General features: G+C 37.7%; 1 protein-coding gene across 1 annotated transcript; it reads left to right on the forward strand.

Moving 5' to 3' along the window:
* Positions 1-26,637: 26,637 nt before the first annotated feature.
* On the forward strand, positions 26,638-101,678 carry LOC139745461 (bifunctional epoxide hydrolase 2-like). Its single transcript, XM_071655851.1, has 18 exons — positions 26,638-26,963; positions 56,406-56,490; positions 60,426-60,579; positions 67,933-68,123; positions 69,816-69,938; positions 72,526-72,594; positions 82,387-82,482; positions 83,149-83,227; positions 84,108-84,142; positions 85,538-85,564; positions 86,465-86,550; positions 89,055-89,172; positions 96,227-96,272; positions 96,659-96,761; positions 98,856-98,922; positions 100,003-100,083; positions 100,438-100,496; positions 101,597-101,678. Exons 1-18 carry the CDS (start codon positions 26,638-26,640, stop codon positions 101,676-101,678), a joined length of 1,827 nt encoding a protein of 608 aa, XP_071511952.1.
* The last annotated feature ends 24,244 nt before the right edge of the window (positions 101,679-125,922 follow it).

Here is a 125,922-nt window from a genome sequence, read left to right on the forward strand (position 1 = left end):
GGGGGGGGGGCGTGCACCAGGTGCGGTCCTCCTTGGATCCGCCACTGATATGTATACATACATATACTTTTATATCAGGGCTGGACACTAACTTTTTTCTCTGGTGGCCCAGTTGGGCCCCTAAAATTTTTGTGGCCCGAAAAAAAGTAAAGTAGCCCGAAGTAAAAACGAATGTAACAATGCACTTTACATCTTACATGTAATTGCCTGATCGGGCCACCAAAAGATAGCATTTTTTTAATTTTTAGTGGCCCCAGGCCACTGGGCCATCGGGCCATTGTGCCACCGCTTACGTCAAGCCCTGGATATATACATATGTGTACACACAAGCACACATTTTTTTAAGGGAGTGAAATAAATTGATAGCTGTTTCTTCACATAGAAGATATAAATGAACAGGATTTATCACCTTTGCATGTCAAAGGGATTGCTGTAATTATTTAACAGTAAAACATCAGTACTCGGCCCATCCTTGAAAGTGACTGTGTATTTGAACATCCTCCTTTGGCATGGCATGTTCATGTCACAGGGAATTTTTGTCTCTTCTCTTGTATGAAGCATAATATGAACATGGTATAATTTATTTCTTGGTTTGAAATATGATGTGTTTGAACTGAACGTTCAGGGGCCTCCTGGTCTGCTCGTGTGAGATGAATACCTTGGACAATTTTCAATCTCTGCACCTTGAAGTGAGAATATTTCTTTGAAAGAAAGAGATTCTAAGATATTTTTATATTCTTTGAGACATATGGCAAGTGTGTACAGTGACTATTTTTTCATTATCATATTCTCATATTTAATCTCTCTATATTATGTAGAATATATTGTAAGTATTAGAATCCTCATATATTTCACAGTAACTAGGCAATGTTATATAGTTTGTTAGGCTGAATTTCTGTTCTGTCATACATGTATCTTCTTATCTTCTCGGCTGCTCAGTTGTGCAAAAGAAATCACCCTTTTGTAAATACTGATTTATTCATATTCAATGCCCAGCTAGCTCTGCTTATGGCCCAGTGCATGTCTTGAGATTCAGAGAATACTACTCTTGAATGTTAAATGACACATTTTAAAAATCTATTTCATTTTTCACTGATTGGCACCTGTATGTATATATTTGCTTTATTTGTCAGTGGAATATTTTTGCATTCATAAACAGCGAAAATTCAGTTTTAAAGTACAGCAATTATGCATCATAGAGCTGAAACTGCAATATTACTTCACCAGTGTATTCATCTATTTATATTTCCATTCTGTGTGTAGATCAACGGGCTGTCTGTTTATTTTATGCGTGCATTGTGTATCGAAATAATTTCTGCAGCGACAGCAAGTATATTACAATGTGATATCATAAATCAGATCTTACAAAATTTTTACTTTGCATGTAATTTTGCTGTGAAGCATACAATCAATCAAGTACTCTGCAAAATTTTATTTCTTCAGTTACATGTGTCCACTTTTAAATTATATTCAAGTCAGGTACTTTATTTGCAGTAGCTAGACTTTATTCTGTTTAACTTATTGGTCAATCAGGTATGTGACAAAATTTGTTTTGACTTGCAGATCATGGAATAGTGTGATCACTTTTTTATCCGTTTTTATGCTCAGCAGTGAGGCCATTCTAAAAAAAAATACAAGTTGAGTAATAGAGATTAAGTAGTAACTGACACTGATAATCGAAGCTTGAGAGATGAATGTGATGAAACAGATACAAATGTACGAACGATCATCAATGCAACATATCTTTAGTTATGCCGCATGCTAATGAGGGTCATGGGCGTTGTGGATGACTGTGTGCTCTGTAATGGCCGAGTATTTTGTCAAGAAGGAAACATTTTTATTGCTGCAAAGTTTACCTTTGCACAGATGGTGCTTATTACCCGCAAGCAATCTTTACCCCCCCCCCCCCCCCACCACTACGACATTTGAAATTATTTTGTGTAAAGTGAAGTCAATTTGGTGTGAAGATATTTCACATTTTCGTTTTCATTAATTTGCAGAATGTAAATTGCATAGCTGCCCAAGCATGCATCCCATACTGCTTGAAAGTGGGGTATTGCACACTATTTGACAAGATGGTGAATCAGATATGCATGGACACATTTTGATTACTTTCAATTACTTAATGTATTTTTAATTACTTTCACAAATTTGAATCGTAAATAGCTGGTACGGTGCAAAGACACTGATGCAATAATGTAAATAATGTAGCCGTACATCAGTCAGTCACTGTCATACATGTGTCCTATATGAGATACAAACTGAAAACGACATACGTGTACAGCATAAACTCGCGAAAGTACAAATGGAAATGCACTGTGGCTTACAACGATATATCGGGATTGAATATCAGTGTCAACTTCACAGCACATAGTAAGGTTGTTCAATCACTGGCAAAATTGGTAAGTGAGGACACACTAAACTTTACTTAAAATGTGGCATGACGCGAGTGCACGGATATGTTACCAAGATCGTTTATGAGTTCAATAGACAATGATAGACTTCCAACACCACTCTGGCTTTGTTGACTGGGATTCACCTTTCGTGAAGTACTTCAAGTCGTATGCAAGAAGTGTAGACTTCCAGAAATATATTTTCTTCAGTTGTACATAGTCATTAGACTTAAAGTTTCTATCATGGCAAATATCAAGGCGGTATCTTGGCAAATATCGACAGTGTGTGGTGATTGACGGATCATGGCATCTTCATAGATGTATCTGAATTGTTCGCAGCCTCAATATTTCCTGATCGTTGGGTCAAAAATTCACTCAACCGGCAGTAAAGGTTTTATTGTTTAATACTTGTTTGTCATGTTTTATTTCTTTTGACCGAGACTGTCGTACCTATTTGATCATTGCCAGAAAATATTGTTTGCCTCCATGACTATGATTCCCAAAAGTTGCTGGAGGTTAATACATTGAGGACTGTGGCCTGAAAATTAGAGGGCAAAAAAAAAGAGTACAAAAATTATGTTAAGGGAAATTGTTATTCAGTTGTGTAAGTTGGTGTTTCGTAACTCACTTCTGTTGCATTGACTTATTTTTATTGCTTGTGCCTTGGTGCCCATTTCTGTAAATTTCTGTAAATTGGAGTGAACATTCCGTCCAGGTCTTGTGCAGTGCAGTGCGTGAATTTTCAATACATTAGAATATTTTAGAATGTAAAAAAAAAAAAGTGACATAAGAATTGTATCAGCATAGCCACATTTTGTTTCTCTCTTCTGCCTTTTTTTTTTTGGAGAATAATAGTAAGATGTGGTGGACCGCAACGTATGACGTATTGTTAATTTTTCGTTGAGTGAAAAGTAAAGAAACAACGAAGAAAATAACTGGGAATACCAAACTATAAAATGAGTTCATTTGGATTTGCGAGACGGTGCTGATCATCTGCACTACCCATGGTACTGTAAAAGAGAACTGATGAGTGGCCACGATTTATACTCTCAGCCGTGTATCTTCGTCACAACATTCTACCTTATGTTCAGTTCATTAGCCGGAGGCAGATCTTTCCGGGCTATTTCCGGAGATCAAACATGGGGCATATTTTACAATTGCAGTCGTCCATTCCAGTCCTATGATTGAAAAAAACTGCAAAGAAGAATTTTTTTGTCAAGAGTACGGACATCATCTTGAGTTGCGTTCAGCATTCCTGAAATCAGCTGCAATTCAGGTGTCCCATCAGTAATCAAAACCGTAAATTTGCAGCAGGATTAGATCTGTATAACTACCGTGGAATGAGCTGTACGCAGTTGTACCGTATAGTTTTGATATTAAAATGGTAAAGCATCTCACAATGAAAATCGAGTTTAATCTCCTATGTGTGCCGTGTGACATAGAGTTTTCTTATCTTTATGAGAAATAATTTTTCTCTTGTTGATTTCCAAGATTTTCCTCTCTCGAGTACATCTTGTTCCTCTACCACTAATCCTTCCATATCATTACTATCATCATCACCACCACTATTGTCCATATGCGTGTGTGTGCATGATATATATATATATAATATATAATATATATATATATGTGTGTGTGTGCGTGCGTGTGTGTATGTATGTACCATATTGTATACACATATATATAATATATATTATTATATACACTCACACATGCCTTTTAATAAAAAAAATTAAAAATGATAAGTGGTACAAAGTGTATACTGCTGTTGATAAAGAATTATATCTATGCAGTATGTACACCGTATACATGTGTCTATGCGTGTGTGTGTGTGTGTGTGCGTGTGTGTGTTTATGTTTAGGTGAAGGAGAAGAAATGAATGTATACATACTTCTATGTGTGTGTGTGTGTATTTGCATGGAATGTTTACCTTATGACTCGGCATTAATCAACATTACAATACATGTATGCTATCAGCAGTTTTGTTTAGTGGTTGAAATTAGCAGAGAGTGGACTTTTTTTCCCTTTAGGTAACTAAAAGGACATGCCATCTTCTTAAATTAAAAACTTATGGGAGCAGTTTGTTTCCTTGCAACAGAGATACAAAGTGTTCTCTCTATTTTCATTATTTTTGGCATTTTTTCGTACCATTTTTTTCTTTTGTCAAAAAACACTGCAGGTTTCATGAAAAAAAAAGCAAACCTGTTATTCCCAAATTGTAGTAATACACATTTCCATCGCAGAAAAGGTGAAAATACAGTTTTCTACCAAAAAATGCACCTTTTCAGCCCTTAGAATACTGCAATGCTGTTAAGAAGGTCGGCAACCCTGTTGCAGTAACTTGTTGAAGATGGTTTCAGCTATCTGCTTTGGTGGATTGAGGCAAGTTTTTCAAGAATGGGAATCACGTGTAAAAGGCTAATGTGTCGCCAGTCAAGTACGTAATGTACTGCTTATAGTTATCGAGGCACTGTAGGAATGAATATGTAACGTAATCAATCATCGCAAAGTACAAACACTTTCAAAGTTTGAAGGAGACATCGCTCTATCAACATTTATGACAGCGTGATGGGTGGGGGAGTAGTTTAAGTCAATAAGAATCTGTCCAACTTGAGTTGTTGCTGCCCTACCTATGAAATTCAGAAAACTCATCAAAATTGACTGTATCTTCATGATAGTAGTAAGCCCCATCAGAAGAATGATGAATGAAATCACACACACATGGCCTACTTGCACATATTAATTTGTGGGAAACGGTATTGTTTTTCTCCGGTTGTATTTTACACCATTCAAGCAAGACGGAAAAAGGCGAGCAATATCCCGTTGTTCTCTGTACTCCATAAATTGAATATATGGAAGTACGCACAAACACACACGCACGTATCCCTTTTTGATTCTTTATTTGAGTTTCGTTCAGTGCCACAGAATTCACATTTACATAAACAAAACAAAACTTTGTACAAAGACAAACGACATTATGCACAAACGTTGTACAGAGATATGTCAAATCTTACAGATCTTACAACATGACTTATGCGACATTTCACTCACACAATAATGTACACACACACGCGCGCGCACACACTCTTTCTGTATGTCCGTCCGTCTGTCTCCATCTCCATCCTCTTACATGTTATATACAGTGCGTTATTTAAAAAAAAAAGGTAATCCAACTTTGGAGGGCTACCATTTCTTAATTGTCAGTTATGGAGGGCACAATGTTGGTTGTGAGGAAAGAGGAACTCTTCCTCTTTCCATTGGTACCTAATTATGTTGACAAATGTCATGAATGACTGAGCACATGAACTTTAAAGACATCAATGACAAATTGCCCTCTTTTCCAAGTTTGAGTGTCACATGAAGGAACAATGAATGTCTCACTGAATGGATGAGATCTGTCAATGAAAGTGGTCAAATTAGCAGGCCAGCCTGCATTACTGCAGGCTTGCGTTAAGGGTTTTTTTCTCACCTTTTATGTTCCATACCCTTCAACATGGCCATGTTGTAGATAACTTTGTCACTCCCACCAAGGTTAACCCAATGTCCATTTTCTCCCTTCATTTTCAAAACATGGTTTGTCGCTACAAACTATGCGTTGAATATGAACAGAGGAAATGGACTGTGTAGGTTGGCCTTGTGGGAGTGACCCAAGTTATCGGACAGGCGGCCATGTTGCAGGTTTAATATGGACCATAAAGTGTTCGAAGTAACCCTGAACACAAACCTAAACACAAACATGCATTCGTACAGGCTGGCCTGTTTATTTGGACACTTTCATTGACAGATCTTATCCATTCAGTGAGACATTCATTGTTCCTTCATGTGACACTCAAACTTGGAAAAAAGGGCAATTTGTCATTGATGTCTTTAAAGTTCATGTGCTCAGTCATGCATGACATTTGTCAACATGATTAGGTACCAATGGAAAGAGGAAGAGTTCCTCTTTCCTTACAACTAACATTGTGCTCTCCATAACTGACAATTAAGAAATGGTAGCCCTCCAAAGTTGGATTACCTTTTTTTTATACGCACTGTAGGTAGATTGCTCCAGTTTTCATCTGACGCCACTCGATGCCGCCATGAGAGAAAATCTAAAATGATCAATAGTTATTTTGAATTTCTCTGCGAATATAGAGAGTTCATTCATTCATTCATTTCATTTAATAACGGTACTAATATCAGCCACGGCTGTTTTTCAGTTAGTCCGTGCAGTTTTGCGAGTACAATCGGTATGCCCCAATGTCATAATTTTGTATGTTTGCATGCACACAATCTAATTCCACGGGATGAATACCCTCTCTCGCCTTTTGCCAACCGCATCCAGTCACCCTCCAAAACGTACAGGACAAACCAATGGGCTTTGAATGCTTCTGTCTTTCTCCTTCTTGCTCCCCCCCCCCCATCTCTCCTCTTTCTGTCCTATCTCCTCTCTCTCTCTCCCTCTCTCTCTCTCTCTCTCTCTCTCTCTCTCTCTCTCTGTCCGTCTGTCTGTCTCTATCTATCTTTCCATCAATCGATCGATCTACCTATGTCTGTCGCTCTGTTTGTCTCGATCAAGTCGTTTCTATACCAGGTTTGTACATATTAGCTTTCTTGTCAATCAAGGCGTCATTGTAGGTTAACACTCCAGTACCTACCCCGCCCATGTGTTGACACTGTCATGTTCAAGTACCGCGAGCGCGCCGGCTTTACGGAAGCATTGTTCACCTGAACTCTCCCCAGGTAGTGTGCTTGACAACACCATGGAAACATAATACCCGGAATATCATGGTCAACGGCGGCTTAGATTTGCCCGTGGTGCGAATTGCCACACCAAGTAAGATAGAATCTCGCGTGGCCGTAATCTGTCTTCATCCATTTTCGCCTGTCGAACCTCAACCTTGGACCAAAAGTTGGCTGTCGTGGAGTAAGATCAAAGATCACGAGCGTAATGTAAGTTAATCTATAATCTTTATATGCAAAATCATTAGTTATGATTATTTCTTGCTGTGAATTCGAATGCAGGGCAAATTACGAAGTAGTGTTATTCAATTCGCATTTCCACGTTCGAACGGAATATTGAATCCCTTGGCAAGCGTTATTTGATTCGTAAATTACTGATGCCAAGTGTTAAAAATGAAGACTTGCATTGTTAAAGGTTTATGATACCTGCTTGTCTGTATTACAGTGACTGTAGACATTTTCACATGTGTGCGCCAGAAATGCTGAGTCATGTATGTTGTTCGGTCACATTAAATTTGTATGATTGTCGATTGTCCTATATCCCTTTTTATGATATTTATAATTCATAGCTGTTTGCCTGCTAGCGGGTGTTTCACATAGAATTTAAGTTGCTCTTGAATTTGAAGATCAACTTAATATTATGATACGCAGTGTGTGACTTCAATAATATTCTAACTTTTATGTAAGAATGAAAATTTTGATGACTTTTCATGCAGGCTTTTAATTAACAAAATAAAGTTAGGGACAAAGGCTTTTTTCGGCAAATTTTGATAACAATTTGAAATGTACATTATAAAAACATTAGATAAAACTGAAAAGATAAACCAACGGCATACCATAATTCTAAGTCGATCTTATTTAACTTTAAAATTCGACTTGCATTCTTTGTGAAACACCCTCCTGTTTTTGTTTCAAACCTCCAGGAAACCGAACCCCACTGAATAGGAAAGGGACAGGATCAATGGATTAATATCGCGCCTACGTCTGTGCTTCATTTGTCGTAAAGGTGATGAGTACCATTCAAGCGAAAGACTATACATAGCAAGGAAACTTTGGACTTCAGTCCAACCATGTATAGCGCCGATTGACATTTTATGGAACGTGCCAACTGCAATAGAAGAAGCCCTCCGGCGTTTCTGGGATGACAAATCTCACCACTGAATCTTTGTTTGGAGACTGGAATTCGTGCTTAGTTGTCACAAACAGACATTTTCATACCGTCTTTGGGGCGTGAATTGCCCCTTTGTGATGTGTATCCAAGAAGACTTGAGGGAAAAGAAACACAAGCGAAACGTCAGGATGCTTTCATCGGCTCAAGTAAACTAGAGTGATTCATTCTGAAAACAGAGTTCAGGCTTTACGAGTTAGGATGTCTTCGCTTGCTCCGAGACCTCGTAACGAAGGACTGGGTCTTCTGACGTTTGTCGACCTGGCCTCCAACGACATCAAAATGGTTCTGGACAGACCGACCCGATCGAAACGGAGAGTAAATCACCGCAAATACCTCCAGAGGCAGATACGACGTCGAGAACAAGTCGATAATCACGTGACGCGAAAAGATGGTAGGGGTCATGGCAAGGACGCTGCTTTAGATGAATCGCATATCGACAAACACGACGACGGCGCCGTCAAATCGCCGAAGGGGACGAAATCGAAAGTGGCACGGTCGGCGCCATACCATCATGCAAACACGAGATTAACCGTCGATGGATTCGTCCGCCCGCAAAAGCTGCGCTCCAGTTTGCAGCTTCGTTCTCTGGCTGCACTCTTCGATAATCAGGTGCTAGCAAAGCCCGACGGCAAGGAAAACGTATCGGCTGATCAGACACCTCTCCGCTGTCGACAATTGCCATCGTCATTCTTCGAGGAACCGAAGTCCGATGATTCAATCTCGTCTACCACGGCAGACCAAACCGCAGACATTTCATTCCTCGCCTCATCCTCCACCTCGTCTTCCTCCTCATTCCTGCTCGAAAATGCTGCCCTCGACTGGCTTCTACCGACCGCAGATTTTCACGACTTTATCGACTACTGGCCAGAAGCGGTCGCCAATTGTACTGACCCACGGGAAGAAGAAGTTATCTGTAGACAGCAGGATGTGCTTGGGGCGTGTCGATTACCCACCGAGCAAATACCGTCTAATTGTTCGATGGTCAAGGAAACTCTTGATGTCATCGATGACTGTTTACCCAAATATTTTCTTGACCAGTTGGCGTCCAGTAATTGTGACGACGAGAGGAAGTATTTTCTGAGTCAAGACCAGCAACGTCATCAAGAATTAGAGCCAGGACAACCACAGCCGACGTCAAAGCAACATTGTCAACAGGCGCTACCTCAACAATATCGCCACATACACGATTACCGCGTCCAACGACAGGAGCAACAAATCCATGATCCTTACCACCACAATCACAGTTGCCACTGTGAGATTTGCAACAACCAACAAGAACACTGTCACCACCCCCAACAGATGCACACATGGTCGCATTTTCAGCATCTTCCGCGGCTCAGTGGCGATTCGACTACATATTGCGAATCAATCGTGGCAACAAGCAACGAAGCGGGCTGTGGACTGACCACTACCAATGACCACTGCTCGACGACTCAGTTGCATCCGCACACGTTGCCAGCTTTTCCCGAAGCCTTTGCACCAAACACGTTGTATCCTCAGGCCTGGTTTGACGATGACATTTCATCTCGGACACAAAATCCTCTCCCTCCCAGCTTACCGCAGCCGCTTGGTTCAATTGCGTGATGACACTTAGTTCTGTAATAATTTTTCTTCAGGTGTACGTACATCAATTTTGCTTTTGTTGTATTTATTCCGAACGAGCGTCTGATGAGAATACTGTCACGACAAATTAATTATTCATTGTTAATAGGAAACATTTCTTTTCTTTTCTTTTTGTTTTCATTTTGCGATTCATTCTTCGTGTGCGTGGTGTGTGTTATCTTCTTTTCGTTTTGAGTGCACATAGTCACATAGATAATCCGAATTCTCTCATTTGTGGAGTGTCACCTGTTAAACCCCGTTTGTTGTTATTTTCTTTGGGTACTTACCCAATTTAATGAATTAGTTGCAAATCCAAACTTCACCTTACATAAATGGTTACAACAGTTACGTTTTCTTCTGCATAACCATTACCAGAATATTCACAGTTGATGAGGTTGACATTTGCATTCTGTCAACGTTCCTTCTACAATGATATAACACTTAAATCTGAGTTTAAACCTAGACAAATAACATAAAGGACTACTGTGGTATGTCTTTGAGTTTTGTCGGGGTTTAAGCAGTAGAGTCCATTTATGTACTTGTAGACCTTTTTTATTGTTGTTGCTTTTGTGTGTGTGCTGTGTTCGTAACTGTAAGGTTTTCACGTTCAGGTACCATTTCACTCATCGCTTCTATTTTACTAAACTTGGCTGTTATTCAGTGAAATAATCGGCGTCTATAATTTACTTGAATTCACGGCTCTCAGGTTTCACGTTTTTGTGTGTGACACACTTCAATTTCATGTCAGTTTTCGTAATGTGATACATGAAAAGATATGATTCTCAACAGGTTTGATAAAGAATGTATAGATATCGCAATGTCGCTTGATACTAGTCAAAATCAACGATTCATTTAATTATACTGCCCATCGGAAACGTGAGAGAATGCTCATGACATTATGGTACCCATATTACAAATGTTGTTGATTGTAAGACTCAATCACTCTGAGATATACAACACAAGTAAGGAAGCAACTGCGTTTTTTCCCTTTCATTTCACAGAGCTCTCGTTATAATGAGACGAAGTATGCTTTTATGTCTTTGTGTTTCATATTTGCTCGAGTTGCTTTTATTTTTTAACGGTTAAATGATGAAATAAGAAAAAAAGGCTTTGTTTGAGGACTTTGCTCTGATTCTTTGACTGTCGGAGTTTAGAAGACACAAAAGGAGCGCACAGACATGGGTGTGGGGAGATAAAAGTATGGAGAGAAATAGAATAGGTAACACAGAGAGATAAGGGCGAAAAGCGGGAGAGAGCATGAGACAAAACGAGACTGAGGGGCATTTTATGAAGCGTTTTGTCAAATATTTATTTTTTCTGACAAACTGTTAAAGGCTACTGAAATCCTTGCATCTGATTGGCTGAGAGCAGATTTGTCGGACAAAACGCTACATGAAATGCCCCCTGAACATTGGTTTAACTTCGGCCAAATTTGGATGGGGTAGGGGTGTATTTTTTTCACACCTCCATGCTTGGATTGTGTGTTGTCGTGAGTGCTTAGCGAATAGACACAGATGAATAGAGTGTGGGCGACGTCACAATGCGTTGTGTTTTGTGTGCGAGCAGTGAGAGACGGGAGTGCTTCACAAAGAATTTTAATCGATTAACTTAAAGTTAATATCAACTTAGAATTACAATACGCTGTGTGTGTCTTCGATGGTATTTTAACTTCCTTATGAAAATGAGAACGTTGACGAGTTTTTTTTCTTTCAGTCATTCATATACTAAATAGAATAAGTGACAAAGTAATTTGTCTTTTGATTACAATTTGGGGCGGATTATGAAAACATTAAATAAATCTAAAAGGAAAACCAGTGACATGCTATAATTTCAAGATGAACTTGAGATCGACTTAATATTCCTTGTGAAACACCCCCCTTGATTTGGTTCCCTGGGACAGTCGGGTCGGGATAGTATCATAAGTGCATTGGCAATCACATAAATTTGGATTAGGGATGGGTGATTTCTCTCACACCTCCCTGCTTGGATTGTGTGTTGTTGTGGGTGCGTAACAGACACAAATGAGCGGAATGTGCCCGACGTCACAATGCGTTGTGATTTCTGTGTCGGGGAAACGAACAGTGAGAGCTGGGGGTGTTTCACAAAGAATCTAAATCAATCACCTTAAAGTTGATATCAACTTTTAAATTACGGTAAGTTTTGTGTGTTCGATGGTATTCTAACTTCCCAATGAAAATGAAAACGTTGGATTTTTTTTTTCAGTCATTCATATAGAGAATAGAAAAATGACAAAGTAAGTTGCCTGTGAATTTTGGTAACAATTTTGGGAGGATTTTGAAAATATTTGATAAATCTAAACGGGGAAACCAGTGGCATATCACAATTCTAAGATGATCTTAAGATCGAACACCGCCTCGATGTGGTCCCCTGAGACAGTCAGATCTGGATGGTATCATAATTGCATTGCCGTATATGAAAAATGTGAACGGAGACTCATCGACTGGCGCACTCGTAGGCTTGTTTTACACGCTGCCATTCGAGATAAGGCAATATCCCATAGATTTGATACATCATACAACTGGCTCCATCACTCCAAGAATAATAGGTTCAACTTTGCACCTTCAAAAAGAGAACTAAAAAAATGCTCATCTTTTCTCGTCAGGTTGTGAGAAGACACATATTATGGCCGTCTCTTTTTTTTTCCCCGTGCTAGGTGTTTAAATGAAATATGACACTTAAAATGTGAGTGGGTTGAAGAAAATAATGCAGCCTTAGGAGAACACAACAAATTTATAGGAGCCGTACGCCGCTGGATGAATAGACTAAAGCATCTCGTGACGTCATGCATGGACGTCGATATAGAAGAGTTTAAAAAGATAATTCAACATGATTCCACTATTCTAGAATAATATAAAAAAGCATTTGACTTATACCTCTTTCAGGAATCAGGTCGAATCATATTACCCTTACCATGGTAATTCATGCCTGTAACAAGTCATTAAAACGTGATATTTTGTGGAATTTTCTTTTTCTTTATAATGTAATCGCCCTGCTGTTACGTCACGAACTGTTGCAGTCTTCTATTCCAGCAATGACTGCACCAAAACTTGAAATGTTCACAACTTGTCAATGGATTTTTCCGATTCTCCTAAAACTCCGCTAATGTGTTCTACTTATATTGCTGCATTCACTCAATGCACTTGTTCAAGTTGAAAGTACAAAAAAAAAATAGTGAAATAGTAATGAAAAGACCAACGAAAATAAACAAAGTATATCTGAACCTACATTACCACATACACTCATACTTATACACAAACAATAATTATCCACATACACTCTAACTGTCATATGCACTGTAACATCCACTGCAATAGGCACATGCAAGTCAATATCTGTAGAAGTCCCTGTTTCGAAACAGTGTTGCAAACGAACCGTCGTTTGCGCATTTACGTGCATTGGGACTTTGAAACTTGGTGACGGAAACTACGTCATTATACACTTGGGACATCGTCAATGTTGCAATCTGTCCCGCATCAATCAGCCACAAATGATTTCTCGAGTATAAGTCTAAATGCCCAATTTGTGTCCCCCATTTTTGAGGAAGCATGAATTTATTCACGCTTCTTCTCTCCATGTATTTCAACGACGTCTTAACTCTCAAGATCAATGCTAATCACATTATATAGGAAAAAATCCACACTTTATCATTAAATCCACATCCTCATTCAACAACATGTAAATTAGTCGAGGACGGAGGGTTCGTCAAATTTGACTCATGATATCATATTCTCTTCCTGGACTCCTTGACGTGACATTGAAATGCATCTTTTCCCTAATCAAAATTTATTGTTTTGTGAATGACCCACCGATGATGTGGCTCGTTTCCGCATTTGCTCAATTTCCAATCAAATTAGTGATCAATAAATGTTTCATAGGTGAAAGCGATTATATTCATACAGTCTGAACTGTAAATTTAATTCATTAAATATAGAAGCGAAATTTTGAGGACTAATACATGTCATAATAACAGAGCTGAGCTGATAGTCGCGACAGAACAACAAAGTTGAACACTTTCCGCTTCAATCAAATATTTCAAAGAGTCCAGGGCAATTACCCCCTGCAGAATTACCTAATCCTAATTACCTAATCCTAATCCTCAACCTAATCCTTACCGTAACTTAAAGTGTAATCCGAAACCTAACTCTAACTCTAATCTTTACTCTAACCTTATCACTAACCAGTATTTATCGGGGGGGGGGGGGGGGGTCATTGTCCTCCGGAGATAATATTGCCCTGATACTTTTTCAAAACATACAGGATTCGCTTATCCCAGCACCTTGAAGGCTTGATAAAAATCCTGCCGAATAAAGATAATAATGATAACAATAAAAACCAAGAGGTTTTAACATCTGCTAATATAGTCTTTGTGGACGAATCAACGTGATCACCAATAATTATGAGAGGCAGACTGTCAAATGATGGTCGAACAGCGCCCCCTGGTAATTGGCGGGATATTCCGCTGGAAGCATGGCTCAAATTGCTCTTCCTCCGTGTCCGCAATGAAGCTTAGAATAGTGAAATAATTATATTGACCACACCAAAAGTCATGTCAAGGCGCTTCAAGCGTACGCTTAATCCCGTCCCACTGATCATGAGAAATGGTCAATAAGAAAAAAAAAAAAGGAATCGCATTAGGGAAGGACGCACTGTTGTTTGTTTGTTCTTCGTTGTCAGATATAATTGATTTTCATTAGATCGTTATAATTATACGTTGCTTTCTTTCTAATAGACTCATCAACTGACCTTTCATGAGTCATACAGTTAAATTAATTATAAAACCAATAACATATATCGCCAATGGCGTAATTTTTTCGAGCGATGACCTTTTTTATTCTTTGTCCTTTGATGATTCACATTTTATTCTTCAATGAAGCTATCCGATTCAAATTTCTTGTATGTATTTGCTCATGTTTTATTTCTTTGTCCCTTGCTTATGGCCTATCATTTTATCACCATAAAGCACGAATACATTGCACTGTCTGTTGTTAGAATAATGAACAAGATAATTGAAAGCATTATTAATATTACAAAATACCCTTTGTTCTCATTAACAATTGTATGTGCACTTTGTCGTTTACTGCTCGTTATTTCGAAAGAAGAAAACCGTCAAATTACGGCATTTTTATTACGGCATCTACTGGTAAGGAATGCACGAATTCAACAAACTGAAAGTAATGTTTATTTTGCTTGTTTGTTCGTTGTTGTTATTTGCTTTTCATCTCTTAACAAACAGCGTACAAACAAAGAAATATAAAAGTGAGAAGAAAATCTAACGAAAAGAGCTTTGCCTACTTTGTCGGACAATCAATCAACAACAAAAAGTTTCCGACCACCAACGAAAAAAGAAGAAGAAGAAGAAATGCATCACCCTCTGCGTGCTAGCGGATTCTTCCCACACAAACATTTAAATAGAAGGATATCTTACAGTAAAATCAAAAAGTACAGAATGTATTCATATAGTGCTATGGACGCGAGAGAGGGTTGGAAACCTTTTCTTTTCATTCTTTTTATACCTTTTCTTATTCATCAGGGGCCCGTTGCATAAAAGTTACAATTATGGTAACTTTGCCATCCAATGATAACTATTATGGTAACAATACTCAACAGCCAATCAAAATCAAGAATTCCATGGAAGTTACCATTGGATGGCAAAGTTATCATAATTGTAACTTTTATGTAACGGGCCCCTGGATTTTTTCTTGCAACAAAGAAGAAAACGTTCAATCAAAAAGAGAAGTGTTTGTTGCCCTTTCCCATCAAAACAAAACAAATGAAACAAAACGTATCGTGGTGACTTATTTACTTACCTATCTGTCTTTAAGGGGAAAGATGTTTCAGGGATTGATTTACACTGAATATAAGTTTCCAATTTTATGTAATGAATATACAGCTGATATATATATATATATATATATATATATATATATATATATATATACCTGTATATACATATATGATAGTACATTGAAAAAAAGTTGATTTGGCAACATTAGCACCAAATGCAGTGCGATTCAATGCAATTTACCTGTGCCTCAATTATCACGTACAGAAACATATTATGTAGAAACAGAAAACAGAATCGACTAGCATTTATACCATTATATCATCATCTATAATACGGCAATATTCAAAAACTTATCGTCTAAGGTTACGGCATTCCGTGATCATTATCATTCTAAATAGTCTTCCTAAATCTTAAAGGAGTAAACAAGAAAAAATTTTTAGATTTAGATGTAGAAACTCCTCCCGCAATTCAACATAATCATACTGTTCACAACATGTCAAAGTTGATAACAAGGAATAATGACTTAGCTACTCGTGATCTTAAGATCTTAATTATTTTTTTTTCTGTCGTCACAGTGACTGTCATTTTACTTTACTTCTGACGTCATTTCAAGCAGAAACCTTGTATCAGTCCAATCAAATAATTTCACCATAATTTTTCTCGACTTGAGGTTGGCGGGGGAAAAAGTGGCCACACAAATCGTTGAACTTTCGTCATTTTGATTTTCATTCCAATGTGGCATTTTTGCCGTTTTACCTTCTCACAACCTAGCGAGAAAAGACGAGCAAGAGGTTAGTCCAAAATCTGGGGCTAAGAAGAAAATTCTCTCTGGGTATTATGCTTTCTCGTGTTGATTTTCAAAATCACAAAAAGGTTTCCTCTAAGTTGTTACTTTGATAAGAATCTTTCGGATGTGCGTCCAAAAATCGAAGAATCTCATCTCAGATATTGTTTTTATGAAAGTAAGATTTATTTATAGCTCTATATCTATTACCATGTGTATGTGTGTTTGTGTGTGTCTGAGTATGTATGTGTTTGTTTTAGTTTTCTTGGCTTGTGGTGTGTGAGTGTGAAGATATATTTTTAGATTTATTTATAGCTCTATTACCGTGTGTATGTGTGTTTGTGTGTGTCTGAGTATGTATGTTTTTGTTTTTGTATTCTTGGCTTGTGGTGTGTGAGTGTGAAGATATATTATATTATATATATTTCATGTGTTTTGAGCATGTGTGTTTTGCATGTACAATGTGTGTGTGTGTTTTTGTGTGTGTGTTTGTGTGTGTGTGTGTTTGTGTATAGATATCTCTGATATATCTTTTTGACAGGTGGGTTTGTGTGTGTTTGAATTGGTAACTGTGTCTTTTTCAGTATCAACTTATAACATGAGAATATATTCGTTTCAATGATAATGAATAAAGATTATAAATAAAAGCATATATGTGTGTGTATAGATTATAAAAAGAATATATGTCTGTGCATATATAATGTATGTGTGTGCGTGTGTGTGTCTGTGTGTCTGTGACCCCTCTGGACCGCTGCTCTAAATGGCCATTGATGTTTTACGCAACTATTGTCATGAATGTTGTCAGGGAAATTGATTTATCATTGATAGTCTGGTCGCGGACAGATCTTCGGACAGCCCCGTGGCAGGTGCATTGACTTAGTCACTACCCAACACACCCAGTGAAAAATACCCGGATTACAATGATTAAGAATCAGTCCCATGTGAATGACCATTCTCATTCATGTTACCTGTTATATATAGCAATCTCTTTGGTGCCAGGTTATGTAACTAATAAAATCAGAACATAGCGATATTTTTGTCACGTATTTTTTCTTCTTTACCTGTATGCTTCGTCTTTTCAGCCTACCCCCTGCATCATCGCTACATAAAATAAAATTGTTTAATTATACCATGAGTAAGCATACTTGTGAATAGTTTGAAATAAACGGACACAGTATTGATCGTCAAAGTATGTAATGACTTAAACGTTTGTTGCTTTTGGCTATAGTGATGCTGATGCTGATGATGATGGTAACAATAATAATAATAATAATAATAATAATAATAATAATAATAATAATAATAATAATAATAATAATGATAATAATAATAATAATAATAATAATAATAATAATAATAGTAATAATGATAATGATAATAACTATCATTATTATTATTATTATTATTATTATTATTATTATTATTATTATTATTATCATTACTATCATTATTATTATCATTATCATAATTGTTATTATCGTTATTTTCATTATTATCAACACCAGCAGGAGCATTATGATTTGTTGATGATTATACCATTCAAATTTACTACAGGCAATATTAGGCCTACAGCTTGCACAGGTATATCATCAGATAATTACGCTTGAGGAAAAAGATCAGTTTTCCACATTTTCTTTAAGTGTGTACAGACTTGTAGATTTGATGAGAGTGAGGAGTTTGTTCCATTTCTTTGGCTGCTGCAAAAGTGAAAGTACGAGCCGCAATGGTGGGGCAGAAAACACGAAAAGTGTTGGTACCAGGACGTAGTTACCTTCTAAGAGGAATACTATACAACTAAAGGCAATTGTTAACGTATTTTGGTGTTTGGTTATGAAGTGTTTGATAAACCAGCAATAAATGCAGCCCTATTCATACAGAACTATGATAATCACAGAGACATGACTGCTAAGTTGCTGGAAGATTTGGAAATTTGGTTCGAAATTGCACGATCCAAAGTGCAGTGTTTAGTGACGAATGATATATAATAAACGGTAAGTTGGCAACGTTTCCCTTTAAGATATGTTGATTCCTGATTACATGAATTTTCAATTTTCGTCCAGCGGGGAATGATTAAAAAAACTAACATTTTTCGTCAGTTGATGAAGGGGAAAGGGCAAAAATCGAGGTATGTAATACCGGATTGTCAAGTACTCTAGCTATCTTCGTGTCTGGAGCTCTTTAGTTCTGTAATTTGCGATAAAAGCTATCATTTACAATTCAACGATTTTCATGTTCCCATCAACCCGAGGCCACCCCAGACAGATGAACAGCTCTCGTATTAAGAGAATTACCCGTTAGCTTTAGCGTGATGTCAAGTCACTAATCCCTAATTGTCTGTGGACTAGTGTGCCTATCATTTCGTCTCTCTGGGCTCATTGTGGGGTGAGTGACGTAACAGTGTCTCGCTTTAAAGGGATTTTGAAGAGTCGTCATCCTCACTTTGGAAGCCTCGAGGAAAGGGTTCTCCAACAGTTAAGTGGGGTCTATGGATAGAGATATATCCTGAAGAGGTATATATTTTTTTCGGGTACATGTAAGCTTAAAAGCATTATTTACCATTAAGCAGATGAAACAAAAACCCAGCTTTAGTGCTTCAAAATAGTTCTAAAATGTGAGTTACGGAGAAAAACAACCAATGTAAAAATTTGAATCAGTACAATTAATGTTAAGTATTGTTATATATACAAAATGTGAACAATAACAATAGTAAAAATAATGTTTCTAGACTAACCGTCTACAGTTATGGTTTATTGAGAAAATTAATGATATCTCCTTAACGCTTCATTACGAAATTTTTACATGGTAAGATGTTTTTTGATACAACTGACCTACATATATGCATCAAAATGAGATATCTTGAACATTTTGTAAATCACTGCTCCCAATGGTAAACAGTACTTTTGATATGAAGAGTCAAGTGACAAACATGCATGTTAATCTTCATTTTTACTTGGTTTATGAAAGCATTATCATGATTAAGATAGACGAGAATTATATATGTATGTATGCACGTATGTATGTATGTATGTATGTACGTATCTAAGGATGTATGTATGTATATATGGCTCGACACGAACTTTTTTGTCTGGTGGCCGAAATAAATGAAGAAGTAATCCTTTTTGAATCTTAGTTGCCCGATCGGGCCACCAAAAGATAACTTTGGTGGCCCGACATTATTTTGTTTAAAATTGTTTTTGGTGGCCTCTGGTCACTGGGTCACCACAAATGTCGAGCAGGTGCATAAATATATATATATATATATATATATATATATATATATATATATATATATATATATATGTATATATATATACCTTTCGCCAAATCTTATGTCTGGCACCAGTCCCGCGTACATCGAAATGTGGCGAAAATGGACTACTTTAGAGGTTGACTTTATGAATGTTCAAAGCTGTTTCCATCTTTAAGTTTCTCTGATATTTCGTTGGAGGTTATTTGACACAGCTATAACCGCTGAATAAGAGCTGAAGATAATTCAAAGAAAGAGATTACAGAAAAATGACGACTCGCTAATGGACTCATTGGCAAGAGCTGCTCATTTAGGAGGGATACATGGTTTTTTGTTTACACCCTTTGACATGGCTGGCAACAGGTGGGAGACAATGGCATGTAAAACGGGTCGTCTGCTGTTCGCCAAGGCGTGAATCAGACTCTTAACTCTGTGATCGTCATCGGCAAATATGTTTGTATGAAATGTCAGCGGTATTTCCTATAACTGATAGTATTCGAAGGGTTAATCAAATGTATTGAAGGAAGTATGTGAAGGCGGTTGGAAACTGTAACGTCCAATACGACATGAGAGAGAGGGGAGGAGGGAGGGAAAGGGGGGGGGGGGGAGGGGATCATCAACAGTTGCTCTCTGATGTAGGTGAATAGGGGGAAAAAAAAGCTTCACGGAAGATCCCAATTTTATGGACGCAATTTCGAAAAAGAGCCGACGTTGCAGGAAGGATTCCATGTTAAGAAAATCAGGAAAATGGGACTTTTGCCTCGAAAAATAGAGCATCCATACAAAAAGTGTGAATCTTGCCATTTCAATTATGTGCCTCCAATAAGATTTTTGTTTTCCATTCTTTCACATAAAAACAAGAAAAAAAAAAAGCCAGGGGAGGGGGAGGAGGGTGGAGGGGAGGGAGGAAGCTCTCCCATCTGTTCTCAATGAAATAACTAGATGCACCGAAAATGTGTTACTTATCTTTACTGTTATTTCCGTGTTATTCCACCGTGTTATACTTTCGATTTCGATTCTGGAAGATATCTCCCTCCTCCAGTAGTCCTTAAAAAATAGAAAACAAAAGCGCCAAGTCATTCTAGTGTGATACCGTTTCTGTATCCAGGGAGGTGTGAGCGAGAAAACCCTGTTGGGAGGTTATGTTAAATGTAATAAAGCTTTTGTATTTATTCATACATCGTTTTTCTACATTTCACATGCTGTGACATTCCACTTGCCTTTATAACCATTCAGTCTTGAAATACAGTGAGCCAGTAATATAAAATACCACACAAGACTGACAGTCTATTATGTACAACTAGATTCACAGTAAAATGACGGAAGGATTATCCTTAACAAATAGGTGTTAAAGTTCCTTCTTGAACCTTTGGCGCGCTGTTTCAATCCCGAGTGGTAATTAGAATGAGAAAAATGTGGTCTAAACTCGGGAATTCACCCCTTAGAGCAGGGAGGTGTTAGAAAAGGAGAGACAACTCTTCGTAATTCATGCAAACACATGTTTTGGTTCAAAGCGTTACAATGGGATGTCTAGCATTCCACTATACGCTTTGAAGTCATGCGCTGCACCGCTCTAGTTGCAAGGCGAAGTTCGGAGACGAAGAACGCATTTCACCTTTCGTTGAATTACAAGCTTTATTTCCCCGTAAAATTTTAAATGAAATACTCGAATTGATTAAGAGTAGTTTAGGAAAGAATTCAATATCTTAAACATGTATTACTAGTTTCTTCGTAATGCGCAAATTGAAATGAAATGAAAATTAGGCCATCTTAAAAACCTAATATTTTTCTATAATCCGCACATTTCCGCATGTTAGTTTTCTATCCTTTAATCTGGGATATTTTGATCTTTCAAATAAAGTACTCCGCTAAAGCGTGCACCAGCGTGCTTTTAAACTGTTTGCTGTTAAAATTGTCAGTTTTACACTGCATTTTGATTCGCTGCTCCAATTCAAGGTACACAAATTCATTGTTGCCATCACATTGAAAGAGAGAGCGAAATGCAGTAGGGGCAAGTATTTCTGGATGTGAGAGCGCTAGTCCCGATTATTGATGCTCTCTTTTGTCAAAGCACCTGATTTCCACCTGTAGCTAAGCGCGTAACTTCTTGACGGTGCCGCGCATGACTTCAAAGGAGAGCAGGAGTTGTCTCTCCTTTTCTAACACCTCCCTGCTTAGAGTTGCGCACATCCAGTGTTCAAAGTCTCCAGCACAGGTAGGGTTAACCTATATATTCATCAGTCCTCTGTAGCTCCAAACGGAACAATTTCATCGTCCTGAAACCACTCGGCCGTTTCTTCGAGGGCATCATTCTCGACACTCCCGACGTTTATTTCGGAACACCGGCACGTTTGTTAAGACTCCGGTTGAATCAAAGATGGAGGATGACAGATCATGGCTGATCTACAGCATGGTCGTGAATCAAGTTAAATTTGATAGTCAAGTTATCGGAATCAGGAAAACCTGGTTAAAGGAAACATCACCTTCTTCACTATTTACCATTGATGGCTTCACACTTTTGACTAACAACAGGGCAGGTAAAAAAGGCGGCGGAGTTGGGCTTTACGTCACTCAGAATTTGAATTATGAACTTTTAGACGAATTCAGTTTAATGTCTGAAGTTATTGAGAGTATTTTCATTGAAATTAGGGTTCCAAATAGAAAAAGTATTGTTGTAGGTGAAATATACAGACCTCCAAATACAAACCCCACTGAATTTATTGAATCATTATCTGTACTTCTAGCTGATACATATTTTGAGAACAACAGTTGGTTTATCATGGGCGACTTTAATTCTAACCTGTTAGATTGTCATACCAACAACACATGCCAAGATTTTCTCAACGTGATGTTATCCGAATCTTTTTCACCTCTTATAAAGAAGCCCACCCGAATTTCTGATGTCACAGCAACTCTAATTGACCACATTTTTGTTAATAGTTCCCTTTCCAGTATCACGTGTGGTGTAATAGTGTCTGATGTATCCGATCATTTTCCGATTTTCGCTGTTATGCCCAATTGTAACATAAGTAATGTCTTTTTTTATTCGCCCAATTCTGGTTTTCGAGAAACGTCAGAAACTCGGTCTCGGTATGTGCATTAACGCAACGTTCTTACATCATCCATACGGTTAGCCAAACGAATGTATTTTTCAAAGCAATTTATCAAGCATAAAAATGACATCAAGAGCACATGGAAGGTGATAAATGAAGTGCTGAACACTAAAAACAACATTGAACCCCCTAGGCATATCATTAATAATGATAAGTACATTGAAGATCAAACTGATATGGCAGAAGTATTCAATGAATACTTTGTAAGCATAGGACCTAATCTTGCCAGCAGTATTCCGCTTTCAAACATTGATTTTTATTACTTTCTAAAAGACCAGAATCAGCAGTCTCTTCTTTTTTCGAACCAGTCATTGAAGAAGAAATCAAAGATATCGTGCAAAATTTGAACACAAAGAAAAGCTCTGGATGTGACGGAATCACACATTTTCTCTTTAAAAACATCATTAATGAAGTAGTTACACCATTAACACACATTTTGAATTTATTGGTATCTACTGGCATAGTTCCACAAAAAATGAAAATAGCTAAAGTAGTACCAATTTTTAAAGAAGGACAAAAAGAATCCGTGACAAATTATCGCCCCATTTCTTTCTTAACTTCATTTTCAAAACTTCTTTAAAGGTTGGTATATACGCGCACACACAAATTTCTCGAAAAATGTGAAGTTTTTTTTTTGTAACTCCCAGTTTGGTTTTAGGAAAAACCACAGTGCGACCCATGCCTTACTTACTTTTATTCATAAAGTTGCTCATGCTATAGAGAATGTCTCCCACACTATTGGAGTTTTTCTTAATTTTTCGAAGGCATTCGACACAATTGACCACGATATTTTTATTTACAAGCTACGACATTATGGTATACGTGGGAAGGCTTTGGACTGGTTTCGAGACTATTTATCAAACAGAAAACAATTTGTGAGTATAAATGGCCGTGATTCTCAGTTAAAGTTGATTTCATGTGGTGTTCCACAGGGGTCCTTATTAGGCCCACTATTGTTCATTTTGTACATTAACGATCTTCCTAGTTCCTCGCCAATTCTTTCCTTTATATGTTTTGCTGACGACTCCAATCTGTTTTTTACACACAGAGATCCTTATACTCTTGTTAACACAATGAATAAAGAACTTAAATCTGTGCAATCTTGGATATACGCCAATAAATTGTCACTTAATATTGATAAAACTCATTGTATGCTTTTTAGCAACAGTCTTAAAACACTTCCTTTTCATATTAAGTTTAATGAAATTGAATTAAATCAAGTTAGTAGTATAAAATTTTTAGAGCTTTTTATTGATAGTGATTTATCTTGGAAATCCCACGTTAGTTATCTAAGTAATATTCTTTCTAAAAACACGGGTGTTCTTAATAAACTTAAGAGTGTTTTTCCAAGTCAAATTCTGCTTAATCTTTATTCTACTTTGATTACTCCGTACCTTAATTATGGTATTCTTGTGTGGGGGAATGCAACTAGAAATCTTCTTGATATACTGTTCCGTATTCAAAAACGCGCCATCAGAAATATCAACCATGTCGGATATTTGTCCCACACGAATGATTTATTTAAAAAAAAAATACTGAAAACATCCTGTTCAGTTACAACGTCGGCATATTTATGTATAAAGTTTCTGCCAAGGAGTTACCGGATGTTTTTATTCGCATGTTCAGGAAAAACTATTTGATTCATAATTATCCTACCCGCCAAACTGACCCATTTCACCTTCCACGTACTCGAACAATTTTCGTTAAAAAACCCCGATAATGTATACGGGCCCGAGATACTGGAATGACCTCTGCCCCGAAATAACAAGCTGCTCGTCTTTATATTCCTTTAAACGCAAATTAAAAAAGTCTTTATTGAGTGCATATCTTACAGACACTGAATAATTGTAATGTCTTATGTAATATTAAGGTATGTTATTGTCCGATCAAACATTCTTGTCAACACGCTGCAGATTCCATTTTGAGTCTTGCCATCAGGCTCACCATTGGCAATTCTACATTCTACTTCGTTTCCCTCTCTTCCTCCTTCCCTCTACTTTCTCTCACTTTCTATCCAGAGCTTGACGGCAGGCACCAAATGGCTTAATAGCTGTCCATGTTACTTTTTGTGTCTTACTGATCATATCCTTGCAATAGTTAATGCAACAACAGCTTATAGTGTATATAACAAAGTAGGCATTATATGCAAATCGTGTTCTACTCCGGAAACCAATGATAGCTCGGTCACAGTAATGGTTCACATTTTAGTATAGTTTTTTTTTTCTTCTTATTCTTTTTTTTTTTTTAATCACATAGGCATTCCCCGCTTTTCTTATTTGGCACCATTAAATCACCTGGTCTTATCTTCTATCCGTTCTCCGTTTCTTTTTTACACTGTTTACCCGGGGCTTACAGCCAAACAAGTTAGCTTTCATGTAGGTCCCGTCATACTTCTCTCTAATCAACCCCATTTCGATTTTGACCAGTTATCATTACATGTAATTACTGTGTTATCACCATGTATATTGTTTGTTTTCTGCACATTGTTTACACGGTAAAAGAGCTTGTATTATTATTTCTGTTGTAATGTTCATAAATGAGAAGTATGAAAATAAATTAATTGAATTGAATGAATTGAATTGAGAGAATCGTTTGCAAAATTAAAAAAAAGAATAAAGAAATCAAAAGTTTGAGCTTCTCAAGGCGATACAAAATGCCACTCAGATTTGTCGAGTGATATACTCTGCAGCTTGTGAAGCCTTTCTAAGTCATTCTGAAATACGCCGATGAATCTTCATAAATTTAGACTTTCCGAGAAACTTGTCATGCTAATCTAGTGGAATCGGCTTATATGGCTCGGAGGTTTTCCTTGTTTTCACAAGTCTGGTGCTACTGAACATTTTGATGACATGGCATAGACACATCATTGGTGATTTACATATTTTCTTAGTGTCATTTCAGTTTTTCTCTTGCATGAAACCAATGTTTCGAGATAAAGGCGAAGATATTCCTCCTTCATGTCCTTGCGTACAGATGCATGCACAATTTTCATCTCTCTATCTTTCTTCATAACCATTTACACGAGTCTTCTCCCCCTAATCAAAATGGCGTGTCTGTGTTTTTTTTTTTTGAACGGAAACTTTTTAAGCCAAATAATTTGGCAAGGTTATTTCTATAGGCCTACTTATTGTATAACGTCTGTGTGAAAATGATAAAGATCTGTTGAGATATGCATGTGGGAGCCACGCGTTAAGTCGAAAAGGTCGCTTCTGAACAGTCAAAAAAGGCATATCTGGGGTTGGCGAAAAAAGATTTTGACAATTTTTTTTTAAATCACCTCCCCCTCCCCCTCCTCCCCACCCCCCTTTCGCGGCACCTGCAGCTAATTTAAGTTTGCACTAATTTCAGTCTGCATATCAATACACACTGAACAAAATATTACTGAAAAGTTGACGATGCGTGGTGGTGGCGCTTGACTGGAGACTAATCTTTCCTTTCCTTGCGTGTTGGCTGTTGCACGCGTGCTCTCCAAGCCACGGCGAGCGGAGTCACGTAGTGCGGCAGTCTTACCTGTGACAGCGGACTACGAAGCACGCATCGAAAGCAGGTCTCTCTTTATCGCCCCATCATATCGGACTCGAGTTTACCATTGGGACTCGTTGTAGAGAGCGTCATGCAGGTCGTTGTCGGTAGCGGTCGTCGACATTTTCAGTTTCAATGCAAGGAGATGTGCTGTTTCGCTCAGTTTTTGACGTGCTACGGGTTGGTTGATCATTAGTAGGCCTACAGTCATCGATTGCCGATCGTTTCATTTTTGTTTTTCGGCGCAAATAGGATGTTGGTTTACAAACTCGACACAATGAGCGCCAGATCGTCTTGCATGGTTGATCAAGCTGGCGAATTCAGCAGCGAACCCGCCACGGTCTGTCTCAGCTGTCGCTCTGTACGCAGCAAAGTGAGAAAGATGGTTGCATTTTTACGCGCACATCTACGGCGAAAGAGGCAGATGAGAGCGTCGTCGGCGTCTTCTTCCTCATCGTCATTATCTTCGTCCGCGACGTCGCCGTCGTCTATGACCTCCTCTCAAGCTGGCAAGAAAGTCGTCATCTTCGACCTCGGAGGCGTGGTCGTAACACCGCCACAGCGGGCCCTGCAGAAGTATTTTGATCAGATCGGCTTACCCAGGTATGCTACAATGATTCAAAATAATAACATCTTGTTGTGGAGCTTGTTTAATAAAGTCTCATGGGGTCAAACAGTCAAAGTCTACCACTTATTGTTCTCTAAAGAGAAAAAAAACAAACGTGAGCTGCTAAAAAAAAAAAAAAAAAAAAGCTTGGGGGATATTAAGTGGCTATTGCCTGGACGCCGCCCGGCGTATAGAATTCGTACTGTGGAGTAAGTTGGATAAAAACACGGCATTATTTTCATATACATGACGCAGTAAAAGAGTAAAACGTGTTTATTACTGTGTGTCTGAGTGTGTGTGTGTGTGTGTGTGTGTGTGTGTGTATGTGTGTCTGTGTGTGTGTGACATTATTTTCGACATGGCGCCTTTCTCCAAACTCAATTTGCGCAGATCTGTGTGTCAATCAGTAGAGTAGAGAGAGAGGATAAAATGGGAAAGAATGTTTGAAGTTTGTTTCCAGTATACTAAGGTAATAATTACGAACCGTCGTAGCAAAGCCCATTTAGAAACTACGCCGAAGTTGACAAGGACTGTGGAAAACACTATACTTATAATATAAAACTTATTCCATACATAAATGCTATGATTGTGATATCACTTTATTTCCTCTTTATTCAGATTGGCCTGATTTCATTTTGTTGTTGTTGTTGTTGTTGTTGTTGTGGAGGGGAGAAAAGGATTCTCCATTGTCATGTTCAACATAGCTAGAGCGGGTTTGTCTATGACTGTAATGATTTTGAGGAGTATCTCTTTACAATCTCTTCGCTGTTTGTACCTACCGTTTAATAGAAGCCATGCCAAGAAATGGTCAGTATTATTTGCATTTATCAAAGATATTTTTTTTTCTTTAAATCTTTTTGTTTTAGAGTGTATTCAAATTTATGTATTTCACAGAAAATGTCGGAGGTGGAGTATATGTGTTTGCACTGCACGAGTTAAACAGAATCTGACCAACAAAAAAAGAAAACAAGTGGCGTTTGATTCAGATTCTTGCACGGCTCCAAAGACATTTACTAAATTAACAAAAGAATAAAGTTTCTTGGTCTCAACTCCTGTCTATTTTTTTTTTTCTGGCAAGATGGTGCCGTCAGTAAACCCTTGTCAGTCGAAAATATCCAAATGTTATCGAACGGTGAACTGTCAGTGGTGCCAGATTTTTCTGTTTTGCCCGTTTTTAAATGATTTTTTTTTTGTCTTTTGAAGAGGTATGCATAGACTTCGTTTTAAAACACCACGAATGTAATGTTACAGTTATTGTTACACGAAAGAGAGATTTCTAAGCTGTTCTAGACATAATGACCCAGTTATGAATGTCTCTCCAGAGAAGTGGGCCAAATATGGAGAAATATTATCACATTAGGGGGGAATTCCCGGGGGTTCGATATTCATAGGTACGTATATGATTAGAGTTTATATTTATGGTTCGGCGTTGGTGGATATGCCATTTATGTTCGTCGTGGCTAAATATCCGATTCATATTCAAATTGATTAAGTTACAAGATTCCTTCCTCTCTGAGCTAGATTAAATGCTTTTCCCCCATCTGATTCCATCGTTCCGTTGGAGAAAGGTTTGCGTTTTTATGTTCGATCATTAAAGGACAAGTTCACCTTCATTATATTATACACTTGGATTAAGTGAATGCAGCAATATCAGCAGAACACATCTGTGAAAGTTTGAGGAAACCCGAACAATCCGTTCAAAATTATCTGAATTTTTAAAGTTTCTGCTCAGCGCAGTCACTGCTGTATGAGAAGACAGGTAAAGTTCATGATGTCACATTCGTAGAGCGATATAGGGAAAATATAAAGAGAATTTCACAAAATTTCATTTTGTGTGTATGTGTAAAAGGTGCACATTCCATCGACCAATTTGTTTTTTTTAATGATTATTTATGATGTCTCATGCATAGAACAATGTAAGGAAAATGTAAAGAGAATTTCACAAAATTTCATTTTTTGTGTAAAAGATGCACATTCGTTCGACTTGTCAATGACATTATGTTAATTTTATTCCCCTGCCTTCTAAAAGAGTCAGGTTAAGTGCTTGTAGATTACGAGAGAAAAGTAAAAATATGTTGAATTTTCTTTTACATTTTCGTTATATCTTTATACACGTGTAAATTTTGAATGGATTGTCCGACTTTCCTCAAACTTTCACTGATATTTTCCATTGATATTGCTGCATTCTCACACTTCACATGTATAATGAAGGTTAACTTGTCCTTTAAGTGATTCCGAGTCAATCGCAGGACTGTGCCGACTATCGTGAATGGGAAATTATCCGAAACCCGCGAGAATTAAACGCGGGCTCCATAAGATCGCGGAAGTCGAGTAACAAATTAACAAAAACTCAGAGAAAGAGGACAAATGAAGAAGTCGTGTTTTTTAAGGAAATAATTCATAAGCTTTTCCGTTCCCGATTTGAATTTTGGAGAATGATTTTACTTCCTGCGTGGGAGACAGCTCTTTGGTATGCTGACATTTTACCCTTACTTTGAGAATGGATACAGGTTTTGATAGAGGCGGTAAGGCAGTTGCATTGGTCGATTTGACTGTGTCTATCGTTTGTTTTGATTGCTTTTTCATCGTTGTAAGTTTAGCAAACCAAGCCTGAGGTTACACATTTTGTTTGTTCATTGGTTGTGGTACAAACCAAGTCACGTTGGAATCCATGCTGTATCATGACTGCGCGGTGAAAAATGCTCCGCAATTTCAATGTTCCATATCTGCTGTATAAGTTAATAAGGCTACATGTCTGACAGTGCTTACGATATAAAAGTACATCTTAGCTGCATGGTCCTATACATGCTACAAGTTTCATTTCCTGAATTGTTCCACTGTGTACAAAGTAAAGCTTTTAAAACATCGGTGTTGAAAATAATCACTAAATGCTTCCGAAGAAGTAAACCACACGCGAGTGGTAGGAATTTCCATACATAATTTTTCCCATAGACTGTAATAATTAGTTTAGAAAACAATTTATACAATAGAGATGAGGTATGTTCATAGATGTATTGATATAGCCTGCATAACGCTTGCATGTTTTAGTGCTTTTAAAATTCAGTTGAACTTCATCACATAGCTCAGTCTGCGAGGTGTGGCTCGTTATATATATATATTTTTTTTTTTTTGATTGAGCCTTCAAAACATTAAACAATGTCTTTAGTAAGCCCTACCTCTCTACACCATTTACAGTATATACTAAATAATAACCTCTCTCTTCTTCATACCCCCCACCCCCATGAGCATTGTTATGCTCATGCTTCTAGACTCTACACACTTGATTACAAAGAAAGAAGTATGTGTAAACATCCGTGTAAAGACCAACTCATTGCGTGCTTTCAAAAAGCATGCACTGTACTATCATAGTGCTCTTGTTTTTGCTCCTAAATGGAAAATTCCTCAACGCACTCTCCGTCGTGTAATTTGTTCTGGCGCGAGTCCCGTTAGGCGGCGATTGAGCGATTAGCTGCTATATTATTATTGCAAACTTGGGGGCCAAACTGCACAGTCACATGTAGACATCTTTATTTACACACTGACACTGATTACCCATGGCACTATTACGGGGTACCATTAGTTCCACATAGTAACAATTTCTCTCTACGGAATTGCGGATATAGTGACTTGGTAGAATTAAGGACTTCCCGAGGATTTATACTAAGAGTTAATATTCTACAAGGAGCCCCATTCAGAAATTATCACACTCCTTACCAACAAGTGCATTACCACAAGCTGAAATGACATACAGATATGGAAAACGTATGAAATAACACATGATATGAAAATATCACATATATATCAATGTATATACATTATACTTATATCATGCTATATGATAGCATAAGGAAATGATATGAGCCAATAGCATTATGTGATCTTAAGTAGCATAATGAAATCTTATAAATGAATATGATGCAAGATGATATAAACACATCTTAGACACATGCTTCATATAGTAATAATGATGAGATTTGATTATACTTTCAAGTACGAATTCGAATAGTTTCAAGAACGCAGCCACGACCACTTGTTAAACCACTTTACCAAGAATTTAAACTTCTTAATATTACTGAGCTTATGCAATATATAGTTATGATTGTGATGATATTTGATCGTACTTTCAAGTATACTTATTCGAATAGTTTCAAGAGCGCATCCAAAATCACATGTTAAGCCACTTTATCAAGAACTGAAATATCTTGATATTACATACGGATCTTATGCAATATATAGTTATATAATTATGATGATATTTGATCGTACTTTCAAGTACGTATTCGAGTAGTTTCAAGAGCGTATCCAAAATTACATGTTAAACCACTTCATCAAGAATTGAAATTTCTTGATGTTACTGAGCTTTCGCAATATATAGTTATAATTATGATGATATTCGATCGCACTTTCAAGTATATAAATTCGAATAGTTTCAAGAGGGCAGCCACAAGCACATGTTTGACCACTTTATCAAAAACTGAAACTTCTTAATGTTAACCTCAAGCAATATCAACTGGGTATTTTTGATTCTATCAGTGGGTCAACGGCCTCAATACTCTAATCTGTTTTCATTGACTCACTCTCATTGTCAATACAGTATACCCGTTTCTCTTTATCTTCTCACCAGCACATTACCACGTCACAGGACGCTTTAATATCAATTTAATTTCAGATTTACTGGCCTCAAATTCGGGAACGAGTTGCCACTCCTAATAAAAGCTGTCACTCCTCATAAAAGCTGCCAACAAGCTAACAACTTAAAGACCAAGTTAAAGAACCATCTTGTTTCATATAAATGTTGTCTGATTGCATGATACTTTCTCATGACGTCACGTATGGTGTTCTGAATGAGTATGTTTTTTTTTTCTAGCTGTCACATAACCATAACCCTAGTATAATCATAATCCTCACATCAAAGTAAACCTAAAAGTAAAACCCTATCTCGACCCTAAACCTAACCCTAAGTCCTTCCGTCCTTGGAGAAACTATTCAATTCAATTCAATTCAAACTTTATTTTCACTTTTTCTTTCCAATTGTCGCAGGAGCAAATGTCATGTCACCATCACGGATAGCTTCCCTTATCACCTTGCTTATGTCCATTTGGGTTTTAGCGTATTAGAAAACAATACCATAAAAAGGAGTTGTGTTAATTCTGAATCAAAGTCACTTGCGACTATTACCGCATACGATATTAATAAGCTATTGTGGTTCAGTTGATAACACCTGTCGATAGGGTCACTGGTTCAAGTCACGGGCATCAGCGGTTATACCCCTCTAGAGGCAGGTACTTTCACCCCTATTGACTCGTCATTCGAAGGGGACTTTATATCAGAGGAATGAAACCCAAATATACATGTGGATCAAGACGCTTAGTGAATGCAGCAATATTAGTAGAACACAGCCGTGAGAGTTTGCGGAAGATCGGACAATCCATTCAAAAGTTATGAATTCTACTTACAGTATGTGACATCACATATGAAAAACAATATAAAGAAAGTACAAAGAAAATTCCACATACTATTTTCACTTACCTATCATAATGAAATAAAACTTAACTTATTTCTATCAGAGAGCAGATGGAACAACGATGCCTTTAATATATTATGTCAGGAACAATTCGGAGTAATGTGTACTTTTCATTTAAAAAAAATCAATTTTGTTGAATGTTCTTATAGTTTCTTTATATCGTTCTTCATAATGTGACATAACAAACTGTAGTATGAAAGTCTTGTCATCCAGAGATAGCTGCGCTAAACCTCTTAAAATTGATAACTATTGAACGGATCGTCCGATTTTTCCTCAAACATTCACTCATTTCTACTGATATTGCTGCATTCACTCCATAAACATGCTATTTGGGTTTCATTTCCGTCAAATGGTAGCTTGACTTCCTTATTGAAATATGTAAAACACAAACAAAAACACGCAGATTATCTTCCTTTTGCAGTGGCAATTCTCACAGGGTTAGGTAGTGTTTCATACGCTGACCAAATAAGCACATGTGGTAAGAAGTTAATCATGTTGAGACTAACATTATTGCTAATCTCCTGAGCAATTAACAAGTGAACGAACTTTTTTTCCTTTCCAGCGGAAGTAGATTGTTAGATTTATTTCTAAAGATGAAAGTTCAGCAAACTAATTTATCGCGTTCGTCATGTTCGCGTATGACGGGAAACATGAAATAAAATTCTAGGAAATAGGAAATGCTCGACATTCACCGGGTTTGATGTGATTTCATTCCTATTAAGAGATTAACGTAGGCGTTCAGGGGCAGGTTTTACACTCAGATTCTTATGATCGTCGATTTAATTGATGGCAAGAAAAGAAGATTTGAATAATGTTCAATCTGCCTGCGGTGCAGTTCGAGCTCTTCCGTCACATCTGTCATAGCGAGGGTAAAAGGTAAAGGGGATCTGTAGTGTCGCGGGTGAGGCTTATGTCGCTTAAAGGGGGAATCTCGACCAGTTAAAAGTGATTAGTCTGAAAAGAATGAGTGACATCATCAGCACACTCATTTGCCTTTTCGTATAAACTGTGATAAAGATGAAATGCATTTTTTTTTTAAAGACCGGGAGCCTGTCACCGCGGCGGTGGGTATGGACTGAAGAATGTATAGGTTTTCTGGTCAGCAAATTCAGCAGTCTACCGTTGCATTCAACAGCAAAACTGAACTCTAAGTTTGCTGGACATGGTGACGTAGTTTACATGCAAACCGTATTTCACGCACTTGAAGTACATTAGTAAGGACAGGTGAATTCGATATTTGCTTCTTACTTCATACTCATGAATTAGAATTAATTGGGTGATAATCTAAAAACAAAAAGTAACACACACCAGCGAAGTCTGTTGTGGGGAGGGGTAGTACTGAATTTAGCAACGGATCCCTAATTTTAGAATCAGCACTTTTTAATGTTTGTCCACCCATTCTCTAGTTTCTAGGGGACAGACAGACACCTGTCAAATCGGCAACATCCGATCTAATCACAAGATCCTAAGATGACTTGGACCGAAATCCAGGTACCCTATAGGCACCGCACAGAGTATAGAAACTCATTTCACTGTTCTCAGGCATAGGCTGTAGCAGCTGAGAATATGGGCGTGGACTCTAGCGTCCTGTTGCTACTAGCAACGCGAGAAATACGTATTTTGGGCGGGAATCAGAACCGAAGGACGGTGTCCTCGAATATTATGTGACAGGTAAAGGGTGCATGGTATCTTCACATTGTTGTTCCTGTTGCTGTTTTTTTTTAATTCTGGAGCTAAAATAAACACTAAACAACCATGCACAACAGTTAATAATAAAAGAGAGGGTATAGGAGAGCACGCATGATAATGTAGGGGACGCGAAAGTGTACGGTAGGAGTCAGCAGAGTCTCGCAAATCTCACAACGGAAGTATGCATGGCTTCATCGCCGGCTCCAGACGGTAGACGATAGACCGAAAGGAGGGGGTAGACGTCTTGATCTCAGGAGTTTAGTTTTCAGCTCCTCTCAATACACTTTATGCTCCTCTGCCACGTACACATTTCTAGTCACGTAATATCTTTGAAATATCGTCTATAAATGGTGTCAGGCATTTTCATTTTTCTAGTTTTCTAATGAAAGAGGGCTTGACTTATGCCTCTCGCAAAATGCATGGGAAATTACCCGTAACATATATTGGTAATGAGTTGACGGAATGTGTATATCCTTAAAAAAAAGGAAATTTCGTTGAATTCTCTGTAAGTATTTGTTCTACTGCAACATCACAAATTATTGTAGACTTCTTATCCAGCAATGACGGGACGTATGAACCAAACTATATAAAAAAAATAATAATAAGAACCATAATTTTGGAAAGGGAGGATTGTCCTATTTTCCCCAAACTTCATCAATGTGTACTACTAATATTTCTGCTTCCATTGAATCCACAAGTATTTTGTTTTTTGCGCTAGATTTGCCTTCAATGCTTGGTTTTTTATTTGTCTGAATGTCTCCCCCAGCAAGCCATTCGTTCAAACCATTCTTGTGTTCGAAGGCGTGCATTCTTCGTGCCGAGGTGGGGGGGGGGGGGGGGGGAAGGAGGGACACAATGTTCCTCCTGCAAGCATGGTCTATGCATGCATGGTCTTCTGTGAATGAATCTTTATGTGCTGAATCATGGGGTCGATTAATGTCAGGTGTACACAGTCATGCCTTGTACTTTTGTACATGTTCCACTTCTTTGTTTGCTCCCTCCCTCCCCCTCCTACTCTTTGATAGTATTTGGAATTACACATTTTTAGTACGCTATAAGACCGACATAAAATTGTCTTTTCTCCTATCCTTTCAATGTTTTCACATCAATGTATCTTAAAAACTGTATATACCGCTTTATTACACGCATCACAATATATTACTGAAGTATCATTAAAGGAAACACAAATGCATTTGTTACTGTTCTCTATATCAAGTTATTTACAAACTGTAAACCAATTCTGTGTGTCCCTAACTTTGCTTTCACATGACAACTTATCAATGAACAAACGAGTGAATGAACGAACGAATGAACGAATGAAAGAATGAATAGAGAAGGAATGCATGATTGGATCAAAGAGATAAACTTTGAAGAAAGATATGTCCGTTCAACGTCGATTTATGGCAGAAATGGCTCATGTTGTTACCGAACACAACGGTATGATCTTGGTATAGTGTATTGCGCTAACGTTGATCAATTTGCTGAATTGGTATAATCAAGGAGGTACTAGATGGAGCTACAAACGAAAAGTAGCTCCATGGAAAAATGAAGGAGGTAGGCCTACTAGATGAGCCTAATACCCCCTTGGTATAACCATGGAGCTACAGTTCCATGGTGTAGCCTAATACCGCTTAGTGTTAAAAATGTGTATGACCCCGAGGGACGAGTCAAAGTAAAGCCATCGTGGAAACGCTCTGGCAGAATTGGGCGTCCTCGTGGGAGCCGTGCATTTGTGTCTCGAAGCAAATTACATCTTGCAGAACTGAGGTCTGCACGAGCATGGCGTGTCGAAAGTAATTCTTACAATTGTTTTTCTCTATTTCAAGCAATGACAAACGTATCATATAACACCCAACTTAGCGGAGGTCTACACCTGTTTGTTTACCATTGTTGCACTGGTCCTCCGTCCTAACACGCACGCACCCACACTCTTTACGCAGAAGGAAAAACAAACAAACAAACAAACAATGAAAGCATCAGGTATTTAGAATGAGCAAACGGTTTGTGTTGTGTTTCTGCGATCTTTCTGTTTGACAAATGAGAACTTCATCTCACAGATGATCTTGCTTATGATGAATAAGTGGAAAATGAGAACAATGATACATTGTATACAGTGATTGGGCTGAAACTTGTATATTGCACGGAATGATAGAAATCAGAGATTGGGGGAGTATAGAAAGTGTGTAGAGCCTAGACTTCGCAACCATATTTTGTTTATCATATTTTCCAATCTTCATACCTCACCCCCTCCGCCGCTGATCATGTTTCACCGCTTATGATACGGTATTTATTAAAATAAAAGTTGTTGTGCTAGTGCATGATTGTGCACGTGCCATTCCCATTATAGTTGTGAACTTGTAATCTCTGGGTCAATTTTCTTCACAAAGACATTTGAGGGAAAAATGATCATTTAATTGTTTAATCAATCCATTAAACGCATGATATTCATGAAGATTGTTTAAACTAACCCAAGAAGAAGATATCATTGTCTTTTCAAATGTGCTTATGTGGTTACGGCGGATAACACTGCTTCGTAAAACTTTCTTGAAAATTCTATACGACTTTCCGATTATTATATCCGAATTCACATAATCTTGTTATATCTATTATGACAGTTCCAACTTCGAACCCATGACCCTCCGTTCAATATCTAGGCTCTTATCCACTGTATAGCGCGCAGTGTGAAGACAGTCAATTCTTTCATAATGATTAGAAGCCAGTCCCCGCTGTCACTTCGTATGAATGTTGACCGAGAAACACATAGCAATAGCATGACCCCTTTCCTATAATGAACAAACGAACGAACAAACACACAAACCAACCAACAAACAAGCACATAAACAAACGAATCAACGGAGAAGTGTTGCTCCCTTAATAGCGGAAGGGGTCACACCCCCTTGTAAATATGATGGCCCGCTTGTTTTAAAGTTGACATCAAGCTGCGAATGAGTCATAACAGTACTCAAAGGAAAGACGAGATTAATCTTAAGCTGTAATTTCATCGTTTCGCGGCCTTAGTCTTCAAATCCAGTGGGGTCCACCCTGCAATTATTGCACTGACCATAAGCATAATTGGCTATCATTAAGTTTCGAAAGAATCCCATTTATAAGGTCAAAATAAGTGATCAATAATCCTTCGATAGCTGTATTATAGTGTGCACTTGTTCTTCGACGCTTAGTAGGCGACTTTAATGTAAATTATTTAATCAAAATTCAAACAGAATAAAAAAAAAAGAGGCAACGCAAAATGGATTTTTGTTCTTCCATTCTTTTTTCACGTCTCATCGTACCATTAGATGATTACAGCAATAAACATTGTAATTTTCATTATTATGTCACAAAGGCAAGGTATTCTTTAGAAGATTTCTGAGGCTTATCTGTTCGCATGCACTGCTTGCATGCTGCACACATTAACACGCTAATGCAATATACCCTGTGCGATGTGAATACACATGATAACATAAAATTGCACGTAAGTCATAATCGTAATTATAGCTCATTATGCTGACATCATAACAGATACAGGAAACTGCGCTTGAGTAACATGATACAGGTGGTATCATGAGCTGCCGGCAATCAGGGATAGCCTGGTGGTAGTGTCGCTGCCCGGAAAGCAGTAGATGACAGGTTCGAATCCCGTCGTTCCTTTTTTCCGACATGTTTTGTTAGATTGCAAATCAGCAGTTGCGATCTTACAAATTTCAATTTTAGATTGAGACAAATTTAAGAAAATTAACACCTCAACCTTCAACTCCTCTAATTGATATTCTCTTGCTTTCAAACTTTATTCTAATTTACTCACAGTATATTTGCAAAATGCTCCAGTAGCTGTCATAGAAAGTTGACTCTATGAAATGTACGATTAAAAGAAAGGTACTTCGCTTCATATTTCAATTGGAGAAATTGTAAACAACTGGAACCAAAACGTTTGAATGCTGGCGTAACGATATTGAAATACTCAGCACACAGTGCGTCAAACAGAACTTGCGTCGTAGTGATCACTACTTTGCCTTCTTCATCGATCAGTCTGTATTACTTCGTCATCGTCATGAATATTCAGCGATGCGTTTGATAACAGACCTGTCCACCTGGATGTCCATAGTGACCTTAAAATATATAAATATAATATCTGCCTTAAAGCACAAAGAGAGGGGAAGGGCAGAAATAGAAAGCGGGTATATATATATATATATATATATATATACAACATATATATATAGAAATAGAAAGCGGGTATATATATATATATATATATATATGTGTGTGTGTGTGTGTGTGTGTGTGTGTGTGTGTGTGTGTGTGTGTATGGGCGTGTGTATGTATGTGTGAAAAGAAAACAAAGTGAAAAGAGAAGGAGAGAAAGATGGAGACGAAGAAAAGATGAGGACTTTGCTAGTTATATCTCATTTGACGTCCTGTGGTTATTAAGTTGTAATCAAGTATTTCCGTCAGTTCTGAATATTCGCCCTGTCGCAAATGATTGTACCTATACTCCTCCTCAATGATCACATTCGTAATTCAGTTTCTTGTTTGTTTAGAGTAGACAATACAAATAGAATCACTTCCATACAAACGTTACCCAATGACATTTGTCTGACTATATTTTGGCGCCGGTGGAAATTGATTACCAACCAAAATAATTTGTCACTGTTTTCCACGAAAAAGAGAACCCACAACTTATTTCCGCGTGTTTTCAATGAATAAAATTAATCATTACCGCATCCACAATACTGTGCGGACGAAGAAATCGGCAAATATGTCAGTATGAATTGGATGATATGACAATCAATTAGCATTATAACGGAATAGGTAGGTCGTTAGGTAGATAAATGATTGTGTATATATACTCAACGTGTGGCATGTGTGGTTGCCTCTGTGTCTGCTGCGCGCACGTGGTGAGTAATGTGACTGCTAAATGATTATCTCCTCGATATAGATATGTGATATACCATCTTTGTGTACCTGGCAGGAGGATGCGGGGGGGGGGGGGAGGGAGATGGGGAGTGGTTAATACAAGGATGAAATGATTTCATTCAATTTCGACATTCATTTCATTTCAAACTGTGCGTTATGTTTAATGTGTCGCAGCAAATCCTTTAAAATGGACTGAACGCTTCTGTCACTTAATATATCGCACATTTTTGTTTGTAATTTTTGTTGCATGTACATTTCCTGCAACTCTTATTCTCAAATTTGCGTGTTAGACTTAATGAATGGACTAAAACCTTAGTCCTTTAAAAAAATGCATATGTCATGACTATTTTCATGAAAGTGGTATACAGAGGTATACATTTGTTCTTTTTTTCTTCAAACAACAACGGTATTGTCGAGTTCTGTGTGTGTGTGTGTGTGTGTGTGTATGCGTTGTGGGTCTCTCTTTCTCTCTCTCCGTCTATATAATTTTCTCTCTCTCTCTGTGCTTGTCAAAGCATCAATGACACATCGTATCTTTCTACCATTTTGTTCAATCAATCAATCAATCAATTTATCAACCTAATTACAGTATATATAATATCCATCTGCCATCCCAAGTATATTTCTCTCTCTCTCTCTCTATTCCTCTGAATCTCTCTCTCTCTCTCTCTCTAAATATATATATATTCCTCTGAATTACCTCCTTTCCATATAGAGTTACAAAATAAAATTGTATTGCTTACTTTGTTTATTTATCAAAAAAAAAGTTGATATCATTATAATTGTATCCTTGATATTTTTTAAAACTTAGGTGATTCGGAGTTCCTTAAAATATATGTATTCATGTAGGCGTTTTGTATATTGTATTACTTTATGTGGAAATAAAATCACTTGAATTCAATTGAATTGAAAAAAAAAGTATATATATATATATATATATATATATATATATAATATATATATATATATTTATAACATCTATTCATTTATTCATTGATAGACAGAAAAAAGAGAAAGAGAGATGTGTGTGTGTAATGCCGTCTCTCTGTCATTATATATATATATATATATATATATATATATATATATATATATATATATATATATGTATATACATACACACATAGTTGTTGTTATTGTCATGTTTCCAGATGACCAGAGGGGCGGATGCTATTGTTTAACAGTCGTCCGCATCTTGGTCGCTATCTCTGTCGTTGTCATTGATCAGCCATGGCGCTCCTCCAAGACCTGAACAATCCTATCAACACGTGTAGGCTCTGTCATGCTGTCTCTTGTAAACTATAGGTGTAAAAGGGGGGGGGGGGGGTTGGGTGGGATGGAAGGGAGGCTATCTGTCCTGCACATGACTTGCGCAACAGCCTAGACGGATGGGGGGGGGGGGTAACCTCACTCTATGGATTTATTTAAAGGGGGATTCTAGTACAGTTTAAAGTTCGCCTGAAAAGAAGGAGTACAATTTTCTTTGCACAACAATGAAAATGTGATCAAAATTGAAGAAAAAATAAGGAAGTTATGACATTTTGATGTTTTGCTAATTTTCAGGAAACATTTCATGAGCAGTCAATATGAAAATACAAATGGTAAAGTGATGTTGTCATCCATTCATAGCTTGCTATCTAGTTTGTATGTACACAAAACTTTGAAATGTCCAGTTTTTCAGTCAAACGCAAATACGCCCAGTCTCAAATCCTGGTATATCTTACTGGATCATCTGAAGTTATTTTAACCAGGAATAACGACATGTTTTACACTTTAATAGCAGAAACACTGAATTTGCTCTTTTTTTTTACACGATCAATGGAAAATTGTGAGGTGATGACGCCATCAGCTTATTCATTTGCATATTCGTTTCAACTGTTTTGCAAAAATTGGCGAAGCTTCACAATTTCATAATTTTCATCCGATTTTGTTCATTTTTTTTTTCACTGTTGTACTCTTAAGATTAACTCTTTCTTATGATACTAACATAACTTTACTGGAATTCCACTTTGAGATAAAGGTTGTGATCCACACCTCCTTACCTTAATTTGAGCTGAATGAATTTAAAAAAACAGAAAACACGGCATCCGTTTGCAATTCCTTGATTTTGACCGCCAAAGAAAAAGCCTGACAAATTACCAAATATTGGCAATTTTAAAGGAACATTGTCTAGTACATCTACAGACGTGCAAATGGAATAAATGAATTTAGAATTTCATTTATACAAACATTCATTACATTATTAGTGGTCCATTTCATAAAGGAAGTGGCTGCCAGATTACTAATTAATATGCGATCTTAAAGAAACGTTTTCTAGTAAATCTATAAACGTGGAATGTGCAAAGTGGAGAGAATTAATTCAAAGTTTCATTTTACAAACATCAATTACATTTTCATTAGTGGTCCATTTCAGTCGTCACTGATATGCAAATAAATACCGAATTATGAATATTTCTTCCTTGGAAGTCTAATTTCATGTAAATTCATTTTGCAATAGGCATGCAATTGTATGGATACAGCCATTCATAAAATGGGACAATGATTTAAGCGTGCCAGGATTCAAATCAGGTAGTCTAACGTTATTAATTTCGCCTCAGAACTGGGCTAATTGGATTCAGTGCACTTGACCTACTGTGTATGCTGAAAAGCTGGCTTCCAATTTTTTACTCTAGATTCCTCGAGCTAACATATTTTCTACAAGCCCACACAAGACTACGTCGTGACATACATGAAGCGACAATATTGTTATTTTCTTCTTTTTTTTCAGCACCTGTCGTGAGCTGGAAGGACGCCAGGATGAGCCCGTTATGTGTCATTACCATGATAATTATCTCTTTACAAGTCGCATTATACGCACTACGCCCAATAAGTTCGTGCGTATTCATTCCACGGAATAGACCGATTCTGTAATGTATTCAGATTTTATGCATGCTTTGTTTACAAAAGTTGCCCCATAACAACCATAAAGTCTGCCGGAGGCTTGTCCAACTTCACAGCAACTAAGGGATAACTCCTGCCTATGGAGGTTAACAGGAAGCAGTATGTATAGGTGAATGTAATGCTTCGTTACAGGCTGTTTAAAAAGAAACATCCATAAATTGTAATAAATTGCAAAAACACGGTCCATTACACTAGTTTCAGTCGCATCGCAACTACTAACCCACTGATCTCGCCGAGACGTTGGTTTCTTTTTTTCCCTCGATTTGAATGGGAAAGAATGCAGTGGCGGTCAACTTGTGAATTCTCATAAAATCTTATCGTGCAATCTTTTGAAAATGCAGCAAGTAGACCGTCAAATTGTACAGGACAGATAAAATCTCCCGTTGATATAAGGCCAAGGTGGTTTCTTTTGGAAACAGGTGGCAAGAGAAGAGAACGTCGACATGAGACCAAAATCTGCTCTCAGTGAAGGTGTCATACATCTTCATTTTGCTGGTACAGCGTATTTAAGGGCAGTTTCAACAGTAGTGGGATTATAAGACTCAGTGTAATCACCTGCGCGCAGGGGAGGGAATATTTGCCGGCGACTATTTGTTTGTTTGTTTGTTTATCTTTTCCCAACATTACTCGAAAGGTTAAGAACAAATTTCATGAAATTGTCAGCATCAGACAGTCTTGGTAAATGGATTAGATGTTTATTTTTCTCTTTGTTATTCAGTAAACCAGGTTCATGATCTCTACCCAGGATTTCAGTAAAGGATGCGGATAGCAATCTGTGACGTTTTAGTGACCCCATGACCTCGACGGGTGTTTGCGCTTTCCGAGTGCGTCTAGTTTAACGCTATCAATACCAATATCTGACAGAGCGCGTGGAGCGCCAGTTGCAGTCTGTTTGTGGAGTGTAAAAGTATCTATACTCATATTTTGGCTCTAGGCCTCATTCGAAGTCGCCGATGACACAGACATAGAGGAGAGAGCATAAGATAAATGTGAAAAGGGAACGAAACGTCCTGAAGCGATCGGCTCCATTCTGCCAAGAATGATAGGAACAAACGTCGGAAACAACCAGACATCTTGGTGATATATAGGACTGATAGGACGACGCGCGGTATGATGCTCCCCGGTTTCGATTCCCGTTTTTCTTCGCCTCTTATTCACACTATCATCATATGGTACAAATCTCATCCCATCATCAAACCTTTTGTCCGGTGACGAAGAGTTGGGGGGGGGGGGGGGGCAGGGGAGGAGAGGAGGCGCATGGCATAGACAACAGTAGTAGATTAAATTGAGATATGTGCAGGTCTTCAATCGCTTGACCAGGATTTCTGAGATGTCCCCCAATCTATTGATCGCTTGAGATTTAAAACAAGAAAACATATTCTTTATAATTATTGTACTTTTCACTTTTCACTTTTCACCGATGATGCATAATTTGATTTGATTTTATTTGATTTTATTGGTTCCTGCATTATATCATTGCTCATGCAGATACATACACATATATCATATACATTGATGGTACCATACATATATTGATGGTACCATATATATGCGATGCGATGCTTGTGTTAAAACTCATTACAAACAATTTTGCTACACAAGTTTTTGTTGTACAATGTATTTGTTTCTCTGTATCTTCTTGCTTTGCTTTGTTTGTTTTTGTTTTTGTTTTTGTTTTGTTTTTGTTTTTGTTTTGTTTTTTTTGCTGGATGTTGATACATTGATGAAGTGACAGTTCTGACGTCAGGATCTTAACAAGTCGAACATGGATGGCTTAAGTGTCAAAATGTACCTGACAATTTTGACGAAAGAAGAGAATGCTTTGCCTCGAGATTTACGTTTGAGATTATTGATTCAGCTTATAGAAATTGAGAATTGTACCGATATAGATAGGCGCCATTGAAGGTTCAGAGTACCTGACTGTGTCGTACGTGTCCGACGGGAAATTCGATGATTTCTCTTCAGATGTCACACTGTTACCCGATATGACAAATTTTCGCTTGGCCAGTTTTGATAGACGCCAAAAATTCTTTACCGTCGGAGCGTATCCTACCTGGGTGTAGGCCTATAACACCGCATGGGAAGAAAATACCTCCTGGCTGCTCCCGTGACGAAGGGACACCGTGGGATAAATGAGGGTTTGTCAATATTATGCATGTCTGTTAATACACTCTTCCCCTTTGGCACCGGCGTACTCTTAACCGTGACACGACATTTGCTCCTGCGACAATTGCTCCCGTCTTTTCTCCAAGGACTTATAGGGTAAGGGTTAGGGCTGTGATAGTTTTCAGGTTTAGTTTGATGTCAGGATTGGGATTTGGGTAAGGGTTAAGGTTATGTTTGCGGGTAGATTTTGAGTTTTGGCTCAGCACGCAGATGATGGGAGCAATATTGTCAACAAATGCGCTGTGTGGCGTTTTCATTCAAGTAAAACTATAATTGCATCTAGTTCCAACTGCATATTATATATATATATATATATATATATATATATATATATATACATACATATGTATATTTACTAGTATACGAATGCGTAAAGATGTTCTTTCTATTGTCTTGTTTGATATATACACATATAGAGTGCGTGTGTGTGTTGTGTTGAGTGTGTTTGTGTTTTGTGCATTACATGAATTTCGACTGAGGTCCTATAATGGGGGACTTTAGCACTCCGTCAAATAAGGCATAGCGACCCGTATTCTACAGGTCAATAGAAAACAGAACAAAACCCAAAAGCTTGCTCCATGGTCAAAGGCCTCTTTACCCCCTACACAATAGATGTATTATGGTCATCTTCGTGTTATACCACACACCAGTAAACATTACGGCCTCGTTTGTTGCAGTTGCGGGCAATAGCGTTCGTGGCGTCGTTTGGAAAACAACAACAAAGAAACCAAAACCAAAAATGAAAGAACAAAAAAAAAAAATCGAAACGAACCAAACATTGTTAGATCACATACCTGTCTTCCAAAATTGAGTTTAATTACTCATAGTATTGAGCTTCCTGGATGTGATTATTCATTAGATATGAATCAGTTTTAGTTCAACTAAGGATTGTTTGAACAGCGTTGTTAGAACTCATTCGTTCATTCAGTTGTTTTTGTTTTCATCCTTTCGAAGTATTAACGCCGGCCTACGCCTTCATTGTTTTGTTTTGTTTTGTTTTGTTCATTTAGGGTAAAAACCAGTTTGTCATCGAACCCAGAACGAATTCAAATGTATACCCATTATAGTCAAAATACGAATCCCGAAACACAATACAATATAAATATCAATATCGAAATGCAAAATACTGAGGAGGTGATACCATAACTATAATCACATTAACACTAAAACTACACACTGATCTTAAGCTTATAACGAACTCTGTCGTAATCGGCAATATTAGATTCTATGTACATTGTATTTCCCATCACCAGCTGTGGGGAAGTGGAAAGCTTTCTGTAGCTTCCTGTCGAAGAATAAGGTGCAAACCCCCTGAAGAGGTCCTCGGATAATGTTTGTTATTCCGAAGGTTCATAATCCGAAAATGAAGTGAGGTTTGTTATTCCGAAGGTTCGTTATTCCAAAACACGCAAATTTCCTGTAGGCGACTTACATTTTCATTAATCAGGAAATGAAAAAGGGTTCGTTGATCCTTACAAATTTTGTAGCACTATTCCGAAGATTCGTTTCCGAAGGTACGTTAATTTCGAAAATAAAACAAGATTCGTTATTTATGAAAAATGGCTCGTTGATACGAACATTATTTTGTAGCGCTATTCCGAATGTTCGTTTCCGAAGGTACGTTAATTCCTAAAATAAAACAGGGTTCGTTATTCTTAAGGTTCGCTTAATCCGAAAATGAAATAAGATTCATTTATCTGAAAACGAACAGACGGTAGGCCTATACGTAATATCGAAGCTTCAGAATCACGAACCTTGTTTCATTTTCGGACATACGAACCTTCGGAATAACGAACCTCGGAATAACGAACTGTAACCCATCCAACATCCTTACCAGAAAACGGGCAAATGATGCCGTCCCCTCTTATCAGGGCAAAGGGTTCCCGCACCAAAGGACTGCTCAGCAGACGGTATCTACCTGGAACGAAGTGTCATCCAAGAAGTAAATAAGTAACCCGGGAGTCCCCTGTTGTTCTGAATTTATTACGTATTTGTTACTTTTGACAGTGTGATTTGCTTGTGTCCTCGGTCGTATTGAATTCATGATAATGATGATGGTATGTATCGAGACGAGTGAACGGGGTCACTTCTCTGGAGAGTTGTTATTGTGGCGAACTTATTGTGTACGCATTTTTTCCAGCAAGCAAACACAAACAAGCAGCTTTCGGCATATAAAAGGCCGTGTAGTCATCTTCTTTCTGGTTTTCGCCGGAAGGCGCTCAAAGAAAAATTCTTCTCCACGTTTTAAATTGCTTTAATAAATGAAGTAGATTCAAATCAAACGAACAGCAAAGCCAGATTTACAATACAAAATAGGTAAAAGTAAAGTACTGAGGGTTTTTATGCTTTCAAGTATTCATGACTGCGTGACTATAAGGGCGATACGAAGAGATGGTGTCGTAGCGGTAAAAATGGAAATACATTTTGTACAATCTGCATTTTTTTATGTTATTGAATTTTTGCTTGACACTTTGAAAAAGTTGAATTGTTAGGTGATGATGTCATCGTCTGATCTAAATTGCATAATCATATAATGCTGTGTGGCATCACTTTTTTTATATAAAAAGCAAATGTAAATTTGTAAGAACGTGTCCGTCATTTTTTTTTTTTTGCGTTGATCCAATATTAGCGAAGCTTTCAGTGATGTCTGCAGTTTTACATTCTGCATTTTGTAAAGATTATCTTCACTGTTGACTCGAGTTTCCATTTTATCTGTAGAGCATCGGGCTAGCATCGTAAAGGCATCGGCATGTAGCACATCCAAACTTAACGCAAAGTTACACATTGCTAAACTTGTAAAGTTCAAGAAATGTCTTGGCTTTCCACAGCAAATAAAACCGCTTGGTGGTGTAAACCAAAACGTTTTTGTATGTATAACAATGTTTGCACAAACGGCAATGGGAATTTGCAAGGTTGTTACAATCGCTGATTGGAGTTGCTGTGACGTGTTTGTATCATATCTGTTCGTCATGGTATGACCGTATTTTTTTCGTAACCTCAACCTCAAACATTACTCAATATTTTTTTTCTCTCTTTCTGAATGTCCCGACCACTCGCTACTTGTGTTAACGAGTCATGTTGTCCTGGTAACAGGCCAATTTTACTCTGGTGCTTTTTTCAAGAAACGGGAAGGCAGGAAGCGTAATAAACAACGACTCCATTGCATATAATTATTATGATACATAGGGTACAGACAAACATCATGCGCCCGGGAGACACCCGTCTGTACGCCGAGGTTAACCCGGTCGTTCGCTTCTCTCCTCCTCATCGGCGGTGGAAAACATTTTATGTAAAACTTTCGGACATCTATTATCATCGTCATTTTCTCAGAAAATGGTAAAATCCTTCCAATATCGATAAAGTCAAAACGATTAAACCACTTATAAGATAGATACATTAATCTCCTCGTGATAAAAAAGTCTACAAAATAAATGTTAGAGTAACAACTATTAAAGCTTTACATCATTATATATTCACTTGTATTATGAATCATATCTACATTCACCTATTTAACATGAATAGATAGCATAATTCAATTCAGTTCAAATGAATTTTTATTTCCAACAGCAATTCTAATGATATGATGGTTTGCGTGCCCTTTACAAGTACCACAGGTCTATTAGGTCTTTGCTGGTCCACACCAAACAGACTTTATAGTAGGATTATATTTTGGTCACGTTTTTATCAAATTGCTATTATTTTTTTTTTTCATCAAGGTGGAATGGTGTTGTCAGACCACTGTAATTTCCCCTTTCAGGTAAGTGATGCGTGAGGCAACTGACCGACTGCAGACAAAAAGGACGTTGCCCTCGTGCATAACATGCCTTATCCCTATTTCAAATTGTGTTAGGGTTAGAGTGGTGAGCGTAATGGACGCATGTGATATCAACCGCAGCTTCCAGATGTCAGAGCGAGAACGCCGTTGTAGCGGAACGGTGGTGTATATGGATATCAATTTAAATTCACCACTGAAAAATTAGGAGACTTCCATCCATAAATTTATGAGTATTTTTCCCTCTCTTTTATGCTGCATTTTACCCCCCCCCCCCCACTGATCCAAACGGTGTACACGCATGTCAAACATCATTTGAATTTATACTAATGATTTTTTTTTATCCATTTTCTCTTTCGACACACATTTTCAACAATGCTTCTTTTGGCCCTACAAACATTATGCATTTAAGAAATTCACACTTGAATAAAATTCTCTCTCATTGCCAAAAGTGTGTGCGAGTTTGGGTTTGTGAATGCTCTTGGACATTATACAGTTTACACGTGTGTGTGTGTGTGTGCGTGTTAAGTTGATCGAGATAGCTTTATCTGAGAGTCATGCACAATTTTGTGTCATTTTTCTTATACATGGTAAGATTTGAACAAAAAAAAACCCCACCCTAAAATATATTGTACTGTATGTTAAAAAAAACCCCAAACATGATTTAGCAGCACAAGAGAGAATACAGCTGCTTATTTTTGTTCATATTAATTTAATTGTTAACATGGACCTGATATCAAATGAAATTCAAATAAAGTATATCATAAAGTGTGTGTGTGTGTGTGTGTGTGTGTGTGTGTGTTTGTGGGAGTGTATAATAAATGCAGTATAATATGGAGAAGAAGACTGAGAGAGTCGGTACATTCAAGTATAGGTCGTACCGGCTACTGTTGTTATTTTTCATATTTTTTCCTCGCCATGATGTGGTATTACATCAACTGTGGGCTAAATTGGTTTCTAGAATTCGAACTCTGAGAAAAGACGACTACCATCTATTTCAATCTCTCCGAACTTTCCAACCCAGTTATGTTCACGCCATCGCCTATTACCGCTCGACTTGGTTCGTGCGTTGTAATGCGGTGACTTTGCAGTAAAGCTACTTCTAAATTCACGAGATGCTATACGTGTCACTTGACAAGGAGGATTCAACTTTCAACTTTCAACTTTCAACTTTATTTTCACCTCCATCAAAATGAACAAAGAACTTTATGTACATTGCGTATACACGGGATATTTGTGATACAGAACAAAACTTGAAAAGGTACATAAGAAAATTATGAAAGTGAAAAGTAGATGTGATTACATCTTTGTTAAATACATAAAGCGTATAATACAAGTCAACTAAGGATGAGGATGGAAGTGGAGGGTCCCACTAAGAAGCAAAGCTTGTACGATATGGGACCCTCAGAAAAATACACAAAACATCAATATAAAACACAATAAACGAACCGATGTCAACTGACATCAAAATGATTGGGAAGAGGAAAAAGAGAGAAAAGGAAAGGAAAAAGAAGAGGAAAAAAAGAGAGGAAAAAAAGGGAGAAAAAAGAGGGAACTACAGCATGTGCCATCGTGGACGCAAGCAATCTGGATTTCATAATGTAAAATAAGTGATAAAATACAAGCTGGATTGAATGTAATGCAAAACATTTTTTATACGTAGTTATGTTGGTAAGAATGCAGGAGAAAAAAAAAACACATCGTTATATTTAGAACACAGAGAGGGACATAGTTTAATAGGAGGACTTATGTAAAAAAAAAAAAGATGATGACTTGACTGAGATGATAAAGGGAAACTAACTCTGTTGGATGTTGTAAAGTTTCAATAAAAATGGTTTTAATTTATTCTTAAAGGAATTCAGAGATTGAGCAGTAGTAATGTTACTGGGAAGTGAATTCCAGTACTTTGGCCCGTCGTAAATAAATGTGTTTTGAGCCAACAAAGTTCTCAGAAATGGCAAATGGAAATCATTTGATCGCCGTGTTGGATAATTATGAATGGATTGATTTCTTTGAAACATTGTTTCAAATATATTTGGGAGATTATTTTTATTATAATTATACATAAATTGTCCTAGATTAAACAAATACAAATCATTAATTTTCAATATTTTATGCTCATAAAATAGTGGGTCAGTATGGGACAAAAATGCAGTATGACATATAACACGGAGTGATTTCTTTTGCAATAAAAGTAATTTATCTAAGAATGTTTTATATGTATTTCCCCACGCGAGAATACCGTAACTTAAATGTGGCAATATTAAGGATGAATATAATACGAGCAGGGACGACAAAGGAAAACAAAACTTAAGCTTATTAATTATACCAATATTACGTGAAATAATTTTACATATACTGTCAATATGAAATTTCCAGGACAGCTTATTGTCAACTGTTACTCCAAGAAATTTTATATGGGAGACATTTTCGAGTGGAGTACCATCTAAAACAATATCAACAGGTAATGCCTCAGTAGAATTACTAAAGAGCATATATTTTGTTTTTTGAAGGTTAAGAGATAGCTTATTTGCTTTTATCCACTGGGCAACATTTTCTAATTCTAAATTTATTGTATTAACAAGGGTAAAAAGATTATTGTGTGAAAAAAATAGATTTGAGTCGTCTGCAAAAAGAATAAAAGAAAGAACATCTGATGATCTACAAAAATCATTTATGTAAACAGTAAACAACAGTGGACCTAATAAACTTCCCTGTGGCACCCCACATTTGATATTTAATATTTGTGAATTACAACCATTTAAAGAAACATATTGTTTCCTGTTCATGAGGTAGCTCCTGAACCACTCCAAGGCCTTCCCACGCACTCCATAATGGTGTAATTTGTTAAGTAAAATATCATGATTGATGGTGTCGAAGGCCTTGGAGAAGTCCAGGAACAAACCTATCAAATGAGAAGATTTATCGATAGCATGTGCCACTTTTTCTATAAAACTCAATAATGCATGTGTGGTGCTATGTTTCTCCCTAAATCCAAATTGAGAATTCGTAAATATATGATTAAATTTAAAGAAATTAATAGTTCTTTTATAAATAATTTTTTCAAGAATTTTTGACAATGCACTTAACAAAGAAATTGGTCGGTAATTATTTACATCTAATTTGTCACCTTTTTTAAACAAGGGGATGACTTTTGCTATTTTCATACTTTCGGGGAAGGTGCCATTAAAAAGGGATAGATTAAATATATGAGCTAAGGGATCCGCAATTGACGATATTACCCCCTTTAAAAGAAAATTGCTGATGTCATCGTGTCCAGCACTTTTTTTTGGAACTGAAATCAGAGACAATATTAATTATCTCCTGAGTGTATGTTGGATTAAAAAATATTGAACTAGAATTTGGGGGACCCAAAAATTCGGAAAAATGTTTTGTGGAGGGAGGAATATTACTTGCCAGGCTTTCCCCAATTGAAGAAAAATGGTTATTCAAAACATCACAAATTTGTTGAGAATCTTCAAAAATTTCACCATCAAATCTAATTTTTGTAATATTTGACTTAACATTTGATATATTCATGGCTTGCTTTAAAACTTTCCATGTATTTTGCATATCATGCCTGTAAAATTGTAACTGATTAGTATAATATTTTTTCTTTTCTATTCGTATAATTTTCGTCAAAGTATTTTTGTAACTAGTGTATTTCAACTTTGATTGCTCAGTACGTTTCATTTTAAATCTGTAATATAAATTATTCTTTCTATTTATTGAACGCAGGAGCGATTTTGAAATCCATGGGAGCCTGGGTATTTTTTTGTAATTAGCTGATTTTTCTCTACGTTTTGGAATACAAATGTCCAAATGTTGGATAAAAATCTTCATAAAATATTCATAAGACAAATTAACATCATCTGTATCAAAGATACAGGACCAGTCTGCGGTGTCTAAGCTAGCACCTAGCCTGGCTATACTTTCATGAGTAATTCTTCGTTTAAATATATTGTTGTTTTTATTATTAACTGCTCCATTTAAAGAAAAACCAGTCGAGATGGGGAAATGATCGGTGATATCTGAGAGTACTACAAAAGAATCAGGAGGAGGAAGAATGTTACAAAAAATGTTATCAATTAAAGAAACAGATTCATTAACTATACGTGTGGGTTTAGATATTAAGGGTAAAAAAGAGGCAGACAAAAATATGTCCAAAAAATCTTGCGACATATTATTCTGTTTTAGCAAATCTATATTAAAATCACCCATTATATTTATATATATATATATTATAGATTCGCATAGGCGGGTTTGGTATAGACAATCAAAGAAGGCGTGGTCTGGGTAAGGAGGTACTATCTCCTTGGTCTGGTTTAGTAGAGGTACGTAAGGATCCCCCTCTGAAAGTTTCGACCACTCACGTCTCCGTAAATCTACGGAGGAAATGAACTAAATGAAGGATACACCCAGAACACGTTCCTCAGCCGAGGCAACTCAGTGACAAGGTCTTGATCAAATCAAACCAAATTGGAAGCAACTTCTGAGGGAGCCCTTAGGGGCTACTATCTCAAACTTAATTAGAATTGGACCACTTGAGACTTCAACGCTAAGACCCAAGGCGTCCTCGTGTGAACTCACTGAAGTGCAGTTCGAGGATTGTGATTGTCTTGTTATTAATCATTTTTAATTTCTGACAGCGTAAGGAACGGGACGCCAACAGAGAATACAACCTACAAAAAGTGCAAGTCTGTGGTAGTGACTGTGTTTCTTTTCATCTAGTTTTTTTTTAAATCAACAGACGTGTTTAACAATATTGCAAATCTGCTTTGCTATGAATTTATATACTTAAGTACTTGCTAAAATTGCCATTAGATATTACTTTCCGTTAATGAATGCTTTGCAAAGTTAGTAAGGGGGATTCTATCTGAACAGCTTTAACTTCGTTGATTTATTCCTGACCCTCGACAAATACGATGAGACATACTATAATGTATTATAATATAATATGATATATGATATGTGTGTGTTTGTGTGTGTGTGTGTTTGTGTGTGTGTGTGTGTGTGTATAAGAAAGAGAGAGAGAGAGAGAGAGAGAGAGAGGGAGGGGGACGTAGAGCATTGTTCGTAAGGAACTCTTGTATTTAATGATCTATGAATACATTTTACTGTTAACAATGATCCAAGACCTTGGCTCTCACCGATTCGTTTGTGGAACCACAGAATAATGAATTGCTTCTTCCGTTCCGCACTCAGGCTTGATGGTCTCAACAAAACCTGTTATTGATTGAATAATTATCTCTGCCACCCAGAGAGTACAGTCAACCATTAACAATCAGTCTTCTCAGAAGCTGAATTATACACAGTGCTACTGGAGCCTGTCATATATATATATATATATATATATATATATATATATATATATATATATATATTAAGTTAAACATTCAAAACATTTCTTTATCTCCATACTGCAGTCTAATGAAGGAAGGACTGGGCGAGACTCACCTAGTACTTCCTTGGTCTGATATAATCATGATATCAAACAATTGTTTGGCCATCTTGTTCCTCGCGAGTTTAGATTTCACGTATTGGCTCATTTGAATACATTTTTGGTCAAATTAATATAGTTTATTTGACTCAAATTTTCAAAGACATACCACTCGTCGCCAAGACTCCTGAAGAAGGCGTGAGACGCCGAAAAATTGAGTGAAATACACATATTTATTCTTTATTGGCCAAAAATGCATCACCAGTTTTTTTTTAAATTCACTATGTATGTAGGTCCTTTTATACATATTGATATATTATGTTTATTCTTTTATTTGTTTCAATTACCAAAGCCTATAATCTGTGCTCATGTTGTTTTGAATGTAACCCGATATGAGAGGTATAAGAAAATGAAATGAATTGAATTAATTAGATTGAATTAAGTGAAGGTAATGAGACGGCTGCCGACATCTTTCATTACTCCTTCTAATTAGTAGCGTAGTCATACTCGTATCATGTTTTTTGCTGACTTATGTCTCGTCACACTTTTTAACCTTCTTACTTAATGATCGGAAGATAGAGGGGAGGGAGGGGGAAGGGGAGGAGGTCTCCTTGATGGCGCCGGACAATGGGACAGCATCTAAAAGTGTTCTCTCCCAGATCGATTGACCCAGAGCATGTAACCCTTTCAACAGGTGGATTCTTTTGTATAACCGATCCTCCGTTTCATATCAACGAATGAGTATGACCCTTTTTTTTCTAGCCATCTCCCTTACGAGTTCTTCGTTTAATGCTGTGCTATTGTTGTCGCCGATGCCTTCGGGTTCGAAATGTGTCAAAGACGTTGTCATTCACATCCAATGTCTTCGTGCGTGTGTGTGTGTGTGTGTGTGTGTGTGTGTGTGTGCGTTTGCTTGTTTGTTTGTGAATTTTTTGTCATGCTCTGCAGCTTAATTCCTCTTCTCGTAGGTCCACCAATCGTCCTCTATGCCATTGCATTCCGTTTAAGATCCGGGAGATAGTGCGCGATATTTTTCTTGATACATAATAAATATGTAGATCTTTTCTGCAGAAAAGTGAAACTATGGTTCATAAAGTAGGAGACGGACAATGATAATCAAGCCGACACCGTTAACCAGTCACGATTACACAAACCCGTATATTGATGTCTACGACTACACTCAGAACCATAAGAAAACGTTGAGATTGCCTAGTTTTTTTACACCCTATTTGTACTGGTTTTTGTCATTCTGATATACCTATATATGCCTATATAAGCCAACTTGAACATGACAATGTGGTAGAGTTGCCCCCTCCTCCTCCAAGTTGCTTGACCCAGGGGCGGATCCAGGAATTCCGTAAAGGGGAGGCGCCTTTAAAAAAATTAAAGGGGGGCGCACTCGCCCCCTTCCCCCCACCATTCTTTTTCTTTTTATTTCTTTTGTTTAAAAAAAAAATAAAGAGGAGGCACGCGCCTGGTGCGCCCCCTCTGGATCCGCCATTGTTGACCCGTTGACCGTCGTTCACAGTGGTACAGCAAGCACGACAGGCGAGAAGTTGGATTCCTTGTCTTGAGTTTTCATATTTTTATCTTCGTAAACTTATTTTATGTAGATCTATATAATATTTGTATGCACTTATAGATAGCATGTTTTTGCAGGTATACGTACATATGGTTGTTTTATATCTATTTCATGTACCTATTTGTATTTATTTTATTGTACTACCCAATGAAATGCCTATCCACCTGCTTGTGCAAATGGTTATTGCTACTTACTAATAATTTTGCATTATTTTGGACACGGAAATGAAATGAAATGAGTAAGCATTTCAAAGACAAGACTATCCTTGCACCTGCTGAGTTAGAAAATGTGTCACGATAAAATCTATGCGGTTTAATGAAGAGGACAAGTGGTGATCACAAGACGTTTATAGAACGTGTGAGAGTGTATCTTCCAGTCATATGGCTCTATAACAGGATAGAATTCCGTGAATGCAAATCTGTGAAAAATAGACCTGAATATTTACCGTCACCTTTCACGTCTCCAAAATTAGAAAGCTTTCTCTTTCTGTATTTTGGATCACGGCTCCGAATGACTTGGCACTTGTTCACAAGAAACGTGTCGAAATGGATGAGATGGAGGAGGGGGGGGGGGGCGGACCGATAATAACAAGATATGTCAACATCGCTACTGACACTTTGCTGGAGGATGGAGCACCCGCACACGAAGAGGAAGCTCCCCTTTAGTCGTCCGTGTCCCCAGCCTCTACCTCCCGAGGTCCTCTGCTTGTTGGCTCGGGGTGCTCTCCTCCCGAGCGTGGATAGTATTTAGCTAGTCTGAAGGACATTCTCATATCTTCTTTCAGGGGCTTTTACTTTCACGACATCACTCTAAAGTATAATTGTGTAAATGAAGCTGCAAAGTCATCGGCTCCTCGCCACTGCATATGCCCTAGAGACCGACATTTTCATCAGGAGCTGGTTTTATCAGTGCTTGAATGGACTTGGCGAATCCGTCCTATACGCCCAAGTTGAGGTCACTGACAAAGTTTGTGCGGCAATAGAGAGATTAAACAGAAGAGTGTGAGGGATATTGATAGCAGAAGAAAACTAAAACCCTACAAGAAAGGTGGAGGAGATAAAGAATAGAGATATTCCGATATATATATATATATATATATATATATACGCAAAGATATCCTTCTTGTTTTAAGTTAATGTTAATGTGTGCGTATACATATACAAGGCGTCAGTAGGTTGACTTAATATTACAAACGTTTTATTCTTGTCTTTTTGTTGATCATTATAGAATTTCACAAAGCTAAGTTCATAATTCAACAAACCTTTATATGACCTTACTCGTTTTCGCAATAAAATCAAAGAGTAATGAACTCTCTCCTTTTTCTATCTCTCCTACCAATCTCCAATTTCCAATTCCTCTTCTTCCTCTTCCTCCTCCCCCTTCCTCCTCCCTATATCCATTCATATTTTAGGGATTTCATCAGAAAGGTCGTGTCCCATGGGCGATCCACCAACGTGTTCGGCCGCCTGGAGACAGGCGAACTAACAGTCATGCAGGTGAGTGTGTGCGGTGATGCTCTACTCAATCCAAGTTTACTTGGTAGAAAAGCTTTGTAATAAACAAAAAAAAAAAGTTTATAAAGAATCTGAGGTGCATGCTTTAATGTAGTTGCTACCAGTGTCAGTGATATACATTGTAAAAATTAAGGTAGGTAAATTTCGCTTGAGAAAACGTTTGCTAAATACTTCAAAGGAGTATGAAATCTATGTCTGGCTGGACTTAAAAATTACCATATCATTTGGCTATAGACAGTAATGGTTGAATGAAACGTTCGGCAAACTTTGGGTTTTTTTCTTTCTCTTTTTAGCAGGACGACAGTGGTTCATGGATGTTTTGATGACAACAATATCATATCAAAAGAAGTCTTTTGCTTCAATGTTTTTCTTCAGTTAAAACCATACCACACAGTTCAGTTAGCAAAGTTCGAATCAAAATAAATTACTCATGCAATAGGAACTTGTATGGAGACGTTTGAAAATGACAGACAACATTGGTGAACCAATAAAAACAATCCCAACATCCGGGAAATGGAGTACATCACACCGTTTGCTCCAAAGCTAGTCTTTGCAAGGAAGTTTAGGCTGCTCGAGATAACGACCAAATAATTTACCTCGTTATAAGGAAACTCGGTGAAGAAACATTAATTCTATTTTGATTGACATACTGCATCGTGTTTACACATGAACAGGCATTATCATTACGTAACATTTTCGTCTTTATGATGTATTAAATTGTCTGGGCGTGCGGTCGCGGAGTGAAGGGCATCAGAAGCGATAAGTTTTGCAGCTACCAGCATCTCCTTCCGATACCTGTTCGTCACATGTTCCAAAGCATTTCCTTGTTGAGAAGGTATACAACCCGTACAGTCAGTATTTTATTTAATGTTTAATACCGCTAGAGAAGCGGATCGTGTTGCGTTCATCGGGTCAAATTTTTCAGATCTCATGGAAAGCCATGTGGATTGTAGGTTCACGGGAAATGGAATAGGCGCCTAGAAAAGAACAAGGAATCAATTAGCAGCTCGATTTAGACACAGAGTCTCAACGCCAAAAACTCCCACAGTACTACTTGTGTGACGATGAATCGACCCCTTTGCAATTTGTGTCACATTGATTTGCGAAAAATCGTATGTTCCTTTTTCCGCGTGACGTTGCTTGTTTAATGGAGAGGAGACGAACTATGAATACATTTATAAATTTATACATTTATCAAATATACAGTGTACTTTATGAAACTCGTGCATAAGTGTCATACTCATTTTGTGTGCGTTTTAGGAGGAAAATATTCTTCCCATTTTCATCGCTTTAATCGTCATTATCGATATCACTTACCGTCGCCAAAATATCATTATCTCACTTCCCGGGTTTTTTTTTCACAACTTTGTTCTTCTCAAAATCTGCACGTTAGCCTTTGTTAAAGACTTTCTCGTTGTATTTTATTGAAAGAAGAGCTAGCAGAGGGTTGTCAGGAGAGACAGAGGCAAGCCACCAGGCAGAGGCAAGCCCCAGAGAGTGGGCCTATCGATTTTTATGCATATGAATTGACGAAATTGGCCCTTTCAATGCTGGTTACAAAAATGCAACCAATCGGCAGAGCTCTATTCGAACAACTCATGAATATGCATTAGACAATGCGACCGACGTGCAACTCGTGATATTCTAATGGTCTATTCAAGTGTCTCACTGAATTATCATATGAGAGGAGCACTTGTGAGCCTGTCTCCCAGTTCATGAATAATAATCATATTTGCAGATGTCTCGGTTTGGCTTTTCTCTCTCTCGATTTTCGCCACTGTGAAAAAAAAGGAACTGCGAGAGTCTTAGAAAAAGGCTACTTTCAATCAACAATCACGACCATGGGAATGATTGTTGTGATCATGTTCTGCTTCTATTGGCAAAGTTACAGCTTTCGTTGTCATTGTTTATTGTCATCATTCCATTCAATTAAGAAAAGAAAAGAAATGTATTCTTAATTTGTGTCTGGGACACTGTGGAATGTGGCAATACTCGTTTCCATTTCGTCTTTGTTTTCAGTTAATTCTAAAACATTGCCACTCACTTTAGTGCTTTGTCATCCGTTTGCGTCAATTGTAATTCAAATTCGTCAGTCACAATAGTTGAGCAATAGACAGCAAAACCAATTCCGTCTATTGGAAGTAAATGTCGTCAAAGTTCCACCCAAAATTTTCACCTATAGCTACACTTGTATATGGAATAATGCTACAAATATTGCCCTAATCGAATTGTTTACTCATCACTTTTGCGCCGCTCTTACACATAAAAACACACTTTCTTTTCACTGCAGTCATTTGCTCACCGTTCGACCTACACACAGAAAAATAATATCTGCATGAAGGTAGCATGTATGACCACAGATACAGTACCTGCATGACGCGATCTGGTTTACCCTCTGTATTCATAACAGTCGACTAGAAAATATTGAATCCGTTTGAAAAAAAAGATACTCCGAGTAATTTCTAACTCGCTCTGTGGCAAACAAGAATTTCAATGCTCAATTTTCAAATTTCATTCACAAAAAAATATGAACTACAATTAGACGAAATTGGACATAGGATCTGAAGGCAAATGGCTCTTGATGAAAAGGTGACGAAAATGAGCTGGAAAACTGATATTGTCATAACTGTTGGTTCAATATCATCAACATTATTAAGTAAATGTCATGCACCTTTGCTTTTCAACTTATTGTATTGTGATTATACCATATTTTGACAATTCAGACCTAGAACGTGACTGTGTATTGTTTTGTTCATTTATATGTATTTTTTTGAAAATGAATAAATGAAATGAAAGAAATATGAGAGCTAGGGACTCTAAAAATTGAGAGCATGTGCTTAAGATTTCTGACGGTGACGTCTATCCTTTAATAGTGATAATAACAATACATGTAATAATAATGATAATAATAATAATAATAATAATAATTTACATATTTTTACCGCGCTTGATACAAAGTTTCTAAAAGTCTTACAAAATTCAAGGAGGTAGTAGGGTCGCTCAGTACCTCCTTGCAAAATTACAATCATAAATTATTACCATAACATACATGAATCTTATGTTATTAAACATAACTGAACTGGCTTCCAATTTCCTTTCTTTGACCAACTAATTACATTAAACCTTGGACTTTAAAGCTGAAAAAATCGTAATATTAGGTACCAAATAAAAAGTCTTAAATAATGATCACATTACATATCAATAATGATTAAATAGTAAGTTTAACATGCATGAATATAGGAAATAATGATATAAAGACAAATATCACATCCAATTCTACTAATTTTGACGAAATTTTTGACACACATTATTCCTCTTGAGCCAAGTCAGTTGAATGAGCAAAGTTTGAGGTGAAAGTAATTTTAGCTCCATCTAAATTTAGGAGAGCATTATTTCCTACCGGTAACTGCAGAGGATACGTGGAAAAAAGAAGCCATATCAAAATCATCATTGACTCTATTTAACCCGACGCAGTCATCATGATTGGTATATTATCCATGATTGTGCGTAATATATCAATTCTTTCCTGAATGTATGATTAATCAAAATCGTTTGTTACCTTATATCTACTTTGTGAAAATGCAGAAATCAAATCAGTTAAAAATCAAATAAAATTAAATCAACTTAAATGAAAAGCACTTAATACTGTGTATAGTTGCATGGGTTTGTTTGTGATTCAAAAGTACCTACATGTACCATAGAATATTTAAGTTATATCAATGTCTATAATCTCAAAGTATTCTGACTAACCCATGGTCTGATAAAGACGTTTGTTGTTGGATACAAACTTTATAATAATACTGATGATAATGCAAATAATGATATGATTATATCGTCAAAATTCTGCAGTGCTCTTTAAATACGCAAAGCATCGTTATCGTAATTCTTCATTTTGGTCTCCCTGTTGTCGCTCTCAGTTCGCCGCCGAGTTTGAGAGGGAGTGTCGACTGGTCGCCGAGATGAACGACATCGACTTCCCCGAGCAGTTCAACGTCGACGAGATGATGAAGTTCAAAGACCCCGAGCTCATCCCAGAGATGCTCAATGCAGTCGCCGTTCTGAGGGAGAACGGTAAGAGTGACCCTTAAACCTTTTCTGTGCCAATGAGTCAAATGTGAACAAATTCCACACACAAACCTATGGGCAGGAAATAATGTGGCATGCAGAGGGTTCATTGTCACCTTAAATCTTAAGTTGTCTCCCAATTAATTAGTCTCTGCCCTGTTTAGATTTGTTTTGTGTGCGCGTGTGTGCGTGTGTGTGTATGGTTGTGTGTATGTATCATAAAACAAAAAAAGTATGTGTGTGGTGGGGGGGAGGTAATGTTTTCCTTAGTACGCATGCGCATCGCGAGTTTTCGTAATCGTAGATTTTGGTGAAAGTGCGTGTATTTTCCTTATACCTTTAGTCGAATAATCATCGCAAGATGTAGCATTTCCTTTGGATATCGTTGTGTATTGACTGATTACTGCGGACATGTTTCTATTTCTTACTTCATTAATAGTATACAAATATCGACTGCTGCAGAGGGAGATGGTAAAACTATTTGCACCGAGGTGATTTCTCAACAGTGCTATGTCCCGAGACGAAGTCGAGGGACATGTCACTGTTGAGAAATCACCGAGGTCAAATACTTTTACCATGGCCCGAAAGAAAGCAGTCGATATTTGTTTTATATCCCTCTCGAGCATTTTACTAGAGTGATGACGGTTCCCTTTTGGAAAAATGTGCAGGTTTTCTGAACGTTAAATCTAACGTTAGACCGTAGCAGTGCAGCAGCAGTGCGTGCATGCAGCGCGTAGCGAACGACACCGCTGCGCTGTACTGTATAGGCCACCGAGTATTACAACGTTGTTGATTCCTTCACACGGGCTACACTATCCCAGCGTGCAAAACTCCGAAAGATCGAGGAGGTCCAGGACTACGTTAGAAGTAGGCCTAAAGGGGCTTCGTTACCCAGATCATCTTCAAAATCGGTTTTAGTATATTCGTAATTCGTACCTGATATGGTGTCCTTCTCCTGCGATCATTCCTCCGTTACTTGAAGCAGTCACTTTGTCAATTGAGCTGAACTGCATTGATCACACTAACACACACGCCATCGCATCAATGCCGTCGCGCATGCACCGCGCTGCAAGCTGCATGCTACCGCTAGCTGGCTACAAGCCACAGGACTGTCGCTCAAAAGTATCGCTACTGCGCGCACTGCGTACATTCTTAAGTGAGAAATGTAGATATCGATCACACGATCACGATTGGGTGCAGATCGTGGATTTCCAAAAGTACTATATCACGCTGGCTAGTATCCAATTGCACCGCATCCAGCTGCTCGTAGCTAGCTAGTAAAACTACACCATGTTCGTGTTCTGTGTAATCCTAAGGCAAGAAACTTTACATGAGGGATATAACACTGTATATGTAACGAGATGTATCAGGGTTTGGTCGTATAATGTGCAATGTAGGTATATCGTACGAATAAGGAGACAGATGGTGGACATTTTAGTCTCATCCCATCTGGACCAAGCCTTTTGCAAAGGCAGCTCGCTAAAATTTCAGCACACGCACACAGAGAGCAGTGGACTCGCACGCACAGCGCGCGACCGGCGAGCTGCACGAGTAGCGAGCGCGGTCCGATCCGATCGCTGTGTGCATGCGAGTCCACTGTTCGCTAGCGAGTCCATTGCGAGCTACCTTTGCAAAAGGCTAATCTGGACCTCGAGAGGACGTTTGATTCGCATGAGATTCATGTACTATTATATAGACAGGTTTGCTTTTCCTTTCTGTCAAATTGTCTGTGTTGTTGAGTGACGATTGTCAGACGAGTGCAACGTGATTTTTTTAATGTTATTATACTGACGGGTTTGTTCGTAATTTAAAGGTTCGTTATAATCCGAAAATTAGATAAGGTCCGTTTATATTCCATTGAGCTTCTTGGTTATTCTTAAACATACAGATTCCCTATACATGTACCTAGATGTTGGTTAATCCGAAAATGAAATAGGGGTATTAGTCCAAACATTAATGGCGTTAGTCCGAAGGTTCTTTTATCCGAAAATGGAATAATGTTTGTTAATCCGACAATGGACTAAGGATTGTAACTTAAAAGAATGAAATAATGTTTGCTATTCTGAAGGTTACTCGGTAATCCGAAAATGAAATAAGGATCGCCATTTCGAAGGTTGGCGCTGTTCGGAATAAAGAAACTTTTTTTCGGATTATTATTTGGCAGAGATGTGAAATTTCCATGAAATCACACTAAAGCAGGTTCTTGTTGAAGTACATCGAATTTGTACCTCATTATCATCACTTGATCGTGCTTAATTTTCCCTGTGATCATGAGTTTCTGTACATAGAAATAATACTAAACACACAAAGCAGTACATAAGCCCGACAAAAGGCCGCAATTCAACAGCTTTTCGGCCCATTAAACAAACAGATGAGGAAGAAAATGTCTTACTGCCTGATGGCTACTTACCATTGAGAAAGGGAGGCCAACTAAAAATAAAGAGTAAAGAAAAAGAATAGGACAGCAGAAAGGTCGCTCTTGTATTATCAGCTGGAGCGTGATGCGAAACCCTTAATCGCATTAACTGAGTGTCCGTATTAAACGAGTCTTAAGCGAACGACATAATTGTCACCTGAGAATGATATCAGAGATGATGACTTTCGTCGAAGGTAACACCCGAGTAAGTCTTGGGTGAGGATGACTATGTAATCTTGGCACCAAATGTATACCGGTAGGTTCCTTGAAGGGCCATCAGTGTCTTATTTCATTCATTCATTCCTTCCTTCCTTCCTTCCTTCCTTCCTTCCTTCATTCCTTCCTTCATTCATTCATTCATTCATTTATTCATTCAGCCATCCATTCATTCATTCATTAATATTTTTTTATCTGATTCACTGATATTTTTTTTTAATCTGACAAGATGGCTAGATATAGCCTAGTCAGCTGCATGCACCATGCGGTCCAGCAGATAATGTTGAGTGAAGTGTTCCTCCAACACGAATTCTTCGTCTCATCATCAGTGTAACACCTTTGGAGGTCATTCACAATCATCTGCCACCGTACAGATGACCACTGACGTAATATTTCATTTACCTGAAGTAACAGTTTGATACAATACGAAACCGCCTCATGATTGTCGTCATTATCTTCGTTTCCTCGTCGTTCTCCTCATCATCTTCGACATCGTCGTCATCATTTTTATCATCAGACGATGTTTTCATGATTTCTTACACATCTCCTTATTGTATGTGTTCAAGAAAGACCGTACTCGCAATGTTTGTGTTGAGAAGTACCTCTAATGACTCTGCGCTTTTCTGTTGGCGATTGGGCGAAAATAGTCTCTACTTAGGAGAGGAAATGCGCCATTGAGAATAGCCTTCGCACTCCATTTTCCTTGCGAAACGCCCCTAAGTGTCATGACACGCGGTAAATTGCTTCGGATCCCTTGCAAGTGCTGATAAAATAACCCGTACTCATACATGTTGGCCGTTTGATCAAAATACTTTCTACTTTTTAAACAGTGAGCTATACAGTCGAACCTTGAAGATTAGAAAACCATGCGCAAGCTTGATTTTCTTGTGATGGTTCGAAAGAGAATAACTGACATGGTTTAGGTTTAAGGACTTCTAAGCAATTGCGCAACACAAAACGTTCGAAATCATGTTTTTGTGCGATAGACACTAAATGTTTCATAAGTGATCCTACAAGTCCTATTTAAAGAGGGATTCCAGTACATTTATAAGTTAGTCTGATAAGGAGTAAAATCTCACGAGTATAAACAGTGGAAATTTGATCAAAATCGGATGAGAATAAAGGAAGTTACGAAATTTCGAACTGAAGTTTCTCTAATTTCTGCGGAACAGTTGATAATGATTATGCAAATGAGTGAGCTGATGTTATCACCTAACAATTTTCGATTGATCGTGTGCACACACAAAGAAAGTAATGAAAATTCAATGTTTCTGTTTAAAAGTGTAAATAACATGATAAAATGAGTTATTCCTGGTTGAATGACTTCAGAATGGTGATCAGTTAGACATCAGGATTTAAGACTGGGACGTAATTGCATTTGAATGAAAATATAAAGATTTCAGAATTTGATGTACAAACTATTCTTCAGCTGGTACGTACCCGATAAAGACGCATATACCTGTACATCAATTATACTTTAAACAATGTTAAGAAATAAGAAATAAGATATACAGACAAACCTGAGGATACAATACATTGATAAAAATACCCCCCCCAAAGCAAGCAAACAAACACACACACACACACACATTAATGACACGTCCACCAACATCAATAGAGAAATACCGTGTATAAAGCGAGTCTCGGTCACTGTCATTGTCACCTTCACAAAGCATGTTATAAGATTCGACACACAAGTTATATCTAAGATGGACCCTGTTCGTCCCCTCTGGTCCTCTAGGGTAAGGGATGGGGAAGGAAAGAGCAAGGGGTGACTGGATTAACGGTGAGGCGGAAGACAGTGACAGCTTACTATATGAGCAATCCAGATGGCTGTCAGGTCCAAGTCCAGCCTCCCATTTTCCCCCACGATGTAAATTGATTTTGAATGCCGGAGTAGAAGGGGCATTTCCCCTCACCAGCCATCCTTTCCGTCTGGCAACACTTCTCGTTCTCCCTCCTTCCAACCCCCCCCCCCCCTATCTCCCTCTATCTCTATGTTTGTGCCTTTTTTTCTCTGTTTTATTCCTGTTTATCCAAACTGGAGGTGTCAACCTTTTGGATGAACCATAATGATTGAGATGAGATAGAGAGATGAATTTCTCGTCACGCTAGCACCCAAAGTTTAGAGGGAGAGAGCGAGAGGGAGGGAGGGTGAGAGCGTTGGTGTCGTAAGAACTTACAGGCTCGTCACTCGTTGATGTAAGGTCTTGCTCGAGTGATTTTTTTAAAATAGTTTTGTGTATTTGTTTACACTAACAGAACACTTTCATGATAGGACCTTCAAGCTGTAATAGGGTCAGGCTATAGGAAGATGTCTTAACTAGTCGGAAATCCATGACAGCGTTCTCGATTGAGTAGGTGTTCATGACATCTCGACGTGGGAACTGAATGAATTTCTTCCTCTTCCGATGAAAATGAAGGACATTCTAATTTCTCCTTCTCCAGTTATCGAGGAGACTAAATTCAATTATACAAAAATATAAACAAAAACCCAAACGAGTTCTGATGCCAGGGATGAGATACGTGAATAGTTGATGTACTGATTTTTCAGGGAAGTTTGAAAGGAAACGAGAGGGGGGGGGGGGGGGGGGGGGGGACACCACTGAATGGGGGAAGACAACCTGGAATCTTCCCCTCTATTCCCTCCTCAGCATACTTAAAGGGATACGTTTTGGGCTAATTGATGGCCGCGTGATGGTGGATGGTGTGGTAAGCACATAAGAAACATCCCACGTAAACATCACATGATGAATCGACGAGACTCTATAGAAATCCGATTCCTAAATTGCTGCAAGAAAAAGAGAATCCCCCCCCCCCGAACGAAAAACATCCAAAAGAAATCGAATCTTTAAGGTGTACCTTACTTATATATTGACTCTGACATTCATCCATTCATATTAATTGATAAATCAATTAGTTAATTCATTCATTCATTTATTCATTGTTAATGAATGAATACAGAAATAAATTAATTCATTCATTCATTCATTCACCACGAATGCATTCATATTTGATTATTGTCACAACCTAAATTTCAGCTAGTATGTATACTTGAAACAACAAACTTGAAACATATTTCTCGAATAAAAGCATGTTAAAACAAATTTCGGTATTTTAGGCAAAAGACCTAATTTCGATGTCGAGGCAGTGTCGGCAAGTTGTTCCTTTTTTTTCAAGAAACTGACCCCCTCCACGCTCCGCGCAAAATACATAGCCTGCAAAGCTTCAGAGAAAGAGAGTTCGGATGGAGAGAAAGAGAGAGAGATAGGTAGATAGATAGATGGATAGGTAGGTAGATAGATAGATAGATAGATAGATAGATAGATAGATAGATAGATAGATAGATATAGGTAGATAGATAGATAGTAGATAGATAGATAGATAGATATGTAGATAGATAGAATGATAGATAGATAGATAGATAGATAGATAGATAGATAGGTAGATAGGTAGATGGGTAGATAGATAGGTAGGTAGGTAGATAGGTAGATAGAGATAGATAGAGAGATTGGGGGGGGGGGGTAGCTGAAAGTGAATTCGGTCATTCGATAGCAGTGCTTTTAGTTTGAAATACGATAGCCACTTCGAAGTGTACATAGGGGGCCAGGTGGAAGTATGATGTCACATTCAACCTCGGCTTCTTCTTTGACAGTGTTTAGTTCCGATTCTGAGCTCTTGCACTTCTCTCATTATACTCTTCATATTTTTCTTGTTATTTACTTCTTGTTGACTTTTTTTTAGGGGGTGGGGGAGAAGTGGAGGGGGGGTTTGGTCGGAGTGAAGAGAGAGGATGGGGAGGGGATGATGAGGGATAGAAAAGACAAGACTTTTACAACATCTTTCGAAGTTTCGAATAGGCAATGGATATTTGAGCCGCGTAATCCACGCATGGCATGTTTCCTTTACTTATCCCCACGACACCAATTATGCGGAGCAAAGCCCCAGACATGCACAGTAAAAAAAACCATGGAGAATTTTCGTCTCGATGATTCGTGGGTGGCATGGCAAGTTCACGGGCGCGCACCGGTTTGAAACGGGAAGGAAAATTCAGTTTGTAACGTTCCCGGTGAATGATTATTCTTTGATAAGTGAATTTTCGATTGCTTATGGGTTCAGGTGAAATCCCAATTTTGTTGCAACTTTTTGTCCACAGTTGTTTAGTCGAACTCACCGCACCTTTGGCATTACAGTGAAAGTTCGTGTTGTGTCGTAGCAAAATCTAGGAAACATTTGTCATCATCAAACTCATCCCCCAACCCCCCCCCCCGAAAAAAAGTAGTAAATCATCGCACTATATATAACCTAAGTATTCTCGCCTGAATTTTCGTCAAATTCCTATGTTGTTGTTACTGAAAGAATAATTGAAAATAAATCTAGAGAGTTTTGAGAAAGAGGACGTGCTCATAAAAAAGAACTGACTTTCACTGTGTCAAACTCAATCTGTATTTCGTTTCAGAAAGAAACAATCATGACAATAAACACTGCTTTCTTTATGGAGAGAAAATACATGACGTGTCTGTGAATGAAGTCAACTGTGACAGGTTTATCACTGTGTAAGAACTCTCAAGTGAAATAAGTGATATTTTAAAACCTGTTTCGGCACCTGCCATATTTGTCTTGTTTTTTCCTCACATAAATACTGTTATGTGGTCATTTTGTCACTGATTGATTTACTGCTTTCATCATCTTTATTTGTTTATCATCATTCATCTATTTTTGTATAGGTTTCAAGACGTGCGCACTCACCAATAATTACATCGACGATTCCTTGAACCGAGGCTACGGAGCCCGAGGACTCACGGCGCTCGGCTTCTACTTCGACGAGTTCGTGGAGTCGTGTCGACTCGGAATCCGAAAGCCGGACCCGAGGATATTCGACGAAGCTCTGTCGCGACTCGGCACAGAGGCAAATCAGGTATTGATGAAAAAGAACAAATTGTCATAACGACCAAATACACATAATGAACAACACGAGCATGCATTCAATTAAAGCAAGCGCAACCGTACAGATCTTTCGTGGAGAAAATACTTAAAGCTGTTTACTATTGGGAGCAGTGATTTTAAGAATGTTCGAGATATCACATTTGATGCATATGAGTAGGTCAGTTGTATCATAAAACATCCTACCATATGAACATTTCGCAATAAAGCCTAAAATATAAGGAGAAATAAGTACTTTTCTCAATAAACCATAACTATAGATGGTTTAGTCTAGAAACATTTTATTGAAACTATTGTTCACATTTAGTATATTTAACAATACTTAACATTGCCTATACTGATTCATTTTTTTTTTTGCATTGCTTGTTTCTATCGCTAACTCACATTTTAGAACTATTTTGAAGCACTAAAGCTGGGTTTTTGTTTCATCTACAAATGACATATTTGCAACAATATTGCTGAAATTAAAGATCTCAGGTGTTCCGTTCTTTCTGGGCCACCCTGTATATCCAATTATCAAGTGTCACATGTTTTTGCTTTGCAGTAATATCGGTCACATAATCACATGATTATAGAATATTCTGATAGTTACTTTTAAATTCTCGGGTATTTCTGAAAGTCCTAAAACTGTTGGTCTCAAACAAGTGCCTCGCAAACCTCTCTGGAGTTGCTGATTTAATTTCAACACACATTGTATAACTATAGTCTATGACGCAAAACAATGTCATGAATATTGCAAGTTATACTTGTAAATCGGATGTGAATAAAGCATGAAAGTTGATTGTATACGTGTTCTCGTCAGGCGAGTGTAATATCATTTCTTATTCCACAACTCCTACGTGTGCCTGATATTTGAGTATAATTTGCTTGTTGGGATTACGGATTGAGAATCTTATTCATGTTCATTTTTTACTTTCTTGACTTTTATCGGAGAGCAATGTATCTCTCGGACAGTCAAATGAGTTCATTAAGGGGTGATAAAAATCATCCTTTTCTAATCTCAACGAGCGTTTCTTCCATCACGTACGTTTCTTGATAAAATCATGAAAAGTCTCGAATTGGTGCAATCTTGATCCGAGCTGGAAGCGCTCAATTAATCACAAGGTGGTAACCATGTCCCACTAAATAAAACACTTTGAAAACTTCATTGGGCACAAATTAATCTGGGAGAGTCCTAGCTTAATTGGGAAATACGCATCTGTGAGCTCTGTCATCCCTAATCCTCCGATAACGCCTATTTCTTTCTTTCTTTCTTTCTTTCTTTCTTTACATCGTTCCCTTTTCTCTTCTTTTCTTTCTTCCTCTCTATGAAATGAAATGACGTGACGTGACATGACGTGACGTGACGTGACATGACATGACTTGACATGACATGACATGACTTGACATGACATGACATGACTCAACATGACATGACATGACATGACATGACATGACATGACATGAAATGAAATGAAATGAAATGAAATGAAATGAAATGAAATGAAATAGAATAAAATGAAATGAAACAAAATAGAATGAAGGGAAATGAAATGAAATGAATCGAAATAAAATGTAATGTAATGAAAGGAAATGAACCGAAATGAAATATAATGGAATGAAATGGAATGAAATGAAATGAAATGAAATGAAATGAAATTAAGATTTCTATGCTCTTCTTTCAAAGGCCCTGTTCTTGGATGACTCACAAGTGAACACGAGAGCGGCCGAGGCCCTGGGGATGTCCACTATTCTCGTGGAAGAAACGCACGGAGCTCTGCAGCAACTGAAGATGATGACTGGTGTGAACGTAAGTGGAAAGTTTGTTTGTTTGTTTGTTTGTTTGTTTGTTTGTTTGTTTGTTGGTTTTTCGATCCAAAGGTACCAATAGTTTCTATTGAAGTGCTGATGAAATTACAATATACAGGTCAATGAGACACACTTCATTTCCATGCATTAAAAAGAAAAGTTTACATCGACAATAACAATAACAACAACAACAACAACAACATTAAGTTGCAATAATAAGGGGATTTAGTTGATGTTGTCATTTTCATTTGCTAAAACAACATGCTTTCCTTTAAATTACATACGTGACATAATAGTTGCATGAAATTTGCCTTCGGTTCCTTTAGAAATCAGGGAATTACATGGCACAAGATTTCTCAACACGGATGAGTTTTGCTGTGTTCAAATAAATTGTTACTGCATAAAACAAAGTTAACTCAGTAGTTTTGAATGGTATTATACCAGATTTTAAAACGAAAAAATATAATCAACAGCTACTTTTTATGGACAACAAAAATATCTTCGATATTCTAATGTGATTATTTTCTATGTGTGTATAGATTATGAGTATGTAGATTTATATTTTCCCTTATTTTTTATTCGACGTGAAGGTAGCGGATATTAACTGCGCTTCGAAAAGTGTGTTTGATAAAACGAAATAATAATAATGATAATAATAATATAAAGGGATTGTTCTGCATGCTTAGTCTATAACTCATAGATACCTGTTGATGTGAATTTGTAAAGTAACACTCATGTTTGATATCAGAAGAGAGAGAAGGGGTGGGGAAAAAGAGAGAAAGGTTAGAGTATTCTGCACTCCGTTTGTAAGTCATTCGCTCACTCACTGTTGCACCTCGTCACGTATAGCGAAGATTGAATGAGACATGATTAACTCCTCTCCTAGACATGATATAATCCCTTTAATGCGACGTGTGATTGAGACGAATATTGAGATGCTACCATGCAACTAGCAGTCATGTCACGTACAATACGGTTTTTAAGTCACAATTAGCCCGCAATACGCTTTTCTTAAAGGCGGATTCGCCTCACGTTCTTTGCATCTTATTTCGTGCTTCAAAGAAACCCTGTCATATCTTCACTTTGTGAGTCAGTCTGTTTTATTTAGTCAACTTGTACAAATGTAATATCAATATAAGAATACTTATTTACTTCCTTTAGATATTATTACGTGTATACAAGAACAGATCGTATTTCAAGGTACAGGTGAAGGAGACCGTGTTAACTTTGCTTCATCTGTAGCAGTTTGCTTGACTCGGATAAAAGGCATGGAGGCAATACGGCATCTTTTTAGTTCTCTTATTTTTGTGTTTTGTTTTGTTTGTTATTATTGGGGGTTACTGAAGGAACAACAACAACAACAACAAAGGGAAAAGAAGATTTTAACCTCGAGTTAAAACAATGAAATTAATCAAGGCAGAACCAGGGAGGATAACAGCTTCGTCTAGCGTGACGGGATTTGACCAACAATGTAGTCATTCAGTCATTATGTGATGACCCTGAAAGAAAGAAAACCGAAGGAAAAGACTTCATTGGATCGGGGTGTAGCATATCCACTTCATCTTAGTTATAATGGAAATGTTGTTAGCATGACTGGATAGACACGCATAATATCGTATTTATCTCGGATCCCTTTAAGAATAAATCGTTTTCCTAAGCTTTTCAATTCCTCGGATATCCGTCATCAGTCAGAACGTTATTATTCATTGAGGGAGATTAAAAGAAGGGAGGATTTAGGGGATTCTCCACGTTCTTGGTCATCAGATTACGACTAATAGGCGGCGGTCGCATAATGTAATAAGTGAAGGAAAAGGACGAATTAATGACGAATTATAGATCAGGACAACTTTGTGTGTAGTGTGTCGAAGGTCGTTAATCAAACGGTTGTAGATATTCCCATAGTTTAAGCAATCTTTGTCTAGACACACAATTACATGACTTGATAATGACGATCATGCTACGTACATATATATTTCATAAGGGTGTATAATATCATATAAATATGCCAATACAAAAGTATGGACAGAAACCAAGACGTAATGCGACGAGACTGTCCTCGTATGCCGAGTAGGCCAAGGGTATATAACTTATGTTCGGAATTTATTTTGGGGGACTCAATCAGATGGGGTTTGCAGGACAGGAGAAAGAGAGGGGGAGAGAGGGGGGATGGGGATGGAGAGAAGGGGAACGAGGCTTTACCCCCTGGTCATTGTTTCAACATGTCAACCTTTATTCTTCATCCAATTCTTTGTTCTTTGACAACATCCAGAACGGAAGATTGCCCAACTAGGGATGAACGTTGACCTTAAACAACTTGACATATTAATCTACACGGTCGATCTTGAGATCGCTTATCGGGCATTAGTATGCAATCTTTTTTCTTCTTCTTCTCCCCCTTTTTTTATAACCATCATTGCTCGCCACTTTCTTCTTTTCATCCTCTCTTCATTATTGGATGGGATCGAATTTCAAGTCAGTGAGGAATTAATCCTCGATTTCCCGCCTCGAGTTTTCCCCCCTTCGAAGTTTACTGGGTTCACGACAAGGGGTCATTCTTTCTTCTCTGATTGAAATCTGCCCCTCTGCAGGTGTGTACGCCGGCGGGACCCATCGCTGCAGATGTAGACCGAATCACGCACGCCTACGTCACTACCAGGGTAAGCTATTGGATGAAAGTATACAGTAGCTTAGTCTAGTTTCCAGACCCTCTGCCAATTTAAGTCCCTTCCACAAATTGCGCCCTCCGTGGCGACGAAGTGGCCGCCGCCTTTGCCTTCAGCATGCCTTGGGCAGGACCACTGGGCAGGACCATCCACCTCAGCCTTCTGCTTCTTTCCTTGTTAGAGGGCGTTAATATTCTGAGAAGTACTTTTTTTTTATGACATCATTTGTGCATATGCTTTATATTGTATTTGAAAAAAAAAACTGCCCTTATCAGACGAATGAAAGACAGATCGACAACTTGTACCGCTTTGAATCATGTTCTCTTTTTCTTTTTTGATGATGGAAATTAATAATCTATAGAACTGAACTGAATTGAATAAAAAAAATAGCAAAAGCAGATGGTCTGGAAGCCAGACTAACAGTAGCTAGAAGCAGGGCTAGGAAAGAGACAATAATGCTACACGCGGCACTCTTGAGTTGCAGTATTGTTGTTGTTGTTGGTGGTGGTGGTGGTGGTAGTAGTGGGTTGTTGTTTGTTTGTTTGTTGTTGTTGAAACGCTGTGTTGGTGACGAGGATTTTACCTACCTCAGAGTTGCTAAGGGTTCATGTATTCTCCTGATTCACCATGAACAGAGAATTCCTTGGATACCGTGGAAATTATAGCAGAGATAGTGAAATGAGATAAGACAAAAATTTAGAGAGATAAAAGACTGAGTGGATAAATTGATGTTACAAAAGATGATAAATTATAACTTAGAAACAATAATGACATAATTTTGGCCTTCCTGACGTACTGATTTTTTGGAGGATAACATGGATTTTTCCCCCTCTGAACATTTTATCTGACAGCACGTGAGCATGAATGGGATACAAAATTTTCTCATTAGTTTGAAGGGTCATCGTTGTCCTAAAAATAATGCGATGATGTCGTTTATTTCTTCGCTAAATTATGTTTATCTATATGAAGCTATCTCCTCACACTAACTTTTAGAATAAGATCCTGTTTTTCACTCTGTGCGTGTGTGTGTATGTGTGTGTGTGTATGTGTGTGTGTGTGTGTGCGTGCGTGCGTGTGCGTGCGTGTTGTACATGGCTATTATTTTTTTCATGGCCGCTCATCGCTCATAAAGAGTATTGTGGCGTCACCATTCATTATTCCATGAACATATAAATATACTATTCAGAGTATTTTCTTTTCTTAGAAAGAGTCTCTCGAGACACATTCTTCATCCAGCAATAGTTAGTAAGGTTTTATCTTCATTTCTCTTTCTTTTTTTTAAAATCTTGTGCGGCAAGCTTTGATACAAAACACTGTGAATTTACCGACTAGTTTGTTGTATGGAGAAAACCGGCGTAGCTGCAGTTTAACGAGAGAAGCGAGGCATGATTACTGTTTTCTCACCGTCGTTTCGCTGCGCCTAGCCGAACGATGTGGTTAGCTGAGTTGCAGCCCGTTCTTGTTTTCTCTCTCTCTCTCTCTCTCTCTTTTACTTGCCTAATTTTTTCTTGTCACTGCTTGCCGATTGTTTGATAATAATTTAATTTCGTCTTTCACTGCGGCCTTGATAATGATCAGGTGGTGGAAAGACTGCTCAAATCAGGCCCTCTTCCTGAATATGGCGACTGTGAACTTGCTGCCCTAACCGGCCAAGTTTTTTTCCCCCTCACAAGAGAGAAAAACCTCACTGGCTTCTGAACGGGAGTTCCGCACCACGCTAGGGATGGGGTGGCTCATTAGCGTTTTGCCCTGGCATAGGGAAACGGAACATGCAGAGCAATTATATCGTACTTTATGATATTGTGTAGACAGATTGTATTTATAGAATTCAGAGGGTGGATGGATATAGTCAGTGTGTAGCGATTTAGGTTGATGTCAAAATAACGACCTCATGCACCGCTGCAAACTTAACAGAAAAACAGAAATGAATTGACACGACGTGGGGGGAATAAGGGTTAACGAGATTACCATCATCGCAGGGACTTGCTTAGACCAAGGAGGTACTAGGCGAGCCTAGAGTACCTCCTTGCTTAGACCACGGTTATATAGACTGTGAGGACGTTCTTTGCAAGTACGCGGGTTGTACTTCGTTCAAGGAGTATAGGACGTTTAAGAGGTTGAGGTCAACATTCCTGTGGAACAGTTTACAGTTCGCGATGCATGCAAGTCAGATATACTTGATTTCTATCTAACAAAAAAGGTCATACTATAAGCACATATTTTACAATCATACTGTTTTAACATTTTGTGAGACAAAAGTTGAATCATTGTAAGTATATCACAAAGTACGATATACCAAATGAATTGGATGATAGGAGGAACAATACAATTCGTTACAAGGATGACAGAAAATTAAATGCAATGATGGAAAAGAGTTATCTACTGACAAACAGAGCTTGTAAATTGCGGATCACTATATTTAGATGAACAATATAATTATCTCCAATCATTACTATCATTAATTATACTAGTCACTACTATCACACGTCTGTCGTTTGAGAAAGCTCTGAATCATCTTCAATAGTTGAGAATACAGAATAAAGGTTTTAGGATAAGTCGAAATTCTAGCTGATTTGTTAGTCATTATCATTGAGTCATCATAACAATTCCTTTGGAATCATGTCATATTTCCTAGACAAAATTCTGACAAGTGTCCTAACCTCCATCTCACCACTTTCAAAATGCCTCACTCCAAAAAATTCAAGGATATGTGTTCCATATTCATATCATTCATTTCATTTTTATATATTTCTGAAGAAGATTCGATCTTGCATAACCACTTTGCTTTCTCTTGAATAAAACCAAGCTTTGTCCTAGATACAGCTGACGTAATTCATAACTGAAAATGACTGAACGTGTGGAAGCATGTTAGATATAGATAACTTCAGCTGCATATATCACGTAATTATTTTCATTCAGTGCAACTTCTAGAGCTATATCTACAGGGCATACCACTTTGATATACACCTATATCTTTCATTATATAGAGGCAACCTGCAATGACCTAATGCATATCTTATGGAGAAAGCATACACCCCTCCCCTTCCAAAGGTGTATAAAGCCAATACCTTGCCTACTGCTCTCTCCCATGTTACCGACCGTGCCTCCATACAAAAGGAATCTTTTCCCACCGTGAAAATGTCCCTGGCTTTGAGATACATATCTCACACCTGTAGATAATTTCCTATGGAGACGTGTATTGCAAACAAACATTTAATACAACAAATCTGTTCAGTAAAAAAAAATGAAAAAAAAACAAGAAAACACACTCACTTCGCAATATTTGATATGATTCATGTTTGGTTTCCAGGTGATATGTTTCATTTCTATCCTGAAATTTTCGTTTGTTTGTTTGTTTGTTTCTTCCTGCTGAAACTCAAGGGTTCTTAAGGACCGATCTCTATGCCCTCCATACCATCTAACTCTATAAACAAATACGGTCCCTCCAATTTTGAATGAAAGTATGTCTTGCATTCTGATTCTTGTTTGGATTTTGTGTCGGAATCCACCTTCGTCAGTGGCTATATTGCAGTTACTATAGTAAAACCAGCATTCCTAACTTTCGCGATATATACCTTCACCTATTTGAATTCGTGAATATAAGTGAAATGTCTATTATGAGAGTTGTAAGGAGAACCTAAAGCACATTATAATCAAATTTCCATGAACAAGAACATTATAGATATAACGTCTTGAAAATCAGTTTTTTCTTTATTTTCACATCCCATTTTGTTGTGCCTGAAATGCTTGACATCCCTGGGTAACACAGCTTATCATACTTTTACTTCTCTTATTACATGTAGTAATAATGATGATAATGATAATGATGATAGTTATCATTAGTATTAGTATAAGTACCTGTATAAGTAGTAGTGAGTATGAGTACTACTATTAGTATTATATAAGTGTTAGTATTAGTATTAGTATTAGTATTAGTATTAGTATTAGTATTAGTATTAGTATTAGTATTAGTATTAGTATTAGTATTGGTATTGGTATCAGTATGACTATTAGTATTGGTATTGGTATCAGTATTAGTATTCTATCATTATCATCATCATAATCATTAGTATAGTAGAAGTACTGTAATCATTAGTATAGTAGAAGTACTGTAATCATTATCATCGTCATCATCATTATCATAATCTTTATCATCAACAACGTCACCGATCATTACTTTAGTGCCTCTTATGCAATATTGTGATTTAGTGATGGTGCACGGAAGATCCACCGTATATTCTGAAACCTCGTTTCAAGAGTGCAAGCACAACTTTTTTCCAAAATTCAACTTGTGACAAGTTTCTCATCATACAACACCCCTCCCTGGCCGTTTACCGGTCACTGAGGACGTTCCCTTGCAGAATTTAGCTATAAGAGCTAAAAAAAAGTTTGTCGAGGGTTAAAGAAACTCGCTCATGCGCTTTGTCACGTCCTCGGTGACCATGAGTCTCATATCACCAGGACAGATAACGCAGTCGGATTTCTCTCTCTATCTCTGCCTCCCCATCTTTCTGTCTATCTGTCTATCTAACTATCTGTTGTATTCATATCTTTATACCTGGACATGAATACAAAGAAGGTTGATACTTGACGCCGGACTTTAATACAAAGGGAGGCGAACTTTTCCAAATTGATAGCAGACCTGCATGACGAGTGCTGTCTGTCCACTTCTCCTCCTCGAATACCAGCTGGACGGGCCTGTAAAACCATCTCGGCTCTCGAAAGCCAGCCGCGTCCGCGACAAGTTCAGTTGGGACTCATTTGAAGAAAGATTGTGTCGACTGACTGATGCCAATTACAGAATAACGGTTCATTGAAATAATAGGCGTAGCAATAACTTCAAAGTTTATCATCTTATATTCAACTTCTCTGTTAAGATTGTAAGCGGGTTTTTTTCCCGATAATATTCCATCATAGACGTGATTGTGAATGAGATATTGTCACAATCTTTGTTCGAGTAATGTAATGAAATGATGTTTTGTGATGTCTTGTCATTATTGACATGAAAAGAGGTATGTTTTCAAATGATAAGAATAAAAAGGAAGAGTTGGGCTAAATTCAGTCTAACCTATAGAAATTGAATCCAATCTGTCCTGGAACTGAAAATTTTACAACTTAGCTTAGCAACAAACTTAAACACAACTTAAAAAAATAGTAGATATACCCATCTCGAGCCCTCTTTTTTGTCATTGGTTATTGTTTGGACATGTGCGAAGCAAACTTAAGCAACTAGCTTTCAAAATGGTTAAACGCTTTGCAAACTGTTGATTATATCGGCTTTTGTCATTGATATATACACGAGCATGTACTAGTATAAATGAACGAAGGACCATCGGGTACTGTCCAAAATCCCCTTTTCATTCGAAGCTGAGTCATGTAATTTCTTTCAGATTTTCTACAAGTTAATTCTTAGTCAGAGGCACTCACCCATTTTTTCGTCAGTGAAAATTGCCAATAACGCTGTGCGTTTTAATGACTCCCTATATCTTAGCAAATTAATTGAAGGGAATTCCTTTTGTTATTGTTGTTCGAAAAAAATAAGGGGGAGGGGGCATGGAACGATGTCCTCATGCAATGTTCCCCGAGGATCTGCCAGGTGCGAACAATTTTTACCTGCTTAACCAATCCGGATTCAAGAAAGGCGGATTTCCACTTGCTTTAGATCGTGAAAATCACTTTGGTCAGCGTCTTTCAATCTTCAACTTAATACCACAAAGCTGATCTATAAACCGTCTTGACTTAGAGATATTTTAGCATTCCTAAAGGAATTTCTGTTCTTATGAATAAATGAAAAAAAAATCCCTAGCTATGGCGAGCTTGTACAGGCTTTCAAGTAGCAGACAAAGTTATAAAAAAAAAATGTTTGGAAGGCAAAAGAATGTTATGCATGCAACAACAGTTTAGTCATTGATATTCACATTCGTCTTTTGGGGGATAAGTTGACTGCATCTTTAAAAAGCGACAAAGGATTATGATAAAACATTGTGATAAAGGAACAAAAACAACTAAAAGCAAGCAAGCAAACAAACAAACAAAAGAACAAACAAATCCACCAACTAGAGAATTCTACTGCAATGTTATTGGTGTAGAGTTATTTAAAGGGGCTGTACAGTACTGGTTGAGGTGGGGATTCATGTTTTTTACATTCCCAAGTGAGATAATGAGAAACCTCTTATGAAATATGAAAGAGCATGTCATTTTAAGAAGGATTCAACGTTTATTTGATAAAAATTAGTTTTCAAATGACTGAGATATCAAAAAAGTTATAATAATAAAAGACTACAGGCCACGCCTTTTATTAAGACCTCTTTGTTTCACCTTGTTTTTGGATATCTCAGCCTATTTAAATCCGATTTTCATCAAATAAACTTTTGATACCCCTTATAATTGCATGCTCTTTGACATTTCATAGAGTGGTTTCTGAATATTTCGCAAAACGTTAAAATCTAAATCTTCACATCGACCAGAACTGTACACACTCTTTAAAGGGATAGTATAGTTTTGGTTGAGACCTAATTTCAGGTTTCTAACATTTTTTTTTTTTTTTGGTGAGATAATGAGGAACCTCTTATGAAATATGAAAGAGCATGCAATTCTATGAGGAATTCATCATTTATTTGATGAAAATTGGTTTTGAAATGGCTGAGATATCCCAAAAAGGGCAATTCTAATAAAGTGTGGGACCCACACTTAACAACGATCGCTTTGTTTTATTTTGTTTTTGGATGTTTCAGTCATTCCAAACCCGATTTTCATCAAATAAACTTTGAATTCCTCTTAAAATGGTATGCTCTGTACTATATCATATTTGTTTTCTTGGTATCTCGCAAAAAGTTAAAAGCCCAATTTTCATCTCCACCAATACTGTACCATCCCTTTAACCTAAAAACCAAACCTTCGAGATGTTACTGTGAAGAGACTAATGATCCACTTTCTAGTATTTTGTGTTATGCCACAATAACGTAGTAGATGAGGAAAGCAGTGAGAGTCTGTAGCAGGCCTTGTGACACGTGATTCACAGGACAGATTATGTAACATCCGTGTGATTAATTAAGTCCTCACGGTCATTGCTTGCCGCACAGCGCATTTGTCTTGTCTCGTCCCTTTACCTCCCCACTTTCATTACGATTTTCCGTTCATGTCGAAAAAGCTAGATTACATCACATGGCATTGAGAAGCTTCTATAATAAAACTTACGTAGTTTATCATCTAACTAGACGTCATCTCGTTTAATGACATACAAAGGGCATTCCAGACGACTTTCATAATTTTACATCATGTAGTACATAAATCGATAGTGCCATGGATAAATTTGTGAAATATGTTGTGGTCCTTGAGAAGAAAAAAATATACTCTTAAAAAATTTCGAAACAAATTACACTGAACAAGGATGATGACATATAGGAAACTCACATATTCCTGTAATGTACCAAAGTAATATCATTACAAGACCACTTGCTTAACAAGCTCAGTTGTTTAGAATCCGTGCATGCTTTCTTCTTTTGTTCTGCTTCCATGAGTATTAGCACTCATTCATGCATTCTCGTGCATGGTAAAGTTGCTCTGTCATCACCCTTGTTCACTGTGATTTGTTATGAATTTTGGAATTATTCTTATTACTTATCCCAGTTGCTGTAAATTCTCTAGCTCTGTACCCATCATAACCAATTCACAGATGTTGAAATGCGAAAGTCTGAAAATCATCGGGAGTTATCCTTTAAGCACTGTTCTCAAACGAGAAGAATTCAGTGACTTTAACCCTTGGTGGTGTGCCGCATTTTCGTTTTGCTCGTGGAGGGCGCAGTCAACAGAGGCCTAGTAGGGTCCGAAGCGCAAGACCTGTTCTATATAATTTCCAGTGATCGAAGTTGACATGGCTGTTGAACACCTACATACCTTCTTTTTATCACGTATTGTTAATAGAGTTTAACTATCAAAGATGTCATAAGCTATATAGGAGAATGCCCATTAAGAAGGGCGCAGCAAGGAAACAACCAGAAAGTTATGCTCTTAGCCAATAATGAATCTTCAGCAAAAATTACTTTCACTATCGAGTGACTAAGATGGCAAATTGAAAATGTATTTTGGACAAAGGCCAGGGGTCTCACTCACATGGAACATTTAGAACTTGTTTTCGGTTCGTTTTGGCACGTTTTTCACTGCATGAGTTAGGATGGCACAGACTTTTGCTTTGTAAAAAGTAGTATGCATGAAGTATGTTATAACATTTGAAAGGTTTACTATGTGTAATCACGGTGCATTGGTCGCAGACAGATATGCACATTAGGCGAGTTGATAATCGAATGGCCTCACAAAATTTAATTTCCCATTGACCTTCCCAACATTAAATCTTGACTAAATCTAATTTGTACGCATCATAAGTGTAGCCAAGAAAACAAAGCTTCGTTTTATTTGCACGTGTTCTTCTACGACTGTAATTGTAATGTCTTTGTTCTGTTGAAACATACAAAATCTTGAAATTTCGTAACTTCCTACTTTTTGCCAATTTTGAAAAAATGCCTCTCATTTTCTAATAGTTTGTGCTCTATACCTTCCACCCTGGGAAATTATATTTAAATTATTTGCTACAGGACGTTTCCTGCCCATTGTCACTTGTACTTTCCCAACCTGACACATTGCGCCAAAATGTCTCTGGCAATATGAAACCCTACCCCCCCCCCCCCCCCGAGAAAAGAAGAAAATGAATAAATAAAACTATAAAAAAAAAAACAGAGGTTGTTCAATGAAGTCTGCATTTCACCTGCTCGATCTGGCTTGGCACTGACCAAGGGCGCGAATAATATGCTCAACTTCAAGAAGGATATCATAGCGATGTGTACATGAGGCGTAGAAAGGGAAAAAAATAGAGAGCGAACGTCTGCGATGCTCATACGAGAACAGGTGTGGGATTAGATAGAGCTTAATTGGGATTTGGACTATCGAACGTGCAAGTGCGCGTCCACGTGACCGTTGCCATGGCGACAGATGAGTGAAGGAATTTAGAGCAAAACGTGCGCATATATCGTCGTCTGAGGGCAACAGAAGGGTGAGGACGAGCTCTCTGCAAGGACGCGACGCCGCATTAGCTCAGTTTTCATCTAAGAGTCTTCCTCACCTTTCGGTGTTAATCACCTAATACGTCTGTGTGTGAAGTAGCCAGCCATCTTTGCTGATTGAATTAAAAAGAAAAACAGCAATAGAAACAAACTGGCACTTGAGACTGACACATTAGGTTTTGAACAAATACCATATGTCCAAAAAAATACAACGGGACCCTCCGCAATGATATCTTTAAAAATATTGAATCAATCTAAATACAAATTCAGGGTATGAAACTATAACTCATTGCCCACATCTTACAGAAAACCCCATTCGATTTGCTTCAGTGGTCAAAGAGAAATGAGGAGTTTTATAGAGGATGTCGGGAATCTCTTCCCTCCAAGTTCTGTATATTGTCAGTGATTGTATTCACACACAAGATCATCGAAGTGCTAGCTTTACAACAATCCACATTTCTCTGTGACCGCTTAACCGAATTGAATGGGGTTTTCTGCAAAAGAGAGCTAAAATGTTATATTTTAAGACCCTGAAGTAGCATTTGGGTGTTATCAATGCGAAAATCTGATTGCAATTTTTTTTTTTTTTTTGGGGGGGGGGCATACTGTACATATGCATACACGTTAAAAAGGTCATATACTGTACAACTATCTGTGGCATTTTATGACAATATACTAGTTCTATTTCAATCTAGTTGTATTTTTGTTTCTTTCTGCCCTGTGTTTCTAGAGCAATGTTAGGTTCCATTTCACGGAGCTGGGGAGCGGTCCACCTGTGCTGCTATTCCATGACATTCCCGACAGTTGTGCCTCATGGAGAAATCAGGTAATACATGTACTCCTAAAAATCCCAAATGCTCAAACTTCTTTTCGAAATCACGTGATGAAGAAAAATCAAAGCTATTAAATCGAAGTGTGACGACAGTCAAATTTGCGTACATAAGATGTGAAAGTAAAGACTGTGTACTCTCCTAAGCCGATGTTGCTTTCGAGAATTCATTTACGCCACTGATGTTATTATGTTTGGGATAAATGTAACCTAGAAGCACTGCTTCTTTAGCATTACTCCCCAATTCCAGCACTTTTGTGCACTCAAAATATTTTGCAAACTTATAAATTTCGTTTATTGTTCATTGTAAAGTTTAGATATGCACTTATTTCTTTTGTAAAAGTTCATATTCATATGTTTATGTTAGAGGCATATGAGTATATATGTGAATAATATATGAATAAACAAAAACAGATGATTGTACTGCGTATTAAAGGGCAGGTGTAATAAGCCAAAACTAAACTAAAGGAAAAAAAAAACAATTCACTACTGCAAAAAGAAGAAGAAGAAGAAGAAGAAGAAGAAGAAGAAGAAGAAGAAGAAATATTCGCTCTAAGTTTAGGCTCTTTTTTAAAATACTATGATAATAGACTATACGAAATAAATATGATTTTTAAAACCTATACGTGACGTTTTCTTATCTTGTTCTGTTCTTCTGCGTAGCTCCCCCTCCTGGCCATGTGTGGTTTCCGAGCCATAGCACTGGACCTCAAGGGATTCGGCGAGAGTAGTAAACCTGCAGGTATGCACTTAATTCATTACATATGCGCGGAGAATATTCTTATAATCATATCTTCTCTGTAATGTGTATACTATAATCTATATCTGCATACAAATGTAATGTACGGATATATTGGTATAAGTGGCAAACGAATGTCATGTATTTCCCTGCCTACGTGAGTCGTACGCATTATCATGTTTCCGTATACCTTGAACGTTAATGCACAGGGCCACAAATACCCATGATGTCTTTTCCCCCCGAATTCAGATAACAGATATGAGGCGGGATCTAAAGATGCCCCCGGATGGTATATCCGTTTATCTATGGACATAAAGAGTCTTCGGAGTCTTACGAGTCTTTGAGTCATAATTTGAAAATGTAAAAGAAGACACGCTCTTGAACAGTCGCGATGAATTCAGTCATTCCTATGTCTTCGTTGTTGTTTTCTACCCTTCCTGTTCAAGACATTTAAAATCGTTTCTGTGGCAACAAACAAACAAACAAACAAATTCTCCGAAGGATATGGCCTGATGCAAAATAGATTAAAGAAATACTTGAGGCAAAATTACCTCGGCAACTTGAAAGTCGCATGTTTCTTTTTAAAAGTTTGCATTGAGTGATGTGCGAAGAGTCTGTAAAATGAAAGGCATTACTCTGTGGGGGACATTGCCCGGGAAAATCATCCCTTCTACAGAATCTACGACGAAAATAAATTTTCAGTCCGTTTTCTTATGAACAACGAGTGAACACCTTTACGTGACGAACATATTTTACTCACGGTTTCTCGAAATCGAATGTACGTCTTGTAAAAAATTGTCAAATGTGATTATATAGTAGCACTGGACATGTTGCAACCATAGCTACATCGCGATATTCTTTCATTTTCATTTCTTTTGTACAGATTTCGAGCAGTACAAATTACAGATTCTTTGTCGGGTGAGTACTATAAATTATAGATAATTCGTCTACATTACTAGGGATTTTGTGAGAGGACTCATAGAAGATAGTCAGATGTCTATTCAAGGTGGTATATCCAATCTGAACTTTTAAACACCTTGTAACTTATTCGAGATGTACTGTAGTCATCCTAGACAATCTATACGGGGGAGGTAATTAGGAAAGCAGTTCGTAAGTCCTTGTTTTCAAGCATGTCGCTTTCTTTGTGGACGCTCTATTCACATCATGGTATCAGCAGGGTGTATGGGTAAACGTGCGAATGATCTTCAAAGCGATACAAGATGAGGGGGAACATACTATTAGGAATTGTGGGTTTGTCATGAAATCTAGGGACATTGCAGGGTTGCAGGGGACCACGAAAACTTCTTAATCATGTTTGTCTTGCGGTTGAAAGAGAAATTCAGCAAGCAGCGGCCGTTTCCTCGCCGGGGTAACGAGCCAATTTCCGGCCCGGACAGAGCCGGGAGCTCGACGCAGGCCGAGCTTGGGTGCTGTCTCCACAGAGTTCCAATGTCAACGGAAACTCGCCATAAAATTCCGTCATTGTTTTTTCATTGCACACGTTGCACGCTGGTAGATTTTACGTATCTACCAACCCTGCTCATAAGCGATGGCCGCGATATGAACGACCCCCAATAATCGCGATTATGATAATGATAATAAATGATAGATAAAAACAAAGAGAGAACAAAACTTGAAAGCGATGTTTGATACGAAAATGGAAGGTAGATGCTCAGGATTTTATGATTTCATGTTTCAGAACAGGGAAGATAATGATAATTACGATGATGATGATGATGATGATGATGATGATGCTGATGATGATGATATTGATAATAATAATAGTTATTATTATTATTATTATTATTATTATTATTATTATTATTATTATTATTATAATAACAATAAAAATCATAATCATTATCATCATAGTTTTATCCAGGGTAGCCTCTATCAGAAATATTGCCAGATATATCCATTTTACACCTGGGTTAAGAGGGACACCAGGGCTAATAACATCCCGTCCATGGACGTAGGCCTAAGCACTTTGCAAGTCTCGAACTCTGGTCCTCCGTTTGGAAAGTCAAGAGTAATCCACTATGCCAATGTGATCAGTAAATCTATTGATTGTACACCTTATTGAAGTTTACTCAAAAGTTTTGAATTCAATCCAGTTCACCAAGTCATTTCTTGAAATCGGACTCGACATAACAATCATCTGCGAAAACATGAACCCTTGGTAGCATGTTGCATCATGATTTAAAGAAAACTAGTCCTTGCCATTTAAAATCCAATAATCATGAGTCTTCTCCAACATTCAGAAGATTTTTCTCTCTCTTTTTTTTTTACCCCTCCAAATCATGATCTCTGCAGGACACGAGGGAATTCCTGGAGGCGCTTGTGAGTATATTTCGTGTTATTTTGTGATATTTCTTTTTTGATGATGATAATTATATGTATTCACAGGGATTATGTAAATTGAATGGTGTTTAAATCTTCACGGAATTCCATTTTGCAAAGGTGAAGTTAGTGAGGATTATTTATATTCTTTGTGTTAAATGACTGGCATTCTGTTTACCTGAGTCAAACTTGAACATGGTGCCAAATTGTTCTTCAACGACAAACAACTAAATCTAAAATGCAGTACATGTATAGGTTAACCTGAAATTATTCCTTCAGTTGTGTGTGTGTGTGTGTGTGTGTGTGTGTGTGTGTGTGTGTGTGTGTGTGTGTGTGTGTGTGTATGTGTTCGGATTATGTACGATCGTTTGATCAGTCTTGTAAATATAACTCGTAACCCTTCGAGTCGTGAAATGATTTTGATGCATAAAAATATCCTCTTATTAAAATTGTCATTGAATTCGTACTAAATTGGCAACTCTGAGTTTTACCTATTATCCTATACATGAAAAGGATTTAGATGGAATTGCTAAAATTCATTGAATCTGCACTAAATCAAAAAGATAATATAAATTGAAAACTGGCAGTTTGAGACAGAAACATTCACTTTTTAAATCTAAAATGTGTTGCCAGTTTAAGGAACAGATGTTTAAGGAACTGTGAATTGATTAAGCAATTTCAGACTAGCTTTTGAGAATCCTACAACTAAAATTAATCAAAAAGACAAGAAAATCGCTCAAATGAAAGACAGGTTTTTATTCTCATGAAATCGTATGAAATCTGGCTATTTGAAATAAATATTTGGCAGAAAGATGCAATACTGCTGGATTAATAAAAAGAAGCTACTCTCCTAAACACCACCTGACTTCTATTCCTCGTCCTCCCCAATTTGGCACACAGGGCCTGGCTCAAGTCACTCTTGTCGGCAGAGGAATGGGGGCGGCCTTCGCGTGGACTTTCGCTAATCACAACACCGACAGAGTGAGGTGACTAAAAGATTACTTCTTCATATTGTTGTTACTGTTTTTTTTTAATGCTATCGCAGCGGTAAAACGCAAAGACTAAAACAAACTCCTACTCCCCCCCCAAAAAAAAAAAATGGCTTTAAACAACAGCTAAACAAACAGAGCAAACAAAATAAAAAATGGTGTGATAAATGTGTACATACGAATGATTGACGCAAAAGCTAAACCAATCCTACAGCGTTTTGCTCTGGGGTTTTAAAAATAAGAATAAAGGAAGAAATTGGACTGCGGCAGAGGAGGATGCTGATAAGAATTTTACGGCTCATGAGGGAGAGGAACGTAACCAAACTGCCAGAAGTTTTTTTTTTTGTCTGCACACGCACGAAGGAGAGGATTGCTACGGTCAAAGGTAGAAATTTATCGCGATAATGCGTAAGTCTAGCAGATGTCGTAGTACTTCTGTGTTCTTCATACCGATGGGGACATTGAAATATATAGGCCTACACGGAAATCACATCAGTCTTAAGTCTGTCACTTTTTTGGGTCATTGGACTTGCACTTGCACGCAACAGCAAAGAAAAGCTTTTTTTTTCATTAAATCTAGGTATTGTGCTAAAGCGATAAAATTTGACGATGGTGACCGCTTTCGATAAAAACGTAACTCGATACTCCTTATAAAAATATGCCTCACGGCCTTCGCAACGCAACCTAGCATGCCATTATGATTATGAATTTGCTTCACGGGTAATTACACACTCAATGACACTCCATATAGTTTCGTCAAAATGTAATCACTATAAAACTTGCGTTTAATCTACTGCAACATTGTGAATTGACCTACAATGTTGTTTTTTTATTTTGTTTGTTATGTTTTGGTTTGATTTTCTTTATAAGAGACAGGTGGCTTTCGACCTATAGTATAGATCCCAGAAACAAAATACCTACATTTCGATCGAAAGATAAAACAAAACTCATCTCACCTTCCTTTGGTTTTATCATAAATTTATTTCCTGAATCGTATCAGCACCTTTAATGACATTACTCCCTCTGGGTGGCAAACGAAATAGAAATAGAAATAGAAATTGAATTTGAAATTGAAATTGAAATTCATTTACCAAACAATAAACAATAACATTGACAACAAACATGAAATAGTCAAAAGTTAAAGAACATTACAGTTGGTATTACAAAAGAGAAAGAACCAGCATATAGCAAGCAGGCTATCAAAACCTCAAGGCCAGTCCTCTCAACAATACAAATTATATTACGTATTTGCAATGATGTTATTGATGTGTGTTCCCCGGTCGAGCTGGTCACTAAAACTTAACAGGTCAGACCTAATTATTGGCTAGTTTACTGGGTCATCACATAAGTAGCATAAGTATATAGCATGAGTATGAGTAGCATACTGGGTCAGACATATATAACGGTATGTAATTAGCATACTTGGTCAGACATGACGGTATATTTAATAGTGACTTGGAACCATGATAGAGCGCTGAGCTGCTTTAGGTCTTATGAACCAAGGAGACAGGTCGAAATATCGTTGCAGTATAGGTCCTTGCAATAGGTGAGCGATTGACAGCGTGAAAGTATACCTTTAAAGGAAATAAAAAACCCTAAATATAGATGTGGATTGAGTGAAAGCAGCAATGTTAGTGGAACACATGATCAGTGAATGTTTGAGGAAAATCGGACGATCCATTCAAAAGTTACGCATTTTTCAAGCTTCGGTGCGGTCGTCGCAGGATAAGACGATTTCTGCAGTAGATATCATGATTGTGTGGACAACAATATAGAGAAGATTCAATGTTTTCCCTCTCTAGCATAATCATAAAAGAGCACTTGACTTACCTCTTTCAGAGAACAGGAGGAATAATATTACCCTAAACATGTCTCAGTAAAAAGTCGATGGAATGTGTACTTTTCATTAAAAAAAAAGAAATTGTGCATGGAAGTTTCCTTATCTACCGGTGTAGGCACCGACATTTTAGAAAGTCATAAGTATTGAACGGATTGTTTGATTTTCCTCAGACTTTCACTGATGTGCTCAACTAATATTGCTGCTTTCACTTAATCCACTTTTATCTTTGGCCTTTGGTTTCATTTAATCATCCAAGCAGCCTTTTATGGATATATCATTACTGGTGATGTAATTGGCGCTCTCGGACATGTGAAGTTCAGAAGAGGGCCAACTTAACATTGTTTTCAAATTCATGTATAACTACTTTCATTCATTCCATGCTAATTAAATGAATAACCAGAATTAGACCCATTTTACATGCATCAATTGTTGCTTTTAGAGTACGGACTGTATGAGGGCAAAGTTCTGGTTATTCGGAGAAGCCTTTCTCGAGAAGGACTGGCGTGCATACTGTAGATGATCTATCGTGTTTAATAATGAACATGAATGGTTTTTGTTGATCTCAAGGAGGTTGAGTTTTCAGCTGTCGGATTATTATGGATAGTAAGAAGGTGACGTCATGTATTTTGTTAATTTTTCTTCCTTTTTTATCTCGACACAGAGCCGTAGTCGGTATCCACACGTCACCTCCCACGGAAGGCATTGCGGCCTGGTTGTGTTACCGCCAGAAGTCTGTGCTGGCACGGTGTGGTTCGTGCACCAAACACCGCCCTCAAGCGGTGAGTCTATCCTCAGTATGTTGTCGTGTTTATACTCCTAGAATTCATCAAAGATATCAGCACCTTAAAGGAGACCTCCGGATGATTTTCAGACTTTTACATTTGAACAACTATAGTCATGCCAAGTACAAAGTTTCAGAATATGTAGTGATTGGGATGAGGAATAAGAATGTTTTCAAAATTTACAACAAATTGCAATGAACAAGGATGATGACATTGCAGCTTCACCATGAGAATGCATGAGTTGAGGCTCAAGGAAGCAGAGCAAAAGAAGAAGGTATGCATGGATTCTACACAGGTGAACTTGTCAAGCAAGCAGTATTGTAATGGAATTACACTGCCCCTACATTTCTGAATTATGTGAGGCTCCTATGTCATCAACACTGTTCAGTTTAATTTTTAAAGATTTTTTTTCAGAGTATTTTTTTCCTCTGCTCAAGGACCAAAATATATTCCACGAATCTGTACATGGATCAGTTGATTTATGTACTACATGATATGAAATAATATGAAAAGCCGTCTGGAATGCACCTTTAAAAAAGAAACCATGATAATGAAAACAAAAGTGAGACGAAAATGCTCCCTGTTATTTGGAAATCGACAATAGATTTAGATCAAACAAAAATTAAGATGTTCAATCATGTTCCCATCGACTTTAAAATGTGACGTGCATTTTTTTTCTTCCATTGACGATATCAACTGATTTCTGTCGTGCCAAGAGGATCACTTTTGGAGAAGGTGTACTTCATATAGGGTCAAATTCGCAAGTTGACATTGCTACAGGTCAATTTCATTTACTTTTTTTTTAGCAGGTAGAAAATAGAAAAACAAAAGATTCTACACAGTGGTTACAATTTCTTTTTTTCCCCCTTATTTGAGATGTGTATTATTTGTTTCAATCAAATCTTATAGGTCGCAGTAAAATTCAGTACTTGCAGTGACGCAGAACGATTCTTCAACATTGCGGTTAACCCTTCACACATCGTGGTAAGTTGTTAGCGTTAAATTCAGGTTCAACGAAGTTAAAAAGTAAGAACAGTTAACTGAATCTGTTTGAATGACAAATACGTAGATACGTTTAATACATTTCTTTCTATCAGCACTTTTCCTCTGTTTTGTTCTGACTAGGAAATGAAACTGATAACTTTGATCTCGTTAACTAAATGTAGCAGGAAAAAACTTTAAACTCAGGCACACTAATCACACTGTGCTCGTCAAATTCTTCGTGAATACGTTGGTATGAATATTTTCCAACGATAATTTTAAGCCTTAAGCTCGTGTTATCTCAACACTAAAAAGTTAATCAAATCATGGATCAGGTCTTTTCCGTGAAGGTTATAATAGTAGAGCGGTTAAGCCCTCAAAATCATGATCGAGAATTGTGCAAAATTTGAATAAAGTATGAAACTTTTACCAGTGTTAGTACATACCATAAGATTCATTTTAAGATCGGGAGGTAAGTCTGATTTGACCTCTGATGACCTCCAGAGGTCAATGAACTTTGAATATCAGAATATTGATGTTTGAAGGGATTTGTGAATGATAGGCTTAGATCTTGGTTACGCTGCACTAAATATGCATTTGTACTACAAATCTTCTGATTCCACAGGACATTGACAGGTTTCTACCTTTGACCTCTGATGACCTTTAGAGGTCAATGACCTCAAAATACCATAATATTGATCTGTGATGTTATTAGTTAATGATAAACATGGTTAAGATGTGCAAAACAAGCATATCTGTTTTGCAATGAAACTGTCTTCATATTCCAGAGAGCAAAGACAGGTTTCTAACTCTGACCTCTGGTGACCTTTTAGAGGTCAATGACCTCAAAATATCATAATATTGATCTGTGGTGTCATTAGTTAATGATAAACATGGTTGAGATGTACAAAACAAGCATACCTGTTTTACAAGAAATTGTCTTCATATTCCAAAGAGCAAAGATAGGGCTCTACCTTTGACCTCTGGTGACCTTTAGAGGATGTACAAAACAAACACAATTGTAGCCCAGATGGCTACTAGCACATGTTTATAATAAAGAATAGAATAGAATAGAATAGAATAGAATAGGATAGAGAGTAAAAGAAAACAGAACACTGCAGTCGTTTTCCTAGACACCCTGTGAGGTCAATAAATTATATGCTCAGTCTTTTCCCCATCTTGGAGTTTAAGAAACCGTTTATCTTCCTTCCCGCTATTTCCTTTCTTTTTTTGTGGTCAAAACTCCCTCTTCCAAGAAAAGTCTATGGTCATAGGAATTTATGAGTTTGATGTTGGCTACTTTCCCCGCTAGTGGTCAGCACTCTCCATCCCCAAAGCCCCGCGCCAAATTACGGGGAATGACGTGATGACGTGTTTTTGCCCTCTGATCCCCAAACATAAATGACCCTCTCAGCTGGAAGGTGGCCCTCCTGCCAGAATTTATCCCTCTATTTTAGCATTTATTGTTTAGTGGAGTGAGTCAAACAGGAACTCCAAAGACAAATTCAGGGATAATGACCCAGAACAATGATGACGTTGGTTGCCATAAGGACACTAATAGTCATCTGGTTTATCATTTTGATATCCAAGAAACAATAAAGTCTTTACCAGTGGTTACAGAGAACAAGTGAATGAAGAAACTAAAAGACAGTGGGCGAGTTAATCAGAAATTGAGATGAATCATAGAAAATTGAGTTTTCACAGAAACGAATAGGAGGAGCAAATTGAACATTTGACCAGTAAGGAATTAATATCTAGTGAACACCACACCCCAATATAAGATTGAGCCAATGAAATGCTTTAGGGAAAGGAAGTTTGTAAGTGAATTAGTTATAAAAAATATGTCTCAGCCGAAAAATCATTTAGAGTAGCAAGCACAGTGGGAGCGGCTTCACACTATGTAGTGAAGCAAAGTCTGCAGAGTATTTTGGAATTTTGAGGAACTTTGAGAATAGTTGGAGACCACAAAGATAAAGTCAGGAGTTCCCCTTTCTTTGTACATCATGCCCCCCCCCCCCCGCAAGTCAACCAAGTAATCTTTATTGACGTTGAATGCACACCATCGACTACCTACGCTGTGAATGTGATGAGGATCTGACTGTCATGACTGAACCGGCGAGCAGCAGGACATTAGGAAAAACTTTGAGTCACGATAAGACAAAACTTTGGTTAACGCCAATTTGGAGTGCAATTACAAACTCCAAATAGTCAACTGGTGTCATCGGAGATGTTGAAGCGCCCTGTCAGACTGATACAAAGTGGAGAGTGATGGTGACGAAGAGAATACTGACAGCGTGACGGCAGACCGCTCAACGGACGGCCCAGTCACACTGACGAGATTGACAATGACATGCAGACGAGGACCTCATTCGTCGACCGAAAGTAATCATTTAAGAGGAATGACTTTAATTTACGTTTGAAGACATTTTAAGAGATGTAGTAGTCTGATATGTTAAGGGGAAAATCATTATACTGTTTGCAGTCTTGTGAACATACTTGTATCTTTAGCGAAAACTGTTCGAGTACGTGGACAGTGATAAGTAGGCCCCTATAAATCACTCTGTCGACTAAATTATATATGAACCAAAAGGCTTCTTTTGAACATGTATTGTGTTGAAAAGTTCTTGGTAATTCTTTTCCAGGCAAAATTTGTACATGAAAATTTCGATGTTAAAAGCATGTGATGGGAAATGTAAACAGTATGTGCGAATGCTTCTATGTTTCCTGGTAAACTTGTTTGTTAGTGGGGAAAAGAAAAGAGAAGAGAAGTATCGCTCTACCACGTCTACATACCACAACGCCTATAAATATCTTTGTTTCACATTGTTAGTGGGGTAAAGAAAAGAAAAGAGAAGAGAAGTCTCGCTCTACCACGTCTACATGCCACAACATACCTACGCGTTTCACATTGTTAGTGGGGAAAAGAAAAGAAAAGAAAAGAGAAGTCTCGCTTCATGAGAGATGTTCAGATCCCGCTCGACACCACAACGCCTAAGGATGTCTTGGCTGAAGGTGGGTTTGAATGTCTTATAGGGCCGATAGAGCACCAACAGTAAGTGCAGATTAATTGGCACGCTATCTTTTGAAGAGAAACAATACTTTCACACAAGATGATAGCAGAAAGACAACTGATAATCATCCGGTCATATGAAATCAAGCAGAAGTTTTTCAAAACATTTCAAGAGGCATCTTGGTGAGTTACAGTCTGTTAAACATGCCAATATATTGTGAGAAACAAATTGAAGGCCACCTGCAATAGGCCACCTGCAATACAGCCTCGCATTTTCCGACATCACAAAAACTTTGATCAACACGTTCCATATATACTCGTGATGGAGAGGGAAAATAATAAATAACAACATTGCAGGATTGATGCATTTCTGCCAAGACAGCAGACAGGAACTGATTCCACGTAAAATACCTAAACATGTATCCATGCAATTTTCCCATATCATTACACACAATCATTACACACGTACACTTGATATGGTGTTCAGCTCACTGTGTGCAGACTGAGCACCACCCGATAATTCAGAACCTCTGCCTGAGAAAGGATTGTAGCCTATCCCGTGACTCAAAAAGAAGCTTTCTTATCATCTCGTGCATCCTGTACTCTATGTGCAATGCACTCATCAAACAGACAAGCTTGCCTTCACCCAAACTGTTTAGATATTGCCAGTGGAAGACTCTGATGATCGCATACAGTGGCTGTGCACCTATAAGAACACTTGCCTGACCTCAGGATGTCTATCCAGTTTAGTCGTGGAGGAGATCTGTGTACCGATCCGTGCAATGTACTTAGGCTCAATCGCATGCTTCACTGAAGACGCAGATGCTGCCCTGTCTTGAAAGAGATCGAGGGTATAGATCTAGACCAATTTCAGCAGGTTAAACTGAATCATCACTTGCTGGCAGAGAGTCTTAACTGGATCATGCAGGTGATACTACCCGCTGCCAGCGTACCCTGATGCACACATTGGATGCAAACCGGATGGCGGCCATATTGGAAACAACCAATATTTGGGCATGGAGGCACAACTCTTGGCCATCAGGCCCAAGTGTTAAGAAGTATCGAGCATAAAGAAGACAATAAGAGTAAATAGTAGTTCCACTCCTATTTGGAATTGAGATACCTAAACAAATCATAGAATAAAATGCCCCAAATTGCCTGACGTAATGACCCAAACTTAATTGGATGACAATAGCAAGTTGCAAGACACAGGGTTGTTTCATGTGGAATGCATGTTATGCCTCACAGTATGTCGCTTTCCAGATGGTCCATGACGTCACTGCATGCTCCAGGACCATGAGTCATTCATCGGAACCATACAGCCCACGAGCTTGACACTGACCAACACAGGCCCGCCAGCTCGAAACTAGGTAGCATTGCCCATGAGCCTGACTTTAAGTTGGCAAACCAGGCCCATAAGAGTCCGACACAAGGGGGAGGGGGAGGTCCACAAGACCTACACTGAATAGATTAAGCTTTCTGATGTAATATATATATATTAATCTCGTGGGCCTTGTTTTCCTCGAGTGTCGAGCTCGAGAACCGCACAGCTTGTGGGCCTATTATATTTGATGTCGAGCTCATTGACCTTGTTCATCTAGTGTTTAGGTCACGGGATGTATGACTCGTTGGCTGCGTAACTCATGGGCTGTACGACTCGGGTTGTTTGACTCGTGACGTTCATCTGATGAGGTGGGCGTGTTGTTTTCTGGTTAGCATCTGTCACCCTTTCATCCAGTTCAAGGGACTTTGCCATATGTCTGTTCACAAACTATTAAGCATCAACCCAAAATATGGTACTCCTCACCCCACCTTCCATGTTTAAGCGTACAGATTTTGTCCAGTGCAAATCGGATAATGTTGCACATAATTTCATGCAAGCTAGTCTGCATAACTAGCCCAAATATAAATATTATATTTGAGGTCACTGCCATCACTGAAGACACGTAAGCTTCATTTCTGAAGTAATTGACCGCTCACATTCCTGAGACCTGTTACTATGAACCAATGCTTTGTGGAATGTGCATACATACTTTGATTATAACGTCAAGGCGTGATTTGTACATGATTAAACATTTAGGATTAAACCAATGAAGCCAAACATCAATATTTGCAATCCTACACAAATTTTGATATTCTAAAAGTCTGACCTCACGTTGTCCTTGGAGGTCAAAGTTGGATATACACAGGGTAATGACCAATGTTCTGTGGAATGAGAAGACACTTCTTGTATAGTATAAATGCTAATAGCATAATGCATCATTGCACACCAGGTATACAGTTAATCATCGAATATACATCAAATATCAATATTTTGATATTTTGAGGTCATTGACTTGTCACAGTCCTCAGAGGTTGAAGGCAGAGACGTGTAAATAATTTCCCTTGATCTGAGGAATAGGAAAACGATTCAGTTGTAACACAAATGAATTTTTAGGACATCGCTATGTTTATCATCAACCAATTGCACCAAATATCAAAATTCTGATAATTTGAGGTCATTAGAGGTCAAAGGTAGAAACCTGTCAAGGATCTATGGAACATGAAGACAATTCCTCTGTAAAAAAAATTAGTTTTTAGTACATCATTACCATATTTAACATTAATCAATGACGCAAAATATCAATATTTATTAAATTTTGAGGTCATTGACCTCTGGAGGTCATCAGAGGTCAAAGGTAGAAACCTGTCAGGGTTCTATGGAGCATGAAGACAATTCCACTGTAATAAAAATGAGTTTTTAGTACATCATTACCATATTTAACATTAATCAATGCCGCAAAATATTAATTCTTACAAATTTTGAGGTCATTGACCTTTGGAGGTCGTCAGAGGTCAATTCAGACTTACCTCCCGATCTTAAAATCAATCTTATAACATGTACTAACACTGGTGAAAGTTTCATGCTTTAGTCAAATTTTGCACAATTTTTCGGCTTATCTGCCCTACTATAAGAGAGAATCTTTTTTACTAATTGAAATCAGATTTATATTTAATCAGAAATTTTATCTTCAAAATTCCTCCTTCATTTTTATAATTTCTTTGTATTATCATCTGCAGGAAAATGACATCGGTGAAGTCTCACTCCCTGACGTGTGTAGAAATGGTAAGGAAAGGCATCTTTCTTCTATAAGTGCAACTTCTATGAAACAGAGTATCACATCAAGTTTGGGAAGCTTGTTAATTTTTCTCTGAAAGTAGCAACTCGATGTCAGTAGAATCGCAGTATGCTTCAACAAACTCACTTAAAAAAAAAAATCTAGTCCCCTCAAATCAAAAAAAAAAGCGACGAAAGAAGAAATGGCCAAAGGTATGCCTTCGAGATCAATCTATGTAAACATATACTACATACAACTTTTTCAGGTGCCTCAAATACTTTTTTTGAACCCATCATCATACCGGATACGTGGGACTGTACTACAACTGATATGCAGGCAAACACATCGCGTCTGATATCATTTTCATCCTGTGTGTCATTATTTTCATTTGCAGATGATTCATCGCTTATTGGCACCCCGACAAGGCTCTCTCTCGCCAGCCTATGCCCACACCGTTGCAATACGAGGAAAAAGCCGTCCAGAACGTCAACGAAAAGGTGCAACTTTTATATCAAGATCCTGTATGCCAAATGCCAATTTATCGAGCGAAAACTCAATTAGTATTAACATACAGATAAAATCGCGCTGTACAAACTCAAAATATATGAGCCTTTGTCACTTTTGTTTGTGCCCATTAATTTGTAAAACGGTGTTGGTGTTGTTTTGTTTAATGTTTACTTGTTTGCTTGTTTATTTGCTTTATGGCCGGGGTTGAGGTCACGGTTAGGTTATGATTGTTAAAGGAACAACGTTGTTATTTTTCTCCTGATAGGATGCTGTTTTTTTCCAAACTTTTTTTTTCCAAACTTTTTTGCCCTCCATGGACTATTTCATTGTCTCCATATCAACATAATACAAAATTCAAAGCATTCAACCATAATCTCCTTTTTTCTTAATATTTCTCTCATAAACATTTACACAAATAAATGTTGGAGTGACTGCTACTTTAAACTGAATTTGTTGAGAGTACCCGATACAGAATGAATATATCTCTCATCTGCATGATAGTCAATTATTTTTTTCTTCATAGAGTTAAACCTAGGGACTTTGTTTTTTAACTTTTGTACGAACAGTTGCTGCTTAATCAAAATCACAACACAATTTACAGCATCATTTCTCTTTTTCTTAAAACCAAAAATAATATTTTTTTTCAGGCTAAATTTTATCTGTGCTCTAGAACCTTCACTTACCCATTTTTCAGTTTCGTTCCAGATTGACTTACTAGTTTCACATTCATAAAAGAAATGTAGTCTTCCTTAAGTTTCTGCAAAGTTGATTCTTTGCGGATGTCTGCCTTAAAAAGGTGGGGTGGAATTATATACTGTATAGACCGCCTTCCCTTCGGTCATACTGACAAAATCGGTCATCTTATGTGTTATGCAATGCAATTCTTTAAAGGAATTTCAGCGTTATTACTCTTGGAGTTGTTTTCTCTGTCACTTCAGTTTGACTGATGATTAAGCAAGAGTTGGCCTACATAACTTGAACCGCTTAGGAGAACATCAATTTATCATGACAAGCCTAGTCAAAAAAGAAAATAACGTTATTGTTCGTGGGGTTTTTTCTCCTTCTTCTTACGAGCTGCAAAGTTATCTGTAAAGTTAAAGTTTTTGATTCCTGAGCAACATGGATCAAAATGATTCATCATCGAGGATATAAATAGCATATCGCTCCTCAATCTCATCAAACCGTATCGCATCGGAAACATCGGGAAGTGGTCCCACGTGACCCGTAATCTCATGGGGGAAACACTAAACATGAAATGGAAATATTACAAATCCTCGTACAGCGACATCGGTTTCCTGGAAGTACGCAGTAAAGGGAATCGGAAAATCTGTCCCATTTCCTGGAAAAAAAAATATATTGCTTACTTGGACCCTGTTGAATAAAGAAGTCATGCCTTTTTATTTCTTCTTCTCCTTCTTCTTCTTCTGTTACTGTTATTTTGGTTTTGAATTGTCCTAGTGCTATTGTGTTTTCTAGTCTGTTTGTATGAATAGCACCAGTGCGCTTTGAAACACCAGTATGAAGCGCCATATAAATGCAATTATTATCATTATCATTATTATTGTTATTATTATTATTATCATTATCATTACTATCATTATTATCATCATCATTATTATTATTATAATCATTGTTATTATTAAAGGGGAACGAAACCCAAATATATTATATGGATGGAGTAAATGCAGATTGTATAGTGTCATCATTAATACCAATGTTATCATCATGTAAAGTTTGTGGAAGTGCTAGTTGTATGTCTGCATCATTTGCTGTTCCTGTTATAGCTAAATGATATGAACATCGTTTCATTATCATATGAACTTCACTACCATATGAACTTGATTATCATCGGTATTTATCAACTAATCTTTCGTTCACCAAAATCGTTGCCAAAGGTATCACGTAGTTCTGAAACTGGAAATTCCCGTGTAGAGACAAGGCGGCATGAGTCAGGGGGGAACGGGGCGGGAACCTCACCGAAAGTTACCAGGTGTGAGACCTGGTACATCGTTTTTGCTTGATGTGTTTTCTTCTTTTTTTTCAAGTCTGGTTTTAATTGCTTGTTTGTTTGTTTGTTTCTCCAGGGAGATCGGCTGGTTCAGAAACAACACTGCCAACTGGGAATACAACCGGAGACTGCGAGGCCGGATGGTAAGTTCTGAAGGAGAACTTGAACAGAACAATACAGAACAGAGCAGCATACAAAACAAACAAAATAATGTTTCTTATTTTTCCTTTTTTCTTCCTGGGCTACCGAGCTGAAATGCAAACACAGCGAAAATTAGACCTACACGTATCTACTTACTAGGGCTTTATGCAGTATCTTTTAGAACAGGACTAGCTGGGATGTCAATTTGATTGCCAGGTAATGTCAGGTAAAATGGCTGACGTAGCTTATTTTGGTATCTCATTATGTCATCGCAGATTTATGACATATAAGGGCATCGAGAAAGCGTCTTTGTCTGTGGTTCTCTTCTAGTATATATTCATTTTTCGTGGGCGGTGTTAAAGGCATGATTTACCATTTGCAGATGAAACAAAAGCCCACCAATAGTGGTTCAAAGTAGTTCTAAAATGTGAGCTAGAGATAGAAGCAACCAATGTAAAAATTTGAACCAGTATAATCAACGCTAAGTATTGTTCAATATGCAAAATGTGAACAATAGTTTTAATAAAAATGTTTCCAGACTAAACCGTCTACAGCTGTGGTTTATTGGGGAAAATAGTGATATTTCCTTATATTTTAGGCTTTATTGTGAAAAGTTTATATGGTAGGATATTTTGTGATACAACTGACCCTCACATATGCATCAAATGGGACATCTTAAAAAATTTTAAATCACTGCTTCCAAAGGTAAACTGGACCATTAAGCTACTTGTTCAAGAGTCAGTATATGAGTTACCACGATCGAGGTATGTAGGATGTACTTAAATTGCTCATGAGTCAATACGTAACTGTCAGGATTTATGCCAAGCATATCCCTGGGTATAGACCTGCTATAATTTCAGTTGGGATGGTTTTAAATGTGTTAAATGGAAAATGTTGTGGGTGTCTCGAAGAGTTTCTTTTTGAGCCCTCTGTGCATTACTGTATGACTCACTTGTTGTCAGGTGAAATTCAACATGACTCTCCTATACCAGAGAGAGATAGTCACACTAGGAATTATAGACATTAAGAGTGGAAAATGATTGCCAGTTACAAAAGAAATGTTCAATTTACTTCCATTTCAGCTTAAAATTCCAGCGCTGGTCGTGACTTCGGGCCAGGGATTGAAGGGAGACGTGGTGGACGTCAGCAGCCTGCAGAGTTGGGTAAGACCAGCTGATTACGATGACCAGATGTCATAGCCGTCCAAACATGATAAACGTCTGAAAATCGGGAAATAGAATCAATCATGTCACAGGACATCTCCTTCCTTTATCTAAACATGAAACCATCGTACCAACTTGACGGACCATAGGTTATAAGTGTATCATACATGGAAGAGGAGATTAAAAAACTTTTCGTTCCCATCTTAGACGAGTTCTTCAAAATCCCACGGCTTATAGACTTTGGAGCTTCAGTTCTTCTTGAACTTCTAAAAATCTGAAGTATGTATGATTACAATCTTAACAGATGTGTATCTTTTTTAATACAACTTTGCTGATTCTTGTCTTTATTTTCAGATTCCGGAACTGGATCACAGTCATATCGCGGAATACGACGCTTCGACAGAGAAGGAAAGGTAACTAAAGATCTTCTTTTTTTTTTGAAGCGCCATGAGCACAGAAAGGGGAAACTCCGCGCTATACAAATAGCCACTATAATCATTATCATTATTATTATTATTATTATTATTATTATTATTATTATTACTATCATTATTAGTATTACTATTATTATGATCATTGTTATTATTATTATCATTATTGTTATTATCATTAACATTAATAGTATTACTATTATTATTATCATCGTTAGTATTATTATTATTATTATCATTATTATTATTATTATTATTATCATTAGTAGTAGTAGTAGTATCATCATCATAATCATTATTATCATCATTGCTATCATCATTATGTTTATTACCATTGACATAAGATTTTGCTCATCATCATCAAAGAGTCCTTGGAAGAATAAAACGCAGATATCAGTGAATGGAGTCTCAAATATCTGTGCAGATACTGTTAGCATGATTTTGCAAACATATTTTCCCTGATATTTGAACAACTACTTGTGATTATCTCAAGGAACATCGAGAAGTATCGAGCTGCTTTGGTTTTTTTTTTCATACTGCGCGAACATTTTCCTTTTTTGTTTTAAATGGTAGCGGCTATTTCAGAATGAGCATGCTTCTTATCATCATTTCATACTCCTGTTCCCTTATCTAAAAGTCTCGGAGTTCCAGTCACGAGATGACGCCTTACGAAAACAGTCGAGCAGAACAGTTGAGATGGTGGCTTCTATTATATTTCCGTGAAATGATCATACTAAGGGTAGACCACGGTTGAATCTTTGGTAAAAGTTCTGCGCTTCTGAACTTCGTAATGCGACGGTTTATTACAGAAGTTACGAGGGCGCCACGAGCATGCTCATCGGGTTTAGATATGAACATCCAGATGCTTGTTTGAGAAACGTTTATCGTTACAAACATCTGGATACTTTGATGAGACTTTCAAAATATAATTTTCAGGTATTACACCAAGTCAGAGTTAGATATAACATGGGCTTCAAAATATAGTGTATCAAATGCCTTGGTAATGGATGTAATATCAAGTGAATGTGGGCTGAAAAATGTTACTCAAAAGCTGTCCTATTTTTCTTATTCTTCTTCTCTAGGTCCAGTGAGCTGAACAAAATTCTCCACGAATGGTTGTCCAAGATCCACAATGGCGAGAACATACCCCTCATTCCTCTCTAGGCCCTACATCGGGGTCCACCGAAAGGATCGGAAGTACGGATTTTATCGGGTCATCGAGGACACCGTGGTCGCCGACGCCGGCGAAAGAGGATTGCGTCGGCGTCGTCGCACGTCGTCGTCTCACGCGGCGTATAGGATACAAGAGGCTCCCGCGGAGACGGACAGAGTGACTTCACACTCGAACTCGAACAAATTCTAAACAACCTTTCGGAGGAAGAGCTCTCCATTACATCAATGAAGAGTTACCCCCTTGATCAGATCAAGAGGGAAACATTTCATTTCATTTCATTTCATTTCCTTTCATTTCATTCAATTTCATTTATTTTCATTTCCGTCAAAAATGCAATTGCAATAAAACGCTTTGATTACACAGAATTTCACAAAATCACTACAGTATTGTAATAAGCGAAAATACTGTGAACTGAGGTACAATCATAGATGTTGTGATTTTTATGACAAAACATACTGAATCTAAATCGTTGAGAAATGGAGGGGACTGCTCAAAAGCAGGGTTTGTAGTTTGCAGTCTCCACATAAGCAATAACTAATTGTTGAATTAGCACAACTAGGCAAATTGCCTTGAAAAACAAACACGAGGCAGCTCTCTGATAAAGAAAAGGAGAAAGAGAAAATGGATTAGCGTTGAAGAAATAAGAGGAAGAGACTAAAAAGGACAGGGAAAGGGGGCGACGGAAGAAGAGTTGAAAGGTCAAAACCAACGCAAACGATGCACGAGATGCATACGCTTACTGAGGTACAAAAGGGGAGATTGTATCTTGAAACGTTTCACCTGTTAAGGATGCACAAAACACTTGCAGGTTTGGAATAGTAAATGTACTAAATGTTTCCTGGATTTCTTTGGTATAATTCTATATGGTTTTGAAATAGATAGCCTTAACTTGATGTAGGGGAAGTGATGAAACTTGCTGGAGGTATGATTATATACAACTGAAATGTTATACAACACGTCATTGTGTTTTTATTTGTTGTGTGCTCCTTGAGTGTATTTTGAAATACATGTCAATACCATTACCCAAGGTATGACGTCAGTGGTGTTATGTTGGCGCGTAACTTACGTACTGTAAATGTCTGTAAATCAATTTGTATATTTTGGAACATCTATTATGCACAGGGATCAGTGATCGTAAAGAATGCTTCATGTAATGGTGTCGTATATTCACATTGTCGTGGCGCTTCACTCCATCTGGTCGTTACCTCTGATTAAATCAAGAGAGCAAAATTAGACAATCGACATTCAGAATAGTCATAGAGTGTCAGAAAATGTTAGAATATTATTGGATTTTCTTATTCCATGCGTTCACACAGTGACACAATCTCGATCATAACGAAATGTGCAGAGTATAATAATATTATACGGTGAAAATGCTCTCTCCCCACATGTATAATAATAATTGATTGGCGAGCATTTTTTTTTTTTCTTAAAGCAGTTGAAGAGAAGAAAATGACTCACACCAATTATTGTATATTCTTAGTTTTAAATACTGAACTAGGAGCCACAGCAAGGAGATGTTTTGTTTTTATTTTTGTGCTTTGTTTTTTATAGGGAGAGGTCATACCTTTTGATTATCGACCAAAAAATAATCATCTTACAATATCTTTCATGTACAAGTCAAAGGGAGAATTTTTAGATTATAACGAGATTCATTATCTTGTATACTCTGCATAATTATTATGTGAATGTATATCATTATATCGCTGTTTGTGGAAACAGTGGAAATTGAACAATTTTTATAACTGAACATTCTTTCTTTTTCGCTCCGATTTCACTACTTTAAAAAAAAAATGTTCTGTTTGTTACACTGTACTCAGTGCTGTCTTCTTGAGCGCGATGGAGTGTGTTACCTATTCCTTCATCGTTGAAAGCTGGGGATAGATTTGATCTATTCTCAATGAATCGAACCTGAGGCATTGGGTGGAAGTGATTTCGGTCCCATGTGTACGGCATTTTCATGTTGTTAGACAGTGTTTTACTGAAGACTCCCAAATCCCAATCGGAGGACCCGAGAAGTTCGATTCCTGCCCAGAGCTTACGTCCTTGGACAATATGTTTTTTTCCCACCCTCTCGACTTAGGTGTAAAAATGGGTACCTGGTAACGCTAGAGTAATGGCAGGGCCCTCTAAAACAGAGCAGTGGCAACACTGAAGAGGCTACCCTGGATAAAGATGACCTTTATTAATATTATCATTTTTGGGTAATGCATTAACTTCGTGCAACAAGTTTGTTATCTGTCATTTATGTTTAGCATTAATTATTTCTTTCTATGTATGTCTGTATGGGCGTAAGTTTCGCAGGGAAAGGTCTGCAACTATTTACTGATGTCGTGCATGTTGATATGATTAAGCTTAAGACTAACTTTTTAAAACCAATTCAGCTCTGCCATCTGCGTATTTCTCTAGAAGATGATCCGTTCTTGGTTGTTCACTTAACGCACCGACGACTCATATTTTGTAAATACTTCACCTAAGCCTTGCCAAAGTAATTTTGCACTTGGTGTATGATAAATTTCTGAGAGAACCTTGTCGTGTGAACGATGCTACGGAGTATATGGCGCCGATCATAAATTCACTCTGCGGTATGTTGAGTTCACACTCCTGTGGGTGAGTTTTCACATTGTGTACAGTTTTCACTAATAATAGTTACGTTTCTCATGTGGAGATAAATCATGTGAATTATGATATGAATACTGGATGGAGATACTATTAAAATGTCTATTTTTGAGAGATTACAGCAGTAGTCAACCGCGCATTATGTCGACTTTTGAAATATCACGAATCACGATAATTGATATGCAGTTTTTGTTTCTGTAAACTTGATCGACATAATACATGTATGTCAATACTCACATGTCCGCATATATATATTCATTGTATTGCACAAGTGTATAATTTCATTGTCATTTTTAACTTCAATCTAAATTTCATTTTTCCACTTTTCTCTCGAAAATGGTACAGAAAAAATACAATTATACAACACCAAAATTACAAAGCATAAATTAGGTGAAACTGCACCGGAATGTACAACAGCTGGTCTCAATATAAACACTAAGGTCTGATTACAGTATAATGTTGGGCTATTTTGCACATAGTACGAGAAATAAGATGGGGCCTACGTTAAAGCAAACTTGTTCAGTCGTAGGTCCCAGGATAAATTAGATAATTACATATACACCATACATTCGTTATTTTATACATATAAAATCATAATGTTAAGAGTGTGTGTTTATACAAAAAAATATCTGCGTGATATTCACATCTATAGGTTCAATGTGTATTACAAAGGCGAGATATCAAAACGACCAAAGGCGAACATCGCTGTCAAGTAGTGAATGAGGCTATAAAAGATGTAGAGTAGATGATGTAGAGACTTTACACATGATGTTAAGTAGGCCTACTCCTATCTGCAATCCCACCTGATGAGTAAGCGGAGTTTCATAAGATAAAATGCATTGTTAATTACGGGTCTAGGACAATTACCCCCAGGACAATTACCCCAGACCCTTCCCCTGACCCTAACCCTAATCCCAATCCTGAGCCTAATCCCGACCCTATAACCCTTGTTCTAACCCTTACCCTATCCCAAACCCTAACCTTAATCTTTATCCTAACCCTAATCTTTACTCTGACCCTAACACTTGCCAGTATTTAGCCGGGGGGGGGGGGGGGGGGGGGGGAATTGTCCTAACACGGCTAATTACATCTGCTTTGTTATGTCGAGCTGAAAAAAAAAATAATTGGATAACGAACAATTATGATAATCAGCTTCCCCGTGAGCAACCATACCACGAAGTTCATCGTATAATCAGTATAATTTCAGTCAAAACACACAGGTCTGTTCAATCCCTTCAACCCGCCTGTATCCGCAGACAACTTGACAATGCATGTTCTAATGGAAAGCTCTATGCTTGTTCATGTATCTTACTCCCCGTCAGTAGTGTCCTTTACCTCCGCGAAGTTGGTCTCCCCCTGCCAGGATGTTTGTTGTTTTTGCCAAGAACGATGATGACAGTTGAAAAGCGGAAGAGGGTTTAACAAGGGACGCCCAAAGTCTACATGTCGCCTGCAGTTTTCTGTACATTAGATGATGGCTTCCGGATTTGGGAGCTGCGAAAAACGGCTGATTCTTTCTGGCGAGTGCGTGACACAGTCTGTGGTGCGTGAAGAGCACGTCAATATTGCCAGGACCCTAATGTTGAGTGCAATCGTCTGTCCGTCAGACGCCGCCTTGCGAGAGGAGCAGCGAAAAACCAACGCGTAATGTTAATATCTCGTGTGACAGCATGCAAAACATTGGTTTGCTGCAAGCAAACTTTGAGTGCAGGCAATTTGTTTCGTTACGCTTGGCATGTTTTTGATTACTGGATATTACTCTTCGTCTACCTCTGTTTTTCCCCATGTTGAGTGAGTGGTATGATGACGCGCGCGGAGTTTCGATCGCTCGCCCACATAATGGGAGTCCTGGATGAGATGAAATGGGAGGGGGGAGGGGTGTAAGAGGGAAACGGGGTAGGATCGACACTTTCCGTAGGGCAGCATTGAGTTGAGCTGTGTTGTTTTAGAAATATGATGAATATCTAGAAGACTGTCAACAAAAGAACCAGGGTCCATTTTACAGCTCGTCCGTTGCCCTCAGCGAAAAAAAAAAAAGAATGTGTAGGAGTTGAAGAGCGCCATCCCAGTCAAGATTAGTCATGTGCCGGTTGGGTTCTCTCACCCGCGTTGATATTGCGAAAAACAACAGTTGTCGTTCTCTATCAGTATCATACACAGGTCTTGATGGGTTTATAGCTTGGAATGTGCCAAAATGGCGAGAAATGTGAAATTCTGTGGGATTTGGAAAGGATGTCTCTGTCTCTCCATCTTAAAACAATAAGGTGATGAAAAAGGAGATGGAATAATCATTTCCTGATGAGTATTCACTTGGCACCTGGCATCGAACAGAAGATTGCTTCAGCGACAGAAACCTGTCCTGCTTTTATCTGTAGCCCTTCTTATTTATTTTTTGTTCATTTTTTTTTGCGGCTTACCGAATGTCACTCTTGATGTTAGCCTTGGCAAGTTCATTGGGCTTACCGCCAAAGACGCAAAATTCCCCGCACTAAAGGGTTTCGAGGGAGGGAGGACCAAACCATAACACCAAACAAATTGTTGCCTTTTAGATACCGTTTGGAGAGCAACTCCACGTATTCACGTCTTTATGTTGGAATGGCATTATTTTGCAATATTGAACAGCAGCAATAGGTAGTGGTAGCACGACACTGTACTTATCATCTACACTCCGTTTCAAGGGACGCAAAGGCGGGAGTCCAGTGGCTACTTCCCTATGAACATTAAAGACAGTGTTCCTTTGTGGCCGCGCCAAATATATATTAACTCAAACCAAGCCTTGTATTCGATAATCATTAAGCGAGAAGTACATGGCACAAATATGACACCCAATTGTGGAAAACACTAGAAAATCCTTAATATAGAAGCAAGGCTTTGCCATGCTCCTCTCCATAAGCCCTACACCCGGTAGGAAGCTGAACATTATTAGTGAGTTTGGCCTCTGCATGGGTGTGGCGCAAGGTGGCGCCCTAGCTGGACGGAGTGAATGCATGACCTGTGAGTGCAGGTTTCTACTTCCACTGACCGGAGTAAGAGATAATTATTATGACGTAATAATGCATTGAGCTGATGTTGAGGTGATCACTGGTTTAGCGTCATTTAGGTATTCATAACGAGTGTTTATGTCAAGGAAACGTCGAGTTCCAGTCAACCCACTTTTGATGGTAGTTCATGAAAGCTGCCCATTTTCTCCGTTGGCAATATTATACCGCCTTTCTTAAGAATAAGAAAATTATGTTAATTTGATCAATACACAGGGAAATAAATCCATCTTGTATCGAAAGATATTTATGAAGATGACATATCTTGCAGTGTCATGTTCTTACCAGAATCAATAGGAAAGTGTCCTTCTTTGGAAAAAGGAATGTCTTTGACAAGGCACGTTATGAATGCACAATAAAATAAGGAATAGTTTTTTTAACGAACTAAAAATTTTGAGGTTCCCAATAGGGCTAAGTCACATGCTAACAATGGAGCAGTCCTATATATTGATGGATGCTTGTATAGTTTGCTCAATTCTTTTGACCAATTCAACACTCAACATTCAATTCAACGAGCGACAGGTAACAGAGAAGAAGGAAGCCAACAGGCGAAGACTGAGATGGCGGAAGAGGAAAGAGAATGAGATAGTAAAGGAAACACAGATATGAGAGATAATTTTATGATTAAGATAGAAATTCATACTTTGGAATCAACATTAACATTTACTCTGATGCTAATAATCGTAACTGGGGGGTAGGGGGAGAGGGGATCATTGCTTGACCCATATAGCAATAGACAGAAGAGGGCAGCCTTTGCTTCGTTGACTGGGGTGCAGCTACAGGACTTACACGGGTAAATCATTCCCCGTAGAGCCGTGTGTTAAAATTCAAAATTCAAAAAATCCTGTGAAATAGCTGGGAGAAATGAGGTCTTTCATCTTCAATAACCTGGATAATTGAGCTATACCCTGTCATCCATCAAATTCCCAAGGCAGATTCTTCGGCTCAAATTCTGTCCAAGGGTCCGCAAAGCCAGACTTCGAGTTCTTTTCACTCAAAAAATCACCTATTTTCCGTACATGCACCCAATGAAATATAGTCCTTTCAAATTCCATGAGAAAAGCTTTCGTCTTCAAACCAAAATGCAGTTTGTAGAGGAATTCATACTCAATATCTGCAGCTGTTCAGTTTTATGCCAAACTGCATTAATGATTTTTAATCAATTTTTTTTCTTCATTTATTTTGGTATCTTTGGTACGAATTTGTGAAGGAGTCTGGGACATTCCATTTTATTTACAGGTGTGAGCCCTATAAATCTTGATCCCATGGTACGGTGCGTTGCGCTCGTTCTGTGGTTGCGCTTCGCGATCTAACACGAACTATGCCATTATGCAGGGGCGGATCTATAGCTCTTTGCTAAGTGAGGGGGGGGGGTGACCCAATGAGGATGGGTCATGTCAAGCCAACAAAAAAAAAGTCTTCACGTTTTATATATTTTTTTGATTGATTGATTGATCGATCGATTGATTGATTGATTGATTGATTGATTTATTGATTTATCTAATATTATTATTGTTATTATTATTGCTGTTGGGCTAAGCCTGACACAGAGTGCTATAACGAACACGCTATTTGGGTCTGCACACATGATGGCGCTTTTCTATGACCATCCCATTTTCATTTGGCAGCCCGGGGGAGGGGAGTAAAACCCCCTAACTCCCCTCCCCCTCTCCTAGAGAGTGCTTACAGATTCTTCCTACAGGGGGTCTTATCATTATTCTATCAAATGTGTCGTTTTCCCACTCAGAAGCTTTCTCAATCTATCATATTTCTCCTTTCGTGCGAGCATGCATAATGCATGTGTTGAGCACAGTGCATAACTGACGTTCATTGTAGTCACCTGTATCTTAAAGGGGCATTCCAGACGATTTTCATATTTTCATATCATGTACACGTAGTAGGCCTACATAAATCGAATGCTCCATGTATAGATTTGTGGAATCTATTGTGGTCTTTGAGCAGAGAAATCAATATTCTGAAAAATCTTTAACAATTTACACTGAACAGTGTTGATGACATAGAGCCTCACATATTTCAGAAATGTAGCAGTGTAATTCCATTACAATACCGCTTTATTGACAAGTTCACCTGTGTGAAATCTATGCATACCTTCTTCTTTTGTTCTGTTTCCTTGAGCCCCAACTCATGCATTCTTATGGTGAGGCTGTCACGTCATCATCCTTGTTCATTGCAATTTGGTATAAATTTTGAATACGTCATTCTTATTCCTCATCCTAATCATTATAGATTTTGAAACTCTGTAGTCAAGTATAAATAATTTATCGCAACTGTTTGACAAAATGTGATTCGGATTCATGATTCATTGCTTATTTACGTCGATGTAGGGCATTTTGTCAATCAGTTGCAATAAAAAACACCTCGACGGAAGAATTTCATGAATCTGAATGAGTAATTTATCGTTGTTCAAATGTAAGAATCTGAAAATCATCCGGAGGTCTCGACTTCCAACCCTTTCAGGCTTCACAAAACTGACGAATTTTAGCTCACAGCGCCCTCAACTGTGTTCAATAGGCAATGCAAATGCACAAACATAAACTCATATTATGTAAAAACGCGCGCTCATCTATACTACTCATCTACAGTAACTTCAGTACTGATTTTATACTAAACTTTGTAGACTTTTAAATGTAGAATGCTTCATGAAATTAGGATTAATCAGTATTTAGAGTGTAGCTAAGTTATTGTGGAAGTTGCAAAAAATAGCTATAATAATAATAACGTTCTTATACAGAGGTCATGACAACATAACTCCAGGATGATTAAGTTCAAATATATCTCGTGACGCATGTTGACAGCTTTCGTTAATTATTCCAATGTCAACGCTAAACATATACTTACGGGATTCACATAATACTACATTTTACATTTGTGGGAATCGCAACGTCTCGCAGACAATGATTAAATGTTTTAAAAGCCCCTTGAAGTAATTTGTTGTTGTTTTTTTTTTACAGACAAGTTTTCTCGGTGTACATGGTATTACGAAGTATTGTCTTTTTCTATGATTAAAAAGCCCGTTTCTAGTTATAATCGTTACACTTATTCATTTTTTTTTTTTGTGCCCAACAGCAAACACAGAGACATGAAACAGGCATTTGAACAAGACATACAGACACGCAGACAAGAAACATACGTGTGGAGACAGTGACTTAATTTTGATTAAACTCGGCTGTAGCCTGCATAAACTTCCTCGACGACCATTTCTGAAAGAATTTTCCCTCGTTGCATTACCTTGCAACATGCAGCATAGACTTGGATATACAGTTTGACGACGAAAACGTGATCCACTGCACAAGTCATGTTTGTCAGCTTTGGGGGGATCGACTTCTACACTAATATCGCTTACCTAACCAGCGCGCGCCTGCTTGTGAGCAAGCCAGGTGACTAAGAATTCGCCATCTTTAAAGTTGCGCACTTGTTGCCTCCCTCAGAATAAACACTATCATAGTATACAATAACTGTCGTGATATCGAGGTATGTATACAAAGGTTTGTTGCGTCACTGGATTAAGTCGTGTAGATCCCTGGGCGCACGGCTATGAATCAACACAAAATAATTGGGTATACCTTCATCATTCAATGCCGTTGGAGGGCTCTCGTGCAACAAATGACGCCCCCTGCTCGACAAGGTCAATGCCGTCAAACCAAGGACTGTCAACAGTACGAGGAAAGGGGGAAATAATTATATCTATCCCAAACTGATTATTTTTCAGATTTCTAGAGATGCAAAAATCATCACAAGTAGGACGTGTTTTCATGTATCAGACCGCCGTAATGCAAGTAAACAAAATAAAAACAAAACAAAAATTGATAAAGCAAAATAAACCTGTGAATAATCCTGGCTTCGCATTTAAAAACACCCTCATCTGGCCTGCACCTCAGCCGTGCTTCCGTGATGTCGAAGTTGTCATCGATACGACCTGGCCTCCTTTTGAACTCGACTTGCATAGTCCACCCCATCCCCTACCTCCTCCTCCTCCTCCTCCTCCCCCCCCCCCCCCCTCCTTAACTCATGTATCTCCAATCCCTGGCAGCGGCCTCTGAGACCAGGGTCTCAACACTGATTTCAGTTCAGCACAAAATAATTACCCCTCGGCAGCCTTCACTCCTGCTCTGTTTCTTACCCGGGGCCAGGGGAGAACACGGCAGGAAGTTCAGCTGCAGGGGACACGGATTAGGACCAAAAGTGACCCCGCGGTAGAGGATTAATAAACAGATGAATCATGACATAGACTGGATGGGGAAATGGGAAAAAAGTAGAGCGAGATTAAGACAGAGAGAGAGAGAAAAGGTTATTTCTCTCTTATTAATTGACGTGGTAAAAGGGTGATCGAACTGTTAAAATCGTCCAGCGGAAACACAAACATGATGAATTGATGTACTAACGTCAAGACGATGAGTTTGTTACGGACAAAAACGCATTTTCATGCGATAAACTTTGATTAGATAAAAGAAACGAGATGACTGTCAAACAATTATAAAATTAGTGCATTAACGGTCAAGACGTTGAGTTCGATACGAACGAAAACGCATATTCATGTGATAAACTTTAATTAGAAAAAGGAAACGAGACGCCAGTCAAACAGTTAAGAAAGTAGATGTGATCTCCCTTTCTTTCCTTTTTTGTTTCTCTCTCTCTCTCTCTCTCTCTCTCTTTCCAGTTATTCTGCCGCTGAAAGAAAAGTTTACAATAAAAGAATAAAAGAAATGACGTAGTGAATATGAATGTGACGCGATATTATTCACATTGCTAACTAAAATTCAGGCCGTTGAAACTGAGATTGCTTCACATGTAGTTTTCAATACATAGTACCTGACAATGTTTGCTACATTATGTTTTTACTTCTTGAAGAAGAAATGAAGGCGCAACAGCAAGTAATTGTTTTTTCACGCTCTTACAATACAAATACCGTTTGGGGTGGGGTGGGGTGAGAAGTTGCCAAAATGGCGCCGATTGTTTTGTTTATAGTCAGTGTAAAGAGACTCAGACCAAAAAAGAAAAGAGACAATTCGCAGGGGATCATATATATCTATCTGCCTTTTTAAAATTATCAATATGTATTGACAAAAAAAAGAATAACATTGATAGAACTTATATTTGTCAATATTTCAATTGTGAGTTATTTTCATGTATACAATCACCTTTTATGGTAAATGCAAAACCCCGTAGTGAAAACTGCTGTATTTAGTAATTACGGTTGAACGGGACACCCAGCATTTCTTCACATTGTGCGTTGTATATGCACGTTCTTGTTATATTGTTTTTCTATAATATGTATTCCAAATCAATCTGACAGTATGTGTCGGTTTAAATAGTTTATTCGCAAATATGATTAGTTGTGATGATGATGATGATGATGATGATGATGATGATGATAGTGGTAATTATATGTTTATATATATATATATATATATATATATATATATATATAATATGTATGTATGTATTTATACATGTATGTATGTATTATTTTGTGTAAACTGTAGTATTATTGTATGTAAGTTTGTATGACAGTTTGGTAGTTACGGAACGCACTATAAAAACGTTTGGAATGAATAATCAACGACATGTGGGGATAATCATAGCGAAAATTCATCTTCAATGGAAAAGAGTTCTCATATGAACACTAATCTTTGCCTTTCTTTAAATTTCTCTTAAAAAAGGGGAGGAACACCATTTATGTTCCTATACGGCACAAGTTCTCCCGAATACACCATCCTCTAATGAGGAAATTCAGCAAAACTCTTTCGCAACAGACGATTGGATACAAGGGAAAGTCAAAGGCAAATAAAAACCGCGTAATAACATTCTTCCGACGTGTATACGAGGGTCCTCGAATTTGTACTCTTCAAGATTGTCTTTATTTTTTGTTATCATCGCCATTATGCTCTCTTCTTTTTTGCGCAACACGTTGCAATAATATGCCAACCTTTGCCAAGTTCGCCATTTGCTGGCTTCCCCTCATCAAAACAACAGTGGGGCCCTGAGAAGGGTGGCGGAAATATTATGAATTAATGGAGCAATGTAGGCCGGTTATACGCTACAGCATCGTAACACAATTAGTCCTCGTTTTCAGACCTTAGGAGGACAATCTGTAGAAGGTTTAATTTCCTACGAAACCATCAGACAATAATTGCGAACAGTCAGTCTGTGACATTCTTTCCGATGTTTTCAAAAGATAGCGAAATGGCAAAGACAAAGGGCAAAAAAATACGGAAAGACGGAAAGGCGTCGGAAAGGGATAATGGCATTTTCAACCGTCATATGCAATGTCTGTTTTGGACACGGACAGATCTCCGTGACACCTGTAAGCAAGCTAGGACTGGGCGTCACATCCGCTGCGCTCCCTCTCGGGCCAGCGCCGGGCCCCCCTGCTCGGGAAATGAGTTAATTCTCGGTACCGAATTCGGTCAGATTGCGGAAGCGCGGCATTACCGCTGCACGGATAGGACTCATCAGCGCGTCTTCACCGGCTTCCTGGCCGACCCGACCGGGCGGAGGAAAAGTGGCTCGGCAGGGCCGCGGCAACAGCTCGAACTGCAGAACCGAACGAGCAATCCAACCAAATGGACGGACTAAAGTCCACTTGCAACATACGAGAAAATCTCTTAAGAAATTCCCGACACTTATATTGTCCATGCAATAAACTCCCCTAATTCGCACTCAAACACGAAAACAATGATCATTAACAGACATGCCAGTATTGGTAGCAGACATACCACGAATCTTTTTTTTTTCACGCTCATAGCGTATAATATTGTCGATATGTGCTTCTTTTTTTTTTTATCCAATCCTTGTTCTTCCGCTTCCACTATACAATATCGCCCAAGGGAACACCATCGGTGTGTTAAGATATTTGAGCTTGTGACAATAATAGGCGAAAAACCAAAACTTTTAACAATCAGATACACGCTGATACGCAACGCGTTATTTTCATCTGACACCATTACAAAAAAGTGAGCCATCTTTTATGACTACGAAGCATCATTTACAACAGGGCAAACAATCAAAGGTAAATTATCCAACAAAATGTACATAATTGTCAAAAATCTGTGCATTGAAGTTGCAATACAGATAAACAGAATTTGAGTCCATCACAGCAATCGTGGGTTTACAACGCCAAAACGCATACCTCATATCTATCTCTTCCTAGAATATACGGACATGAAAAACAAACAAACAAATAAACAAACAAAAACAGTATAAAGGCTATGGTCTCAGACTGGATATTGTCATAGTTTGATACCAATAGGTCTATATAGTTGCCCGATTTTTGTTTACCTTACATTAATTTCATAACTGTATCTTTTTTAGTCGTGTCGTTGGTGGAGAAAGCGTTATTTCTTATACAAACGTATTTATTTCACGATTACGTATTAAATTGATTAATTGATTTATTTCGTCGTTATCATATGACATTGCAAAAATCACATATTCTTTCGTACAAACGTATAAGCAGACAAAAAAAAAATGCGTTTTAAATCTGCAGCAGCTAGCGATGCATCTGCCTCGCAGTATAGACAAACCCATGACCTGTCGAATTTGTCGTGTCTTCGGTGGTTGATCCTGAAGCAAATTACCTGGGTCATCCGCCTCACCGGCTTACTAAGACCCGACTCATCTCGGACCCATGACTCAAAATGACGAAGATGGAGCATTTTGCCGCAGTTGTTAGTTATGTTTGCCTTTTTTTGGTCAGAGGAATACTAAAAAAACTGAAGTCGATTCGTGATGAGAAGAGAACGTGAAGGGCAAAGGGAAGAAATGAAAAAATGGAGACACTATTCGAGCTTTGCCGTCTGCTTTCTTTGGTGGGTTGTGATAAAATTATAGGCAAATATCTAGTTATATAGGAAGGGTCAAACATTTCACGACAGCTTTTTCTTATCGTGCGAAGTTAACTCGGTGCAAGCATCGCTAAATGAATAAAGGATAATGCATCCATGGTTGGACAGATCAGGGGCAACAAGACGACACACACACACACATACACACACACACACAAACACACACATACACACACATACACACACACACACATACACACACAGACACACACATACACACACACACACAAACACACACACACACACACACACACACACACACACACACAAAGACAAACTTAAAGATGAATACCGTATTACCTCTCGATAGTGACATAATTGTCATGGTACAAAATATTATGGGGAGATACAAGAATTACAAATGGAATGGCCTCTTTGTCATGTTGTGCTGTTGTTATGTGCGAGAATGATACATATCTGATCTTCAATCTCTTCTTTTATGCTATTCAAATATCGGGGAGAAATGGTAAAAAATCCTTCAAGCAAATTCGAGCACCGATCGGACGTAATCAACTCATGATTAGCTAACTAACTGCCAACCTGTTTAGAAAATACAATTCTTTTGCTATAATATTTTCCAGCCTTACTGTCGTAACCTCAAAGGTATACGACGTCTTCTTGACAAGAGCAATGCATGTATTTGGGATCCACACCCAAATTGATTGAAGAGAAAAAGGACCAGGAAAAGATGAAAAATGGGGCTAATCGTCATGTATAGCTCACAGCAACTCTTCAATTCACGATATTTACTTGTTGGAAGTATACGAATATACATGATCATGTAGAGCATGTCAAGTGTCTGGTTTGTTGTCGTAGTTTGTCAAAATAGGAAGCAAATCCTTAGTCTTTAGAGGTCCTGTTTACCTTTGGGAGCAGTGATTTTAAAAATGTTCAAGATATCACTTTTGATTCATATGTGTAGGTCAGTTGTATCATAAAACATCATACCATATGAAACTTTTGCAATAAAGCCTAAAATATAAGGAGATATCACTATTTTTCTCATTAAACCGTAACCGTAGACGGTTTAGTCTGAAAACATTTTTATTATAACTAGTGTTCACATGTATATTTAACAATACTTAACATCGATTATACTGGTTCAAAATTTTACATTGGTTGTTTCTATCCCTAACTCACATTTTAAAACTATTTTGAAGCAGTAATGCTGGGTTTTCGTTTCATCTGCAAATGTTAAATTATGCCTTTAAGATGATCACGGATTTAAGAAACGAAAACAGGGCCGCAGAGTGCTCGGGAGGGTTGTGTTTTGACACTGCTTGAAGGTCAGAGACTCCATGATCCTCAGATCATCCCATCTCGCCTCCCGCCGGAAAGATGACGTGATGTGCACCTGTTGAGGGAGGGATTAAAAACCTCGCCACAAAATAACGACGAGATATCACCGCCTCGATGGAGGCTAGGTTAAAGGCATTATTTACCATTTTGCAGATGAAATAAAAACCCAGCTTTAGTGCTTCAGAATAGTTCTAAAATATGAGTTAGGGATAGAAACAACCAATGTAAATATGTTCATCATTACAATCAGTGTTAAGTATTGTTGAATATAGAAAATGTGAACAATATCAAACTTTATGATAAATTTATTATTTCTAGAATAAATTGTCTACAGTTATGGTTTATTGAAAAAAAATAGTGATATCTCCTTATTCTTAAACTTTATTGCAAAATTTTTATATGGTAGGATATTTTGTGAAACAACTGGCCTACACATATGCATCAAATGTGATAACTGATTTTTTTTTTAATCACTGCTCCCAATGGTAAACAGTAACTTTGCGAAGAGAGAGCACGACATAGAGAGAGATATAAAAAGAAAGAAAGAAAAGGGGAGACTCGAAACAACCTCTTACTTTAACAGCATCATCAATCAAACTTCATAGCCATTTCAATTCTCTGGGATGAAATTATGATGGAGATGGTGATGATGAGTTGGCCACCCTGATGCAGCCCCCTAACTAACTACACCGTGACAGGTCTATTACGAGACGATATCATTGTCAGATGTGATATTCTGTCTCCTACATTAAACGTTGGCCAGCAAAATCCTCATCCGCATACAGGCACACAGAGCCCCGTGCGCAAATGGGCACTCACACACAAAAAAGAAAGCTATACATACTCAGGTACACGTACTAAACACCTGTTGCGCTAAATGCGGTCATATCAGAGAACGCAATGCATATAATCCTTTTCAGACTTGTGTGTGTGTGTGTGTGTGTGTGTGTGTGTGTGAGTATTTCTATGGGGGTCTCCTGCAAAAAAAGAAAAAGAAAAAAGGTAATAATGTCATCAAGTAATTATGTTTAAAGGGAAATAAACCAAAATATATCATGATACATGGGATCCATTCATTTTCAAAGTATTAGTAGAGCACATATAAAATATGAGCGAAATCACACAATCCGTTTAAAAGTTATGTATTTTCAAAGTTTGGTACCATCACCATTGGATACGAAGACTAAAACAATTTCTAATTCCAAATTTAGGACAACGATATAAAGGAAATAAAAAGTGAATTCCATCAAGTTTCTTTTTTTTTAACAATAAATACTCATTGTTTGCGTTTGTTACTTGTGTGAAAATAATTCATGTTGAGAGTAACATCATTCACTTGCCTTCTGACAAAGGTAAGGCAAGTGTTTTTTCAATTTTCTAGAAAAACAGGTTTAATTCTCTGTTATTTAATTCTGTTCTCGTAGTGACATAAAGAATTGTTGCATAGATCTAGTCTTCTTTTCCAGTAATGGCGGTACCGAAACTTAAAACTTCATATCTTGCCAACGGACTGTCCGATTTCCCTCAAACTTCATTGATGTGTTGTACTATGTTATTTGTGGACAAAATCATTCATTCAGGAAGAGATGATAATCTTTCTTCAACATTTAACGTCTTTCTTTGTTACTATTTTATGGTTCCCAGTAATTAGAAAAGAGGCCAAATGTTATGAAAAATTTCATATTTTTGCCGGGAAAAAATCCCCAAATAATGCTGGTGTTTTTTATCACTTTTTTGTTCGCTCGGTTTCAGGAAGATTTTGGGCACGTAAATAGCGTCGTTCCAAGTCATACCCTTTGAATATCCTCTTCCCAACAAAACGCTCTCATAATCAGCCATTTAATTACCAGAACCACTATGGTATTTGCACAATCTTTGCTCTTGAAATCACTATGCATTAGCATCCATGGTTTGAATCCAATGCGCTTTATCTTTTTTTTTTTTGTCAGAGTGTCAACAAACTTTTTAATCACCTTAATCCGCCTTTCAACTTGGCGCAGAATTATTGTGGCTTGACTTGGTGACTGGCCAGAGTGATCTGTTCTGATCAAGTCATGAGTCAGTGTTTCCACTGCATATTGCGGCGAAGATGAAGGCTGGTGTAGGCTGATGTGATGAAGATTTTTTTTCCATCAAACATATGGTATGCAATATTGATATATCTGCATGGGAACATCAATATTGATACTCGGCTCCAATGAAAAGAGAGAGAGAGAGGGAATAATTATTGTCGATGATTTCAGATTCCGATTTACCTCTTAAACCGTGAATTTGTGTCCTTGTCACACAAATAGATACAGTCATCTTATATTCACCATTTATGATTGATTACTTTGCTTTGTTGGGTTTTTAATCTATTCTGTTGTCTTCTTTGTGACTTGAGATTTGCAACATCATAACAGTTTCTTGAAAAATTAATCGGTTCACCTGATTCCTTGACATCGATAAATTGTATCGAATTGGTGATGCGTATGTCCTGCATGACTCACGTTTGTCGTTTTTTAAGAAGGGACTTCTTGTTATTTTTGCATCATTTTTATTGATGTATACCTGCGTATACATCGTCTAATATCAAGTGGCGATGGTATTTTTTGCGTGCAAAATCTGCCAAAAACAAACTAGACTGACGATAACATCACATCAAGAAATACTTGAGCTGTATAGTAGAAAGAAAGTTCTGTCTTGGTTTAAAATATGATGGCAATATACGAATACGAATACTATTTGAAGCATAACATTTTACTTGATTTGAGTTGTTTACTGGGAATATGACAAGGTTAGTCACTTCCCTTGAAACGTATCGCCATAAGACTTCACCAGTCAACGGTGTCGTTACAATAATTAATAAGTTGTGAAATCAAGAATGTGAACATTATTGACGTAAACGAAAACTGACTTACAAAACTCCAGGTCGAGGAGGATAAAGTTAATTGGTCTTGTATTGATTTTCATCAGACATAATAATTCATTTTCTTGCATACCAGTATATCAGTTTTATATGAAAATATCCAAGTCACACCATAATTCTGATCGCGTTTTTTCGTATATCTAAAGGAAGTATGCGGCCAGGCATATACATGTATACGTCTTGTAGCTATGGATAAGGCGTTAAAAGAGACATACATAGATTAGGTGGTCAAACCGAAAGTTTGTCTAACACGTCGTAATGCTACTCTTCCTGTTAAAGGGATGGAATAATTTTGGTAGAGATGAGAATTTGGCTTTCAGCTTTTTTGTGAGATACCAAGAAACCACTTATGAGATAAAACAGAGCATATCATTCTAGAGGAATTCAGAGTTTATTTGACTAAAATCGGTTTAGGAATGGCTGAGGCATCGAAAACAAAGTAAAACAAAGCAATTGTAATAAAAGGTTGGTCCCACGTTTTATTAGGATCGCTCTGTTTTGGATATTTCAGCCATTTCAAAACCAATTTTCAACAAATAAACAATGAATTCCTCGTGGAATTACATGCTCTTTCATATTGTATAAGAGGTTTCTCGTTATCTCAGCCCCCCAATAAAAAAAAAAAATGTTAGAACGTGAAGTTAGGTCTTAACCAAAACTATACGAACCCTTTAAGCTTGCAGCCTTCTTTCGCGAACCTCAAATTCATACATCAATGTAGCTTGAAGAAGACAGTCCGCAGTTTGTGCAACGGCATATGCTACACACCAGTGCGCATTCCTGGTCCCCTATACTTAAATTCACATGTAGACAAAGATTTGAAATTGTTTTCTGTTCAAGGTGATTATAAAGCAATTGTTTTTGGTGTCATTTTAAGCCTTTTAAGCACGCGAGACCAACACCACATGTAAACAAAGTTTTAAATTGTTTTCTGTTAATAATGATTACGAAACCGAATGTTTTTGGTGTCATTTTAAGCCTTTTAAGCACGCGAGACCAGCACCGAGGCTTTGTTGTGGATAACTGCTAATTATGCTGATAATGCTTGTAGTGTTAGTACGGCTGTTGGCACACGTATACAACAAACGCGATGCCAAGGAATCATGGTCGATGCACAGTCATCACTATTACTAATATAACTACGTTGAGGTACAGGTACTGACGAGAACTTAGTATGTTGAATACCCTATACAAACTTACCCACATGATCATACCATCAAATTGCCAGTAACAGTTACAAGAGTGTCAGCATTATTGTAAACAAATTAACATACATTATTTCGTATTTTGCATATAACTAATATAACTACACTGAGGTACAGGTACGTACGAGTACTTAGAATGTTGAACACCCTGTACAAAACTTACCATACGAACATACCATTCACTTGTCAATGATACATTCACAAAAATATCAGCATTATTGTATACAAATTAACATATATTATTTTATATTTTGCATATTACTAACATAACTACGTTGAGGTACAGGTACTTACGAGCAATATGTCAAACACTCTATACAAACTTACAATACGAGAATACAATCCATTATCAATGATACATTCACAAAAATGTCAGCATTATTGCAAGCAAATGAACATATCTTGTAGTAGGCCTTGTATATTCCATGAGGAAAAACGTTTAAAGTAAAGCTATGTCATGTTAAATGTGCATGAAAAAGGAAATACTTCAGAGTAAACTTTAAAGGGATCGTACAAATTTAGTTGAGACACAACTTCAGGTTTCTAGCATTTTTTGGTGAGATAATGGGAAACCTCTAATGAAATATGAAAGAGCATGTAATTGCTGAGATATCAAAAACAGATCGATCCTATATAAAAGGTGGGACCCACCTTTTATTACGATCGCTTTGTTTTTCTTTTTTTTTTATGTCTCAGCCACTCCAAATCGGGTTATCATAAACTTTGAATTCCTCTTAGAATGGTATGCTCTGTACTATTTCAAAAGCGCTTTCTTGGTATCTCGCAAAATGTTAAAAACCTGATCCTCATCTCCACTATACCATCGATGGTATGCTGTGCCATCTCTTTAAAAAAAATGAAATTCAGGGGCCCATATTCATTAGTATAGCTTGGCTAGGAAGATGCCCCTATTATGTGATGTTACAACATTCATGAAACAAAATGAACTATCATAAAGTACGATATGAATTCATAAATCTTACCACTCACTGAGTGGACAGACAATATTGATGCTTGTCCCCCCCCCCCCCCCCCCCGGTCTCTTTGCGTACATTTGGCGAACAGTTCCATCCAAATGCATGTCGTACGAAGGACATAGACCGCCTAAATTAACCGCAGTATTCGTCATCATGCAGACATTGAAGTTCTGATCTAGATAGATTTATCACGCCATTTTATAGCCTAGTCCGTTGCCTTATCGTCTCGGCCGCGCGAAGAAACGGGACCATCGTATCCCAACAATAAAAGGACAAAATGATAAAAGGACAGCCAAACTAGTATTAATAGAAAGAGTAAAATTTCATAATCACAACAGCAAAATTTATCAATATCGAAAAAAAATTGTAAAGTTATGAAATTGTGAAATTAGATGAATTTTTCGTAAACGGTTCTCTAACAGTGGATTTGAATATGCAAGTGAGTAAGCTGATGACGAACTGACGAAACTTAAATTTTCTGCTATAAAAAAAAAAAAAAAAAATCAAGATATAACGCTATTCCTGGCTGAACATTTTTACACACACACAAAAAAAAAAAATCCATCGAATACATTAGGATATCGAGAACGATTCATAATTGTGTTTGAACTAAAAAACAAAAAACACAAACACAAAAAACAGGAATTTTTCAAGATTTTGTGGACAACCTAACAATTATGGCAAGCTTTGAGTGAATGGGTTCCATGACATTTGCTCCTGCGACAATTGCTCCCATGAAATATCTGCACACTTTAATATAAGCCAAACATAATTTCTACCCACAAACATGATCCTATCTCTAATCCCAATTATCACATAAAACTACACCTTATCACAACCCTAATCCTAATCCTAAGTCCTTAAAAAAATCGGAGCAATTGTCACAGGAGCAAAATGCCATGTCAGCGAGTGGATGACATCATCAACGTTTACAGTTCCACATTCATATTGACTGTTCAAGAATTTTTCTTTTTCGAAATACTAAAGCGAGACTTCAACATTTCATAACTTTCTTAATTTTTAATCTGAGCTTGAGCATATTTTTACAGTTGTGTTTATTGAATTTTGCTCTTTCTTTTCAAACAAACTTTGAACTGTCCCGGAAATGCCCTGAAAACCTGAATTTTCTAGTGTCTGTCGTAAGTCCACTCTGGCATCCCCTCCACCTTGCATCAGAGGCTCAAGGCTCTTGTGTACCCTTCCCCTTTTTGGCAGTTACGATGGGTACACACTACTAAAGGTCACAAGTTGGAATGAGTCCAAAGAGAGCACAAACTGTGAAACAGAAAAAAAAAACAATATAAGAGAAAAAGTCGTAACGGAAAAGCCACAATCCGAAAACGTTTCCCGGAATCTCTCGAGCAATAACACCCACTTAGAGTATGGAAGGAATTTATTAAAATGTCGCAATAAAATCGCCCACTGATAGTTTTGCTGCTGGTTGTCATTTCCATTGCAGATTTTCCAACAATCTTCACATCGACACGCCCCCGTACTTCTTGTATTTAACAACTTCTGTGACTCTAAAGACAACGCCCAATTTGTTTGCTATAATACAGCGCTGTACTTTGTGTAAGTTTGTACGTTGTATGCGTGCTTGTCTCTCTTTGTGTGTAGGTGTATTTGTGCCGATGTAAGTGTAGGTGTGTATACATTCACTTATGTTTTTTTATTACTTTTATCATTTATTAACTTTATTCTTGTTTTATCTTCCTATTTGTATCATTAAGATTAAGATTGAATTGTTGAGAAGACATTGCTTATCTCCAGCGGTCACAGTTCGTTATTCCGAAGGTTCGTTATTTCGAAGGTTCGATTAATCCTAAAATGAAATAAAGTTCGTTATTTCGAAGGTTCGATAAATCCTAAAATGAAATAAGGTTCGTTATTTCGAAGGTTCGATTAATCCTAAAATGAAATAAAGTTCGTTATTCCAAAGATTCACTGACGCGAAAGTAAAATGGAAAAAAAAAATAATTCCAAAGGTTCGATAGTGCGCAAGTTGATGCACATTTTGGGATTAATTAACCATATTTCATTTTCGAATTAACGAACCTTCGGAACAACGAGCCTTATTTAATTTTCGAAATAACGAACCTTCGGAATGAAAAAAAAACACCTTATTTTATTTGGAATTACGAACATCACCCATCTCCAGCATCGGAGTTGAAGTCAAGCAAATTGCGTTTGTACGAATGTAGTTCTTATATTCATCATAATTTTTAATGAGAAAAAAGAAGAAGAAGCAAGCTTGCAAATTTCAATATGATTCACATTCTCCATGTTTAATCTGTGTGTCCCATAAAATTCCATTCATTTATCAACACGTTTACGTTCAAAATCCGAATTCAGTGAACAGTTTCGTAAACTTTTGTTGGAATGAACTTTAGTTTGCATTGAATGTCAATAAACAGGAAATTAAAGGCAAAACATTATCCTACACACACACCCACACTGCATTTTATAATTTTTTATTGAAAGGGGGGGGGGGGCTGGTCGGAAAACCGAAGAATTAACATGATTGAAATCAGCTTGGGGCGAGGATGGTAAGATTGACAAGAAGGGCGAAATACGCAGGTTGCCGTTATTTCGCAGGAAGGTGAGTCGGCCTTCCCCCTTTCCTCCGCAGACATGTGTACACCCACGCGTAAAAAAACACTAGTAACCGCACACGAGACGCGCTATCGTGTCCTGGCAATGCGAGCTACTCACTTGGCACTTATCGCCGCTGTACGTGACAGCTCGTGAGTGGTGTGAGTTCGATATTTATACGAGTTATACGACTGTCACTATACTCTGTTGGCACGTGGTTTAACATGCATGCCTTGTGTGTGTGTGCGTGTGTGCATGTGTGCGTGTGTGTGTGTATATATATATATATATATATATATATATATATATTTGGGAGGGTGTGTTGTAGGGATTTTTGTAAAAAAATAATGTATTCAGAAAAGTTGGATTTTACTAAACGGGTTTTATATTGAATAATAACAGTACTTGATAACAATTCTGACTATTCTATATAATGCATTGATCTTACCACATATCACATACTGCAATATCGTTTGGGGAAACTGTGGCTCAACTAAAATTAATCCAGTTCTTACCCTCCAAAAACGTGCTGTACGTTTGATTACCAATTCCCGTTATTTATCCCCATCCAATCCCCTATTTCGTCAACTAAAAACATTGAAAATTGAGGATCTTCACACCTTTCAAACTGCTGTTTTTATGTATAAATATGCATTTAATTGTCTTCCAAAAATGTTTGATGGCTTCTTCACTCCAAATTCCACCGTTCATTCATATCCAACACGTCAGTCGTCCGATTACCATCTCGAAAACCCCAGAATCATTTTAGCTCAAAAATCATTAAAACATAATGAACCAGACATTTGGAATTCTTTACCCCCTAATTTAAAACAATGTACGTCGTTGAACATTTTCAAACGAGAACTAAAAAACACCCTCGTAATCCAGTATACTTCTGACACATAAATATTCATACCACCTGGTCAACAAACACCCTAAACAATGAGTTCACGGCCATAACTGAAGTAACATTCACCTCATCACACTGATACACAAAATAACACTCAACGTACAAACCAAGATTCATCCCAACACAATGCACACCGCACTGCACCGCACGTCCTTCGCACAATTACTTCCCACTCAGTGAGTGGCAAGATTTTCTTTATGTATCTCTTTATTGTGCCCTTCGCACAATTACCCCCCACTCAGTGAGTGGCAAGATTTTCTTTATGTATCTCTTTACCTGGGGCCATCTTCCTCGTCAAGCTTAGCTTATGATGATGGTCCCCTGCATTTCATTTTTATCATTTCCTATTGCTTCCTTTCATATATGATATTCGTTCTTGAAAAAAAAGAAAATGTATGTAAGATCCAAACATTACGAATATTAGCTGTGTAAATGACTATGTAAGTATTTTGTTGATTTGTTGATTTGTATTGATTTTGAAATATAGAAATAAAAACTGAACTGAACTGAACTGAACTGAACAATTCAATAAAAAGCTAATTCAACTCTAGAGGACTACTATTTCATAATTGTCAGCAATGGAGAGCGCGATGTTGGTTGTGAGGAAAGAAGAATTCTTCCTCTTTCCATTGATACCTAATTATGTTGACAAATGTCATGCATGACTGAGCACATTTCCTAGTTCGAGTGTTATCGTGAAGGAACAATAAATGTCTCACTGAATGGATGAGATCTGTCAATGAAAGTGGTCAAATTAAGAGGGTTGTTCTACGGGATATTGTGACATAAAGCATAAAGAAAGGCAGTGTGACCCACTTTCT

Source organism: Diadema antillarum, unplaced genomic scaffold (genome assembly GCF_040938485.1).
Source record: "Diadema antillarum isolate AM-2024a unplaced genomic scaffold, OU_Dant_1.0 seq00001268_RagTag, whole genome shotgun sequence".
Lineage (NCBI taxonomy): Eukaryota > Metazoa > Echinodermata > Echinoidea > Diadematoida > Diadematidae > Diadema > Diadema antillarum.

What these genes read in the sequence shown, in the direction of transcription:
- LOC139745461 (XM_071655851.1), top strand. Translation starts at nt 26,638, where the DNA reads ATGAGCGCCAGATCGTCTTGCATGGTTGATCAAGCTGGCGAATTCAGC. An exon ending in ACGCCTACGTCACTACCAGG is followed by an intron (nt 72,595 to 82,386) that starts GTAAGCTATTGG and finishes CTGTGTTTCTAG; the next exon opens with AGCAATGTTAGGTTCCATTT. An exon ending in CCAAACACCGCCCTCAAGCG is followed by an intron (nt 89,173 to 96,226) that starts GTGAGTCTATCC and finishes TATCATCTGCAG; the next exon opens with GAAAATGACATCGGTGAAGT.